Source organism: Haliotis asinina, chromosome 12 (assembly GCF_037392515.1).
Source record: "Haliotis asinina isolate JCU_RB_2024 chromosome 12, JCU_Hal_asi_v2, whole genome shotgun sequence".
Classification (NCBI taxonomy): domain Eukaryota; kingdom Metazoa; phylum Mollusca; class Gastropoda; order Lepetellida; family Haliotidae; genus Haliotis; species Haliotis asinina.
The window spans coordinates 5,810,286-5,930,000 of NC_090291.1; the positions used below are offsets into that span (position 1 = coordinate 5,810,286).

At 40.5% G+C, this 119,715-nt stretch overlaps 3 protein-coding genes across 4 annotated transcripts; 2 read left to right on the forward strand and 1 right to left on the reverse strand.

Annotated features, from left to right (window-relative positions):
* The first annotated feature begins 1,546 nt into the window (after window positions 1–1,546).
* Window positions 1,547–27,682, forward strand: LOC137258073 (calmodulin-like). The gene is made up of 6 exons (XM_067795624.1): window positions 1,547–1,718; window positions 15,951–16,017; window positions 21,824–21,967; window positions 22,511–22,686; window positions 24,170–24,233; window positions 25,672–27,682. The coding sequence occupies exons 1-6, from the start codon at window positions 1,656–1,658 to the stop codon at window positions 25,698–25,700; spliced, it is 543 nt and encodes a 180-aa protein (XP_067651725.1). The 5' UTR covers window positions 1,547–1,655; the 3' UTR covers window positions 25,701–27,682.
* A 4,197-nt stretch (window positions 27,683–31,879) lies between these two features.
* Window positions 31,880–40,236, forward strand: LOC137258825 (carbonic anhydrase 13-like). Of its 2 annotated transcripts, XM_067796520.1 has the most exons (8): window positions 31,880–31,966; window positions 32,509–32,662; window positions 35,769–35,963; window positions 37,059–37,180; window positions 37,721–37,816; window positions 38,073–38,187; window positions 38,444–38,553; window positions 39,227–40,236. In XM_067796520.1, exons 2-8 carry the CDS (start codon window positions 32,635–32,637, stop codon window positions 39,368–39,370), a joined length of 810 nt encoding a protein of 269 aa, XP_067652621.1. In that variant the 5' UTR covers window positions 31,880–31,966; window positions 32,509–32,634; the 3' UTR covers window positions 39,371–40,236. The 2 variants fall into 2 exon arrangements, with proteins under 2 accessions (XP_067652621.1, XP_067652620.1); XM_067796519.1 differs by lacking the exon at window positions 31,880–31,966 and having other exon boundaries at window positions 32,458–32,662.
* Window positions 40,237–48,697: 8,461 nt separating this feature from the next.
* LOC137258694 (uncharacterized) lies at window positions 48,698–87,682 on the reverse strand. Its single transcript, XM_067796387.1, has 16 exons — window positions 87,559–87,682; window positions 63,005–63,131; window positions 60,405–60,599; window positions 60,017–60,135; window positions 59,707–59,802; window positions 59,174–59,288; window positions 58,902–59,011; window positions 58,359–58,471; window positions 55,404–55,561; window positions 52,202–52,324; window positions 51,509–51,703; window positions 51,125–51,243; window positions 50,824–50,919; window positions 50,104–50,218; window positions 49,738–49,847; window positions 48,698–48,852 (listed from the first exon to the last, which is right to left on the reverse strand). The coding sequence occupies exons 2-16, from the start codon at window positions 63,030–63,032 to the stop codon at window positions 48,736–48,738; spliced, it is 1,809 nt and encodes a 602-aa protein (XP_067652488.1). The 5' UTR covers window positions 63,033–63,131; window positions 87,559–87,682; the 3' UTR covers window positions 48,698–48,735.
* Between the last annotated feature and the right edge of the window lie 32,033 nt (window positions 87,683–119,715).

The window sequence follows — 119,715 nt, forward strand, 5'->3', positions numbered from 1 at the left end:
TTTGTTAGACTCAGTGGTGTTGTGTAACGAGGTTTACTTAGACTGATAAAAGTTAAGAATTCTTAGGGCTACAAACGTTTCGAGAATAAGGGCTGAATACAGTGTCTACACACAGGCGCCCACCGCGGGTCCGAAAATCGAAAAACCAAGGGTGTTGGATAGTAAACAACCTTACTAGGTTATATAGTAAGGGTGTTCGACAGTTAACACCATATTTCTTCTGTTGTACCGAACATCCCATAACTCGAACTATTTACATAAGTAGGTCCCTGTAACTTCGACTCTTGAATTAGAGTTTCATTTTGGGGAAAGAAGTGTAGCCATGTCATCCAGATGTCTGAACAGGTGACACAGAATCGTGAAATGTGATATATTTACTCTTGGTATCAGGCGGTGCGGATGAAATATTCCCTCTAGTACACGTCGGTTACTAAATATATTGCATGCTTGGTAATACAGAGGAAGCCGTTGATCAAGTAACTATTTCCATGTTATCAGCGGCTTCTTCAAGACATTACTTCTGTTTCCATTATTTCTTTTCTACTGTTTCCATTATTTTTTTTTCCTTTCGTTTTATTTCTGGCGTTGGGTTAGCACAGTGGTTAAAGCGTTCGCTCGTCACGCCGGAGGCCCGGGTTCGATTCGCCACACGTGTATAATGTGCGAAGCCCATCTTGCTGGAATATTGCTAAACGGCGTAAAACTAAACTCACTCACTCACTCCATTCGTTTTCGGAACCCATAGACCATATTAGGAAGGTTAAAGCATCAACACGACCTGAACGAAGTTTATATCGAAAATTACATCGAATTTGAAATTTTCACTTTCTGGAATATGCATGCAAACCAAGATTTGATGAATGAATTAGGATTAAATAGTACGATGTTATAAAATACACAGGCGGATCCAAAGGGGGTGCAGGAGTGCAACCTTCAACTGACAAGCCATGGTATAACTTGAATTTTGTTGGAACAGGTAAGCCAATTCACGCACTTTGCAGATATTTCACTATTTGCTTTTCATGTTGTCTCTATTCCCAGCAGACAGAACATTCACTCTGTCTACCATTCTGTTCACCTTATAAATGACATTGCAATACTGCGAAGTGGAAACACTCAGTTCGAACAGATATAGCATTAACCTACTTTACTGTTATGTTATTTGATGTTATGCCTTGTACTGAACTCGAAGAACCCTTCATTGTAACAGAAACGTTATTTCGCTGTGCGATTTTAAAATTTCACCATACATTTGGTCTACAAACAGTGTTGAGGCAAAGAACACTCTCCATCCCGAACACCTAAAACATTCACTGCCGTTCCGATTTCGATAATTCACCTCACTGTAGGTCTTTTAATATTGCTAAGTAAAACATCACTCACAATTCCAACCCGTCTAAACACCATGCACCTGACACTACCGCGAGACTAGAGCTATGAGAACCGATATCGCTGAGATGGAACCGTTTATCACAAATTCAAAACCTGCAAGGGCGTCACCGCTCTGCGGCCATGGGTTTAGGCAGCAGCTCTCTGATTCCACCACAGTGCTCGTCCCTCACATCCACCGTCAGGAGAGTACCTGCTGTTGTAACAGTTGTCTTGGAGCCGTCAGGGGATAGCATGGTGCTCGCGAGGCCGGGGAAGCGTTGTTGATGGTGGCGGGAGCGGATATATGTCTGTTTGAGCAAAAGAGGACAACACACTTCGGAAAAATGGTAAGTGTTCCTTAAGAGATTGTTTGTCATATATCAGTGGTGTAATGCTTCAAGCGACTGCGTCTTGTAGCGTAGGGATTCATGGTTCAAGAACAAGTGTAAACACTGGCATGAAAACGCTATAGAGTTTCAGCGTTGAGGAAGGGGTCGTTTGGTGCTAGTTCCTTGGTTCCTGGTTTTCGACGCAGGGTCTGTTGTTTGCGTTTATGGAGAATATTTACATTAGACGCATGGTATTAATTATGAAAAAAAGAATAACCACTACATCAACTGAAAAGTATATATGACATTTTGATAGTAACAGACCCATTTTAAATTGAAAATGAGACCCATGCAGGGCAGAGATTCAGAACCTGCGGAAATCTATACCCTCTTCACTTAAGGCTTTAGCACTGCAGACAGGGCTTGACAGAACGGAAAATAATTTGGTTCAGGGACCGCGAGACAGACTAGTCTTTATCTGCCACAACAGGTTCGAGTTAAAGCTCAAATGGTTACATTTATGTAACATCAAACACGTGTAGTGTCAGTAGAGTGGATATGTTTTGTGAACTTCTCATTAACTCCCTTGTCTATTTATACGATGACAGTGAGATATAGGTCAGTAAACTGCCTACTACCATGGCGGTATCAGGGTTTTGTTTGAGCCCCAAACTTAAATTTATTCTGAATTAATTTTAAATTGAATTGTAAATTTATTCTGAAAACTTAAAACTTCTATAAAGGGACCATTTAGATTAACGCCCAATATACAATATGATTGTGACAGATAGTCCAATTTAAATTGAAAAGGGGCCCGTAGTGAATGGATTTAGGCTTGCACTGTTTAGGGCTTTAGCATTGCAGGGAAGGTATGGACTTAGTGGAAATAATGAATGTGGTTCAGGGACAGAGACAGATTAAGGAATCCTCAAATGAATTATATCGAAAATGAAAAGGTGTTGAGAATATGCTGATTGATTTGAAAATATAACGGGAGACCATTTCAACACTTATGAAGAAACTGAAACTATTTTCAGTTGTTTTAAAGATATCTTTAAATATGTTCAGATAACTTAAGTTGGTATTAGAGACATCGTGATTATGATGATATACACTTTGATGATAACTATTTTAACTTATAAAGATGTCCCGATGTGCTTTTTTGATAAAACTTTAACCTACTTAGATATGACTTATTTTGTTTGAATAGGATGCATGAGCTAAATGACGTCAAATATTTATGAATCTTACATGTAGCCGTATTAGCAATATCTTTAAAGCAATTGTAATGAACTGATAAAACGACATGACATAACGATAAAGGAATGGGATTAAGTGCCAAATAAGTTTATGTATATTCAAAACGATACTGTGTATGTATATAAGCAGCGGCAAAGTTTCTTGAAGATATGATATGAAGATTAGAAGCACGTGTATCTAACATGTGCGAGTACCCGAATGTTATTAAGATTGTCTGCATGTGTATCAACAGACGAAAACGGGAGAATGTTCAGCGAGATAACAAGTGATAATGGCAATGTCACGATGCAGGCTGTCGTATTAAACTGTATGTCGTACGATCTAAAATAAGACACAGCGGTAATCATCATTCTGTGTTGCAGTAGGCCATTCAACCTTTATTTGTGACAAGTCAGGCTGTTTGTACGTGTTCACTACACGTCAGTAGCCTTGTTTCCTTATTGTGTACGTGGACATGTGTGTCATGTGTGATCTGTGATGTGTGATGCCCAAACAACTGACCACAGCTGGACTTCCTCATCTAACGCTGTCCCACCACACAGCAACACAACACGTGCGTTCTCAAACTCAGGCGCGCCCAACTTACACCATATTTTCAAATATGACGAGGGTACCGGAAGTGTACATGTTATGATATGTCCAAAATCGTAGCTGCACTTAAGAGTGATTAGGTGAAATTGAAACCATCTGACCCAGCGTATAGTGATGCATAGAGAAACGATAGTGGCGGAAGTTAGTGGGTCTTCTAATTCGACCACATCATCTAATAACATATGCAAAACTGACTACAGGTTTATTTATTTGACGTAGTACCTATGAGTTTAATGGACGTGTTAACCTCTTTTGTGGGTCCTGTGGTCGCCCAAGGGCGGTGGGATGGCCTTGTGGTTAAAGCGTTCGTTCATCATTCCAAAGACCACGGGTCGAATTCCCCACTTGGGTACAATCTTCGAAGCCCATTTCTCTTGTCCTTCGCCCTGATAGTGCTGTTATAATGCTGAAATACTCACTCACTCACTCACTCACTCACTTGCAGAAACATGTCCTTTCCGGCCAGCCAGCCTCAGCAGCAACTAATTCTAGCCCTCTTTAAATGTGATTCTTTCAAGCAAATGTAGATGTAACGAACATAACATCCCTCAGTCTCCATCAGTTCATGCAGATTGTTGCTTAACTGACTCGAAGAATACTAAAATGACAAAAAATGTGTGTAATACTATACGTGTTACCATGATTGTGATTCCCACGGTCATTGAGGGAATAATTTCATTCAACGCCAACCAATCCACGGCACGAAATATCACCCTCCCCCCTTCCCAGCCGTCGCCACCATATGAATTATTTACGTGCCTGATTGCCTTTTTGTACAATGGAGGCCTAACATGATTTCGAATCATCCTCTATCGAGTAGAGTTTCCAACTTCACAACACACCTGTGAAAGCAATCATGTATTAAATTTGTTCAGCACCGCTTCTCGTTTCCTAATCACCGGACAGAAATAGCGTTAACGTGTAAAGCAGATACCGTACAGCGGATCTTAGGGGTGGGGGAGAAGTGATCAACGGGCATGTCACAGCCAGCCAATTACGGTCAAAATGTCAAGTGGGTATATAAGCTGGTTTACATACTTCACGTGTACGTAGACAGAAAGGCAGCCACAGGGACAGACAGATAGACAGACGGACAGAGTGAGAGTTCATTTATGATCCAAAACTGTGTTCCGCTGGAGATATCGCTTGTGTGAGATCAGGCGATATCTCCTTGGAGATATCGTTTTGACAGTAGATTTTGTACAATGTTCTGACAGTGCTATGACGCCATGAACTGTTCACGTCACAATGCTATGCCATCACTGTGCATCAAATATAATATCAGTACTGTGTTCAGAGTTGTACATTTCTCATTGAAAACTAACGAAGAATGGTTCTGGATGATAAACAGAATCTCACCCTCGTGTCTACTGATATCAATAATATCAGCACTCATTGATCAAATTAAAAAATGTTCTCAGAAAGCCTCGGATATTGGTTACTTATCAACTCGTGTTGATATATTTGATATCAGTAGACACTTGAGTGAGATTCTCTATATAAGTCCCACTTTATGTATTATAACAGCAATATTAGGGGAAAATGGATTTTAGTAAACCATGAATTGTGCACATAAACCATTCTTGTATAATTAGGAGACGAACAATACCTTCCTTCACTTTACAAAAAAACATATAATGAGAGAAATAAATAAAGGAACACATGAAAACTCAAGTATTCCTTGATACTTTCCAGTATTCATCACCAGCTTCGAATAACGCTGTATAAGGAAGTCTGAAAATACATAAAGGAACACCGTTATGGAATGGTGGTCCGTTAATTGTTTTCTTCAGTATATATAAAACACCAGCTACAAGGCACATGGTATATAAATTGTGTACGGCTCCATACGTCGATAACACGACTCGTACAGCCACAGGCCGGTCAATTGTGTCATACGTACGTATACGTGACATCATAGGCCTGTCAATACGTCTCGTGCGTACGTTTGTATGTTTGTATAATTCGGCCAACACGATTTTATTTTGATATGCCTTAAGTCGGTCATGTTAGTTGTGTCTTGACGTGTTGTCTCTTGCGAAACCGATCGGCTGCTCCAAACTGTCTCACATAACAATCAAACGACTTTGACATGTATGAAATGCAGCACAAGCAATAACGTCTTTGAAATGTGGTTGGAAATACTGAAACAGAAATGTGCGATATGCATTTAAACTGATATACCGTCGCCACAGATTTATGAAACCGATATTCCCAAGAATATGACTCGCGGCATCAACACGGCTGTCACCATTATACAAGATACTCAGGCCATCGTCAACAAGACAGAACAAAACACACTATATTAGATAGCCGTCTTGCGACAGCGATATCTCAATAAAGCGACTGAAAACCAGAATGTTTAGGATCACCCAGTGAAATACTGAGTTTGAAATGTGGAAATATATATAGTCACTATTCAACGACGTAGTTCGATAATTCTCTGTGTGAAATGTTTCCTGCTGTGCGCAAAAAACACGAATGTTTTTCACGCACTCACTCATGGCATCGGAAAGGAAAGGAATGGTGAAACGGTTCTTGACAGAAGCCCGGACTTATGGAATCGTCCCCCGTGGCATAACCTCATTATCATCCCAGGAACCCCGATTTTTCCTCTACATACAAAGAACATCAAAGGCCGCACTAAATGACTTACAAGCTACTGATTATGGGTCCACTGACGCCAGGACACGGAGATCCAAGGTATAGTTGCTGATATTAACGTCATACCCACCACGGGGTCAGTGTATTTGAAGCTGTATCCTACAGATCAGAAATAAACACTTCATCTACCAACTCTTCATATCAACCATCAAGTGTATATCATCTGCCCCACACATTTATACAGACTATACACGCCTCGAGTTTTGATAGTCTTATCAAGCAAATTTAAGCATGACTAGATTGCATTTTACATGTACGGTGTCTGTGATTGTCATCGATACATTGCCAATCGTATTAAGATACTTGTTCGTCTGTAGTTATACGTACAGCCAAACACTGCTGTGTCAAAGGTTGGTTTGTCAAGCAAGTTGGTTTGTCTTCTGGTGTCCCCCGCCGTGATGTTGCTGGAGTAACAGCGGCGTAAAACTAAACTCAATCACTCAGTCAGTGTTGTGTCGAAATTAAAGGGACCCGCGTAAATTATTGGAAGCATCCGGGGTTCGATACTATCAAAATGCGATGAGTACAGAATGCTATGGAAACAAGAGACAATCGTATTTTCGACGCATAGCATTTCGACTTAACGGTGTCTCACTATGAAGATCGTGATATATGTAATTTTGTGCCCTGGTTTCTGCACTTCTCCGAATAACGCATGTGTATATTGCATTGGGCTGCCGTTGGACCGATCTTTATTCTTTAGAAATCTTTAGTTTGATAGAAGCAAGCAATTTCATTTAACCTAAAAAAGAGCCGGAATGGGAGACGAAGCCACGCTAGAACCTGAAGAAGGCCCAGTACACTTGCACAAATTACAAAAATGAATAAGTTCCTGTTCTGATAATGTTGGACTATTGCTTGCAGCGACATCATAGTGCTCTTAACTGCCAGCTACCGGGCGTCATCATCTAGAATATTTATACTGCTCAAAAGAAATTAAAGGGTTCTGGAAGCTTTCATATCATGTCCTTAACTCGACCAAGTCACTTTAAATGAACCGTGCCTTCTTTAACTACTTTACGTGGTATATGTTCATCGTTCTATCAGGGCATCATTTTTAATACCTAGGGTTGAACATCAGCCCGATGTTGCTAGTGAATAAACAGGCTGAGATACGGCCCTACGCATTTCCAATTTGTCGTTGTCATTTGTTACAACATGTGTATTCGGACATTTTGTTCCCCCATTGTCATGGTATGGTCACCATTTATCCGTGGGGCAAAATTGACAGCGCACAAGATACAACATCGAAATTGATACAAATCTTTACGAGATCGACTCAGATAAATGATTCCTCCCTTAACATATCGCAATAGCTTAACACTTAATCGATAATCCACGAAACTGCATTCCGACACTGCCGTGACACAACATGTCGGGACATAAACCAGTGGATTATTTTCATACGCGCCATACAGCTGGAATATTGCCCATTGCGTCGATACGCAACCAACCTGATGTCGAACTATGTCACCATGACACTACCCCATGATGAGTGTGTTCTAAAATGAGATGTCATGTCACGTCCACCTCAAACTGATGCCGATGATCAAGCGTCACTAAAACGATGTCCAGGTAGCCGTTGTACAAAACGATCTTAGCCTTAAGGTGACTGTAGCTCCCATACCTTAACACAGACGTAAGGTAGTCTTAGGGCTAAGGTTGATCTGTACGTTTAACCTCGCACGACCATCAGAACTATCCAAATGCAATCTTGTGTCGGTCCCTTCAATAACTGTCTGTTCCAAATCCCAGTACCACCTCCTGTCGGGTTCCATCAACGCCATTGTGTTCCCAAATGGATTTGAGAACACGTTGCTGTCAAAACTTGTGACTCTCACTTATGTCGAATATCAAAGTAGAACCTGGGGATAGACAGGACGTCTTCAGTCATTTCCCCGGACGGACTCGTGGATTGATTCTCTGGACTGTACTCTTACGATGTCTCCGAGGATTGCACCTCTGCGCACCTCAGTGCTTTAAAACTTTGTACTGATTCCCAGGATCACAGAAACACGAAAACCTAACACCCATATACGTCTTGTCAAGCGGCAAGATAGCCAAGTGGTTCAGGTGTTGCCAACCCGAAGACCCAGGTTCAATGCCCATATGGGTCGATTGTTGCAATACAGGAAGCATACATTCAAATTAACTCATTAAACGGACTCTAGATAATCATAATGTCAGGTCTTAATACGAACCAGAGCAGGCGTATCGTGGTTAACTTTCTCAAAGGCTAGGACTGCATATTGTATATGTAATTGATGGATTAAGCTGAACATGGTCAAGCTTTTTTTATTATACATGTACAGTAGAGCATGAAACAGCCATGAACTTAATCTGTATACTGACATAACAAGAACACAGACCCGGACAAGGATCAAACAAACGAAAGGGCAGACCAATGTGTTACTTAAGTTTTCAACGCAGTTGAGTAGTCAAGGGGTAACATTTTCGCTCGTCACGCCGAAGACTCGGGTGCTATTCCCCATGAATGAAGTCTCAAACACGTCTGTCACTGTGATGTTACTGGAATATTGTTAAAGGAGGAATATATATTTACCCACTCACTCGAGTGGGGCTGCATCGGGAGATTGACTTGTCGCAAGCACAGTTTCAGTGACATTGCTCTATGTGTATTTCATATGACATTTGGTCAGTGAACAGTTCCGATCGTAAACTCAGCATCTCGTCTTGCCTGTTCTCGTCTTTCACAAGAATTCCATCAATTGTGTCCACCTACTCCAGTCACAACACTGGAGGGAGAGAATTGTGCAATAAGCTGATTGAGAGTTTTGACCGCCACTGCCTATTCTAGACCTGTGATAGTCTGGGGAACAGTTGGGCGACGGATCTGTGGAGGGCTCAGATCTCAGGCATGCCATCTTTATTACCTTCGTCAGTCAGGGATATATTCCGTGTTCCTGTGTCTCGACAAAGGTGATTAACGTCTTTGACTGCGGCTCTCGTTAAGCTGACACGCTACCTGAAATAGTGTCCATGCACGACAGTGTTAAGGATCATACAGGGCAAACTTGTGACACAGTACAAGACTTCCCCGGTGCCCACTCATCGGATTCTACCACGTAATAGCTCTGCTCATCTATCTCACAGTCCTTGGTCCTTGTTTGTTTCTATCAAGATTATATATAACATAGACTAAGGCTTAGTCTGCAGGTCTCCGGTAGGTACTAAAATATGGACTAAAGAGATCGATGCTCAGACCTTCCTTTGTGTTTATGTTGCCGGCACAAACAAGTAACACGGAGTTCAGACTATAACGTCAAGGCACTGCTACTCTGTTTTCAAGATGACAATATCTGTACCAGATACGGAAGATGGGAGTTTGTACAAGTTCTTCCAGCTAGGTTCAGGACATACTTATAGAACTTCCCCTGGGTCCCTACACCCACCTGAGCGTGGCTAGACGTCATGACAGTTTTACTTTTAAATTATATAAACCCATCCGCTGGCATCATAAATCACGTGCATATCTGACATGAAGCGTTACAGTTTATGACTTAGACTTCTGTCTTGTTCTGTGTATTTCATGGTGGTAAGAATTTATTATCCGGCCTAGCCCGTCAGCATTCGAAGGAAGGTCGAATCCTGACGTTTTTATGTCGTTTTTAGTGCAAGGGCACGTGTAGATGCGAGTCGGCTTCAGATCATGTTGAAGACATGGAGGGACGAGATACTAAACTGACCCCCATCAACTCCTCCCACATGCTCCAAGCTTGCTGTCAATACTGAGGGCCTGAAGCAGACCATGACTGCACCAGTAGCATCGGTTCACTGGCAGTGTGCTAAATAACCACCGGCCCGCTAGCCCATAGCTTGTAAAAATCATGTCGGGCCAGTAAATCTCCAGTCACTTGCCCGACTGACTAGTGAATTTTCATGGGGTCATTGTGTAAATACATATCAGTCTCTCCGACATATTACGTTATATAACACTTTAAAATCATGCAAGATTGTGGCCTGATGAACACGTTCATCATTCTGACTGGCTTCAAAATGAAACCCGTGTCATGGCTGCAATAGCTTGTTCTCATCTGTTTTTGTAATGATATGCTTAGTTTCTACATTCAGATTTCGGTCTAGCGGATTATCGTGCTGGCTAGTAACTTTCAGGCATAGCTAGCACAACTGGGAAGCAAAATGTGGAAACTATTTATCACACATCTTCCGTCCACATATGCACTAAATTCTATCCCCAAATTCTTGCTCCGACCATCTGTGGTGACTTCAGTAGCAGTCAGAGTATAAATCAGCTACCCCCAGTGTTGGTTTCATGTATGTCATGCTATAATATATGTTCATCCATTATTCATGTGCATATACAGTTATGTGTGCTTCTCTACATACATTTAGCACTGGACTGTATTTATGTCCGTATCGTGTTAGGATTGGAATTAAGTAAGCCTAAATTAAACAAGTGAAATGTGTATCGGGTATCGGCGCGTCACTTTTATTTGTGCTCGTGACAATATTTTATTGCCATTAAAAAAAAAAAATTTTGACTTGGCCGAGTCCCGACCATCCATTTGTCCACTACAAGAATGAGTATCTATAGGAACGAGTGTTACTGAATCTACAACTCATTAACACGTGCTAAACTTCCAATCTGTATTTCTGAGAGAAAAATATAAGAAATGAAAATGTGTTCCTCCCGCGTCACTTTTTTTCTATCAATTTTTTTAGAATTCCTACCGTCCTCGTCACTTTTGAAAAAAATGTGCCTGAGAAACATTTAATTATTCTTATGCAGCCTAACATGTTTTATTACAGATGTTTTACTTACTGTTTTATGTCTGGCCGTGGCTGAAGAATTTGGAGACCGCTTTGTGGAACATTGCTGAGTGCGGCGTCTGACACACAAATACACTGTATATAGTATAATGAATAAGACCATAGTGGCAAGTAAGAATTACTTAGGCAATAAACATTTATGTGTTGTAGTGTAGTTTATTGAAAATGAAAATACTAAAGTGAGCTAGTAACCACGCATGACCTTCACACTCATGCAGAATTGAACCCAGTCCTTCAGCGCTGGGAGCCGGCGCTTTAACCGCTAGGCTCCTAGACATCTCTATCTACTCGGTTGAATTAAACACACGTGTCATATAAAGATGACGGCTTTGAATAAATTGTATTTCCATTCATTTCCTTTGAACTAGATTCCTGTTGGCCACCTAGACTCCTTCCGGGTACCCATTTGCTGACGGATGAAGGGACGATTGGGTTCAAATAGGACAAATTGTTATGGATAACAACTTCCTTATTGCGTGATTGCGACGTTTCGATACAGATTCTTGTACCGTTGTCAGGCAGGACAGAAACATCTTGATGTATTCATTGTATATTCAAACAGAATATTTCAAAATAAGATTCATAAGTAATTTGAGATTAAATTTGCCTTCCCTGAGATAACTGAGAAAGTTTCCAACTCAGACATATTCGTACTATATTGACCCCATGACAGTATTATAAAAGCATGGGAACTGTGCTTTCAATGTACAATTGTCGAAAGTGGGAGATATATGGGATTGAATGAATTTGATTCAATAATAATGGATGTTTTGAGAATGCATCTCCACATTGATTTCATTCAAAGCAAAGCTGTTCGTTCAGTTTATCGCCTTGTTAGGTGACTGGAGTATGACATGACTTCAAAGTTCAGGTTGACCTACTTTTTTAAGAGTTTAATATTAGGATCTCCCCTGTTAACAAGCGCTTAAACCTTGGAACTTGTTATAAAGTATACCCAACTTTCATATCTGATCAGCCTTCCTATTTCCGGACATCGACTACACCAGGAAGTGGAAGGCGACTACACCAGGACGTGGAAGGCGCACATCTGTAGCGATCAGAACTGGGGTAACTACCATGGAAAATTAATAATACGTGTTGCTTTCGACTATACATATAATCGAAAGACAGTTATTAAGAGCAAAACCAGCTGCACAACTCTTGTCCTTTATTTACTACTGATTGCTGAAATACCAGTGACTGTTTATCCCAATTCTGGCCGTATCCCAGTTCTGATCTCTACATGGTCAATATTCAGTGGTGGTTATAAATAAAACACATACGAGATGGCTATTTATTTATATGTTAGATAAGGGTTATATTGGCGATACTGCATGTATTATTACAACGAGCGTCTGGCCGTCAGAAGGAACATTGGTTAGACGCCATAACTAACATTCATGTCATGAGTACACAGTCATAAGCAGAGTGAAGAGTGAATTTCAAAGTCTGTACTTTTCCTCTGCCAGTCATTTCACATTTCCATGCACGCACTTCCATGCTGAAGATACAAGATGATAAATTTGTAAAGCTGATGAAAAACACTGTGCTCAACAAACGCAGTTATAGCCTGGAACTCAGGGTGTCGCCGGAATTGATTTGCGCTTTTGTTTGTAAGATAAACTACGCATTATCAGCAGCAGGCATCGCGACACCGAAGCCTCCAACAGTTAACTAGTCACATATCCATCGACAGTCTCTAACAGAAAAATAGTTCTGAAATAGATCGGCGAGATCGGGTTCTGTCAGTATGGGGAAATGGCGAGCTGCTCGCGCCTCGCTTCTATGATATATCAGCATGTAATATGTTAGTTTAATTACGACTCCCAATTCCCCCTCAACGATATACTGTTTCTGTATGATACATGATATCAGTCTTATGAAGGTTCATAACAAGAACTTTCTCTACATCTGTCTATCTTCACACCTTTTAAGATACTTCCGATGACGTAACGAGATAACTAAGATTATCATCCTGGGAGCTTCGTTACATGAAGCTGTTTTTGCTGAACCGTTCTGTCATCCTTGAAATCTATTTACGGTAAGGCTTAAAATAACCTCCACCAGCTGGAGTCTTAGATAATCACCCTGTTTGACGTCCTGGCCCTCTGAGGAAACCATTCGGAAAATGCCGTTATCTCTGTGCTTGTACTAATGGCGCATTCCGTGATGTGTGTTGTTAGACCCGTCTGTTCTGTTCAGGTTTGACGGTTACGTGTGATCAGATGTACCATCTTGATTAAACCCGATGACTTGTCTTCCTGGAGTTTTACAACGTTAATATCCAGAAGAAAAACTAATTGCGTGGTATGTCTCGGTTGCTGAATCATTGATCATTCCACTCAGTCATCACGGTGATGCTATTGCCCAATATGAATCAAACCCTCACTTACCCACATGCCTGACATCGCCATCTGGTTGGAGTCCTTCTCAAGAAAATATTTATTGTTTCTATGATAATAATACATTTTCCTTTACTAGGCATTAGAATTTGGATGGGAAGGTGAAATCGTCCTCTCGTCACGTAACACGTGGGTACAATGAGTGTAGCCATAGCGTCCCCCGGTATTGCTGGAATATTTACTAAACTTGGCTTACAACCATATTCACTCACTCACTCTGAGTTGCGAGTTCCTTTCGTATGCGGGATTGCCTAACACGTCTGCACCAGGATCCCTTCAAACACAATCGATACACCTCCTTCAATAATCACAAGAAATACTGCTAATACGTCTGCATAAATCAGTGTAATCTTTGATTGTAGCAAACAGGCCAACGCATTTAGTCAAAGCTATACTAACGCCTAGTCCCTGAATAAATATAATTTTGAAAGAAACAAATACACCTCTTTAAATTGAAAAGGAACCCCGGTGACATGGGAACCGGATGAAATCTAGACTTGCTTCGTGTAAGGCTTTTGCTTTGCAGGAAGATCTACGCAGTAGGTAAAATAATGTAGTTCTGGGACTGTGAGACAGAGGTAAAAAAACGCTTCCGTCTAAATGAAATTATGTTTCAAGCTGCTATAGACTCACTCACTCAGTGACTCTGGCTCACTTCATGTAACTGACAATTAGAATTAATATGGTTGATATATTTAGTACTTCAATGAGAGTCTCAATGACAGACCAAACACAGATCAAGCACAGATCAAGCACAGATCGACCCATGATGATCCGGGCTAGAAATGATCTTCAGTAACCCTTCTCGTTAGAGGCGACAAACGGGATCGGGTGGTCAGACTCGCTGACTTGGCTGACACAAATCGATGCTCATGTTCTTGACCATATGATTGTCTGGTCCAGACTCGATTATTTACAGACCGCCACTAGCTGGAATATTGCTGAGTGTTACGCGTTACGCAAATAGCAGTCAATCCTGCGCAATCAGGAGACACGTTGATACAGTACTAGTGGGATAATCTCACACACACGCCATATTTTGTAGAACCAATCTATGTGGGTCATTCTGTGTATTTTTACCCCGCATCCACCCACTGAATCATTGATAACATTTAGGTATATCTCTGTTCAACTTCCTGTGTAATCATGTATCATTCTTGCCATGCCTGCATCATTATTTTGTTTCTTATGAACCAATGGTTTGTCTCCGTGCTGAAACATAAATACGAGTTCGAGGGACGTGATGTGTCAACCACACCCCCAATTTATCGGTATTCACAGCCATTAACCTGTTCGCCCACTAAGATACAGAGATGCGTACAGTGTGCTACACGCCAAAGTGGTCTATCAGAGCTGTGGCTTCCCTCAGGGCGTCAGGGGTGATAGGACCATGCTTATCGCCTCCACTGATTACTCCACTGTCATTTCACACTGTAAGGCAGATGCTGGTGAGGTCTTTCATCGTGGAACAGCCGTGCCAACACCACCCTGTTTGGTCTCACAGGTGCCACTGTGTTGGAGCATAGAGCACAGACAGAGTATATTTCAACGAAACATAGTGTGCACACAGAGTATATTTCAAGGATGCATTTAACTGATGTGAGAACACCAGCCCGCGTTCTTTATGCCGCTGGGTCCGGAGGGGTAGCCTAGTAGTTAAAGCGTTCGCTCGTCACGTCGAACACCCGGGTTAGATTCCCCATGGGTACAATATTTGAGGCCCAGTTCTTGTGTCCGCCGCCGTGATATTGCTTGAATGTTGCTCAAATCAGCGTAAAACTAAACTCTCTGACTTTTTGTGTCGTTGAATTCATCCAATGCGCCCATAAAGTCATCCTACCAGCCAGACACATCCAGTACATGTATACGAAACAATACTGTTCTATTATCCCATGTATAAAAGAACACGGTGAATGGTCGTAGGTGAATGTTTGAGGGTATGCGTATATCGGTGAGTGCGTTTGTATGTGTATGTATGGCGCTGAGTGTATATAGGAAGATGAATATATGCATGTGAATGAATAAACTGAATGTACATGAAGGTGACCATACGAACCTTTGTACACCAGTGCTTGAGCTTGATGGACGTGGACACCTAAATCTGGGCTGGTGTTTATGCTTACCCTGCTGGAAAAATGAAGAAATGGACTTGTAGTCTCATGGACACATGAGCTAATGGACTAATACGAACCGATATACTGTCAGATTTATTATCAACAAACTGAACACTGGACTAACGGACACTTGAGCTTATTGACTAATACGAACTGTTATACTGTCAGACCTATTAACAGCAAGCTGAACATTTATCTATTGAACGTGTGAACTAATGGACTATAACGGACCCATTAACCAGCAGACTTATTATCAATAAGCTGAACACTGGACTAATGGACAGGTGAACTAACTTGGAAATGGACACAGACGATCAATGGACAAATGAACAGCAGGACTTATGATCTGTTAGGTTAATGAACTGTAGGAATGGATGCATGGACTAATAGTTGTTTTATTTTCCCAGGCACAACGACAGATTCAGAGGAAGAAGTACACCAAGAAGCACATATTCTCCGACGAGAAGATCCAAGGTAGGGTGGTGACGTTGTTAGTGTGAGTTAAGTGACGTGTCGTACATGTATATGTGTTGTGACGGATGACTATGAAGCTTCCACCGTCCACTTCTTCAAGTAGTTCAGAGAACGATTTGCCATGAAGACATTTTGATGATGGTATTTTAGGAACATATTACGGCGGGAAACACAAGGGGATATGCAGGTGAATGCGTCCACTTGGACCGCTCACGGTGCTACGTCAAAGACATCATATATTTCAAATGCGTCCGTCGTGAGCGAGGTCTTTGCGGGACTAGTTCCGACTGTGTTATACAAAAACGCCTCAGAAGATAGTATTTGTTGTTATCTATCGTCAGGATAAAAACTCACTCACTCTCCAACGCCCAATAAGACACATCTTCCATATCACTACTGAGAGTATCAAGGACTTATTTCATGGTATATCATCTCTCTGCATGCGGTGCATATTTGTGTCATATTTTTGTACTGTCATTGTTCACTAATGGTGATATCATAGAGACTGAGTATTGTGCAGTTCATCCTCAGGGTAAGTCTATTCACGAAACAGAATATGATTAACAAATATCCTCACCACGTGCCATAAGTCATTTATTGTTTAATGTTTTCTTTATACGGTACGACTCACTGACCAATTGGTATAACATGCACGTTACTGGAACGCTACAGAACGCCTCTGACAGGACAGCATGCTTCCGAACTCTCTGTCACGTTAATCGTCCTACATATTTCATGGATGGTAACACATTCATGGCTCACACGCACACTCGCAAGCACGCACGAACGCACATCTCTACCTTCTCCATGTAGCACTAACGGGCAGTGTGTTGTCATTTGTTTAACGCTTGCTTTAGTCTGATTCCGGATATATCCACTGCATGAAGACTAGCATTCCACGTTCCTGCCTGGTTCATCGATGCAATGGAATGTTCTAGTCACTGAGATAATTACATTAGCGGTTATTAATACATGGTTCCCCTAACACGCTACATATAGGCAGGTCAGGCTTCTCCGCGGGTCACAGAGTTTACACTTTGCCTGGGGTCAGGGCATGTTAATACGTGAGGCGGGAGAGAATCGGTTTAACTTAAAAACCCGAGTTGTATTACATTGACGCTTTAATCTTCCTCTTCCTGGTTCCTACCTCGCCAGTTGCGTTTGACCCACATTTCAGCTTCTGTGGGGACTCTATCCATCGGTGCGTTGAAGGAGTTTACCGCCTCCTCTGCCGCCGTAGAATGCCGTTCATAGTGTATAGCTGCACTGATGGCAACAGTTTCAAAACATCATGCTATAGCTGCCCGACATCTGCCCACTGTCTATCTATTTCATATCCATCAGACCGTTTTAAGTTCCAAACAGGTAATAGAAAATACATATTGCAAGTAAGCCGTGAGTTATTCATAAACAACCATGTTCCCATTAACACATTACTTGGTTCTCAAGCCTACCTAGGTTTGACTATTATGTGGCTCCGGTTTGCCGAGTCTTTTGAAGATGCATACCAGCCTGTTACATCAGAGCGTCTACTGTACATGTTCAACTATCAGTGATCACTGCACCAAGGACAGTAGGAAAAGAAATATGCTTCCTGTGCATGCTCCCTTTCACACACTGGCAGTTTCAGTTGAACCCCCATAGAGAGTCTGCAATGACAATGCGTTAAAGAAAACAAACAACACAATGATATATGTATGTATATGCGTGAGGGGAAGGATAGTAATTACTGTATCTGTTGCGAGATAGAATACCTGAGCACTAAGTGGTTTTAATATGGAGACGAGCATAAGATATTTATCTATCGTGAAATTAGCATTCTCACATTGATATGATGTAGTGCCCTAGATATTTGAGCCAATGGCATTTTCCCCAGGTATTTTCCCAGGTTATTACATCACATCTATCAAATAATGATATTAATATATTTAATAATCAGTCGTTGATATTGTGAACAGGTGGTAGAAATCATTAAAGTAAGTAACAGCAGTATCCTGAACAACTGTCACACCGTCAGCTACGTGTCTCTAACGCTGCAGTTCTTTGCGAGCAGTTTCTCCCCTGGATTAGTCACATCGTATGTTGAAGTTCCCAGTCTTGTCTAGTGTGATCCTTAGTTAATCGCCGCCCCACAAATACTCCCGGGTTTGGTTGTTTTTATTAAAACTTTATGTTCATTTCAAGTGCACTTCCGGAGTCTGCGATTCGACACTTGTCTCGTGGCTTTCACTCGGTTGTCATTCAATGATGTAACAGAACCGCTGTTCGGCACTACACCCTACTCCCTTTTGTGTAGATACATGTCTCTGTGTACATCTTGTAAACACGCCAAACGAGCATCGGCGTCTGGAACCACTTCCTGCTGTCGGATATAGCGAGAAGCCTGGCAGAATTAAATTAACTTTAATCTAAACATATATCTATTTTCTATTCTCTGTTTGGTGAAGGGGAATAAACAAACCAAAATATCTCTAGGGCTGTGTATAGATGATTGCTGACATGGTTTTCGTAAAGTGCACATGCATAAAGTGCTAGTAGAGTTTTAGACTTCTCCAAGACCTGGACGGTCGGAGAGACTATGAAGGAGTATAACGTCTGGCACGCGTGACTATGTTTACTGATATTTACCTTACATTGAAGGAACGTGATTGATTGGTTAGACAATAGGTTACTGGTTTGGGGAAGGTAAATACGCACATTTACAAGTCACGGTACTCACGAGATTTCATTGGTACTGATCATGGCGCCTTTTTCTATACAAAGTTTCATGATCGTTTCAAAATATACTGTACAGGAGTTATGTGAATACGTCGCGTTCACGACTGCGTTAGTCTGTGTTAGTGTGTTAGTGTTAGTGTGTGTTAGTGTTAGTGTTAGTGTGTTAGTGTTAGTGTGTTAGTGTGTGTGTGTTAGTGTGTGTGTGTTAGTGTGTGTGTGTTAGTGTATGTGTGTATTAGTGTGTGTGTGTTAGTGTGTTGGTGTTAGTGTGTGTGTTAGTGTGTGCGTGTGTGTGTTAGTGTGTGTGTGTGTGTTAGTGTGTGCGTGTGTGTGTTAGTGTGTGTGTGCGTGTGTGTTAGTGTGTGTGTGCGTGTGTGTGAGAGAGAGAGAGAGCATATGTTTGTTAGAGTGAATATGCATGTGTGTGTATAGATCGGTGTGCGAAATACCCCTTGGCCCGCTAGCCAGTGGTTAGTAAAATTCCAGTAAGGTCATTAAATCTCCTCAGTCACTGGACCTAAAGACGTTTCATGGGGTCATTTTGTAAATATACTCTCCGACATTCCGACATCAGTCATAATGATGAAACACGTGTCATGCCGACAGTTTTGTACTTTCATCTATTTTTGTAATCGTTTTCTTAGTTTCCACTTTCAAATTTTGTCTTGAGAATTATCTTGTTGGCAAGTAACTTTTAGGCAAAGCTGGCAAAATTTGGAAACTATTTCTCAATCTGTTATGTATGTGTGTGTTAGTGTATGTATGTGTGCACATGTGTAACACACAATATTGTGGAGTCACTGTGAACCACTGACTGCCACGACTTCCATACGTATTAATGAATAAATCCAAGCGAGAACAACGTAGCAACAGAGCATTACATGAGACGTTATCGTCACGTAAACGTCATCTCATTTTATATGTGGTGCTTTGTCAGTCGACAGTCTCAGTATAAGTATACATCGGCCATGTCAACCATTAGCGACGCTGTAAGGTTGACAACGGTGCCACATGCCGAAACATGAGTCTCATTTCCCTGTTCAGACAATGACCTACTTTTCATCCAGTCTGAATTTTCTGGTGTGAAATTGACAATGGACACCACAAAAAACTCCGGAATTCCAGTTCCTTGTTTCATAAGAAAATGGTATTTACAAATGAATTTCGATTTTAAACTTTAATAACACCGCATTGGTTTTATGCAGCATAACGCCCCTGTTTGATGAGGTCGTAAAATGATTCACAATGCATCTGGCTCACTGGTTACACCCTGTGCTTCTTTTCTTTTTATGCGCTTGTTCAATGTAGTTCTGTAACGCACAATTAGATTGATACAATATCAGTTCCGTACCAGACCGCCATACGTTTCTAGCGGCAAAGACCCGTTTTGAGTTTTCAACGATTTACAAGTTTCGTTTGTCAGAGCTCGCGGTTCGACGTATTTTACAAGGGTTACATGGAACGTAGTGTTGCAATATACAAGTGCTTAGACGTAGCAAATCATACTGATGAATATTTATGCATCCAGTTAAAATAATTAGTCCAGAAATTCTGGGCTAGTTGTCGCACTACGTTGCGCAATAGGACGGAACCCAGAAAACAGGAAACGACTGTTCAGTAATCAATGTTTTGACTTGACTGACAGCACAAGATGCTTGAGGTCTGAAGCACGTCTAGCAGGATCTGGACCAAAACCTGTCGCCGCTGGACCATCGTCATAAGTTAGTTGCAAGTCTACTAATGTTTCCTTCATCTCAAACATTTTCCATGGGGAGAGGAGTGTGAGGAGGGTTTGGTTGTCACGTGAAACCTCTGACCACACGGGGAACGTGATGGCGTCACGGAGTGTCGTAACGTCCATTTGTCTGACGGAACGAGGATGACGTGATCAGGGAACTAGACCTCTGTGTCCTTGGACTGTAGGTCACCTCTTGGACAATGCCGTCATCTGCAGTGATGCCTCCCCAGGTCATTACGTCTCCTACACCGACAGCAGACGTTGAACCTCACACGTGTCGGCGTAACGTTCCTCTTGGCATACGTCCCCTAAAATACACGCCAGCAGCCATGACTACTGTGAGGACCAGAATATCAGACTTCCCTTGACCATGCATGGCGTGCAGTTCGATGACAAACTGGACGTACAGATGGATGTCACGGTAGGACGTAATACCCTCAAAACATTTTTCACGAAAGTGACATAAGATACAGATACCGAACCTGTAAAGGTAATGGCCGGAAACGGGTTTCCCATGTGAAGAGAGAGGTGACTCTCTTACTCGTGGACATCCACAACGTCATTGGTTGCCAGAGCTGCCATTCCAGACATAGTTACTGACCACCAAGTTCTTTCTGTCATTCCTGCTTGACAACAGTACAAGAATCTGTCTCGAAACCTCGCACTGTCGTAATAAAGAAGTTGTTATCCATTAAGTTTGTTAATTTTGTGTTTCCCAGCTTCTAAAATGTCAATCAAAAAGTGTAACTGAGTTTAATTATACGCCGCCTTTGGCAATATTCGAGCAATGTCACAGCGGGGCAAACTAGAAACGGGCTTCACACATTGTGTTCATGTGGGGAATCGAACCCGGGTCTTCAGCGTGACGAGCGAACACCGTAACCTCTTGGCTACCCTACCACCTCTGCTACTCAAAGAAGAAATTGCCATACTGTTTGCACCCACCTAAAGGAGACTGTATGCTGCCTGGCAACGTTCTGTGAAGATCCGGTTCCCAGTTACCACAAGTGCCCATTTTAAGACGTGTGACGTTAAGTGGGTGTAGCTGCCAGTAAGATTGCTTTATACAATTAGATCACTTCTCTAGGTTACTACTTTAAATGTCCCATCTGCACTATGAATGTGACACTAAACGACAGAATGTGTAATGTTACGGTCATTGTGGGGATAACTACAAAGCGATTGTAAATGCAGTTAGCACGGGTCGGTCTGAAAAAATCAAGGGCAGTTATATTTTAAAGAGTACTTAGACCGAAGAGTGGGAATTTTTGTGTGCAAAATGTCCGTGTGTGAGAGAATGTGTAAACCGATTTCTATACCTGATATAGATGTACGTGATTTTTGTTTCAGAGTTGAACGACACATTTAAGATGTTCGACAAAAATGGAGACGGTATGATCACGACAGACGAGCTCGGTAGTGTCATGATCTCCTTGGGCCAGAGACCCACAATACAGGAGATCCGGGGCTTCATCCGCACCGTGGACACAGACAGTGAGGACCCACATCATTCTTCCCTCTTTGTTTGTTTGTTGTTCAGCGTTATACTCCGGTACCCATCAAACAGCATCTCACGCGCGACCAGCTTTTCTGTCCTATAACTTGATTAATGGACCAGCTTGCTAGGAAAAGGGACCAGCTTGTAAGGAACGAGTGATGTGACTGAAGTGTGTGTTTAACGTGTAAAAATTAAAACGACAATCACTACTTGATAAATGATGACAAGTGCATATTCTTTGTTTGACCTACTTTGAAGGTTGCATTTTACCACTGAAATTAGCAATATTCGCCATGAAATTAAATCCAAGAATTTTTTTGATAGCGACTGATTGAGGTGTGTTAATCTGTTTTAAATATTTTTTTTATGAACATAAGATCAACTAGGTTTCAGTGTTAGATCATTAGTTAGACCTCTCCGACAGTTCTATCGATTCACTGTGTCCTCTTACATCAAGCCTGTCGTATTATACAGCTAATCAAATGATGACTGAATAGACCTCAGGAATATATTTTTGGCGATAACATTTCGTTTTCCAGGAAGCGGGTCTATAGATTTTGACGAGTTTCTGGACATCTTTGCCCGCAAGGTGACAATGGACCCCGAGAAAGAGCTCCGTGAAGTGTTCCGAGTGTTTGACAAGGATAAAGATGGATTTATCTCCCCTACCGACCTGTTCGAGATACTCTCTAAATTAGGAGAAAATATAAGTAGGGTAAGTGACTTCGACATTGTTATCCAACGAGATGGACACAGAGACAAATTGGGTTTATACCAGCCCAGTGTCTCAACTGGAATCGTCACGGCGGAAATATTGTAGGTTTAACAAACCATGGAGTGTTGGCCGTTTATATTGATTAACTCGGCGGCCATGACGTTTCAGCGCTGTATGAGATAATCATTCATGTTTACAACTTTACAAGGAAACATGCCCTTTCACTTACAACAGCTGGCACAAGCTTGCACTTTTTGGTATTCTCAAAATCGATGGAATATATAGCCAGTGACATTAGAATGGGAGAATAAAGTTAACAGTAGGTATTAACTGGGATACTCAAAACACGCAAAATTTGTCACCGCAGTAGTAAATAAAAAATGGTATTTCTTGATTTTATCAAAATTTGACATCGTTCTTTATCCCAAATCAAATCAAAGCTAAGGATTTACGTTCTGAAATATTATGTCTAAACTATATTTTCAATTACCATGTTATACACAATACAGACATTGTTTGAACCACTGACTTTATTTCTAGTTGAAACCTTCAAACCTGTGTCCTGGCAAGTTGAAATTGCTTAGGAAATTTTGTAATAAGCGCATATACTGGACAAAAATAGTTAGGGATATCTGTAAATTTTGAAATTATGAATACTGATCTATTTATTCATTGACACACTGATGAAATATCAATCATAAAATACCAACATCCCTAACTTGTGTCCAGTATATTTTTAAATGGTATGTCAAGGCGATGACAGGAGACTACCCTGTATTATAATACAAGGGAGATAATTCTGAGGGGCTTGCGTCTTTGTCCAGGGAGGTAAAGGTCTCATTGCTTTTATGGACGATTCAATGAATGTTGTCGTAATTTGACTTTTCCAGACAATCGTTGCCGTTCCGCCATAGACCGCGTAGTGACGTCGATTGTATTAACTGTAGTATTTCTAACCTACAAACAATCTATTATTAATCCATTTTTAACACAAAATTTCACTGTTAACAAAAGCTTTCCATGAGAAAGATACTGAGATGAACGAGCATTTAATTTCCTTTGTTTTCTTACTTTGGCCAAATGACTGATTGAGTGAGTGAGTGAGTGAGTGCAACGGCAAGATGGAGCGCTAGGGTATATGTAACAGCAATGGTATAAGCAATGATCATCATCTGTTGACGGCAAAACGTTCATGGATCGAAAGGCTAATGGAAGGGCGAGCGGAGACGCAGCAGGTGTTCTAAACATAGATCTGCAGTGAGAAACTGTTTAAGCTCATGTTGCTTTACAGCGAGAGAGGCAGGACGTATTTTTGAGGCGGGAGGGACACTGAACCGAGCGTCATTGAACTCGGCTCGTTGGATCAATATCAGTTGTTACGCATGAATGTAAATGCCAGCTCAAATGAATTTATTTCACATTGAAAGTGACTGATTCTCAGGATTTGGAGTAACAGGTCGATAAGCTATGCCTGTATTCACAGAGGGAAGCGGAGGAGATGGTGAGGGAGGCTGACCTGAACAAGGACGGAAAGGTAGACTACTCTGGTGAGTTAACCGTAGCAACGATATGTGAATGATTGACGTTATCGCCGCTTTGACCAATATATGTGACATTGCGGCATTACGATTTCATGGGGAAGGAAATCCAGATGCCCTGCACTTCTTAGATACTTACCTCTTTGCTAAAATCCCCAAACATTGTGCAAACCTGACAATGAAGGGTTAAAGGGTTAAATCTTGGATTTGAACACAGGATCATAGGATCCGGTACACCCCTGTCCAGTGACTTTGGGTGCTGCAGATTAATGGGCCATCTCACTCTGAGAATGTAGTTGATTGGATTGATGTATAGAGACAAATACTGGGTGATAAGTATTCTTCCACCCCCGGGAAGACCAAAAATCCAGTATCCTATTTCTGTCACACGGCTCCGCCTGCATATTTACTAGGGAGGGTTGTTCCTGCTATGGCCTTGAACTTGAATCACCCAATCGTGACAGCATAGATAGGTAAGACGTGGTGTCACGGCTCCGTCGATGTAAACCTGGTTTTACACGACCAATTTGTAGAGAGCATCCGCTATCATCATCTACTTGCATATATATTTGTTTACAGTCAGATTGTGAAATCAGTCACTTCGTGAAATGACTAAAATTTTAGTCATTTTGTGAATGACTGAGAGGGTCAACCATTTCTTGTCATTTTGTGTCACAACAATCAAGATACTTTAGTCATTTCATGAAATGTCACTTAAAAAGTTACAAAAGTGGATCGCAATTACAGCATCATTTATTGTGACTAACAGTTGTGTCAGCGGTCTTCAGCTTGGCTTTGAAGCATTTACACCAATTTGTTCGACATTTACTGTGTCTAGAGCAGTCACACCTCACAAACGCCTGTCCATCACATATGAAATGAAATTTCTTGAAATTACTTATGTAAGTATGTTGATTGTTGTTACACAAGATGTGACGCGAAATGTCTGACAATGTTTAGTCATTTCAACAAATGAGTGATTTCACAATCCGACTGTAACATATTGATACATTCCCAAACTGTCCCACACGTTAGGACAGCCTTGATATTCTTATCAAGATGGTGGACTTATGTATGCTTCATATTCTTCCACTGTGGTCTAGTGGGTGCAAACCAGCAGAAAGGTAGTTCGACCCCAGGCTTATCATACAAAGACGTTAAGAGATGGGTTCGTTGTTTCCTTGCCTGACATTAGGCACTAAGACTGATGAAAAAGGTCTGAATATTTGATGTGCTTCGGACTTTTGTGTGGCCAGGGAAACTGTTTCGGCACTACCATGAGAGGAATGTGTTTGTACCGTCGGAGTGGAGGACTTCATTGATCCTGACTTTCTCCGCTTCGCCGTCGTATGGAGACCTCAGCCACATGCTCTAATGGGCTGGACCATGAACTACAGTTCTCATCATTATAAGACATCATTCACGTATGATCGTTTCCTTTTTACAGAGTTCAAAGCTATACTAACGTCTCGATGAGCTGGACGTTGTGGGACACTTGCACCTCGCCGACACAGACGGTCCTTGTACAAATGACATGGCGAGGGTGAACGGCCCAGTTGATGAACCGACGGATATGTTGTCAACAGGGTGCGTTTAAAGAGGGACTACTTGTCAAAAATGTGCATTTACAGACGATCTGCTGGTCATGTGCATTTGCGGATGAGTTCCTCTCAACAATATGCACATGTAGACGGGTGGCTACAACAATGTGCGTGCATATACATACGGGCTTCTTGTCAACAATGTGCATCTACAGACGTGTTTACGTATGTTTTCAAACGGGGGTCTCGTTGTTACGAACCCTGATTCCTCTCTCGCACTGCTACACGACGGACGCCACTGCTACACGACGGACGCCACTGCTTCATCGACGATGGCAACACTTCTGCTGGGCCTGAAGACTTGCTAAGTATAAGGTAGCATGGGTGCAACCAAATAACACAAAACGTTCAGAATGTCTAAACGTGGGTTAAGGGAGAGAATGCCTGTGCTCATGTGCATTTTGTAGGACAGTATTATACTATAGTGCATAGGAATGTATATACTTGCATTTTTAAGCATCACAAGTGTTATGAAAACGTTACTAGTATAACACATGCCGAAACTCTGCAAATGTTAGGTCCAAAAGATACCCGAATCAAGAAGAGCAGTATCAGCAATATCAAGGGGTGTGGGGATGTTGAGAATGTTCACATGTTGGGAATCGAACCTGAGTCTTCGGCGTGATGAGCGAACGCTTTACCCACAAGGCCACCTCACTGCCCCCCATAATCGACAGTTGTGTACCGACGGTTTGTAATAATTTTCAAATGACATGGCACATGTTAGAAAGCCATTTAGGTGAACCTTTAGCCTAATGTATCTTTACACTGGGAGCGTAAGAATGAAGGTTTGTGTAATGGTGTCAGTCATGTAACATTATAGAAATGTGACAATGAGGCCCACAATAGATCTAGACGTATTCTGGCATACGCGTCTCTGGTGTTATTGTGTTGAAACACTTAATATGTATAATGAAACAAAAAGGTAGGTTGCCCATGTAAATTAAGCCAATCACGAGTTCTATAATTCGCCAAATTAAATGTTCCAAGTTCCAGTTTGGAACGAAAACGTTTTGCATGTGTCATTTACGGAGCATGCACGTCCCATGGTCCCAAGTAAGAGCTGTGTCATGCCGTCAGACCCTATCAGTGTTCCTCGTATTCGTAGTTCTCTGTTCAAAAGTGACCAAATATTCAATCATATCCGAGGTTTGTCTGATATAAATGTTATTGTGCAATGCTTATACGTGTGTATGTATAAACAATAAATAGACAGAAAGAATGTTAAATGATATTATTGCATCGTAAGGGCTCATAAAATGGTGAGATATTGGAAGGTTGGGTGTTTAAACGTTGTCGAGTGAGGATCATTGTACATGTAGTTGGTGAGTTTTACGTAAAAACATGGCACACACAGACACACACACACACGCGCGCACACACACACACACATATATTTGTTTCAGATGATAAGCTGAATGTGATGTACAAAATGTAAATAATGGAACTCTTCTCTCCAGTATATAATAAGTATAAACAATTATCTGTATCATGCCCCGTAATCGACTTCAAAGATCAGTTTTCGTGTTGGTGGGTACTTTAGTCCGATACATCCACACAGAAAGTCTATCACATGTTCACTGCTAAAATGTCAAGTAAATATTTCATTCAGTCGATGTTCAGTTCAAATGTTTTCTTCCCTAGGAAAGGGGAGTGTTTGTGAGATACATGAGAGAGTCTATTACATTGATGTCTTCACCGAAACATATACATACATAATGATCATAACTAATAACAATATTGATGACGTCATGTGGTGGTCGTATGCGTTGTCAGTCATGCCAGTCGTTGTATTCTGTACGTCATAAGATGTATGTTTGTATGTTTCATATTTCACAATAAATATTGCTTGTTGTTTGTGTTGTTAGAGATTGGTACTGAATCAGCATTTCTACAACTAAGAATGTATATATATTGAATATCAAGCAGGTAAAGTTGACATAAACTTCACCCACTGCACTCATTTTATGACTGAACCTGGTGTAAAGACACTGTATACCGAGAGAGTTACCATCTCAGAACAACAGTATCTATAGTTTGATTTTCTTGGGAGTGATATCACAGGAACATGGACTGACTTTAGTCAATAGTCAGTCACATCTCCCTTGGAAATACAGTATCCTTTCACTACCCAGACAATGTTGCTCAGGTCATGTATATGCCCACGGTGTTAAGTCTACAGGTGACACTATTTCAACTATATCAGTGAGTGAGTGGGTCTAGTGTTTTTTTATCGCTGTTATCAATATTCAAACAATATCATGGCGGGGACGCCAGAAGTGGGCTTCACAAGTCTACCCATGTGGGGAATCGAACCCGGGTCTTCGACGTGACGAGCGAACGCTTTAGCCACGAGTCTACCCAACCGCACCTTCAAGTATGTCAAGACTACCTGCAAATCGTTCAACCAAGCATCCATGCAGTCTGACACGCCGAAATGCATTATCTCCTATTACGGAAAGCAAATTGGCGGCCAATTACACTTGGAAACGCTACGTGTACGTTTATCGGGACTACTCACGAAATATTTATATCGAGATATGATGCTTTCAACAAAAGCAGTTTAATGCTGATATGTCGTGTTACAGAAATGTTAGAATATGCATCATCGTGCACGGCATGTCAGCTCTATTTGCTTTATAATTCAGTATTGTATGAGAATTTCCATCCTCTGTTTCAGAGACTGACATGCTTGCGCCATCATCTTAACACATGCAACATAATTGGTGAAAACACCTTCAAGAGAATGAGAGTATTTTGACAATACGCTATAGTTACATAACAGGTTTTGGGGAAGAGTTAATCTGCTAAGTGAATAGAGCATTCTTGATTCTGATTGGTATGATAAGTGGCTGATACTTCAGAATTCACAAGTGTCTTGCTTACACCCGTGAAGATCCGCAGTAAAATAACTGATCATCAGTAACCTATGAATGTCGTAAGAGGCATCTAACGCAATCGGGTGGTCCGGCTCCTTCACTTGCCACGTGATCGTGTACCGATTGTGTAGATAGATGTTCATGTTATTGGTCACTGGACTGTCTGGTCCAGACTCGAATATTTACATTCCGCCACCATAATGCTTGAATATTGTCAAATACAGCGTCAGACAACAAACAAACAACTACTGTTTGTTTGTTTACGCTACATTCAGCAATATTCCAGCTATATGCCGCAGAGTTTGGATCAGACTATCCAGTGATCAACCGCATGAACATCAATCTGCGCAACTGGGAACCGATGACACGTATCGGCCAAGTCAGCCAAGCTTAACCAGCCAGTCCTCTTAGTTGCCTCTGACGACAAGCATGGTTTACTGAACATCAATATTCTAAGCCGCACCATCAAGGGTTTGAACAAAAGAAGAATGAGGCCGTTGAAAATTTACTTAAGGCAATTAAACACACAGAAATACGATGCGGTGCACCTTGCGTGGTTTTAGGTAGAATAATGAGATAAGATGATGTGCGTGGTGAGATAAGATTTACGAATCATCACTGGTAAAACATACTATATCTGTTGCTACATTATCTGGAACATGTACATTATTCCCAGACACTGAAATGAAAGACTTGGAAATTGAGAAGAGTGCACTTAGAGATATGGTGAAAATGGAACCATGTTAGTTTTGACTTGCTGTATATGTGGAGGGAGGCGTCGTAATGCCACTCACCTGGAAGATTTGCTACTTCTTGCAATGACACTTACAGACATCACAAAGAGCAAACAATTGACCCCAGCAACTCTGGCTACGTCTCTACGCAGTAAGAAGCCTCGGTTTCACTAATGACTGCAGTTCAACACAACTTGGATGGTTTGACAAAACAAACCCCACACCACAATAACACCACATTTTCATGAAACTGAAATTTACAAATTAAGGTATGCTGATGATTCATGTTAAGGAATATTCGGTTTAAATATCCTATAATGTTTCATCCAGCAATACGTTCTGGAAGGTAGATTTGGTTGCTCATTTCGTAACTCCCGCACTGTTAAACCGTTTCCTACAGCCGCCGACGATACGGATATTGGCATCATAGTCGTAATAGAAAATCAAAATACATGCTGTCGAAGCATATTACCAGAATGGGAGCATGGGAGAGGAACCAACTGAATGTCTTTCGGGGTGAGTTTTTGCATTGCTAATTAGCCCGTTTCTGAACTTTCCTTCTGTGATGTTACTGGAACATTGCTAAAAAGCCGTGTGAAACTAAACTCCCTCCCTCAATGTAGACATTGCGAGAGAATGCACACACTAGGAAAGAATTATAGACAATAGACCATCCCGTCAGTCTCGTCCCGGTTCTCTTCTATTTTTCTTCTCGTCAATGAAAAGGCTAGGAGTCAGAACTACAATTATACTCATAATTTAGACAGCTGACAGTTGACAAAGCAAATATTTTCGGTTGGCTGGCAGGTTGCTCGTTGTTCAGCGCCAAACTAAGCAATATTGCGAACACTGATTCTAACCCGGCTCTCCACGGGTCAAATATTGTGCGGTTGTCAACTTAACAACGATACAAACTACTTCTGTAACGACAGGCAAATCAGGTTCTAATTACACAGTTTACACATTCTATTTTCTCTGTTGATGCTTAATATATGTCTGCCTGTTTCTGTTAACAGACGGTTGTAGATGAATGCTTCCTTATAAAGTGCACGCCCAATTGTACATATCACCAGGGCGACCTGGATGTGGAGCGACTTGTATTATGTCAGAAATTATCCATGTCTGTATATGACAGATTTGTAGCCATATAAGAACTGTATGTTATGCACAGGGAATGTTGGTCTGGCAGACTCATTTCGAACGAAATATTGTGACCTGAACGTATTCCAATAGAAGTGAATACGTGAGAGAGCGATTTAGTTTTGCGCCGCACTCAGCAATATTCCAGCTAAATGGCGGCGGTTTGTAAACAATCGAGTCTGGACCAGACAATCCAGTGATCAAAAGTGATCATCAACAGCGTACACATGTAATATAGGGATCAGTTGGTACATTAAAACATTACATCATTATGCTGAAAAAAATATACTATAATACGTGTCATGAATTTTGTTCGTTAGTTAGTCGCCTCTTACGACAAGCATAGTCACCTTTTATGCAAGCATGATTTGTTGAAGGCCTGTCCTACCCTGACCTTCACGGGTCTGCTACAAGCAAAGGTCACAGAGGGAACATATAATGAATCAGCTACATACCCAACAAAACCAGTAAGAGTAATACGGAAAACATCTCGTTCAAGTTCATGGAATCTAATCCGTTGTAAACTGAGGACACTTTGTAAACTTGAGACACGTACATCTACTGCTCCCTCCTGAGATAGTCATTGTGACGTCACAAAGTGACGGGTATTCTCCCAAACAACTACATATTTTGTAGCAAATGATAGATCTTGCTTCAGGACTCAATTAACACAACACACTGCTTTCCAACACCGTGACAAAATACTTTCAGGCGGACCCATCCTTCATCAGTTCTGAAAACTCGAAACCTAACAATCTGATGTAATACAAATCTCTCATTTCCGAAATTGAAACCCCTTAAATTTTCTGCGATGAAGTCTGTTACACTTTGCTGTAATTTGATTCACAGAAACATCATGAGATTCGGGGTTACGTAGTGTATACGCGCGATGTGAAGCCAATACGAGAAAGGAGTATACAGGTTCAATTACACACCTCCACCTCTCTATTAAAGAAGTCATGTTCACGTAGAAAGCCCACGAAGTGGGTTACAGAGGCAAGTCGGGTGTGACAGCAAGTCTGGAATCACTCACGTCACGTCGATGTAGTGACGTGGGCGTTCGAATTGCTTATATAAACCCAACAAAAGGCTATATGAGAATATACAATGTCTCTCAGCGAAACATTTCATATTTCACAACTATAGAATGATTGCTTACGACGGATATTTCAAACATTTATTAGGTTTTTGGAAAAACAACAACAAAAACATCTGTTTATGCATGTAGATACTTGGTGTTCACTCCTGCGTCAGTAGAGATTGTATCGGCATGTGTTTAAATGACCAGTCATTTAAAAGCTACCATTTCAACTTGTATAGATCGGACAGTCATAAGGATATTTGTGGCTCTAGAAATCTGCCTCTTGTTGATGAAACTGGCTGTATAGGTAAATACTCAGAAAGTGGGATAAGTTTTTTGCGTTTCTCACAGGCGAGGGTAGGTAATGTTCAATGGACCTTAACAGGTTGTCTTATATTTGTTGAATTTCTTGTCCAGTTTACAACATCGCGAGGGGTGGGTGTGTGAAGCCATCCTTTCTTGCATCGTTGTCGTGATACCTGATCCCCCATGTTTTCAGGCAATTATATATGATACAAGTTGTATAAGCTATCATCTGTGATGTTTTTGTCCCGCCTTACCTTTCACGGGTTAGTGGTATGAAAGCTAATCAATATGGTTCAAACTGCAGTTGTAAAAGGATTCAAATAAATTTGAACTGATAGAAAACAACAGATGTTCGATTGAACCGAGGTTGCCATGCGTTGTGTAGCGTGACTGCTACCAGCATGAAAACAACGCGCAGCTTTTAGTTTAGAGTAGAATGCACGTATTCTCCCGCTCAGAATTAAATGCACGCTTTTTTCGTTGTATCCGGGTACAAAGCCTTGGGATTCATTCCGTCGCTCAGAAAGTTATTTCATTCCCCAGCGGGAGATATATTGTTCATCAATATCACGTGAGCCAATCAGATCGCACCGTTCTGACAACAAGGGAAGATATAAGCCGTAGGTGGCGGACTTTCTGTCATCTTCTACGTCAGTGCAGAGACGGACCATGAGCTGGGGATACGGTGATACCAATGGTGAGAGCTTTTTAATTTAATATGTTATTAGTCGTTATCAATATCAATGTTTCTACCTTAGTTGGTGATTACGGGAAGTTCTCTATTCGCCTACATCCCAATTCGCCTACAGTCCTAAAACATGTCATGGTCTGTTGACTGTTGATTATGTAATGATTAACTTGTATCTCTTCAATGATCTGTCTGTGCTTCGGGAACACGCCATTCCATAGGGTTTATTTGTTTTGTTTTTTAAAAATGAGCTTATGTTTCCATTAGATTTTATTATAAACCAGTTGTAAACCTATTAGTGGAAGCATTAATCTCTTCTCCACTATATATCCTTTACAACAATAGTCGAACGAGATTAGCATGGCCTAACTAGTGAGTCAATTCAGCACAATTCATTTATTTCCTTCAAATGTGACCTGTTATAAACATTTGACGGGGTTGTATGCTGGGCATATGAGTAATGCAATCATCCTATCTACACACAACTAGTTTCCTTTTCTTCATATGAATTTCAACACAGCAACATTTAGAATATGAAAACAAAGAATCTGGGTAAACCTTCAACTGTCAACATAGTGAGTTAAAACTGAACAATCAGCGTTCACATCACCGAACGTTTCCTTTTGTTGTGCGACGTGCTCGTAACATATTTCATATTTGAAAATATCAGACATATTGTAGAGATGTATGTCAAGTTGGGTTATTTTCAAATCTACTCACGACGACAATGAGATATGTATTCTACAACGAACAGTTAAAGTGACCTAGTTTGTGAGCGAGTGTTGGTAAATTAATGTTTTATTGACGTGAAGTGAGGTGCAGTGAGGTAAGACGAGGTGACAAGGGTTTCAAAAGCGCTTTTACGATTATGACACATATAGACTTGCATATATGTCGTGAGTGACTTTGGTCTTGCGACGCTTTTAACAACATTCCAGCAATATCACAGTGAGGTACACCAAAAGTGGGCATCACAAATTGTACCCATGTGTTAAAGCGAACACGGTCTTCGGCGTGACGAGCGGACGCTTTAATCAACAGGCTACCCCACCGCCATGTCGACTTCACACACAGCTGTATTGTCACGAGAAATAGTCTTGGCAAATGTCTGTTTTATAAAGATCTCCGACAAAGTTACCAATGCACTGGAATCTGCCCTCGCACATTCACATCTGTCCTGACCATTATCAAATATTATGGTCACAATATTTTGGTCCATGATATACATATTAGGGCATATGCATTCCCTTTATCTTCCTAATGATACAATAAAAGACGTACCACCCCTTACGACTTGCCTGAAATCAGTAATTGAAAAACTTCGTGGCACTTGCCGTATACATGGAATGTAACCAAAGCCCCGTATATAGTGTTGCGCGTGGTGTTGTCGGTATTTGCCGAACTGGCCTCAATCATAAGCTTCTTGATAGGTGAAATTACACCGAATGTTTTCCCACACACTTCTATAATAACCATATATATGTTTATAAAATACCCAGGCTATCAACACTCATTCCATGTAAACGCAGGTATAGTCCGGCTTTAAAAACACAATTTATGGCCAACCAGTAAGGTTTCCAAGCACACAGGAACCGGAACACATAAAGCCCAGTTCCGCACAAAAAGTCACATGAAAATATCTGTAGACACATAAGTGTAAGTTATGGTGATAAAACCTACAGCACTGAATACTTAGAATTGTGGTCTGTTTACATTACTGGATGGATGCGGTTTTTTGGGGTTTTGTTTTTGGTTTTTTGGTTGTTTTTTTAAATAACATCTTACACTATTTCGTCCAGTAACAGCTGTCTGCGCGGTACTCGATCGGGGAGCATGTGATTCTGCTTTGGTGTAGTGAAACCTATAGTATATTCATAAAGAGGGCTCCAAGGAACATTAGGGGTTCATCAGAAATTATGTTCTTTCGGTAGAAGGCGCTAGAGTCGATTTAATGCAACGTTGCATTAATTCAAACTTTTTCATTTCATATTGTAATCTTCATGCCTACCTTTGTCCGAATAAATTATATGGTAGCTATGTTGGGGCCGATAATGCATATTAATGAGAGAAATGAAATATTGATTTTTAGGGAAGTGGTGCGCGACAGTGTGTCTTTAATGTGGAGTACCGGCGAATTCTAACAAAAACTCTTCTGTTTGCATCTTCCGCTCTGACCTCCCTTTAACGGAATAACCTCCATTCGCTTGGCCAGGGATGCGGTTTGTTTTCATTTCTTCGAGGTTGTTGAGTTGGTTATAATATGCTGCTGGTATATTACCATGAATGAATGAGCGGCTTTTTATATCAACCAGTAATGGTTGAGTTTAATCCATCAAGTGTCAGGAACCAATAACTGTGGGTACAATTCCCACACTTGGTCTGATAATGTTTCCACGGGACCATACCCGTTCTCGTGGGTATCCCGTGGTACACGCCTGCATCACTCCACTTGTTGCCTGAATCGCGTTGATCATCCGTCATTTCACTGAAATAATCGCAACTTTCCGAACCCAGTCTCGTACAGTGTGTGGAGGAATACCGTTGTTCGAATTGTAAACCATACATAGATACAAATACAAGGACTAAGTCGTGGGACAAATATGATATGATATAAAAAATATATATAACAATAAATACACACTTCGGAGCGATACTTGTCGGTGAAAGTTCGTTAAATATTGAGATTCTTTGCAAATATCAGCTAAAAAGATGTTTTTGACTTTCTGCACCCTGAAATACTATCGAGACATCAGTATTAGTTAAAAGAGTTTGAGTAATGATAAATTATGAATCTTTGCGTCGGGTGTACGTACGTGCGTTTCAGAACTTGACGGGTGGTGGTGGGTGAGAGTGTCAACCTATTTCGCAAGACATTTTTGTCGGTCAGGAATTTTGTAATTCTTTCCTCTTTTCAGGACATTCGACAGCTAGTGTGAATCAATTGTTTTCATTTTCAATCACCTCAGGAAACAACTCTTTTCATGTTTCCCACCTAGATAGCAAATAGCGGTCCCCCAAGTGGAAGACTGGTATTTATATGGCACCTGCACACTGGTGTTCCACTGCCGGCTCTCCACGGTATCGTTACTGCTCACTCATGTTCTACTACCCCCAGGGCCTTCACGCTGGGTCGAGCACTATGAAGCAGCGGCCGGGACACACCAGTCTCCCATAGACATCAGGACTGAAGAGGCTGAATTTGACCCCGAACTGTGGTACCATCCCTTGAGGATCCAGCACGCTCGACAACACAATCTGGAAGTCGAGAACAATGGCCACTCTTTTCAAGCTTATGTGGACGACAGCTCAAGTATGTACTTTCGTGTGCTTCAGCAGTATCAGGTTAAGTACAACCTGAAACATTAGACTTGGTTTGTGTAACCTCCATCAAATCATGATATACTCTTCCAACAAGTAGGTGAACCTGAACTTTAATCAGGATAGGAAGTATAAGCGATGGGAAACGGTTCAAGGACATATACCTTGTAAAGACAGCACCGTTCCTCTATCACCATTCCTGACAGCAACGCGTGGGATGCACATGCACAACTTAGTAGTTAGATACACGTGTATGGCGTGTCATTCTCGATTTTGAGGATATTCAAGGTCGATTAATCACTACACAATTAAGTTTGACAATCTTGCAACAGTTGTTCGAATTTGTTTCTAGTCGGGTTGTTTGTTTTTGTTTGAAAATGAAAATCGTGCACGTGTGAATTAGGAGACACGCTCATCATCTTTCAAGAGATTACTGAACAAACAGCTGTGGCAATAAGGAAGTGCAAGTGGTGATGCAGTCAACAGTCATTATTCTCATATAAACATTGATTCCAATGTATCTCCCAATGTTTTCAGTCGTAAACCAAATCTGTTCAACTTTCTTCTGAAGAGTATTTAACTGGGTGACCCAGTTGTCTCAGGAACAACAACTTGAAGTTATGTCCCTTGGCTGTGATTGTGATTTGGAACCTCTGACTTCCATGTTTGATTCGGCAGCACCTGATCATGGATTTTACATACAGGCCTTCGTGAACTTGCAAGGATTAAATTATCTTTTGGACTGACACCCCTATTCGAAATGCTACACAGTACAATACGTCTTCATGCATTGGACTGTGAGGCATTGCGGGCATTGCGAACATTTCTCAATCATTTCATTTTATCTTTAATCATCGCAAATACTTAAAGGGCCTTTGGTTTTCCCTGCTTCGTGTTGGACTCGTCGTACCCAGTAACCGAATCACTGTGCCGGTCAAAGTTAAATACAACCTAATCACGTTAGATTGGTGTATTTTGTTCAACACCAATTCAAATCATTCTGTCTTAGAACTTTCGTTTTGGGTCTTATATTCTTGAAGCTTCATTTGCTGTGTTTGTTCTAAAGAATACACACTGATTTAAACAGGTATAAGCGGTGGCCCGCTCGGTGATGCCACTCACTACCTGAAACAGTTCCATTTCCACTGGGGAAGCTCCGACCTGAAGGGTTCCGAACATAAGGTGGACGGTGAACAGTATTCCGCAGAGGTATGTCATTCAGCTGACAGCTTACTACTAAAGGGGATAAGTGTACATTGCGACTCATTTTGGACAACAGTTACAGAATTTATGCGTCTAATTGCCAATTTCAGTTGAATGAGTAAGGATTGTGCCAGTATAATTTTCACCAAAGAGTATTATCTAAATAAAAGCTGCCAAAGTCAGGGTTTATCTGATGTCCTTGGAGTAATGAAGGTAACACAATTGTGAAAGCTGTATGAAAGGATTTATATTTAGCGACATGCATTCAGGTTCTACTGAACCGATACCTGGCTCCATGAAATCAACCTGTCAAACGACGACTGAAATTGTAGAAAAAAAAAACACCAATAAGAGACACGTCGTATCAGTGACGGTAGATGTCATCTTTGGAATTGCCCCAGTCGTTCTTTGAGAACCCAGGAGGTCTACCTCTTACGGTCAGAACATGTTCCCAAGTCATCCGTTGCCATCACGGAACTGTTACTTAAAACTCAGTTTTTAAGAAATTGGAAATGTGTATACATGTACATAACTAAACTGTTTCAGCTGCATTTCGTTCATTGGAATGCCAACAAATACTCCACCTTTGAAGAAGCTGTAGACAAGGAGGATGGTCTAACAGTGCTGGGTGTCTTCATTAAGGTATGTGGCAGTATATATCGTTGTGCTTTAAGGAACATGCCCATGGCTTAATGGATGGAGTATGTGCCAAGAGTGGAAGGTCAGCGGTTCGAACCCCAGCCCCTCTCTTTAGTTCCCCCTACACACATTACACCATTTCACCTTTTCACCTTTTCACCTTTTATCTGGGGGATGTCTCGGAATTTTCAATCGTTTCTCGTTGAGGTAAGTGCACGTGCGATCTCGACATATATTTAGTATTGACATGCAATTTCAGGTGGGCCAAGAAAATAAAGAATTTAAGAAACTGACAGACGTGATGCAAGAAGTCCTGGACCCGTACACGACAACCAATGTCAGGACGATGTTCGATCCCCGCTCTCTACTACCACGTAAGCATGGCTGATATAAAAGTTTTCATAACATGGCCATGTGTTCAAGTTGGACTCTTCTAGATGAGAACATAACATTGCCTATTTCAGTTTTCGCGCAATCTTGATGTACATCTGGGGATATTTTGTCACATCTGATATGAAATATATTTTTCAAAATATAAGCAATAACAAAACTTTCCAAAAGGAAACTGCTTCTCCTTGCGACCATATAAAGTCACCAGGCAATGCATTCTTAATGCCTTCCTCGTTACAGGAAATGTCGACAAGTACTGGACATACCCTGGCTCTCTGACCACGCCTCCCTGCTATGAAAGCGTCACCTGGATACTCCTGGAAGAGGCCATCTCCTTGTCCCACAGCCAGGTACGTTTATTACTGTAATGACAAATGGCGACTATGCTTGTCGTAAGAGGCGACTAACAGGATCGGGTGGTCAGGCTCGCTAACTTGGTTGACACATGTCATCGGTTCCCAGTTGCGCAGATCGATGCTCATGTTGTTGGTCACTGGATTGTCTGGTCCAGAATCGATTATTCTCAGACCGCCGCCATATGGCTGGAATATTGCTGAGTGTGGCGTAAAACTAAACTCACTCACTACTGTAATGACATGAGATATGTGCAAGGGTCCATGTGGTCGGATATGAAGGCAGATCTTTGGTACCATTTCGCATCTTCGCTCGTTGGCGTTTCAGAAACGGGAAGTGGAAACAGACTTCACCTATTACCCTTGGTATTATACTCACCCAGCTGAGTCCTAGGGGTATAGTAGTATTGGAATTTGGACAACTCGGCAAAGGCGGTGGTGTTCGTGAAATAGAGCTCTATTCCTTGAGAATGTCAGATCTCGTTACCGGCTATGACGGCAATATGCTTTTCAACCGACACGTAAGCGTCTCTTTCTCTCACATTAACCACACACGCCGAGACATGCCTGGAACAATGTTCAAAGCCATATAATTACTGTGGTAGACGCCAGTTATTTCTCCTAAATAAGACAGCAGTGAGTAAAATTAATCCAAAATTAATATTTTCAGTTGTTGCATCTGAGGAGCCTGACTGGTGGTTGCCACAGCGACGGCCAAGGAGGATGCTTTGAAGATAATATTGTCGACAACTTCCGGACCATCAACCCTCTTGGAGACAGGGTTGTCAGGGCGTCTTTCTATACCAGGGCCTGAAAGACAATATGCAAGGGGATACGCGTTCATTCTTCGTCAGAATTCGGGGAAAAAATCTAATATTGTAAATATATCTGGCAGATGTCTGAACGCTACTACCTTGTGGACGACACGCCTCTTTTCTTCTTCTTACTGTGATATGTATACGCGCGCCTTGTCAGCAAATTTTGCGGATGTGAGATGGTGGACGTCACGAACGTCATACAATCAAAAACAAAATGATAAAACGTTAATATATAAATTATATTCCTACGAATGCATTTAATCTGTCATGGCCCTGAGTTGAATCGGGTGCTCTCTAACTTCTGTCAAGTGCTATAATTTATTACGTTAATGTGATGCCCGGTGAGTTATCATTCTAAAAATCATAATCAGACATACATTTTACAGATCATGTAGACATATACGACAATTATACGTGGATGTATGTTCACAATGTATAACGTTAGGCACACAGAAAGTTCAATCTAAGTGATTGCTCGGCGCACTTAGATTTATGGAGAAACATTTGAAAGATCAAAGTTGTTCCTTAACAGAATTTCAGACCATTATTTTGATAGAATGGAAAACAGTAAGTCGTTAACGTGGTGATCATTTCGTCATACACCTCCAACCAGCTGGCATTGCAGCTTTAACAAGCACAAAACTGTCAAAACAGAGGATGCAGCTGGTAAATGTCTTTTTAGAGTGGTTCATGATTTTATTGGCTGGATGCGAACTATTAGATCGGTCCAGGCTAGGCTTCAGGGAGTACGATTTTAATGATTATAGTGACACATCACCACATTCACCGTACGATCGAAGAACTTCGTGCCATTCACATGTCAACTTATGTATCAGTATTTTAATAAATTTTATTTTTATAATACTTTTGCTTATTGTATTTGTGTGAGCTGTCTTGCTCCGTAAGTAACTCTTTATACGGCGATTGAGGAAGGTACGTGTTTTCACCCTCGGTGTATTAACGTATGGCCGAAGGTGGTAGTTGATGCCTGGCGGTTGCATGCACTTCACCCAATCGTAAACCCGACATCACACATTTCACCAAATCATCTTAATAAGTATGTCACCTCATAGATATCACAGAAACAAATTTCGTTTCGAACCCGGCAATAAAGGTTTAACACTTAGAAGTTAGGTAACACTTTCTTGTGAAGAATGTAAATAGCAAAATGGTATCTAGGTATAAGCTAACCAAACACGACTTCGATATGGATCGAATCTCTTGTAAAATGTCTTCGCACAAATATATTCTTTTTTTCTGTTACTTGAAAGCGTAGCAAACTATCCGTGGTGTTCTGTGAGTGAATTCAAACAACGCCGTTCAGTTTTGTGAAAGCATGTTGTGTTGTAATTTTGTACTTCAATCATACATTAAAGTCCATCCTGGCGTATATTACAATGCGTGGCCACTGTACAGTCAGTTGTACAAAAAACGGAAAGCCATTCCACTTTAAGAGAAAAGCTGATCTATGGGTAGGTTTGAGTTGTATAAAGCTATACTAACAAAATGAATTATAACAAACCTTGATGAAAATACTTGTTTCATGTATTTTCTCCAACAAATTTAACCATACTATCGTTAAAATATACTTCTAAAGTAGGACACGTGTCGCCATGTGCGCAGCAAGACTTCATCTTCAACTAGTAATGTTTCACACAACTTTCACATATTATACTAAAGAATCCGATTCCTTGTACACCATGTCTCATGCACACCGACGATGTATATTGCAACTGCCAGGTTCTTCCTGATGCTGGGTACAATGTTTGAAGCCCCTTTCTTATTGTCCTCCGCCGTGCTGGAGTATTGATAAAAGCGGCGCAAAATTACACCCACTCACTTCCCCTGAAACATACACTACTAAACGTTCTGTGTTCTAACCATTATCAATAAACTACGCCAGGAACTACCAGCATTGGAGAGTGTTTGATGCACAGGTAAAATATACCACGGTTCACCATGTCTGACTCAAGGTCATGTCCGGTTAATGTCAAATGAACAGCATACAATATAATCCAAATGTACAAGAAAAGTGAGCTTGGCAAAAAGACTTTATTGAAATGTTTTGAATGTACATGTGGTGATAAGAAAAAGAACGGAAGGATTTTTTTCTCAGTGAAATATATTCGATTCAATTCTGTATGGCCATACAGCCGCGTAAAGAGGTATTTAAAAACACGCTCAGTAAACGCTGAAAAAACATCAGGTTCTGATTACTGAGCAAAAGTTGTATTTGTGAAAAGCATTTCTATATGGTTTCTACACATTTATGGAAGTATTGGAGAATGACGTTTACTTTAGTAAGTGCGAGACTGATTGAATGTTTTAGAACGCCGGTCCGCAGTCAACAATATTCCAGCTATATGGTGGCGGTCTGAAAATACTCCAGTCTGGACCAGTCAACCCAGTGATCAACAGCATGAACATTGTCCTACACAATTAGATACGATGACAATCAGTGGGGTCTCCGCTCATCTATCACTGATGCAAATGCAGTTTGTGCTATTCTTTACATCCGTGACAGAGGACAGATAGTCGCAGAAGTAATTTATTTAGAAGCATGTGTATGGTTTCAACAAAATTATTGTAGTCTGGAAGAATGGCGTTTATCTTGAGTCCATGCCACACAAACAACTGGGTCTATGTTCCTCTCTCAGTGATACAAGTGCTTATGGTTTCCGTTATTCAATCTAGCCGTAGTAGTTAGTGAGTGTGGCTTTACGCCGCTTTTAACAATATCCCAGCAATATAACGCCATGAGACACTATAAATGGGTTTCACTGTTTATACCCAAGTGGGGAATTGAACTCAAGTCCTCGACGCCCGGACGCTTTAACCACTAAACCACCCCACCGCTTCAGCTAGAGTTGAGGGCTGGCAATATTCTATTGTTACATTTAAGTGAACAGAGTGGACGAGTGTCCATGTAGATCAGTCACATATCTTTATGTGTCACCTCATCACTTGAATGACGCTTTGACAACCCTGTCTCCAAGAGGCATGGTGTGTCGGACATTGTCTTCAATACAGTACAAATTTTATGGATAGCAACTTCTTGGGTTTATTTTCACCCATATAAATATTTCCAGAGAAAATAAACCCAAGAAGTTTCTATCCATAGAATTTGTACTGTATTACTATGCCCTTGAAGAATCACATTGTCTTCAATGTTTCTTCCATGTGTATCTTTCAAGTGTCTTAGACATTCCAGCTGATAACCAAAGTAATGTTTGTAAACAAGATAAACAGTTTGTAACATGTCATGTTCAAATCAACAGCACTTCCATATGAATGAGTGAGTGAGTGAGTTTAGTTTTACGTCACACTCAGCAATATTACAGCCATATGGCGACGGTCTGTAAATAATCGAGTCTGGACCAGACAATCCAGTGATCAACAACATGAGCATCGATCTGCGCAATTGGGAACCGATGACATGTGTCAACCAAGTCAGCCAGTCTGACCACCCGATCCCGTTAGTCGCCTCTTACGACAAGCATAGTCGCCTTTTATGGCAAGCATGGGTTGCTGAAGGCCTATTCTACCCCGGGACCTTCACGGGTTCCATATGAATGAAGTACAATGATACTGGTAACATGTTTTGACAAAAACAAAATACCACCGGCAACGTACTTTTAACAAAACGACCGGAGCGACACAAACGACATAAGTCCATGTTAAACAGCAGAATTTACAACAGTCGTAATGTTACGGTCGTTGTTAAAAACACATCGTTATTGTGGAAGATAATATGCCGAAGTGTTTTTATCTGGTTATTTAGTCTAATAATGAAGTAACGTATTTACTGCAGACACGGAACATGTTACAAACCAGGTGTTCAGACACATGGATGCGTTCTGCCATTATTATCCACGTGACACATTCCGAAAAAGGGGGCGTGGTCAGAGATCCAGGATAGGTTTAATACTTTGTTGCATCGGCTGCAATACAGTAACCACCACATGTACCATTTCATATCATTTTCTCTAATGTCACAATCACCCTCGTCTACATCTTACCCGTGAAGGTCCCGGGGTAAAATAGGCCTTCAGCAACCCATGCTTGCCATAAAAGGCGACTATGCTTGTCGAAAGAGGCGACTAACAGGATCGGGTGGTCAAGCTTGCTGACCTGGTTGGCATATGTCATCGGTTCCCAATTGCGCACATCGATGCTCATGTTGTTGATCACTGGATTGTCTGGTCCAAACTCGATTATTTACAGACCGACGCCATATGGCTGTAATATTGCTGAGTGCAGCGTAAAACTAAACTCACTCACTCACGTCGACATCTTACACACAGCTACTTTCAGGAACCGTCTGGTCGACCAGCACCTTGTTAATGGCTTTCTGATACCGTCTACCTCTTTACTCACTTCATTATCATTCCTCATTCTTTCAATGAACCTACATGGCAGCACTTTAGAGGGATGACAAACACCGTTCATGTGACAGCTGGTGTGGGTTTTATGGATATATGAGATCGTTTTGTGAAAAGGTTGTTTGTCTTTCAGCTCAAGTGTTCATCTTTGCTTGAAACAAGTTTGTTTGTTTGGGTTTTTTTTTTAAACAAAAAGTCAACCGCAACAACTCTTTTTGCATACGTTTTTCTCGTAGGTGAAATTTAATCCTAACGAAATGAAGAAATAGTGTACAACCATGATGAAATAAATGAATAAAATACATGGTAGCTTCGCTGGGGGCTGATAGTTAGTATTAATGACAGAAAAGCAATATTGATTTTTAGAGTAGTGTGGCGCGACAGTGTGCCTTTAATGTCGAGCATCAGGTGAATGTAACAAAAATCTACTGTTTGCATCTTCCGCGGTGACCTCCCGTTAATAATGGAATAGGAGCCTGGCCAGAGATGCGGTTTGTTTTCATTTCTTCGAGGTTATGTTTAGTTAGCTATAGCACATTGGTGGTACGTTACCATGAGTGAATGGGCGGCTTTCTGTGACACCACTAATGGCTGGGTTTAATTCATCAAGTGTCACAACCCCATAATTGTGGGTAAAATTCCAAGACTTGGTCTGATAATGTTTCCACGGGACCGCACCCGTTCTCGTGGGTATCCCGTGGTACACGCCTGCATCACTCCGACTTGTCTCCTGAATCGCGTTGATCATCCGTGATGTCACTGAAATACTCGCAACTTTCCGAACATACTCTCGTACACTGTGTGGAGGAATACTCTTTTCATTCTCAGCTAAGGTAGAGTGGTCAAATATTGGTATACATTACTAAAGATGGAACGACATCGATATCCATATCATTGTTATGATTTATTAAAAACTCTTCATGAAAATGGTAAGACCAGTTGTAACTGGGTTTCAAATGTTAGAACTTTACTGTTTACTTGTTGGTATTCTTTTGTCTGGATTGAGCAAGACTTTGGTGATGAAGAGCTATTCTATCCTCATTAACACAAAGATTACAAGATATATATTATCAAAACTGGCACAATAGTGTTTCATCTTCATCCTTTTAACGTCATTATAATTCAATAAAATCAGTTATAGAGCAAGAAAAATATTTAACATTATTAGAAAACAAGGATTTGATAAGAGCCATATGTAAATTTAGATTTTCCCTACACAATTTCAATGTCATTTTTTCCAGGAGGTATAAACAAGAAGATATTGATCTAATTAAATGTGCAAACTGTAAATTGGGTTTTATTGAAGATGAATTTCATGTATTGGTAGTTTGGGATAAATATAAAGATCTGAGAGAGGGATGATTACACGATGCCATTTAGAAAGTGGTCAAATGCAACATATGTCATATTTGGGATTTCACCTTCTTAGTAAAGTGCAAATTCTAGTACTTTTTTCGGTTGAGTCCCATCCGGGATTTGACCACTTTCTAAATGGCATCGTGTAATCATAGCTTTCGGCCGTGGGAGCCGTGCCAATTTACACTCATCAGAGGGGTACACAAAGTACGCAGTCCAGACTACCAGTTGTCCGACTTTCATTTTTGTGGAAGTCGCGGTGGCTGAGCGGGCTAGGCGGCTGACTTTGTGTGCTGGCGATTAGGTGCCTGACTCTGAGGGTGCGGGTTCGAATCCCGGATGGGACTCAACCGAATATAATCACATTATATATCAACTGTAAATTGGGCCATAAGCCCGTATATTACCGAATAAAGTGTCTGTAAATTTTGTAGGCATTAACGAACCTGAAGTCATTACCAACTTCAAGTCCACTGCCATGCTCCATGACGCTGTTCCCGACACGTATCTGTCATTGAATACAACACGGCATTTGTGGCTCCTGTTTAGGGTACATGGAGGCCACGCCCAATACCCTGTGCTGGTATATCCGTCAGTATTCAGCAAAGGTAGGTTGCATGGCTGCAGAACAACAGTGTCAATCTGTGTAAACTGGAATCATGTGTTGGTATCTTTACCATAACTGTCACGATATCATGTGTGCCTCTGTTCAAGAACTGTCCATGATGATCTTAGACTTCGTGATACAGTTTTCGTCTACACATCTACAATGCCACTCACTTGTCACCTCATGTCAGGGCATGTCTTCGATTCACGGAAGAAGAGAGGAAGAAGAAAGAGCCAAATTCAGTACGTGTCTGTATCCTACATTTTACCCTTGTTATATGAACGTTCCATTATCACCATGCTGACCCCAGATGTCTGCAATAAACAACTTTCATTTTGAAACAAATTTACTGGCCACATTTCGGAAACAAAAGACCATACAAATGAACCACTTGCAAAGGACCTGGAATAATGCTGGTCACGACCAGAAGCAGGACACAGTCCAAAGAGCAGGTGTATTTATCTATTTCTAAATTTTAGATTGGATATTTCGTCAAAGCTCGAATATTGATTCTGTGACGTCAGTATGCATATTCGTGACATGAAACTAACTTTTTCACATACGTGGATTGAAATGTTTAATATTTTTATATCGGGATTAAGAAAGTGTATGGACAGCATCACAATGTGCATCCATCGTGGACACACGATTGCATAGAGTATTTTAAGTGTTACGTCAGTGAGCATAGGGAAAACCAAACATAGAAAGCTAGATTAACGTTTTGTCTCTGAATACATAATTTTGATCGCATCAAATAAACCTAGTTCAATTGAAATGGACCCTAAGGGAGTGAATCAGAACCTGAGCAAATATCAAGACTTACTTCATTTATGACTCCAGCATTGCATAGAGGGTTAGGCAGTTGGGAAAATTAGGTGGTTCAGAGACAGACTAACGGAAAGCCTCAAGCATGATTTTATGTTCGGCTCACAACCCGTCCTGGTGAGGAGAGTTGGTGTTACTGAACTTTCTTCTTTGTGTGTGTCTGTGATGGTATCAAAGACGGAATCCTTGATGTGTGCATATCGCTCATCGAAACACCTGAACATGAGAAGTGAAGTTCTTTGACGGTCTCCAATCAGGTCCTCTCAATCGTAGTTCACATTTCATGAATCATGTGCGATTCCTTGTTGCGCCGACACATGCTTAAAACTTAACAAGCATCTTACACATACACAGCGTAGAAAATGTGCATTACCTTTCTTGGTTCGAATCTTGGCAGTGCTTACAAATAACTACTATCATTCATCATATTATCAAGCATGATGAAAAATCTATTTTAGTGAATCATTCTCACAGTGACATGGTCATACGTTTAAACATGTCTCATCTAGATGTGTCATAGTATCACAATTATGTCTCATCTAGATGTGTCATAGTATCACAATTATGTCTCATCTAGATGTGTCATAGTATCACAATTATGTCTCATCTAGATGTGTCATAGTATCACAATTATGTCTCATCTAGATGTGTCATAGTATCACAATTATGTCTCATGTCGTACAATATCGCAGTAACACGTGCAGAGTAATTATTTAACGTCATCTTCTAGAGTTCAAGGACATAACTGACTTCAAAAGATTTTTTCCATCCTTGACAAACCATCAGATAAATATATTTATCGCAATAAAGAAAGCATCTTCCTTGCACAGTATATCATACATTAGAAAGTCTAACCAAGAAACGAGGTAAAATATAAAGACTTTACTCAAGCTGGACACACTAATCCCGGAAAAATACAGTTTTCGTTTACCAAGAATCTTTAGTACATGTACATGGTGTCTTCTATGATATGGTGGTCAGTGTGTAATATACAAGATAAAATATGGGCTGTGTGTGAGTGCTTCATGGGTTTGTGAGGGATGTGATCGTGGTTTTGTTAGTGGTGTGATTGTGGTTTTGCAAGTGATGTTTTCGTGGTTTTGTAAGTAATGTGATCGTGGGGTTGTAAGTGGTGTGATCATGGGTTTGTAAGTGATGTGAACGTGGGTTTGTAAGTGATGTGATGGTGGGTTTGTAAGTGATGTTTTCGTGATTTTGTAAGTGGGTGGTGTGATCGTGGGTTTGTAAGTGGTGTGATCGTGGGTTTGTAAGTGACGTGATCATGGGTTTGTAAGTAAAATTATGATGGCTTTTTAAGTGATGTGATGATGGGTTTTGTGATCTTGGGTTTATCAGTACAGTGGTCATGGATTTCGGTAACTTAGTATAATTGTGAAACACGTTGAACCATTTCTTGGTTCACAATGACATGGTGAACTGGACGCTCTAATCAGAATCTGATTATTACTACCCCGCATAACCCAAGCTGCCTCTTAGGCGCTAGAAGGTTATAGTCACATGACTTTATCCCACTGGGTACCCATTTGCTGCTAGGTGAACGTTGAACCATTTCTTTATTTTTCATTTTGATATCAGCCCAGCTGATGTCAGAACATTGACTAATGAGCAAAGACGAAGAACGCTTCATTTTCTATATTCAACAAGTACATACAATGCACTGATCACGGCCACTACGGACTACAATGACATGGTGAACTATATTGCTCTGGTGTTCAAATACCACGATCCAAGCAACTAAGAACCTCTCCTGCACACAGGCGACGGGAGCCTGCGTTCAGCAACCAGTGTGATGCTGTTCACAGAGTTGGCAGTTAGCGACTCACAGACTGTCAATCAAACAGCGCAACCGAGGTGCAAGATCATAGATAATGGAACTTTCATTGTGATATGCATTGTGCAAAGACGATTTCACGCTCTGATATCTGCTACCAATGATTCAAATAAGTGAAGCAGCATTTGTTCAAGTACACATGGCCTAATCAGATCACCCTCTTCAACTGTAAGATGGTCCAGATCCAGTGCCCTGCGACAGTTCTCATGTATCCTGGAACAAAGTCACTCTAGTCACAAATGTTTCCGGCAGTTTTCTACAATTCTTCCACCACACGAGGACAGCCAATGTGATCTCCGGTTGTCAGTCAAATTTGGTTAAAGCCACAGTGTATCACAATCACTGCTTGAATGCTGCTCGGATCTTCCTGCAACCTAGCTCACATGGTGGTCTGTAGTTGTCAACGATGCAGTCGCCCTCGCTGTCTCCACAACACATACTTCGAAGGGCCTTCAGCTGAAAGGAAATGCAATCTTATTTAGACATGATATGATAGGTGACAAGGGATTGGGTTTAAATATTATAGATTTTTTATATTTTATTTCGAGGCTGTTTGTTCTCTACTGTTTACGTGTTATATGTCTAACGCCTTTTCCGCTACCAAATATTTTTGTCTTATAGTTGGATTTATAGATATAGGGCAGAATAATAGATACTGCTGAAATCACTATAGACATTTGGCAATTTGGCCACTTAGCACACATGGGGCCCTTAAACTGAGAATTTAAGTCTAAGTGATATTCCTATATAATAATAATTTAATAAGAATAATTCACTTATATAGCGCCTAGTATCCATCCGACTAGTTGCTCACTGGACGCTGTTATCAGAATCTGATTATTATTACCCCGCATAACCCAAGCTGCCTCTTAGGCGCTAGAAGGTTATAGTCACATGACTTTATCCCACCGGGTACCCATTTGCTGCTAGGTGAACATAGGCAAATTTGAACAAGCTCACTTGCCTAAGGTGAGACCACCTGTGTTGTGTGCTTCCTTGTGGGGCAGGACTGACGTCCTAGAAACTCTCAGGAGTCAAGCTGACAAACACGGTCACCCATCCAATGACTGCCCGAGCTCGCCAGTGGTTAGCTTCAACCAATCTGTGACCTGAGGCACTCTACGCACAGGGCCACTCGCCACCAGTTTTCATATCACCTCAATGGTTGTTAATGACAGGAAGGTTTATTATTAGATGATACGTAAGTTCAAGATAAACCATTCATCAGTTCATCGCATTGTCAGATCTTCAGTACATCGTCTTCAGTACTTTTCGAGGCAATCAGATGGGAAACAATTTTTCAGGCAATATACCCTGTATATGTTGGGTATCCGTGCTTACCTGACTCTCAGATACTACCATGCGTTGTTTAAATACAATCCACGTGACACTCTCGTAACATGGGGGCGTGGTCAAAGACCCAGGATAAGTCCAGTACTCGGACAGGGATTCTGAGGAGAGGAAATATTGTACAGGCGAATCTCTAGTTATGACATACGCACACGTACACACCCACAGACTGCATACAGACAGATTATACGTACATTTGACAGAGATTACCTTTCGTAACGTTTTGGTCATAAGTAAATGTTTGGGAATCAACACAGCCCTACGCTTCTGGAAGAAGGTATAGTTGAACTGTCGGACCACAAGAAGGGCACAGACGGATGCACGGATGGAAACTGATGATATTATGATTATACTCACTTGGAATGAAACATTTGGGGTTGAACTGTCCTTTAACCTGCTCGTGTTTGGAACGGAACTTGACACCTTCAATACCGTCTGTTAAGGGTTTGAAACCCGCATGTTCAGCACCAGCCTGGGGTCAAATAAATGCACATGTGCATTAACTTCACTTACCATCACTGAAGGCCTGATTAATACAGGAATGGATTGTGCAGGTCTTGTCGTAATAGTTTACCCTAGGTTATGCAAATCAGTAGAGAGGAATATATCTATATAGGAATATGGAAATTGCCATACAATGCACAATTCACTTGTTGTTTTGATGGGTTCTATCTCAGTGTGTTTACTGTTGGTTTGGATAGCATAGTTTTGCAACGAAACAACAGAATCGGTTCATGGAACCTTCCAAACGTCTCCTAGTTTATGTACAGGGAGAGGCTTTCATAAAATATGCTATTCAGATGTTGCGTGTTTGAATCATATCGTTCTATATAAATGATTTCAATTAAATTATTTTCATTAAGAAGGCCTTATAAACTACGGGACACATTTGACTAAACATGGATTTAAATTTTGATATTTATTTTGCATGTCTCCAATTGTTTACACACAACATCGTCAGCTGTTAACCTTCTGAAACAGATACATACTCATGATAGTGCCACAATTGTACAATCGACTCTGCTTATAGCAGTGATTTCTGATGGATGTGGAAATGGTTTTGTCGCTTCTAATTACCTCCAAAAAGATGCCAAACACTGCCAAACCATCAGGCTTGTCTGCTGCCTCTCCAAAGCTGGAATAGTTGTCACGATTCCAATGGACTAGATGAAGCTGAAAAGGTGACACCAATCATGACATCGAATAAAGAAAAATACGGATAACTGCTTACTAAAACTGTAGGTTAGACTTACCTAGCGAGTTGTTTCTGTTGACCACTACTTCAGGACACATTTCAAAGTATTCATATACATACGACGACTGCACATTGCTTTTGGTCACGCTGAAATAGACGGATATAATTTGACAATTGGCGTACCTCGGCTGGGAACATCTTGCCCTCGACAGTATGCTCCGACCCCCTCTCGTCACATGCCCCCCAGTGAAGATGAAACTGTTCAAGTTGGTATGTGTTATCCAATGGACCCCCAGATATAGCTGCAACACAGGCACACAATGGCTGAACATGAAGATGCCGTACGTGGGTAGAACTGTGGCAGATTCTACAGAGATAGGTGTAACACAGGTACACAGTGGTAAACCATTGGATGACATGCATGTGCAGAGCTGTTCTTCAGAACAGGTAACCATTTACACGCTTCTGTGATTCAGTATCATATGACGAACTGTCTCGTAAAACAACATTCACTCTCATGTTAACTAAGCAAGGTGTTTTTGTTTATTGCTTTGCAGTGAGACTCACTGGACGGTTCACGCATGTTGGCCTTGACGGAGAACCCAGTGTTCTCGAAGTCCATGTTCTGTTCTACGTAATACTTGACACGAAGCGGGTTGGCCGCCAGTTTCTCGTCAAACTGGACATTGGCGGAGGTGATGTCCACCGGAGACTGCTGCTGACCAGCGGCGATGGGGAAGTTGTTGACCCATGTCTTTGGTCCTGAAACACGGGGGGATATCACATGATATCCGAGGGTAAACGGATATCAAACCACGTGACAAGATACCAAACAACGAAACAAACGCGTATCAAAGAACCCGATAAAATTATATGAGCTTTGCTTACCAGGACGAGCTTCTGAGATTCTGAATGTGTCAAGAATGTATTTCCTGTCCTATTGTTGATATAACGTTGATATCTTCCTAACCCGTACACATAATGGTCAGGAAGACTTAAACTATTTCTAAGTCAGTTGTTAGGCCTTTGTGCTTTTATTATCCTGTACAGAGCAGTACAGTACTTGAGGTCGAAATCCACAAATCCATACGTTACAAAGATTTTTAACTTCATGTTCATAGAAGGATTATTGTTACATGTGTTATTTATTTATCCGGATACATGTCTAACTGCAGTCGCACCTGGTCATAGTCAGTGGCCTACTACTTCAACTATATCTGTTTCTCGTGTCTGTATATTCATGACTCCTCAGCATCTTACCGTTCTTTTCGGTGTATCCCCAACTCATGATGACTCGTGTGTATCGGTGTCTGATCTGACGCACTGCCTGCTTGAGATTGTTGTACTCGTCAACCAGGACGGAGCAATATATAGCCAACCGGCCTGCAACAGCTCAACGAAAACCACAAGGCAGGTGATTGGTCATGTCGTCTTCAACACAGCTGACTGATACATAACATTTATAAACTGCAACGTTATAATCCGACCCCCGGTGAAAGCTATACACAGGGTCAGTTAGGTTAAACAGAGGATTTCATCCATAGATGATTTATCACATTTAAGTGTTGGCTCCGGATCGAGAATATGACTACTATTTCACCTTGTGATGGGGCATAACTGCATAACGGACACGATTCGTATGTTGATATTTATATATTCATTAAGCAGTAGTTATACCTCTCATGGGTTAGAGTAGTCAGTGTGGTGAGTTAGGTTTACCCTATAATGCCAATATAAAAGTAAAAGATTCCTGAATTGCGATTTATTGGGTGATTTATATACCTATGTCCGACGAAAGCATGTCAGTGTGTCAGATTGAACAGTTGTCATATCTTTCAGTTGCAAAAGAAGTCATTTTATCATATAAATTTACATGGCTAATATAGCAGTTGTTTGATATGCATCAACCCTACTTTTTTCTTTCATTTTCATAATCAATCAGTTGTACACCAGTTCAGTTTACAATAACATATCATCACCCGACAGCGATATGAGTTAATTATATTCCGCCTGCCTCTGTGATATGGTCATCTGTCAGAGTGGACAACGCATGGACTCACTGAAGTCTCGGTCAGTCTGACAGTCAACGCGTGGATTGTTGGAGAGACATTTCTTACAGATTGACGGATGACACAAGTTACGGATGACAATACCTATGTCGAACACAACCAACACATGAGCAGAAGAGTTGCGATCTTATAAATTAATGAAGCTTACAGTTACAGATTCTAACGCAGTATCTTTCAAGGTGGTATCTAAGACATAACAGGAGGCACGTATAATATCCGTCGTTTAGTTGATTCTTCTGTCGATACACAGTGGGTAATACTGACCTTTGTCCAATCCGGTCTGTGTCACGTCGTGGCAATAGGTCAATGGGATCAGAGAGGATTCATTTTATCGTGTAAACATGACGAGTGCCTATCTCCCCTTAGTGTAGCACAGTGATAATTGCGTTACACACCCTAGTCCAGTACGTGTAGGGTAATTTGGTTTGTATCTTCCCGATGGTCAGAATTCTACACGAGCAAATCAAACAATATGTTTTACATAATGGTTTGAATATTTATGAATATTTGTTCCTGCCACTGCCACTCACAAAGGTATCAGTAATATCAGGTATCAGTATTCAACAAGACTGTGCAAGTACAGTGGACGAGGACATTAGCAGTCTTCACAGAAACACCAGTTGAAACAGTGGTCATTTGCATAGTTATACACTAAACAGTGGTCATTTGAATAGTTCTACACTAAACAGTGGCCATTTGCATAGTTCTACACTAAACAGAGGTCATTTGCATAGTTATACACTAAACAGTGGTCGTTTGCATAGTAATACACTAAACAGAGGTCATTTGCATAGTTATACACTAAACAGTGGTCATTTGCATAGTTATACACTAAACAGTGGTCATTTGCATAGTTATACACTAAACAGTGATCATTTGCATAGTTCTACACTAAACAGAGGTCATTTGCATAGTTCTACACTAAACAGAGGTCATTTGCATAGTTCTACACTAAACAGAGGTCATTTGCATAGTTCTACACTAAACAGTGATCATTTGCATAGTTCTACACTAAACAGAGGTCATTTGCATAGTTCTACACTAAACAGAGGTCATTTGCATAGTTCTACACTAAACAGTGGTCGTTTGCATAGTTATACACTAAACAGTGATCATTTGCATAGTTATACACTAAACAGTGGTCATTTGCACAGTAATACACTAAACAGAGGTCATTTGCATAGTTCTACACTAAACAGAGGTCATTTGCATAGTTCTACACTAAACAGAGGTCATCTGATCTGTTTGATTGACATTTTAGACGTTCATGGATAATAGAAAAGTATAATAATTTATGGGTGACAACTTCTGTACTTCTCTGATGCGACGTTTCGGTGTAGCTGTTTATACCGTTGTTTTCCTTGAAATCCCAAGTGTTGGCTACAGATGGTGTGGCTTCCTATTAATAACGTCATTAAATCCCATCTTACATAACATCTTACACATGCATCTGACCAGCCTGGTGCCGTTTGATGTCAGAAGCCATGCAAGAGTTCCCACCCACTGACATGTCTGACACAAGACAAATGACACAAGAGATATATCTGGTGCCAAGCCACTAGACGATGGAACTAGGTGGTCCTGATGAGAATTTTAAACCTGGTTTAAATGGTCGCGGTGTTAGATGGACTGTGACGGACACCTGTTTTATCCAGAACAGCTTTGGAGATTCCGATGCAGGTAATGGGCGTTCACTTGATTTCCGCATATCAAAAATATTACTTGACTTATTTTCTGCGATGTTCTGTGTTAAATCCGAACAAACACACCTTGAGACTATCATGTGTGAAGGACTGAGATGGGAGCACAAACACGTTGTATTCCTTTGATAAAGTAATTGTCTGCTTAAATTAAAAGACTTGGCGTCTAATCGACTGTGACAGACACTAGTTGTAAATGAGTTTAATTCAGTAAAGCTGTGGAAACACTGATACATGTTCACATGTTCACAACATAACCAATACGTATCAGCATAGTAGTAAAGTACGTTTGTTGGGTTGCGTCCCATGCGTATTCTGATGGTGAAAGAGTCATCGCTTAGATGGCGCCGGATGAAAAGGGACAGTTAACATGACATAGGGGATACAGCCTGTGTGGCTCTGTAGCAGTACGGTGACATTTGTGAGTGAAAAGAAAGGGTGTATCAGTGATCTGTCCCTTGTGCATCCGATATAATTATTTCATTTATGACAAAGTCGATGCAGGGAAAACAGATATATATGACATTCCCACTGATTTTTTACACTGTTTAATTTCGTTGATTTAAACAATTTTGGTGATATTTGTAATAATGTGAAAAACCATTAACTTCATTTAGTCTTCAAATTTTACTGGCAGATATGAAATATATGTGACAAGTGGTGAATAAACCCGCCAAAAGATTAGCGGGCTACGGTACACTTCAACATCAACTGTGGCGAGGATATTCAGAGAATTAATGATGATGATTATGATGATGATTATGATGATGATGCCGACGACGACGACGACGACGACGATGATGATGATGATGATGATGATGATGAAAGAAAGTAAAAGAAAGAAAACACTTCTGTGTATAGTGTCGATCTACCAAAGCCATTACATCTCGACCATGGTATTTTATTTATATTTTAAAATTATTTATTTATGTTTTACTGACTAGAGCAATCAATAATCCAGTGTCGTCGAATGCCGGTGATGAATGGTCAGGTCTTCGGCGATCGGGGTGAAACAGGTGAAACAGTTAAATATGTCCGCGGGTTACCCTTGTAATAGAGTGCACCCTGAGCTCCGTCACGTAGTAACTAAGTATATAAGCACAAGGAAAATGTGTTCAGAACGTACACACATAGACGGCAGAACTGGCTTAAATCCTAAATACATGTGGAAAGTTCAGCTTATCTGTTGAAACACATAAAATCAACCTACAACCTCTGAACCTTTCCAAGTTTAAGTTTCATACATAAATATTTATGCAAGCCTAACGCTTCCTACAGCTTGCCCTATCATTTGCTAATAATATTTTGTCTCTCGATCAAACACTAAATGGCCTGCCGGGCTGTGTTCGAAATACTCGTCATGGAGGAAAACCCTCATGCAATCTCCAAATCATCATTATCTAGCAACATACCAACCAGAGAAACAAACATATAAACAGGTAAGTCAATCTATCAATCAACAGGGTAATTATTCTCACAGAATATACGCATGACATACCCAAGGTAGTATATTTATACGCATTCATTCACATTCTGATTGTTTAAGAACAAGAACAGGTATCATTCTTTGGTGCTTGGATGTGTGCGGGCAATATTGAGAAACCACATAGCCATGATCAGTGGTGGTATACACTCTAGTCAGTTGATATGGTTTCTTTCGTCACTTTAATCACAGGGGTAATATGAAGAATATTGACAGACACTGCAAGCATCCCAGTAGGCTCAGGCTATATGAACATGAAGACTTTCAAGTTGAGTCAGGTTGGCTTTACGCCGCTTTGGGCAATATTCTAGCACAATCACGGCAGAGGGACACCAGAAGTGTGCTTCACACAGTGTACCTATGTGGTCAATTGAACCCGGATCTTCAGAGTGATGTGCCGACGCTTTAACCACTAAGCTACCCGGTGGTCCTTGAATTAAGCAAGCACAGATCGTAACATTCCCCATAGCTCGAACACTGACATTGATCGCACGAACTTAGTAGTGGAGGCCTCCCATGGCCCATGCATGCGGTCTGTCACGAAGGCATAAAGTGGTGCTTTACATAAAATCTGGTGTCCGAATCTGCACATTGCAGCAGCCCTTGATTGCAGTCCGAAGATATATTCTGTTTTAATCATTTCCCTATCAATTTTATGAATATTGATAATCTGCAACGGGAGATTATATTTCAAAGACACGCTGCTGCATGTTCGCACAACAGGCCTGTATCCGACTACATCCATCCATTTATGATCTACATGTCGAGTACACTGGATCTGAGCACCATCAAAATGTGTTTGTCAGGTCTTAAGACCATTGTTTTGTCAGTATTGTGATCGTGTGTACCAGCATCTAGTCGTGAACATATTTTACAGACAAAAAATGTTCACATAAATAATAATGAAATATAACAAAAAGGAGTCCAGAGACTTGTGTTTCTGATACTGTGGAAATCTAGACTTGCCACATATTCTAGACTTGCATGGGCTTTCTTGGCTATATTAATGTCAGGGTCTGTATGACAGGCTAGTCAGAAATGTGATCATGTGTTATCAGTACTGTGATCATGTGTTTGTCAGTACTGTGATCACTGGTTTCCCCGTACTGGGATCATATATTTGCCAATATTGTAACCATTCTCGGTACTGAGATCATATGTTTGCAATACTGGCACCACTGGTTTCTCAGTGATGCTTTCATATGTTTACCAATACTGTGATCATGGATTTGTCAGTACTGTGGTGTGTGAGTACCATGGACATTGGCATCACTCTGTTGTTACTCTGGGTTTGTATTGTGTAACTGACTGGTTTGTGTTTCACCAACGCGGCATACCTTATCCATACTCTGGATTACCCAGCCCTAATGAAGTTCACACGGCGTGTGACAAGATTAAGGACAGTTCAATTCAGTTGTATTCAATTACTCATCGTGTCACACACATTTAAGATAGCAGTGAAACAATGAACAAGCAAAAAGAACATTTCAAATATTTTAATCAACAACTACTTACTAGGCACTGATTTATTGCAAATAGTAAAAGTAAAATTCTTGTGACATCCGTCGCTAACGACATCCGTACAATGATATGATGAAAGACATTGCATTAATGTTGATATACTATGATCCACTCACTCCAGAAACACTCATACTCAGTGATGGTGGGACCCCCAGTGTTGTAATATTATAGCGGTTTTGTTGACCACTATTGGTACCATTATGAAACCGTGAATTAATTACTTGCTTGAAGAACGAGGACTGTGATTTATGGATATACAACTTCATTTATTCAGTGTATATCCATAAATCATAGTCCCCCTTTTCTTCCTTCACTCAACGTCTAGAATGCCTATCAAAGATTAATTACTTGCTTGTTTCCCATTCAGTGCTACTAATGACTTAAGCATAGTGAAGAACATTCGTTCAACTCCGCTCAAAGATTTGCTGAACAGACATATGTCTGCTCTTTAATTCTTTGACGATCCAGATCCTGTAAGCTCCTGTAATTCTGTGAATCTGGTCCAGTGGCACTCTATTCCTATAGTTTGATATTCACAAATATTTCCGGCAGTGTTCTGCAATTCCGTCCACCACACGGGGACAGTCAATGTAATGTCAAGTTGTCAGTCAGATTTGGTTAAAGCCACAGTGTATCACAGTCACTGTTTGAATGCTGCTCGGATCTTCCTGCAACCTAGTTCACATGGTGGTCTGTAGTTGTCAACGATGCACTCTCCCTCGATCTCCCCACAACACATACTTCGGAGGGCCTTCAACTGCAACCGAATAAAAAGTGTCATTTGGCTTGAGTTCAGTCTAAACTTGTTTGATACATGTCATCGGTTCCCAATCGCGCAGATCGATGTTCATGCTGTTGATCACTGGATTGTCTGGTCCATTATTTACAGATCGCCGCTATATAGCTGGAATATTGCTGAGTGCAGCGAAAACCTAAACTCACAGACGTGTATAAAATTTAGAAATGAAATGGAATGTCTATTTGGTCAGGGTTCCAAACGGGGGACATCTGGAATGCTTCAATGTCCTTCTAAACAAGGTTTTTGATGATGACGGACAATTTGTTCTAATGAGAGAGTTACATTTAGGACATTGTTATTTGGGTGTAAATAATTTTACCAATCGTATACACAAACCAAGGGACAAACGAAACTTTAAAAATTGATATTTCATGGAAATGTTGCTTACCTGGCTCTCAGATACAAACATATGTTCTTTAAAAACAATCCACGTGACACTCTCGTAACATGGGGGCGTGGTCAAAGACCCAGGGTAAGTCCAGTACTCGGACATGGATTCTGAGGAGAAGAAATATACATAAAAATCAGACGTATCAGGAGAGTAAGGGATCTTAAGTTAATTTAGACTATTTACATTTGTATGAATCATATGTGTCTTTTTGTTGACAGTTGGTCATATGTAACTACACAGACAAAGAAAAGAATGACTTGACAACTCACCTGGAAGGAAACTTTTGGGGCTGAACTGGCCTTTGACCTGCTCGTGTTTGGACCGGAATTTGACACCTTCTAACCGGTCGGTTAAGGGTTTGAAACCAGCATGTTCAGCACCAACCTGGGGTCAAATAAATATACATAAGCGTCCATGTCACATTGGCGTCTCTCAAGGTCTCGGAAACGTTCTATAACAAAAGCATGTTAGAACACTAGAATAATGACATTGTACTTTTTAAATGATAACACGTCATTGTAGGTGTTGCAGTAGATGATTGTAGAAAGAGATAACAACAATCCGTGGCATCATGTGGCACCAAGCACGACCGACGACTGCGATAAGCATTCATAAAAGGTACAATTGACTTGCTGCGTTTCCACCAGTTAATTCCTCATTTGTTATGTTTTACAGGTGCTTCTTTCCCTGGGTAGTCCGGAGAGAAGGTACACGTGTCATTAACGCGAGACATGGGAGATATTTGCTGCTTATAAGGCCTTAATGTAATGGGGAAGGTAAACTAAGGATTAAACCACATTACCTCCAGGAAGATGCCAAACACTGCCAAACCATCAGACTTGTCTGCTGCCTCTCCGAAGCTGGAATATTTGTCACGGTTCCAGTGGACTAGATGAAGCTGAAAACGTGAATCCATATAGAACATTGCTACTGTTTCTTGATATCTTATCTATGTGAGACAAATCTGAATATCCCAAAAATAAGGATGATTGAACACTAAAACTGTATAGTTAGCCATGGTATAAACGCTCAAAATGGCAGTTTTCGTTTGAATAATGAAATTTCAAAGTGCTTGAAATTTATGGTACAGGTATGTCTTACAACTGGATTACCTCGGCTGGGAACATCTTGCCCTCGACGGTGTGCTCCGACCCCCTCTCGTCACACGCCCCCCAGTGAAGATGGAACTGTTCGAGTTGATATGTGTTATCAAGGGGACCCCCGGAGATGGCTGCAACACACGTACACAGTGGTAAACATGGGGGTGTCATGTATGTGGAGATCTGTAAGAGTTTCTACAGACAAAAAAATAAATGTCGTTGTGTCCAGACATCTGGGTGGAAACTGGCCATTGTGCTTAGGATCGGTGAGTAATTCATCCGGTTGTGTTAATCGTTCATCTGTCCAACAAGCTTCTGTGATTCACTAGGATATGACGAACTGTCTCGTAAAACGCTCACGTTAATTAAGCAAAATGTTCCTTTTTGCAATGAGACTCACTGGACGGTTCACGCATGTTGGCCTTGACGGAGAACCCAGTGTTCTCGAAGTCCATGTTCTGTTCTACGTAATACTTGACACAAAGCGGGTTGGCCGCCAGTTTCTCGTCAAACTGGACATTGGCGGAGGTGATGTCCACCGGAGACTGCCGCTGACCAGCGGCGATGGGGAAGTTGTTGACCCATGTCTTTGGTCCTGAAACACGGGGGGATATCATATGATATCAGACGTTGGTCCGAGGCAGGCGTTGTGTCAAGATAAAAAGTGGTTCCTTAAATAGGTTTCATTAAATGCATATATACTTTCATGAAGATATCTTCCCCTTACCTATCTAAACTGTTCATATTTCTGGAATTGGTGATTGTTTACCAGCAAATCAATGTTCCTCGTGAACTAGTTTTCAAAAGAACAACTCTTGCTGAATATATTCACTTCATGTCACTATATAGACAATGTGGCAATGTAATTTGATATTCAGGAAGGGGGCTCTGCGCCATGAAGTCAAAAGGTTAGGCGGAAATGCTGCTCAGAGAGAAAGGGGATGCGCCCACACAGTGGATGGACATGTTGCCAGTTCAATTTCCATCGTTATCCTATATAACAAGGTGCGTTTGGGCCAGATCCAACCTCGGGCATCTCTCTAACATGTAACATGTCCTTCAACACCATTCCATATCAATAGATCAATATAAACAAAAACACAAATAGTATACACATTCTGCTGGTCTTTCCTGGAAAACGACTTTGTTAAGTATAAACCGAAGCATTATGTCGTCATTATTATCCGCTTTTGAAACTCAGGGAAAGAGAGGGGGTGCACACTTTTGAGATAGAGGGTGGCGCACAGTTCATTTACACGAGAGTTTCAATGGACATCTAATAATCTTTCATGACAAATGGGTGGTTGGGGAACACACACACACTGGGTCCGCATATGAAGCTTAATGTCTTTATGTCACTTTATGTCACTTTATGAGGTACTTCCATAAGGATTAACGTCGTTCGCTGTTAACTGCGTACGTCATATGCAGAGTTCGCGTGCGCCACTGTCATGGCACTGAAGGTACCAAGAGTTTAATGGTGTACCTACTCCCAGACAAAAAACATAAATAAAACAACTACACAGACTAAGCCCTACTTGCACTGGTTTACTTATATCACTGTGCCCTTCATATCCGACCTACGTAAGGACTTGTCACGTGTGATACATTCCTCTAACGAGGGGTGGAGGTGGCATTAAGACAGTCGCCCGTACTGTAACATGTCGTTTCGATGACATTTACGTCCCAGAGCGTCTCGTTTTGACCCAAGTCGGCTATACTCTGGTGTTTTACTGTTCTTTGCAGTACATTTATTTAGGTTTAATGTATGAATTGTTCTCGTCACACACATCGATTGAAGTGTGTATTTGCTCACTCACTCACTCGATGGAATTCACAAACGCATGCATTTGGCAATGCAATAGGGATTTACAACAGATTTGCAAAATATAATTAGAAATACGTTTTGAACAATGTCTATTAAGAACCAAAATCTCATTTGTGAAATTTGCAAAAAATATTATGAAGTCACTATGCTTCTTTGCACTGATAATTAAACCTAAAAAGAGAACCAAATTGTATAGCATACAAGAACAAAACCATCCCCTCCTGCAGTCAGTCGTTCCTGGAATCTGGTACGTACGTACGTGTATGTATGTATGTACCTACCTACCTACCTACCTATCTACCCACCACACACACACACACACACACACACACACACACACACACACACACACACACACACACACACACACACACACACACACACACACACACATACATACATACATACATACATACATACGCGAACATGTGTTGCCCGAGACAGAACCCAGTGTGTATTTCAAGTAACAAACGACCCCAATATTGGGATCACTTAGTTCAAGGGCAAACCTCGACCAAATACGTTTAACCTTCACTGCGAATATGGTGGGGACTCCCCTGTTCCGCAGAAGAGCTTGCCAAAAGATAGATATAGATTGTGAACGATTTTCGGTACGTGATCTCCAGTCACAATTGCCCAAAGAAACATGTATAGATTCCAGCAAACGAACATTAATTGTTTTCTCATTTAGGACCAGACGTTGCTTAGTAACTGCACAGCGTGCCTGTTTATCGCGCTGTGAAAATATATGCATCTCGCGTAACTCGAGTTAAAAACTGTGTATGACAATGTACAATGACAATGTCATATAATACCTAAGTGCATATGTACGAATAGAAGAATAAAACGAGTATTTTTTTTCATTTATTTGTAAAACATATGTCATATAAATTATATAAACCATTTGAATAATCCATAAGCATTAAGAGCTCAAAATGGAGAATATACTATTAATACACAGACTCTGTATTTAAACTTATTCACTATGTATGCACTTTAATTGCAATATTATTTTAAAATGTTTTAAAAGAAAGTTAGAAAGCGCACAACGAACAAAATCCTTGCCTAGAAAAAGAAATAAAACATACTACCATAAATAGACCAGACTTGAAGAGCAAAGCGTGGGAAAGAATATTAAAGATTAATAAGAACTGTTATCCTCCGCAACTTACCGTTCTCTTTGGTGTATCCCCAACTCATGATGACTGGTGTACGTGTATCGGTGTCTGATCTGACGGACTGCCTGCTTGAGATTGTTGTACTCGACAGCCAGGGCGGAGCAATATATAGCCAACCGGCCTGCAACAGCACAACGAACATCACAAGGCAGGTGATTGGCCATGTCGTCTTCAACACAGTTGATTGATACATAATATCTATAAACTGCAACGCTATCAACTCATCCGATGGGGTTACATGGGGAGGGTGTTGTGTTGATCAAATCAACGGATTAGTGATTTAGATTATCATATGTTGATTGGTGTAATATCCCCTTCGGTTATAGGTTGGTATCGGATAATGCGTATGAAAAGCTGTACTTTACTTAACCTTTCGGTACTTTACTTAACCTGTGTGCACACAGGCGATTTATGATATTTGTGAATGCATTTTAATATGTATATGCATCATAACTATGACTGAACTACTTACTGTGTGCAGTGGATTGGATTAAATATATGCTTATATCCAGTGTCGTATAATTTCCTAGCGTCATTATGTTCATGAACATGTATAGTCGTTTTCTTCTTGTTTGTTCAGATCTGTTGATAAATCAAGTTCTATGCTTCTGTTTGTACTTAGTCTTCATTTGAAATATCACATTACGCCTTGTTATTATATTTTGCAGAAGAGATTGTTTTTTTCCCTTACTAAGTAATGTGTTTGTATGAGCATCGATATCACTGGGTACATTGAAGTCTAGAGTCTACTAACATGCACGATCTGTCAACAGAGGAAGGACGCCGGCATGCAGTGCATGTCATCGACGGAGAATGACAAGGCATATTTAATTGACCGACCTGTTGTACACCCATCCAACTTTCAATAACACATTACCACGCGACAACTATGTGAGTTAATTATGTCCAGTCTGTCTCTGTGATATGGTTATTTGTCAGAGGGGACAACGCACGGACACACTTAAGACTCGGTCAGCCTGACAGCCAGACTGAAGTCTCTGCCAGTCTGACAGTCAACGCGTGGATTGGTGGAGAGACATTTCTTACAATTTACTGATCACAACGTATATTACACAGAACCACTACATGAGCAGAACCGACAGGAGTTGCAGGTTTAAACCTTGATGACTCACATAGTGACAGGGTGAAGGATCGACGCACGCTCCTCGCAATGGCATAATTAACACATAGCATGGGATACAGTATAAGTTATTTAATTGTGCCGATTTAAAGGGGATAGCGCTGGCCGCTGTCCAATATGTCTGCGACACCTGAGGGCCAGAAGTCACTGGGGTCTGAGCGGCGTGACCATGCCGTCACCTATTAAATGTGTATTAGTCCGTTATTGTTCGACACAAGTCGTCTCACAAGACATTTTGTGCAATTATTGCTTTGTGTGCTGAAGGTATAGAGATACCTAATCAGGTCACATACACCTCTCGGAGCACCTGCTTTACAATGCAATAAAGACAGGAGCTTCATAAACCAATAAACATTTGACAGACTCTGATAAGAAACTCCGGATTCCCAACATGGCTACTCCTAGAATATCCCATATCCCATGGGCAAAACAGTCATGCAGTTCTTCCATTCGCAAAGGTGTTTGAAAGTAGGTGATCCTCTAGTCCAAAGTTTATATTTAATTTGTGCTTTGTATAGGTTAGGAATGTTTCAAAGTTCAACGGTGACGCCATGTTCATGCTTCGAAGTGTGTTTTACTACGCGTCTTTGGATTGGCCTGCAACGATTCCTGGCAATAGTGGCTTACGGATCTTCTTGTGGCTCACGAAAGAGGCGAGTAGTTACGAATGAGTTGAGCAGAGTCGGTGCTTTGGATTTAATTAAAATGGTTTTCAGTCCTTTCTTTCGCTGAGAGTAGATTTTCGCAGAGAGTGAAATGAAATGACTCAAACTAGGCATGAATGTAACAAAATGACACTTGCTAAGCTCCGTGATATTTTAAACAAAACTTGATAAGTGATGACGAATTATAACAGTCGTACAATTATAATTTGTCAAATTGTAGGGAAATATAATATACTTGATTAAAATATATTGTCGATCTCGGGAAAGGCCAGATTTTTAGGATATTGTCGGGTTGAGGTAATTGTTCTCTGAGTGTTGGGTCCCACAATGCCCCCCCCCCCCCCCCCCCCCAACCCCAACCCCACACCCCTAAAATTACTACTAAGATTATTAACTGCAACATCAAACGAACCTGACATGGAACAAGGAGTAGGTTATTCCAACTACGATAATTTGACACTTCATTCGTCCTTAGTAACATATGATATTCAAACGGGGCGTCACAAGATTTATGAAAACTCTTACTGAAGTTGGATATTCCTGTATATCGCACTCGTTTATTGACGTATTGGCAAATACAGATATGGGTACATATGAATATATACCTTACTCATCGCAGTTATGCACCACTCTATGAAGTGATAATAGTCTCCAAGATTGCGTGTGCATACAGGAAGTGACGTAGGCAGTGATTAAACACGGTGACATAACCCCACCACGCAACACGTGTATGTTTGCAGAGCACTACAGTGAGTGAAAGACCTTATCATTGTTGATAAGCATTTCAAATGCCTTTCAAAATTTCACCTGCGACTGAGAACTGTCCTCCTGAAATTACTATCTGACATCACTGGCAGACAATAAACACGAGTGGTTAGTTTTAGGTAACATGGTGCGCGTCGGCAGTGTAACAAGTCATGTCGTCACGTGACCTTCCTGAGCTTAAGGAATCTCTAGTGCATTTCGATGTCATCAGATGATAGTGGTCAGAACATAACGTGGAGTTCTCTCCCACCGCCCAGCGGGACACAAGAGAGCATTATCTAAAGACGTAGGCTGTCTGTTAGTACAGGAGGAACTAAGTCTGCATGGGAAGCATATCATATTCCTTTCTTGAAATCTTCAATCTGGTCAAAATCGTTCTCGTGTTAAATAGACCGTGACGGCACCTGTTGTAGACTGTTCAAAATCCAAGAATGAAGAACCCGAGGCACTAGGGCGACAGCTCCTGAATTCCCACATACTTTGAGCCAAACTCTGAATTCTACAAACACACGTCGTGCCTGACAGTATAGGAGTATTTCTTTGGTGTCACAAGCAGGTTATATTCCTGGGACCGGTACCATCTGTGAACGGTACCGACATGTGCATTTATGGGTCTCTACCGGGGTTGTTGATGTCAGCGTTCTATGTGCGATGGTCATGGGAGTATATAGAACGTCATACAAGTGCATTGGATGTTTTGTTTTGAACTCACAGAGAAACGGTTCTTCCAACTCCGCGTTGTTTGTACTGCTCCCGTATGGCAAGCCGTTTTCACTTTTATTAAGGTATTAAAGATATCTTGAATTGTTTTAAAGATATCTTAAACTGAATTGAAGATATCTTGAATTGAATTGAAGATATCTTGAATTGAATTGAAGATATCTCGAATTGAGATAATTATTGATATCTCCAATAAAATTAAAGATTGAATTGAATTAAGGATATGTTGAATCATATTAATGATATCTTAAAAAGAATTAATGATATCTTGCATTGAATTAGAGATATCTTGAAATTAATTAAAGATATCTCAAATAGAGAAAATATATTAAGGGATTACTGATATCTGAAATTGTTTTAAAGATATCTCGAATCGAATTGAAGATATCTTAAACTGCATTAGAGATATCTTGAAATAATTTAAAGATATCTTGAATAGATTCAATTTCAAGATATCTTCAAATACTTCCGGCTGCATATCCTTAAATACTTCCGGTTCGGAAAATGGCTGGTGACCATGCATGTACACCTCGCGCATGCCGAGAGCCGAGAAGCGGACCTGTACTGTCAAGACATGATCCTGCATCGCGGCCGGGAACACCACTTTTGTACATCCTACCCAGATTCGTCGCTATATGGCCGAAATAATGCCAATGCGACGTAAAAAGTCACCACAACCCTCTTCAGATTCTCGTGGCCGACTACCCCTCGTATTTTCTCCTGACGTTCTAGAAATATTTCACGTGGGGTTTTGACTAAAACGTTGATATTGATGTACTCCCAGATATAATATTTTATGACCATGAATTTAGATAATAATAGGCCGGTAAACCGTTCAATTCTTGTATCAACGGTAGCGAGGTGGCTTGCTGACATGTTGTGCGCATGCGCCAAGTTTCTATAGTCCGTTTCTGTATGTGTTCAGCATTGGCGGCACGCAATGCTAGCAAATATTCCCCAAAGTTAGATTTCAAAATCCAAGCAAACTTAAATTCACGATAAGCAAGTGTTACAATTGTATAAATCATTTATTGGCATCGTTACAAATGAAACCCGTCATTAAAACTACTCATTTCGACATTTAAATGCCTTAAATCGACCTTTTTGACAAATTTTAACTCGCGATTCAACCAATCGGAGGGGTGGCCTCCGTGAATTAATGTGATTTATGCCTATGTGAGGCACTGTAGAATTCATGTACATTTCCGACGATAATTTGTCTTGTTTACTGGTTTGTCTAAACACAATTTCTCAAATTGAATTTAACCCGTAACGCCACGATTTTTGAAAAAAAATGCAGCAGCGCCCAGTGGCTAACATCCGCCACTCTGAGAATGAATGCCATTAAGGTGTATTTCCACCGAGTAACAAAATCTAAAGTACTTTCTACTGGTAGTAAAATACGTATTTAAGTGGTGTCCTATAGGATTTTGCAGGACTTTGATTAAAATATAACAATTTCACTCTTGAAAGCGAGGTGAGTGTCAAACTCCCTTTGGTCATTAAGCATTTATTACAACTAGTTGGTACTTTTGTGTTCTTGTTGTTTTGTTTTTTTGTCGTGATCAAAACAAATCTTGAACAGCATTTTCTATCTTTAAGCAAGGGAGGGTCCAGCCATCGGCTTTAAAATATACCACGGGCTTCTTCAACGCTCGCTTCACAAACAACCAATTAAGCGGGTCCGACGGATGTTTGTGCATGGTGACACCGTCACCCGACCCCTGGCTTGAGGGCAAAGCAATGATTGCATGTTTTTGTTGACGTCGAGAAATCAGCAAAATAAACGGACTTGTAACACATTTTATATACACGTGTAAAGCTAACCGAAAACCCTTCCTTACATGACGTCACAGCAGTTCGCTGCAGTGTTCTGGCGACAGATGTACGTAACCTGTTTCTGGTTTCGTCATAACGAGCAAGAGGGAAGCAGACGACTTTTTGGCTACTTTTAATCACTCGGTATTAATTAACCACAAGCTTTTCAAAAAATGAATTTGGTGTTCCGCACAAAACTAACCAGAGGTCATTTATATGTTAATGGTTAAAAGTGTATGAAAACCCCAGAAGTTTATTCGTTCTTTAAAAGTGAAAAACGGCGAAAATGAAGTCTTTGAATGTCTTTGAAAATGAAAGCTGTAGAACACTATCAGAAACAGACTATAAAAATGTGGCGCATTGCCACATGTGTTTGCTCGCTATCGATGATACAGGAACTGACTCAAAAAATTACAAGGGGTAATAGACCACGAGAATGTGGGTAGAATTCATACAGGCGGTGTTTTCGGCCGCGATACAGGATCATGTCTTGACCGCATCTCGGCTCTCGGCATGTAAGAGCTGTACATGCATGGTCACCAACCATTTCCAACCGGAAGTATTTACGGATATGTAGCCGGAAGTATTTGAAGATATCTTGAAACCGTTACAATTCAAGATATCTTTAATTCATTTCAAGATATCTCTAATTCAATTCAAGATATCTTCAGATCAATTCAATTCAAGATATCTGTAACACAATTTTAGATATCAGTGATAGCAAGAATTGAAGATATCAATAATTGAATTAGAGATATCTCTAATTGAATTGAAGATATCTGTAATACATTTGTGGATACGTACCGATCATTTCAAGATATCTAGAATTGAATTCAAGATATCTTGAATTAATTTCTAATATAATTATGTACATTATGATCGTAATTGTTTTGCAGATATCTTTAAAACATTTAGAGATATCACGAAATATTATCTTGATATCTCTATAACATTTTGAGACATCAGTAATTCTATTTTGGATATGTGAAATTAATTAGAGATATCTTCAATTATTTACAGATATCTTTAAATCATTATTGATATCTTTAAATATAATACAGATATCTTTAAAACAGTTGAAGATATCTGTAATTCCTGAATAAACGTGAAAACGGCTTGCCATACTCCCGTGACATCTTTGAGTTCAATACAAAACATCCACATTCGCCAGTATGACATTCTATATTCATTATATACCCTCTTATCTTGCATTAATGGATGAATGAATGAATGAATTAATTAATTAATCGACAGGATTCAATACGGAATCTGGGGTGTAAAGAGGTAATAGACTGTGTCATCCGTATTGCACCCCTGTATTACCACCCTAACTTTACATGGGTCTGTGATAACAAGACACAACAAAAGGTGTGACACTAACAACAAGACCACGAAACTGTGCTCTGCAATAAACTACAGGAAGTCGTGTTCAGTGCATAGCGGGTGCGCAAGTTCCACACTAAGCTTGATCATGCAAGGAACAAAAACTTTGACATCTCATTTTGTGTGGGACCAACATTTGTAAATCTCTTATGAATTCAACAGTCCCGCCGAACAAGTCCATAATAGGAAAAAGAAATATCTATATCATATAGAAATACATGAAAAATGCAGTTTTTCGGTAGGGGGTAACGCTTGCAATGTCTGAAACAAATTTGTTAACTGTGTAATTTTTTGTGCAAAAGTTCAGATCGTGTGGGAATAATTCCTGAAATGTTTCTTCAGCTCGCCCAGTGTGCATTTAGTGAACTAAATGATATTGTGTCCTACATAAGACGATGACGTAAAGTTTGATAAAGTGGTCAAAGCATAATGCCCATCTTAACTCCGTGTACAACTGGCTTCTGTGTTGATCGTACTATCTAACAGGTTTTCCCAACCCCTGGTCTTGCATGGTCACTCCGTGGGATGGGAGATAACACACCAGTTTACTATATTATGTACAGCGTTATCTCTCCTCGGAGGTTTAAAGTGAGTTAATAAATATCTGCCATTTACTTGCGATGTCTTCACTATTGCATCACTACGTGCTGGGTGTAAACAGTGTCCAAGATGCGATAAAGTGATCGCGAAGGAATTGCCAGTAAACAATTTAAGGTTGAGTCAAAGCATTGCAAGTCAGCTTCTCCGGACAAAGAGATTAGAGCACAGGAAGATACAAGTGAGGTGAAATGGAGTTCAACGTCGTACTTAAGATTATTTCGCTCATATGACGACGTGCATGCGTATGTGTGTGGCTGCTCGTACTAACCCAGACATAAGCTGGATTTATGGTCCCAGCTCAATAAAATGCCATACTGCAGTTATGCACGAATACTCCAGATACATAATACTGACTCTGGCCGGACCCGAATTGTTGTACTTTTTGATGTCGAGCCAATTATCACCAACTGCCATTTTTTAACGTCTTAATTCTCTGATGTGTGTGCTCAGGTCTCTGTTGTCGTTTGTGTAATTATTTCACTGTCTGCAACCTGACAGTCATATATGTCACAACAACGTCACAAAGTTAAATTATGATGATGATGATGATGATGATTCGTCCTAGCATATTTCTTGTTCATCCTGTAAAGTAAAACTACTTTGTCATTGCACATCTCTCCCGTGCCGAACTCGTTTTCGTTTTCCTAACTGGAAAATATTACAGAAAAAATACATTATTATTTTATTCATTAACAATGAATGTTACAGTGAAACAATGAATGTGTACAGTGTGTCTATGTCCTTTCTAAACGCAAGTCACAAGAATTTTGCAACCCAGTGATTCTTGCTAACAAACGCAGGTTACAAAGACTTTACAACCCTGTGATCATTGTTAACAAACGCAGGTTACAAGAACTTTACAACCCTGTGATCATTGTTAACAAACACAGGTTGCAAGGGCCTTACAAGGACCCTGTGATCGTAAGTAGCAACATGGTTAAGGGGCTGAATAACCCTTTCAAGCCAAAATACTGTGGTTCCAAGCTCACACCCAAACTCTGAGTTAGAGATGACACAATGACATCTCTAATATCCTAAACAATCACATGAACTTTTACTGTATATTATATTATAGACACTGATTAATCGTATGTCTTAACATGCACTAACACGTACGTTAAAGTCCCGGGATGTAGGACGCCACATGAACTCAACACCCAGTCCTACACTTCTGTTGCTCTCGAATGCTGTTTATGATTAATGATCTAGTGTAATGCACATGTCACCCCACAAAACGTAGACAAATCTAAATAAGTGTCTCCTTCGGTTCTCTTTTGACGTATAGGGATTCCGAGAGACATGATTAAGAGGGCCAAAGGTCAATGGGTATCGCTGTGTGGCCGTTATTTCCAAACAGTGCTTCAGTTATTCGACGGTGTGCCCGCTTCAGGACGTGGAAAGCCATCTCTGGTGTAGGTCTGGGTATAGACTAACGCTTAATCTCTGAATAAATATAATTTTGATTGAAAAAATAAACCCGTTTAAACTGAAATGGAGTTCTAGGAACACCAGAGATTCAAAACCTGAGGAAATCTAGACTTGCTTCATTTAACGCTTTAGCATTGCAGATAGGGCTGGGCAATAGCATAGGGAATTAAAATAATGCGATTCCGGGACTGTGAGAAAGACTAGTCAAGGGCGTTTACTACTGTGGCTGGTCCCGCCAGTATGCTCGTTACAAACCTAAAGATATAATCAGGGTGGATGATTCATTTGCATCTGCCATCTTGGGTTTGCGACGCAAGGAGAGCAACTTGGTCCACCCTTGTCTATGCATTTCCCTAACTTATCTTTCTGGATACAACTGCGAATGTTTACTAAGCTCACGTATTTCAAGCTCACTTGTCAGAGATACATGTAGTCTGCCATACGAGCGCTGGAGCAAACATATCCAAGAAAGCCCAAGAAAGTGTAGAATATATGGCACGTCTAGATTTCCCAGGGATATCCATTTCCTTATATATAAATATTGTTTTTTACTATGGACTTTTTTCCTGTATAATATGTTCATTTCAGAGACTACTTCTCAGTCTAGGATATATAATTTTGCCTGCATTCGATACTGAGCGGTAGGAGCAAGAACTAATGTCATTCAGTAATATGTTTGCTTGTTTAAGCGAAAACAGGACTCCCTGGTGTCCACGTGCTTTGCTACTTCTCAAAACGGGGAATACTCACACTTTCAGTATGTATAATATATAATATATATGATATTCCACGTTGTCCATTTCAAACTATTGACTTATATTTTGATTGCTTGAGTTATTGATTCTTAAGTTGCTTATTTCTCGTTTGTATAATCGATCCAAGACAGCTTGAAATGTCAGTATGTTTGTGTTGCAAAACGGCTGATAGCATGCAATGTTTATAGAAATATCTATATCCTATTAGACCGATGTTTTATGTGAACTGCAATTCAAGCAACATGTTTCACATTCACGGAGCTCAGGGTGCTCAGATAATTGCATTTTCTGCATCTTGCTTTGCTCACAAATAAACAAAAATCTCGACTCTGCAATCAGTGCCTGGCATTTATAGCATGTCTTGTGTCAGGGGCAACCATGATCGTCGCATGTATATGGCCATCCATGAATGCATATAACACCCGGTGTCAGATTCCTGCCCACTGCAGCAGCTTGCAATATTTGAATGTTGGTAGCAGCATGCCCACTGTCTTAATCCTTCTGTGATCTGCGCGAAAGCTTATATAATTACTGATTATGTCATATAACAGATTATATCTTATACACCAGTCTGTCTCACAGTCCCTGAACCGTTTCCCCTACTGCCTAGCCCTCTCTTCGATGCTAAAGCTCTGAATGAAGTAAGTCTAGATTTTCAGGATCTCTCCCTGGGGCTCCTTTTCAATTTATATTGGTTTGTTTGTTACCATCAAAAATATATATATTCAGGGACTACGCATTATTCTACTAAGACACCAAAATGCATGTATTTTTAGAATACACATGCACATAGATTTATCATTTGATACGTTAATCTTGACTCGCTACCGGACACGTCTTGACACTTCAGGATCACCAGTCGCTTGATATCATCAGTGCCATGCAAAGAAGAAAAACAATGCTGTATCCATTTTCATGTAGCTCTCCTCCACATACTTCTCGGGTGTATTACAGCATTTCAAGTATCTATCCACACGTCAAACTCGTTCCCATCACGCGAGCTTCACCCTGAGCATACGTATGGCAAAACGTTACTCATAGGAATATGAACGATTAGGCTTCTCGAGTCGAAATTCGACAGTTTTTCCTGTTATACTGGAACAATTGCTTATCCTTAAAATATGTAACTGATCTGGTTTTCAAAAGTTTTATGTCAGCCCTCACGGGCGATTCATGTCATGTATTGGCAATTGTCGGGTAAATAGATTTTGAAAGCTATCTCTTTCCGATAGCGTTGCAATCGTTCGCCCGCTCATTATATATTGATTATTCGTGATACTATGAACACGAATCGCGCCTACATGTTTCAGAGTAAACTACGTCTGAAGTGATCGAAGGTGTTCCTTCCAATACTGCACCACTGAAAACAGGGAGAGGTGAGTTTTCTGAATATCCACACATTGTGAACACAACATGCTAGTTCTGTCTAGAACATGCTGACTACACTACACATACAGCGTGTGATGGACAGAACTGTATTAACGGGATTCCAGAATGGTGGCTACAGCAACATTGTCTGATCTATCATCTGGATGAAAGGCTCTACGACAACAGCGTCACGGTGATAATAAATTGAGACATAAAATTCTGTCACAAAACTGTCTAAACAAGCTATATAATATGATAAACCTTACAATAGCGGCACCAATGTCGTTCAAGGTCGATTTACACAATCTCCAGAAGAGTCGTCTGCCAGTTCCGGGGCATGCGAGGGCTGGCAGACGATCGATGAAGGAGTACGAAATTATGTCAGAATAATTGAGGGCAGATATTGGATTTAAAGGCTACTGAAGGTTGGTGCTGATTGACATCCAGCGGGACGAGTCTCTGGGTTCCTGTGTGTTGTTGGTCCCACGTTCTGTGTCTGACAGATCGAGGAACAGACAATGGCCTCGTTTAGATTCCCGATTCGAGCATATCAGTTCTAGACTCAACAATTCTCTCAAGTGTTCAGTCGTCACAGCATTCAGAACAAAATAACAGCTTCATGACCATGGCATCATCTAAGTGCCAGTCGTGATATTTGACGCTGTACATGTTGATATTTTACATTTCAGATTCGAAATTGTTAGCAAAATAACCTAGATTCGAGGCGGTTGCAAATAAGTTTAAGTTCGATTACATCAACGTTATAATGAAACGTGCACCATGTCCTCCATATGTGCAAGTAGCTTGATTTGTCGGTCACTTTAACATTTCAGAAAATTTGAGTCATATTTTAACACAGATATTCAGATTCGTGGATTTTGTTCTTTTTATAGGTTTTGTGGTGACAGGGAGACGGATGTGGATACCCCAAGGCGTTGACAACGTTTCTTGCTCAGAATACTAATGTCAGTTATGCAGTAGAGAACAATGGAGTGTTGTGACAGCAATCACATTTGTCTAAGCACTGAGTCATCAAATGAATACAAGAAATACTATGGCTGCTATATAAATCCTTGTATATCACAAGGATTTGAGAGTTCATTTGAGTGTGAGGGTGGGGTTATAAATCATGGTTTCCGTACAACACACTATATTGATAATATACTCATGGAAACAAATAAGTGAACACAGGTACAAGTGTTCCTTTACTGGTTTCTAAAGTTTCACCTACACTGCAATACATACATTGTGGCGAAACCTAGAAAAGAATAAAGGAACACTGGTACTTTCATGTGTTCACTTATTTGTTTCCATGAGTTTATTTTACATTTTATGTGAAAACAGTTTAAGATGACTTCATGCAAACTCATAACAAGACTCTTTAAATACTCTTAATAAATCTACGTCCGAAGTCAACCGTAGCGTGTGATTATACGAACTATTTTCAAAGGGCGAATACGTGTTCGCGGAAAGATTAGCGTACTATCCTTCACACCAAGCACATGTCATCCATAAATGCAAAGGCTTGTTAATTGGTCGGATGACAAAGAAAGCCAAAACAAACTCATGGGAACGTATAGAACAGAAGTCAAAACTAGGAAGGCAAAGTTTGAAAATGATACACTTTCTCAAACTACATTCTGTTAACCTTCAATGTGGAGTGTCGGAAACTTACGCTGATCGTACGAGACACTTTAGTAGGGTTGAGTGCTCGATACTTAAGATGAAGACGTGTCACCTGTTATGTGTTGCTCACAAATCAATCACGTGATTGTCGGCAGTCGGTTATTTATAGGTCGCAGTCCTATAACTTATATCTGTTGGTGTTGGTTCGAATCCCGGATAGGACTCAACCCAACAAAATTACTAAATTTGTACTTTACTGAGAAAGTGTAAGCCAAAATATCACATGTTAAATTAATCACTTCCTAAATAGGCATTATGCATTAATATATTTTTTTAGTTCGAGGTTAAACCACACATAAAAGCGCATGTACCATTAACCGTGTAACTCATGGAGTAACAATCGACCTTCTGTACAACCAGGAATATGATCGTTATACATGACACGCAACCACAGCTAGAACGCTATGATCACACCATTCCCTATTGATATCACAATAATCCATACCTCGATTACAACAAAAGGTCATATGGTGTGCTCCACGGTGCGAGGATCTTAGCCTGTGTAATCTATATACTCAAGGACGTGATCAGCAGTTACGGATATTGGAGTGCTGTGGGCAGGGCAGGTCGCCCAGTTCCAGCTCGGCTGAAACAATGTAAACGTCCTTGACGTAGGGCTTCTGGATATCCTTTTAGCCCCAAGTGGAGAGAACAACAGGCGATCTGTAGGCTCTGCGCCAGTGTAATTTAAATGTCAACTACATACCAGAACATGCCAAACGGCAGATTTGTTAATGCATGCTTGTTGAAATGGCTATAAAACCATTTTTGGATCCCAGTTGAAAACAAAACACTTGGGAGGATTTCACTGCGCAAATGTAATTCGATTCTGAGAGTGGGGACAGAAGAAAATCTTTGATTCCGCCCACGCAGCGATCAAGTTACTATGTAGATATCATACTCAACTTAAACCAATTGGTATATCCACTGAGAACATACTTCCTTTCCATATACTGCCACGCCAACTGACGTGAGCATTATCTGTTTTCTTTCATTAATTTACCTAAAAAAATGGCAATTACAGAATATTACCCAGATAAGTAATGAATTGATTCTACATATGAACAAAACAGTGAAACTCCTCTTTTAAATAGCTTAAAAATTAATGCATATGTCTACAACAAGTATGCATTACTGTCCATTTCTGTCTTGGTAGACAGTTACAACGGCAATGTCTCATGCAATGCCTTAATTTGACCTGTACCATAAATTTTGTTCACGCGCTTTTTCAGCGGATCAGTTGTCTAGCCTTTGCTTGTGTTTGTGACACAGAATACATCTTCCTTTCGCCACGGTATCATCACGCTTTGATATTGATTCACAGAACATATATTCGTGAAGTAGTGAGAATCGTACAACTCACATGCTTTTCGTAGAGATAAGGAATTAGTATAATTGCTTGTAGTGTATCATCTAGGGTTGGATACACGTGGGAGTGCGTTCACTGGCTCTAACTTTGCCTTGACCAGTATTCGAGCCATATCATGGCCTGTCAGTTTATCTAAAATAAAGCCTAAGCCACACATAGGTGTTACGCGGTGAAGCTAGGTAACAGGTAGATGACCCACGTGTACACCTTCACCTTCACGGCTACCCCACGCCCTCTTGGTAGTACAAGGGCGACCTCCGTGCCTTATTTATGGCCACTTAAACGATATTACATAGCGACATAGGCTATTACTGTAAGGGGATCGTGTAAAAACACAAATCTCTTTAGTTTTCCTCATCTCCATGAATGCGGAAACTACGAATTAAGTCTTAGGTAACATTAACGTGTAACCTTTCCCCCGTAAAACATGATAACCGATTGTTTTGAAATGATTATTGGTTTGGTGATGTTAAGGATACTGTTGATTGTGCCCTTAAACTGACCGCAGCGCAAGGACAGGTCTATATTAAACTATAGGAGTTGCAGCCGACAGAGAACTAAGAATGCATGATGGCAAGATCGGAGATATCTACCACTGCCTTGAAATTAATGACTATGGTTATGTTTTTGACACAACTAGAAACATACTCATGGCGAACTTGGATTCGAACCTTACTTTCTGATGGATGCAACTCTGTGCAGTAAATGATGGCGCCTCACACTACCGAGCTCCCGTGCTAGATCTCTCAGTTTGAACATAGCTCTGTTGGGCAAAGGCATAAATATCGGGGAAACAAATAGAACAGTTTACAAATAACGCCAAAACATTGTTGACAATATTTTTCTGTTCTCCCCAAAAGATATTTCATATTAAACATGAAAAGGTAATAATCTCACGACAAACAGGTACAGAAAATGTTCAGCAGGAACCTTATTATTAGCGAAAATGCACCTTAGACAGAGCCTGATGTTTTGTCATCAAACCATCATTGCACACGTGACGGTGTGAACAATGAGTGCATTTGATCCATGAAGACGTCTCCTCTTTTCTGAGTACACAATAATCTACAGAAGAAGTAGCAGATTAGCCTGTCTCACATTCCTGAATCACATTATTTTCCATACTTCCAAGCCCTCTGTGCAATGCTAAAGGATTACATGAAGCAAGTGTGGACTTCCTCACGTCTGAACCTCTGGTCTCCCTTGGGCTCCTTTTCAATGTATATAGGTTAGTTTGTTATTATCAAAATTATATATATTCAGATACTAAGCATTAGTCTATGGCCCAAGTATATTTGAAGGCCGGTTGCTATTACATCATAATGGTTGTTGTGAACGCGTGGACACCTGACAGCTGTGGGTATACTTTGGGTTCAAGGTAAGGGTTTTGCTAGTCGCCTGTAATTACTGTCAGAATGTACGAAATGGCACGGGTGAAAATGCGAATTATACGACTGACCATAACAACCCCAACCCCTATTCAATCTCAACAAATGAGGTCAAGTGTTTTGTGAACATAGTACAGATTCACTGTAGATATTGTCGATACTGTTTTCACGCCTGGTCGTGTTCACGGTGTCGACGTAGACAACGTCTATGTGTGTCAGTCCAGGCTACTGTCATTAACTAAACCCTTTCTAGACTTCTAAGAGAAAATATATGTTAATATCATCGCAACTTTATATTCCAATTCATCAAGAGCTATTCATACCTTTATTCTTTTACCCCCCGTGGAGGTTCCTGTTCGAATTTTAGAGTTCTTTACAGCTTATGGTTGTCGGGGGAGGCGATTTACATGGATCAGGAGATCAAATGCTTGATTGCGCTCCCTGAAGGTCAAGGTCGTGGTTCACAATTAGTGGTTTGTCCTTGGGGTGGTTTGTTTCTTTACGATCTGCAATTATGTGACATTTTCTGCAACATATATGAGGATTTAGTACATGTGAACCCAATATTCATCGATGTTGTATGTATTTGTATATGGGCTTTAAGAGTCACAAAAAGCCATTTTGTTAAAACAATGTCCACGAATAATGAGTTGTGGTATTTCAACAAATAATATGTTTGTAAACAAGATTCATATATGTATTCCGACATACGACCACAGTGTCACTGCGTACATCGTATGTATTCTAGTCCGTGTCCTTATAGAGGGCTGCATCTGTAGTAGAATGGTCTTTATTAGTGGTTTATTTGTACTCACAGAGAAAGAACGTTTGTCTCACAAATGTGAATTTTGTACAAAGCGTGCTGAATCCTGATAAATCTGGAACACGCCAACCCATGTTTGAAACAAATACGTTCATTATTCAGCAAAACAACCAAATCTTCCACGATTACAACGTTCTAACAAATTTATCATGTCAGCTGAAAGACTGCTTGGCTTCATGTGTGAACATCGAAGTGCTTCTGCACTAAATGCTAAGACAGTGTAAGCAGCGCCTGTAGCTATAGAGACCCACAGTTGTTTGTAATTATAGATCAATAACGTGGAAATTGCCAGACAGTTGATGCTCATTGATGATGGCAGTTGGACCTAACGCGGAACCTCAGATCACTACACAGCAATCGTATTCCCACATGAAGAACACTCAGCTACATTGATTCTGTATTCCCACATGAAGAACACTCAGCTACATTGATTCTGTATTCCCACATGAAGAACACTCAGCTACATTGAGTCTGTATTCCCACATGAATAACACTCAGCTACATTGAGTCTGTATTCCTACATGAAGAACACTCAGCTACATTGAGTCTGTATTCCTACATGAAGAACACTCAGCTACATTGAGTCTGTATTCCTACATGAAGAACACTCAGCTACATTGAGTCTGTATTCCTACATGAAGAACACTCAGCTACATTGAGTCTGTATTCCCTCATTAAGAACACTCAGCTACATTGAGTCTGTATTCCTACATGAAGAACACTCAGCTACACTGAGTCTGTATTCCTACATGAAGAACACTCAGCTACATTGAGTCTGTATTCCCACATGAAGAACACTCAGCTACATTGAGTCTGTATTCCTACATGAAGAACACTCAGCTACATTGAGTCTGTATTCCTACATGAAGAACATTCAGCTACATTGAGTTATACATACACTTTATTCCCTTATTTTGCACACTTTTCAGATTGCCATAAGTCAGATGCCTTCGCTACACCCCGTCTGTAGACACACATGCCTTCATCTACACCTTAACTCACATTTCAAACTAATATCAGCTATCCATAGCATGGAGAATATTCCACCCCCTGAGCGCACACAACGTGTTACGTCACTGTACAGGTGGTTTCCTGTCGTGCGTGGTAGAGCACGTGTGTTTCCTATAGACGTTCTCTTCCTTGATTCTATGTCAGTAGGCGAGGGTAGATCTGAACGTGACAAATCATTTACAAAAGACGTTCGCAGCACTTGGCAATTTTATAACACTCAGCGAAACAGGGAGTAAAGCAAACATATAAATTACTGTTTATTCTAAAATAGACGTACTTCAGTATCGTAAAAGTGTGTGAACAGTACTTGAAGCTGACGAGGTTGTCTCAAAGTCTCTGACATCAGACAGGAAATGATTGGTTTAAACACACAATATTTATAAATGTAGCTTGCGCAAAAGGTAAAATTTGTCGAAGAGCATTTAAATATTGATAAATGCTATCAATCAGTTTATAACACTGCTGCAGATATCCACGTTATATTTGTATTTTCCACGTTCAGATTAGATTCATATCAGATCTATTTGAAACATAATTTTTCGAAAGGCCAAACATTGATTTGTTGTGTAAATAAACGGCTCTAAGTGCACTATTGAATTGAAATGTGGGACAAGCAGATGTTACCAAGCATGTTTGATATGACGGAATGTGTGTCTTGCAGAATAAAGTTGACCTCATTAACAGCTGGCGACCTGGATGGAAATAACAGAGCATCTGACCTTCATTAATGCAGGGTCACAGAGAGGTCTATGGTGTGTTCTGAGTTGGAGATACGCTATCATGAACAAACAATGAGTCTACAAAACACAACGTCCCACATGATTCTGTCCCGCGTTAGATACGAGAAAGGCAGCAACCCTCTGTATGTTCTAACTGAAGCGGACACGAAAGTGAATCTCATTTCGCGCTGGCATTCATGACTAAATCGAGGTTTAGGTTTACGATCGCGTTTAATAGAACGGCCATTATATGCCATTGTGTGACGAGGGACGTCCGAGTCGATGACAGTTACTGGCAAATACACAAGGTACAATTTACACATGTTACAGGCTACAGCACAGGCTACATGTTACTGCTCAGATGAAAGTGAGGGGGACGAATCAAAGGTTTACCAGATCTTGACAGAAGGGGACGAATCTAGGGTTCACCAGTTCGTGACAGAAGGGGACGAATCTAGGGTTCACTTGATCTTGACAGAAGGGGACGAATCTAGGGTTCACCAGATCTTAACAGAATGGGGCAAATGAAGACTTCATCATACCCTGGCAGAATGGGATGTATCTAGGGGTCACCAGATCTTGATAGATTCAGACGAATCTAGGGCTTACCAGACACACACAGAGGGGACATTTTGTACAGATCGGACGAACACAACACTTTAAAACCATTATGCCGTCCGCTGCATGATCACGTGCAATAATTTTCCGTTTCCATGGAAACACAAAGAATGATCATATGGGCTAAGCATTGAGTTTTTCTGATGCGTTGATTGGCCCCAACACATTTCCTCCTTGATCTAATTACCGAATAGTAGAAAGGGTAGATATGAATAATTTTGCTATTTTTATCAAATAATGAGCTAATGTCAAGACGGGCGCCATCCAGAGAGTAGTTCACTATGTATCACACAGAGAAACCCGAACCAAAGGTCTTTACTTGACCTAACCTACAAATCCAAAATTCAAAATACAAATCCAAAGCCGAAGCTAAAAGGAAGGTCTGTAGGATTGGGAAGTTTTCAGTATAATCATAACGAACCAACACCTCAAGGAGTTTGAAATTAAAATGAGTACATCGATCATGCTACTGATTGCATATTTGTGTATTACTGGTTTCAACATTAATTTCATAAAATTATCTCCACTATTTCGCATTTTACGGGTATTGAGGTACTACTATGATACTATTATAATTCAATCACTTAAAAAATTTGAAAGTTAAAACCTTAAACAATCATATATTGACATATATTGATTTGTGGGTGGAACAGGAGCTACGGTTGAGGTTTCAGAACAGCATGGGCGACACATAGAACAGTGAGTGATTGAAGTTGCTTTCGAATATTCCAGGAATATCACCGCGGGGGGTACCAGAAATGGACTTCACACATTTTGCCTATGTAAGGAATTGAACCCGGTTTTCGTCGTGACGAGCAAATGCTTTAACCACCAGGCTACCCCATATAGAATAGTCTTTGAAAACACTTGGACAATGTCCTTACAAAAAGTCTGGCAAAGTAAAAACAACTTATAGCTTAACTTTCTTTGATGCTAACTTCAGTAGGCGGGTTACAGTGACAGTGGGGTTTACAGGTGCCTGTTTATGCTATGGTGGTGTTTGTCCACTCACTCGTGTTCTGAGTAATGTCACAAAACGATATCTCAAATAGAGCAAGATGCACTCAATGGGAACCCTGATAACGGTGTACAGCAACAAACTAGTACGAGCGTTACTACTCTCCACTATACCCCAACAACATAGTACAGTGTATGGAGATCGACGCGTTGTTATAAGTACTTTTCCCCACCAGGTCACCTAGTACTCAACAACTTCTCAATGGTGTCAATCAAACAGTTCGTTAACGTTTTGTCATCACAATATGTATTGATATATACTAGCAATTTAAAGTAATGTATTGAACGGACTTTGTTTACACACTGCAGTAATTGCTCTGGCATCTGTGCTCACTCAGTGAGAACTGTTGTGAAAAATGCAATCATGTTGGTCAGTTACAACAATGAATGAGTCAGTGAGTGTAAATTTTGTTAAACTGTAACAAATGACAGAGACGACACAAATAGACAGAAAATGAAAAATTAAATGCAACATAAATATGGCAAAGACGATTCACTAAGTATCATAATTAAACGAAAAAGGAAGACGATCAAAAGAAATAATCAAGAAAACAATAATAAAAAGAGATGATAAAAATGAATTATATATACGTAGATGAAATCAAAAATGGAAATAACATTATCTATGCAATTTAATGGTATATGATCCAACAGCTAGCACCCAGTCCTAACGCCTTCATGCTATCAGTCTTTATGTTGTTGGTCTGGGATGTGTCATTGGGGTTTTTTTCATATAAGATATGACAAGGAGGTGATGCGATATCAACCGTACATCACAGTGACCGATGTGGTGAACTGGTGTGCACAATTAGCGGTATAAGATACCTTGACATGTTCTGGGCGAGAATGTTTCGGACCCTACCAAGTTTCCTCCACATTACATCCACGTAACATGTCTCTCGTCAACGCTTCACCCATAAAGCTATATTGATGTCAACTGAAGTATGGCTGCGTATGTGTAATGAGTTACTATCAATATTCACCTCATTTTAGCACTCTATATATTAAAAAAACACTTTCACCTTTGACACTTTCACCTTTGACACGCTTACCACCTGTTGTCATCACTATCTGCTTGAATGTCATTCATAAGCACATGTGCATAATATGGTCGGAATCATACGATCGAACCTGCATATAGCAGAATTGTTTATGACTATGAGAAAGGTTTCGCAATTTTTATAAATATCTAGTATGAAGAAGAAATTACCGATATTGGGTTTCCATTCTACGCTCCAAGTCTGTTGACTTTACTGAGAAATGTTTGGTTTGAGTAATTTCAACGAATCCATATTATTGCGAATGCCTTGAGGCTTTGAGAATCTGTTTGCGAAAAGAATATTTCATTAACAGAAATAATATGTTACCACAGACCACTCCTGTAGAACACAAACTAGTCACAAACATTAATTGCCAATTACAAACACCCTAGCACTCTACTAATAGATAACAGGACCAGATACATCGGAATGTTCAAACAGACACAGACAAACAAAGAGGATGTACATGCACTGACACACCTTAAACACTACATTATTAACACATATGGTGACCTGACATGTATTCAAAATGTCCTTCTTACCAGAGCAATATGACAGCTAAGCAGACAGTGTAAGCGCGTTGGTGTCCGCTCAAACGTCCTGTCGGTAATGAAACGATGAGCTCTTGGGAAATCAGCTTCGTGTTCCGCCTGCTGATCAGTGCATACAGGATCGATACTTTTCAGTGACCATACACATGCTTCCGTCCAGTCTATGTACTATCGACTATCAACTGGAGATAGTGGAGTCCTTCGATAGCATTAAAGGCAACCATCAGAAACTTTTCAAACCTGTCAAGTTCACATGCTTTAAGACGTGAGGTCATATTCATCACATAGTTTGATGATGACAAAATATAGGCTTCACTATGTTGGCAATATTCACAGAATATCAACATTTATTGATTTGTTATTGGCAATGTCTTTCTCAATAGCCAGTTTTTCTTCTTTGTCGAGCAATATTCGAAATGTTCCAGTCTTTTGTGTAGACAGTTTCCAACTTGTAAGATGCAATAGATCGAGCTTTGTTTCAAAGATTTCATATTACGTGATATGTTTCAAAAGTTGTTTGTTAGGGGTTATTAAAACATCACTACTTATTTCAAGTGATCCGTGAAGCCATGTTCACTATATTGTCAATGACCTCAGCAGTAGTCACTAGAGTACGTTCTTTTACTAGTATGGAAACTTAGTGATCTGGATCAATCGTCAATCTGTAGAACCATAAAATCCCATTATCTGGAACCGTGAGTGAGTGGCGACCTTATGCGAAGTGTTCTGGACGAAATCACAATGTTTTGACGAATAATTTGACCATGGTCATCAAACGTCCATGCTACTGAGCACTGAACACAAGACATGAAGCAGAGGTGCAACTACAGGACGGATAAAATGTTGTGTCAAAGAAGAGTTCTCTGCCCGCACTAAAATCGCTGAAAGACCTAGCGCACAGTTTTCTAAATCTCTAGGTGGATTTGAACGATCACTGGCCTAACACCAGTTCTGTCTTCCGTGGAAGCGGCCGGTATTGGCATTGAACACTGCACCGAGGACGACTCACCGAATTTACCTTATACATATCAGGTTTCATGCTTGAGAAAATGAATTAAGTCTGACTATTAATAATCACAATGTCGTACCTGTGTATCGCGAAATGTCAATGGTAAGGGAGTTTAGTTTTACGCCGCACCCAACAATATTCAAGCGTTATGGCGGCGGTCTGTAAATATCGAGTCTATAACAATCACCAGGCACTCCAGAGATCCGCAGCATGAACGGACCTTGGAATATGTCAGTAAAATACGTAGGATTGGATTTGCTTGAATGGGGTGCGGCTGGTAGATGGTGACCTGTCCATGGTAGAATGGACCTCTCTTAACGAGTTACTGTAGAATAAAAATTATTTGGGCACAGGTGGACCATGCGCTGAGGTGATCGTAACTTCCACATCCGTGGTGTCTACTGGCTTACGATAGTCGAAGCGCTAATCTGACTTTCTGAAGTATTAGCACATTCTCCACCGATTTTCGACTAGAAAGGAAACTTAAGGTAAAACCCAAGCACTCATTTGCTGTGTTAATTTACGTTCCATTTTCACTACCAGGAACACCGGAAATGGACACACATTCTCATGAGGAGAATAAAACCCAGACCTTAATCGTGACAGGCAAACACTTTCACCACTTACTCACCCTACCTTACTCTTGTTTACTGGGTATGACCAAACTGAAAGCTGATCTTCACGTCCAAAGATACGTAAGATGTTTAATAACGCGTTGGGACAAATAATATGTTTCGTTAAGAAAAAAAGATATGTGCCTTTAACAAATCGCGAGAGATAAATGGAAAGGCTAGTTCATACTCGGCCACCTGTTGGCCTCACATTGACGACCGTAACATTTACACTATGTAATCTGTGGCAAGTTCGGCAGTATATCACGGTATGTCGGTCATCGTCGATGTAGGGCAAGGGCCGGGGTTCGCCTAGGTCTGACTGACAGAATATAACACTAATTAGTATGTTTAGCATCAGGTCAAGAATACCTTTACGTTCAGGAGAAAGGATGCCAGTGGTTCAAGGATGGCCGTAACCTCTAGTTTCCGATATGGCTTTCACTTCGTTGAAACTGTTCTTCATTAAAGGTAACCGAATACGGGCACACATTCGTGGTGATGTCTCACCATGTATGTTGGGACCTTGACTAACGCCTTGTCCCCGAGAGGAATTTATAGCAAAAGGAGTCCAAGTACACTCGACGATTCAGAACCTCTTGCGGTCCTGGTATGGCGATCTACTTTTAGTTGCTGGCGATCAGTGGTCTGTTCTGCAATAACAGATTTTATTTACCGTCATACAAGTTATAAACCTAATCTGTGATTTTGTTGTCTTTCTACTGTCCTTCGACGACAAGTGTCTATGGTATATATTTGTAGTGGTTTAATTGATGTCATCGAATGGCGTCAAATGTTTCTATGAGTATAGAATCTCATTCATCTGGCTATTCATTTCTGAAAGACACTTTCAGGCAACTGATATTACAATACAGTCGCAATATAACAGATGCACGGGATAAAAGAAAAATGTTCTCCAATTGTAATATCTATGGCGATCAAATTATGAACAAACAGTTCAACAGAACATTAAAAACACTCATCTTGGGGGATGGAGTATTTTTCTGGTAGATGACTTGTTGAATTGAAAAGTAATTGTGTGATGTTATGTTAAATACATCCCCGTGAAGGTCAAATTCAGCCTGCTTATGGAACTAATAAGTGTGGCTATGTCGTATAATTAACTTGGTTTTTATGTTGAGAGAGTGAGTCAACGGGTTGAGTTGTATTGACGTCTCTAGCAATAATAATGATAATAAGGGCTTTTGTAACACGCTGAATTCCACATCTTTGACGGTCATGCTCCAGGCACTACAATCTGATTATGATTTCTCCGTCCTGTATGTCATATTTACGTCATGTTAGATTACTATAGGTTGGAAGCCAATATGATTAAGTGGTCAGACATTTTCCAGCTCCGTGGGGTTAGAATCCAAAGTAATAGTTTCCTGACACACAGAAGGGAGGTAACTGTGTAAACAAATTCCGCCGCATAAACTGAGTGTGGATAAGTGAGGGAATGAGAAGACCGCTGAATCGGACGGGTGAGTAAATACCTGACTTAGTCAGCGTATCGGGCAGCTTTAATTGGTAAGTCTTTAAACGAATGATGCGCAATATGACCACAGGTGTATTATCAACATCATACGCGTCAAATTATGGTCCACGTATCAGTCCACAACTGGACAGAGATATAGGAACACGTACCACATGAGACCATAAGCCGACTCGGAAAGTGATATTGAATTGAATACAGGTCAACTCATTACCCCAGTTCAGTACAGGGACAACCAATCTGTCGGAAACCACCAACAGATGTTGTTTCACAGCGACAGTATACATTTCAAAATCCATAAGTGGCGAGAAAACGTGTAGAAATAAGATCAGTGCATATCAGAGGCGCGGGGTAACCCAGTGGGTAAATTATTTCTCATCGGGCCGCTAGGTCCGAGTTCGAATTTCCTACATGGATACCATGTGTGAAGACTATTTACAGTTCTGGTAATTCCCTCACGTTAAATACGATATTATTAGCAGAGTTATTTCTGGCGGGAAATACCAAACAGAGGTCAGCAGACGATTTCCGGGAGTGGGGTGACGTAGAGAGAGCAGACGATACTCACGTTCTACACTATAGTAGATGAAAGTGGCGAGTGTTCCGTAGATCAATAGCTGCGGTAGCTCCACCATTGACGGCTTGTTGATGAACACAACATCAGTCCTGGCTAACAACCTCGTACTTTTCCCACACTGATCGACATTTTCCTGACCACAGAGAAAGCAAGGGTACGTTAGCCTCTGTCATTGAGGCGGTGCTTCGCAGCATTTCATAACGCTCCTGGCCATCGTATAGATATATCCATGCTCTGAGACCCGTTCCCGACTTATCCCGTGGGTTATGAATCGGACCAATGTTGATCAATACAAAGGTTGAGATTTTCACAAATGCGGCCTTTTCTACCAGCGTTCCACATTCACACGCGTATACCCTTGGCCCGCATTGAATTCGTAGGGTTGTGAGACTAACGCCAGGTCCAACAGACTATCCTCAGTCTAAAAATATCTCTGTGCCGTTCAATGTACATCGATGTAAGGCGCTTTGACGTCAGAATGAATGTCCTTCATTCCTTTTACATTGGCAGTCCCGTGATGATTTGGATCGACGTTTTTTCAGGTTTATCATCCCCTTCATCTCTAGTTCTTAACTATATGTTTCAGATGTAGTGATTATGCTAAAGTAAAATATATCCGCTTTCAAAAACCTAAAAGTATTGTACACAAAATGTAATTGGGTTTCATCGATTTCTATATAATGGCTTCAATTATGGCCTTCCACAACAGCGTGTCAAGTTCCATGACAGCAGAAGACTCTGGTAGGCAAGTCGTAACTGGATCCACTCATAGCGGAGACGAGGTGAATTTCATCTCAACTCTTGCGTGAAAACGATAGATATTTGATGTAAGAATGCTCAATCACATCAATATCCTCACTCACTCACTCACTCACTCACTCACTCACTCACTCACTAGTCCTGGTCTTCGGCAACCCACGCATGTCGACCACACAGGATTGCTGATTTGGTTGACACATTTCTACTGCATAGATAGAGGAGTGCGGCGTGCAACAAGAAGACAACAAACACTCACTCATTCACTGAAGTGATGTTGATGTCATACCTATGCAATCGCTATAACTCATTCAAATAGTAACTCGAAGCGAAGTTCATCCACTCACGCACCCCGTTACAAAGTCACTAGCTCACACAGCTACTCCAACCCATTCTCACTGTCACTCACACGACACAGGTTGACCAGTTGTCGTTCACCCCGAAACATAATCAACACATAACACCGATGTGAGTTGGAGAAGAACACAGCCAAGAGACGAAATGAATGTGCGAACGTCGTTTGTAAAGCGTAGGTATCTCACAAGAGCACGCGGATAAACAAGCTGTAGCTTCCCCAAGATCAGCAGATACTACCCTGCCGGTACCCACTTCGTGGTGAAGTACGATAAATCCGTCTCAAAGAACCCAATTACAGTGGAACAAGAAACGTAATGTGTATAAATGTTTCAGGAACTGCTAGTGCCGCCAGCCTGTCGGCTTAATGTACCCTCTGATATTTACACTGGCAGTCAGTAATTAGAGGCAGGTGTGTGACAAGGTGTAGATAACTCGGTCGCTACAACTGATTACTTTACGACATTATACCGTATTGGGTGGTTGTTTATACATTCATTCATCACAATGGTAGTAATGTTCATAATAATTATGTACGTATTATATGTCGGAACAACCGCATTATTTACAGTCGAGGGTAATCAATAAGTGTGCATTTGGTATTTCCTTTGGGGTATCTACAAACCATGCAGTCTTCTTTGTATATTTAAAACATGCTTACGTCATGCTCTTCACCATCATCATCATCATCATCATCGTCGTCGTCGTCGTCGTCGTCGCCAGTTGCTTCTTGTCGTAACTCGTCCATCTCGAATGGCACGAATGGAAAAATGTGATCATTTTAACATGCAGCCGGTGCATCTCTGACCATTTCAGCACAAAACCACCCTGCTTTAAGTCGAACTAACCACAGCTAACGTACTCCATTCCACGCAGTATAGTGTTTCCACCTTGCTGAAGAGCGGATAGCACTGACCGAGAACTGACCAATGGTCAAGAGAAGTAGTTCCTGAGCCACCAAGCCTCCATCTGGTCCTTACTGCACACATAGTAGCAGTGGTTCGGCAAGTACACCAGTATTTATGGTTCCTGTCAATGTACCAAAATAGCTCACAGGGAAATATGTATAGTCAAAGACAAAATAGTGAAACTGCCGTGCTATGCAGTAACACACACAAGATACCGTTGCCAATCTGGACTTGCTATTTTGGAAACAATCCCTATGTATCCTTGTACTATAATGCATTACAGCCTTGTAGCAGGATTAGAGTTTTGAGAATGAATGTGTGGAAGCAGGCGCTTAATAAATGGCCTTTGATATTGTCTTTCAATAGCTGCCACAAACGGAACCTTTTAGCCAGCACGCTAGTATTTGCTTCCTTGTCTCTGTACGACTCTGAGCAAAGGTCGAAAAAACACCTTGTGAAGGGACGAGGTGGGCCGATCAGGCGTGTTATGTTGTCATACTGAATGTCAAATAAGATATTGATCTTTAAGAAGTTAATCATTTGATCAAGTTACTTCTGAATAGGAGACGAAAACATTACGCGCTGTGATTAAGCAAACATGGATCTGTTCAGCCATACAACCATAGCCTTTGGTCTACCTGAGTCTAAACGTCACCTATGATCGCTGAAATACTAAATGAATTTGATTACTTCTGATCTTCATCCTACATAAGAATCAGAGGATACCGTTTGTTTGTTTTTGTCGTCTTGTTTTACACTGGTTTTTGTTTTTGTTTTGTTTTTGCATTTCTTTGTTCTTTGTTTTTCTGTTTGTTTGTTGTTGCTTTTTGTTTGTTTGTTTTTTTGTTTGTTTTTGTTTTGTGTTGCTGTTGTTTTTGTTTTGTGTTGTTGTTGTTGGTTTTGTTTTTTGTTGTTGTTGGGTTTTTTATTTTTTTTGGAGGGGGGGTTCGGGGGGGGTCTTTACATTTACATACTGAACTGATTATCGTTGTAATCATATCACTTATATATAAGTGTACATTTTGTTAATAATCATTGTTATTGTCACCGATCGTACCCTAAGAACATTATACACGTGCAACTATGTAGCTTTGTGTACTGTAATATTACCTCTGCATATACAGACTTCTAGTACGACTCTGCATTACTTCGATAAGTAAACAACGTTTTCTTTTCTTTTTATCATATTATCGTTAACACAAAACATATTCAGTACTATCATCATCATCACCATTAGCACCAAATATAAACCAGAGGATTTCCATGAACCATGATCCTAAGGCCACATTGTGGCCGTCGTGTGAACACAGTTTTCCAGCCATTTAAGGAATTTTTTAAATTATTGAAATCGACAGACGCTCCTATCCTTCAACAACTGTGTGGAAACTGAAAGCGTTCCTGGAATGAAAGATTGGCTGGTCTATAATTATATTTGTCCCTCATAAATTAAAGAACTAACGGCCCTGTGTGTTTCAAATGCGTAGTGAAAAAGGTTGACTGGTCGATGTATTGTCGATGTATTGTCAATGTTTCGTGGATTGAAAGACTGATGAGCGTCTGTATTGTCAATGTCCCGGGATGAAAGGATTAAACAGTCCATCTAGTTGAGCTGTTCCGTGGATTTCGAGCGAAACAGCAAAACGACCGACCGTTGTTCCACCTTCTGTGCGACTAGCTGTGTTGTGCCCTTTGTCGTATGTCCTGAATAGACCGGAAGTTGCTATAAAAGGATCACATCATAATGAGTCTCGCATGTCCCACTTTTTGATGAAGCTCGCAAACTTTCGGGGGAAGGGTACGTGGGATATTATGAATTCCTTTCCCTCCCGGGCCACGAAACATTTCAAGTGCTATACAATGACGAGATATTGTTAGGATATATTTCACGGAGTTTGGTCAGACTTGCAGTAAAGCGTGGACGTTCTTAAGTCGCGCCTAAATAATATCGAATGACGATATTGTAAGCAATAATTGCCTCTTACAGAAAAAGCTGGGTTGAACAATAAGAGGTGTGGGACAGACTTCGCGTGACCTAGAACACCCAGTGGTGTTTTGTAGTCTGCTGTGACAGCCCTTATTGAGGTCATACTCATAATTCCGAGTCTCGCGAGTCAGTGATTGAATGTTGTTTGTTACCGTGGCATTTAATTAATATGACTTTTGGAAGATATGGTTCAATATATAATTATTTTGTGCTATGGAATGGAAGGTTCAAACTTTACATATCAGTAACATATTTCCCGTAAGTGTCTTAATATTGAGCACATCTGATAATTTGACTTAGTATTTACTTACGTTTTCTTTATCGGTATGTTTGTTACATTCCAGTTAGCCAGATATGGCCTTATCCTACATTCAGTGGGTAAGTTTAGTTTTACGCGCGCTCAACAATATTCCAATTATATGGCGGCGGTCTGTAAATAATCGAGTCTGGGCCAGACAACCCAGTGATCAACAGCATGAGCATCGATCTGCGCATTTGGTATCCTACATTGTATACTGACTGATCAAACATGGCATTACCTCCTGGTTCTGTCTTGGAGTAAGCCTCTACATCACTACGATAAGCACTTTCGACTTATGCGCAAATAACGAGGTACTGTTCCCTTGTAAACAATAATGTCATTTCATTCTGTGTTCAGTAGTTCAGCAAAGACTCAGTTTTGAAATGAAAAATCTTCTCCATTTAATATTATCTTTTTCCCGAATCATTCGATAAATACCATTGTGAGTTTGCGAAATTAATGATTGACTTTCCTATCTAGCCTTGGATCTTGCCAGTTAACACAGCTGGTAGCTACGTGAATCGTGGGAAACGAGTTCCGTAATGGAATATCGGGGTACCGTTAAAACTTCAAATCATTCAGAAAACGGCTGGTTCGTTCAATACTAGTGCCGTGACCTGTAGCCCACTTAAACCCGTACGAAATAAACGGACAGGAAAAAACTCAGTTATATTTCCCTGATCTCTGAGTTGTTCGGTAATTACAGGAACCTTAAGATGTGGAAGAATGAGGTCGTTGTGGTTGAAGGTGACGTACTCACCACGTTCCTGGGTCGCACACCAGCACTCTATGATCAGCTGTGCGTTCTAGGGCTGCGTTTATCCCGCTGACGGCAACATAGATTATGTTATGTTAGATTGTGAGTACAGTTATTCATATACTGATATTGTCATAACAGTATAACGCTTGGTGTTGCAATAGCGGAGACAGCTCTGTTGCAGCAGCTGTCTGAATGCATATCTAGTGAAGGGTGCAGATCCGTATTTAGATGCAGGAAGACGGAGATTTAGAAACTCTGCATCAGACACTTCTATTTTCAACTACTAATCCATTTTGGAATACTAAGCTCTTTTCCAGCACAGTTGATGCATAATCCATTCAAAGAAGACTTTTAGTTACTGTTGCGAGATGCAAAACCTAACAATGTGATTAGAATTAATACACTGCTTCACGGTGTATTGATTGATGTTCACTTACAGAAATAAAGCAATACATCATACTATATCTGAAAATCTCCCTCTTGTCAAAGAAACTGAAGTGATATCGCTTTCATGTCTTGTGTTTAAACTACGCTAATTAACTCTTGTGTTAATGCATTAGGAACAAACACCTGTGTAAATCTGAGATAATGAGATAGTGACTAAGAATTTGTAATTTCAAGAATTGTGTCATTACATCACGTTCGGTCCACTGTTTAGACACGTGTACTGACAGAAATTTATGGATGTATAAGAAGAGGATTTATGAAAGCACGTGAAGTAACGGAGTAGTGTTCACCACTGATACAGTCTTTTTATGCATTAGCGCATTCATTAAAACTGGAGTTTAGAGGGCCGAGATCTTTCAGCACGTCGCAGGCTGGTTTAGATTCCAAACACGTGCACATGGCACTACACATCCAAGACTCCGCAAACATACATTGTTTACAATGTACGCTTAACGCTATCTGCAGCTGAACAGCTCTCAAAGTTGAAAGGAGTCATTGATCTATGTTTTCAAAAACAGGCATAAATCATTGTATCGCCGAATAAACATTCTTGACGGCAGCTGGACGCAAAATAGTTAATGCTGGAAATATTTTGGGGTGGTTATGTGGAAACATTTGACCTGCAAGAACGCCCTAGCTAGCTGTCATGCTGGTGGGTTAATATATGCTTCTGTGTTTGGTATCCTTCGATCCTGTCTACTGCTTATCGTAATTCTCCATATATTGGCTATCGTAATTTCTTTGTTAAACTTAACGACCCAAGTTGGTATTATCAAAGGGGGTAGGGTAGCCACTTTTGTAAAGTTTCGAGATTGTTTTATGGGTCAAGTGTGGCTTGGTTTGAAGATCAAAAGATTATGAGGATTGTGACCTCCCGGGAAAGCAGACATTTAACCGTGATGGGGACAAGTGGAAAACAAATCACTGAATTTATACCTTGGTGTGGGACGAGAGTAGTGCGGGCCTTTCCGCACCTACATAACACATGATGGTACTGACACATCATGATACAAAATCGAAGCCCCGATCATCGGTTCCTGATGCGCCTAAGGGATGCAACTCTGCAAAATAATCTTAGGCTCTAACACGAATGTCATAGTATAGCTTAGTATCGTCAACCTGCGATATACAACAATGATCACGTGATCATAGCTTCACGACATTTTTAAACCCCATTTTCGAGACTGATTTGCTTTAACGTGTTTGAAGGGCACGTGCCCCGGTAAAAAATTTGGTTTATATGGTACGGATTTCTGAGTACGCTAAATCTTGATTTTTCGATACGAGGAGCACCTGGATAGCCCTGTGGACATAGCTGTGTTAATAAACGTATGAACCAGGACTATCACTGTTAGCTTCATACGGCAGATTCTCATTGTTCAGATGACAAGTTAATGACCGTTCAGATAACGTTGATACTATACTGTACTGTACTGCACTGCACTCTGCTATGCTATACTATGCTACGCTATGCTGTGCTATGCTATTAGATATTTGTATAGCGCCGAAATCCAGTTGGTTGAACCGCTCAAGGGCGCTTTGTTTTTCCCTTGATCATTGGATGTCCATCACAGTGGCACATAGCATTTTCAGTCTCAACTTCCTGGGGCTCATGCAACTCTTGCAGCCTACCAGGCGCACCGAGTTAAAGTGACCATCTACCAACAGATTCGTGGGTTCTTTTAAATGCACAAGGTTGCGTACTGCACACTAGGGGGTTTGACAACACTGAAAGAGTCTGCACACAAAGTTGACTCCAAGGCTTTTTACACCCAGTCACAGGTGGGCTCGACCCCGGCACCTCCAAGCTCTCTGCATTAGTAGCCTGGCGCCTTGATCGGAACTGGTGAAGCACTACGGGTGTTACTAAGCAGCCGCGGAGTGTATTGTTTTTCAATCAAGATCACACAAAGGTGATCTTTGTCAGGCACGCTGAGGTTGCGGGTTCGAATCCCGGATGAGGCTCAACCCCAAAATGTACCGAAATCTGTATTTTAATAAGGAAGTGTAATCCAAAATATAATACATGTAACACTGCACAAATAAATCAGTTCTTTTTAAAACACAGTGAAACTCACAAGACAATGAATCCCCCGCGAGTATTTAAAGACTGTTATCACCACCAACAGTAATCATATTTCAAGGGAAAATAACCTACAGCAAAATACAAACATGTCGGGTATGCAATACTCGTCATTTTTTATTAGAATATATAAACAATCTTGCTGGGTTTTTCTCATCTTTTTGTACATCAGTTTGACCCTGGGGCTTAATTTTAAGCACGTGGATACAAAGTCTATTTAAAGAAGATCTGATTCGGAAAGAATAAAATACTTTTCAAATGTACCTCGTTGTCTACAACTGGGGATTATCACAATTGTGTTGTCTGGGCGTGCACTGTGGTTACCATCCGCTGTAAATACACTTCCTCTAGCCGCCTTAAGACAGACCTGTATACAGTTCGATATCACCATACTTACTCAAAAAGCTGGTTTCTACTTTCGTTTTGCATATAAATCGTGACTTTCAGATCGATTTCAAAATTTCTTCTCAGTACAAGAAATAAGAATCAATGTAATCCCCAAAACATTTCACTACAGGATCTCGTTATGACTACAGTGAAACATAAAGCGTCACATACAGTAACACTACGGAATGTGCTCTTTTCTACATAGTCACTTGATTCCTGCTGATTCCTCGTCATCGGAGATGTTTAGTACGTGACACTGCAGCAGTAAGTGTATATTGTCGAGAGTAGCGTGACTGGTCATCCCTGGCACATCACAGACCATTCCCTCCTACATTCCGCGGCAAATTTTTAAGAATTCCGCGGCAAAATTAAGCAAATTCTGCACCACATTTTTCAATATTCTGCAAAAAATTCTGCGGTTAAAACATTTAGAAAAAAAAACAAAACAAAAACATTATACAGACCTTCATAGTTTAATTCTCAAACACAGATATAAAGATAAGTCGACAGTACACATCCCATCTTGAGTAAGTTTGATGACAAAGCACCGACACCTTTTTCTGCATTTGAGAATTAAACACTCGCTGAAAGCTATTTCTCTCCATTCATTCGTAACTTTGATGCAGACGAACAAGTACCGGTTACATGCAAATAACAATTTTATATTTAAAAGAAATCTGAAATAATTTCTATTTTCAAAATGATCGATTTTGAGAACGTAATTGCAGTGTCAAATCTAATTTTATTTGAAAGGTGCCTAAAACTTACTTTGTTAATAAAGTACCTTTAATCGTAATTATTAAACGTTGTCACAGTAAATATGTCAGTTCGTTTTATGTGTAATCGATCTTACTTCTAACATTAACTTTAACTTAACTTTTCTTTTCGGCTGTCAGTCAGTTTTCTCTCAATTTTTAAAAATAAGCAAATTCCGCGGCAGAAAAGTGGCAAATTCTGCACGGATTCTGCACGAAAATGCGTTTTGTGCGTTTTCTGCATGGAAAGCTAAATTCCGCGATGTTTTCTGCATCCGCGGAATCGCGGAATCCAGGAGGGACTGATAGACGGATGTTTAACATTACGCTACACTATTCCATATTTAAACGCCGTGAGCACATCTGAACGTCGCTGTTTTCAAAAAAGTTCTAAACTTTGTGCAGAGACGACCTAATGAACGTCCTATAAATCTCCCTCCTCAAAGAGCCTACTTTGGTCCCTAATAAACGGAAACAGTTTCACGACTGACAAGGTGACACCTCTCTCAGGTGAGCTATTTTTACTTGAAGTGTCGTTTTTATTCTCCTGTTATAAATCAGCTGTGAGTTACGCTGAAGAACTCTGCAAATTACGGAAAGTGTTATTAGCTGAGAGGCATCTGGATGGGTGTTCATAGACTCTGCCGTATGCGGTGTCGCTTTACGGTCAGGTCAGAGACGCCATTGTCACAGCGACAATTGGACTTTGTCTAAGACGTGACCGACACGTGGTTGCTTCGGTCGATACGGTCACGAGATATTCCTGCCCCGACTCTCCCCTAAGACGTATCTCTTGGAAACTGGGCGAGATGAGCTTGGTAATCCAAATGACATGCCCCATGATGAAGATGGACAGTTATCCTCCGACTGACGACAGCGCCTCCATGTGGACTCCCAGTGACGGAGGTTACGTAACGCATTGTTGTAATCCCCGGAATGGGGAAAATGTTAATAACGTCCCCCTGTGACAAGTTCAAGGAAAGGTTACCCGGGTTACCAGAAGGCTATATTTAGGTGAACAGACCATTAGTTAACACAGCGGTATCTACAAATTCTGCTTCGTAAGCTTAATGTCTTTTACCCTGATAACAATTAAAATATAAGTGAAGATAAAACTTAAGGTGTTACATTTGTCAAATCCATCAATGTTAATTCTAAACCGTCATGGATTATCAAGAGCAGATGCAACACGGACGGCGTGCGATATTTGAGAAGAGAGAGAACAGCGGCATATAGACTGTGTCAAACAAATTACGTTCACTATAATTTAGTTTATAAGCTTATTTCTTGGTGTTTTGTGAATCATGTCCCAGAGAATGTAAAGTACCCAAAGTATGCAGACATTTGTGTGGATCCATGTTTCAAACCGCTAAGATAAATTCAGGAGGTTTATTGCTTTGGAGATGAACGACGGGATATACCGGAGGTGAACGACGGGATATACCGGAGATGAACGACGGGATATACCGGAGATGAACGACAGGATCCAACCATGCATTTCATTTATTGAAATTACATACGACTAAAAATATCCTAGGTGTGATCTTTTATTTACATTTAGTAGTTTACATCTTGTTTTAAGCATATAATATCGGAAATGAAAACTGGAGATATACTTTCTGATGCTGTCGGTATTTCATACGAACCCTACCCAGGTGCGTGTTTTTCTTTTTCTTTTTTTTCTTTTTTTTTGTTGTTTGTTGTTGTGGGGGTTTTTTTTGGTTTTGGTTTTTATTTTATTTTGTTTTGTTTATTTTTTTCTTTGTTCTATTATTTATTTTTATTTTTAAAAGGAATCCAGGCACCTCTCTCATTTTTTAACTCGATATGGACCGGGGAAAAATTGGGATGAAGTGACTGCAATTAATGTACTGTGTTCCAAAAATCGGTCATTATCGATTCCTTATCTATTGGTCATTTTTTCATGCAAATTTATATCTGAGGTGTAACACTTGTATACGATATGACAAAACAACTTAAAACCAAAATAATCCTCTTCACAACTAATCCTTTGTCACTTTTACTTTTTTTCCCCTATTTTTGTGTTTCTTGATTTTGTCACTGCGTTGATTTTTTTTTAAAAAGAAGATAGAATGTAACTGCATGGTAAATATTAGTAAACTCACCACTGTTCAAATTCTTAAAACGAAGAAACCCACATACCTGCCTGGTTACGTATAATGGTAAATTAATACAAGTTTGTTGTGCCTTTCACCTGACTCCTGCTCGTGGGCTGTCAGTGTGTGGAAGGTTTGAAAAACAACCTTACTTGACTTATATACATATACATATATACATTTCCACGTACCATTAAGGATAAACTCTACTGTCATGCGACTGATTGACCAAGTATTGTTGTCTTATTGTTCTTTTAGCAATTTTCACTGAAGGAATTAATGAACTGACAGTGACATTGAATTAATCACGTGGTTCAATGTTCACGTTCAGCGATCTCTCATGGAAACATGATTGCGAATAAACAAATTTTACATTACCATGGTAACTAGTTAACTGCGTCTTAATTACCCAGTTTTAAACAATCTCCAATCACAGAGTGGTACTGGGCGAATAATGGATTAATTCATAGTAACCAGGTATTCAATTAATAAGGCTGTTTAGTGTTCAGTTAGCATTCAGTCAGATATCATCATTATGTGATACTAAATGGCTAGTGTATAGAGACAAAGCATTCATGCGATCATTTGTGCAGTGTTCATGATCCTCTCATCTCAAAGAAAAACAAACTTGTTTATTACGAAATCAACTTCTCAGTAAGTGCAAAGAGTTACATTCACGAATCTTTAGTGAGTGCGATCACAAGTGAGCGTAAACTACCCCGATGGCATTTTATATGGTTTTGATCACCATTTTGATGTGAAAACTTCATGCGTTCATCTCACGTCACAGTTGTTGACATTTGTATTTAATGTATTGTATATAAACAGAACATATTAACATTGTTTTATCACCTAGATCAGATTACACCTCGCACCATTTCAACAGTAGACATAACATTGTGCAATTTAACTACAACAGTACATAGAGACGGATCCGGGGTGGGTGGGACTGGGGAACGCACACACACACCATCTCCTCCGATCAGTTTTCCCCCCTAACCTTTGGTCTTCATGTGAACAATTCCCTCGCTAAAACGCTAGTTCCCCCCTTAAATACATTGCCACAAGTATCGTCAGTGAATGAATATCCTTATCAACGACAGATTATTCGTCGTACATGTTGTTTTCAAACATTTTTTTAAAACAAAAATGTATTATATATTTTCCGAAATATCCCCATTTTCGCCACCCATTTGACCACGGACAAGCATGTGTTCTGGAATTATTTGTTTATCAACTTTACGACAGTTAGTTATTGATCTTCATATGATGTCACACATGTTTATTACCGTAGCCTTAGTGTGTAGCCTAACACAACCATGGACATTTCTACCACAGTATTTGTAACAGACCTGGCCGTGTAAACTTGGAAACATGCAATGCGTTTTTAACAATGCAAGACTGTGCCATAAATTTCAGTCCTTTATGCTCATGCGTCTCTCATAAACATGGCATTAAAGATGATTTAGTAACATCATAAGTGAATATTAAAACTGACGCAACATAAAAACTCAATTTTTATCAATTATCAATTTATATGTATAGATAACTATGATAATAGATTAATCTTGAATATACCTATAACTGAATAGCGCCACTTAAACCGTGACCATGACGACCATGGGCCAGATCAACACAGCCTCTTCTTGCTCAACAACGCCATGTAACGCCGCTTTGACCAACAGGACCTATTCCACAGCGTCTGCTTCGTGTTGGAGGAAAGCCCGGAGTCTTTACAATCATACGTTTCGGGCATTCACGAGAGACGGAACCCTACCCCAACTCTACGAAAGCGCACCACTATGAATAATTTCCAGATTGAAGATTAGGACATTCACAAATTACACACGTTTACCTCAACTATACGAACGGGGATGGATAATTTCTAGGCATTTAGACTGCAAGTAGTCAGAATTCTAGGGATCATGTTATCCGAGATTCAAACCCATTAAGAGTGCAGGAGCGGTGGGTTTAATTAGTGAATAAGACGTTAACTCGTCACGCTAAAGACCCGGGTTCGATTCTCCACATGGGCACAGTGTGTAAAGGTATATTTCTGGTGTCCTCCGCCGTGATGTTTCTGGAATATTGCTAAAAGCGGCGTATAACGCAAAAAAATCACTCACTCACTCACTCACTCACTCACTCACACTAGAGTGCGGAGCTAAACTCTAACTACCAGGGCTCACTTCAACATAGGCCTAAGATAGTCAAAGCGCTAAGATTGTTTTGTACAAGTGGGCCCGGATAAAGTGAAGTTATCACTGTCTGCGAGCCTGCAATTCTTTGTTTGTTGTTTAACGTGTACCATGTAATATTCATCAATATGACGAGCGAAACTAAAGTATAATTTGGGATGGGGTGGGGTGCGGGGTGGGGGTCACGACTTCCTTCTTTCTGTACTACGCATTTATTCCAGTTTCCATTCCTTATATACACCACATAGATGAGATCCCTGAAGATCCGAATTTATCCTCTAAAATGAATGTTTGTGAAAAGCGACCAAGCGGATCGGGTGGTCAGGATCTTGACTCAGTGACACATGTCGTCGTACACCTGTTGTATAGATCGAACTATTGATTCCAATCACTTGCAATTGATTGTTTGGTCCAGATTGTTTACAGACTTCCACGTTATGGTTGGAGAATAACAAAATAAGGAAACAAATAAGGAACTGTTTTAATGACATCAGTGTTTCTTACTGTCGACGTAGCTACATCATTCAGTTTTCTGATGTTCCCCTCCGTGATATTACTGGAATATTTGAAAGCGGCTTAAAACTAAATTCGCTTACTCTCTCACATAACTTAGTCCAGGATGTTATGTCTGATCATTTTAGCTCTACCGTGACCCTGGACATAACCGATTAAATCGCTAGACAACTAGAGATGGGATTTTTTGTTGTTGTTGTTGTTTGTTTCCTTGCCTGGTGCTCTTCGCTGAAACAACTCGTTGATAGGTATAATGTTTCTGAATAATTATTGTGTATCTCTGTTAAACTGAAGCTAGGCAGCTCAGTGAGCTAGCAGAAGGAAACTAGTACAGCTTAGTGCAAGCAGCAACACAAACACACGCATACACGCAGGCACGCGCACACACATACACACATACGTGAATACACGTCGCTTAACAAGTACACTAGCCCTTAACGCATTGTTGAAGGGTATGTAAACTCGGCAATACAAACATTGCTGTGCTTAATACCTATAACGGTATACTCAATCACAAGTGTATGAGCTAAATTAAGTTTCAAACAGGGAGTAACGCTTAAAACAGTCGACATCGCCCCACTAACGAAAACAATTGCCTTTGAGGGAATTCCCATTACCGACGCTAAAACGGGTTCTGGCTGTTCCAGGCGCTGCGCTTGCTAAGACATGAGATCAGTCTGCTTGCATTTTGGACGTATTCTCTATTATGTTAATTTTGATTGCCACCTGCGATAGGTGGCTACACGAAGCCAGAATTAATCTGTGACAGCCATTCGTGTGTGGAGGAGGACATAGAGCAGCAGGTGGTTTATCTGGGTCATGTCTGACAGACAAGTGTCTTTCGGCTGTGCACCACCAACTTAAAATGCAGAGCATCAGTATCAATCACTATACATTCGTACATGACGGGGTAACGGCCATGGTGGCATTTCAGTGCGGTTGTCATGTTAATAATGGATGGATGTAGATTAAGCAGTTATTACAGGCAATATGGCTGAGTCGACAGATTAATGTCTACATTCATCGTCAAAGTTCAAATGTCAATTTTGTTGAGGAACCAGCAAAAGTTCAGGCAAGGTTAGCCTGTTGAAATTGAATAATGATTGAATAACACCCTTTAGAAAGTGGCATAATGTGGCCCAGATTGTACATAGATTTTAATTTGGGTGTTTGCCGCAGCGAGAATTTTTGCCCACACTTTCAAAACGAGGCAGCAAAACAACGTCATTAGCTGACCCACTCCGTCACCATTCACAGGGGAGGCAACCCCGGTCTGACCACCATCTGCTCGGGATTTCTGGACGTACTAGATGCTGTTATATGTTAAGCTACAGCTGTTGGTGGTTGTTCCTGTAACGTCTTCAACACAAATAACAATAACCGCGAAGCAATGTCATACTACGGGTCCATTCAGTTGTGTGAATGCCGTTACAGAAGAGGTATTGACGCTGTTCGCAGCAAGACTCTTCATCAAAGCCACGCATAAACTGTTTAATACTGAACGCTCAGTTACGGAGTGTTATTTGTAGATGGCCTTACAGAATTTCCAAAGTTTGGAAAATAATTATTTAAGTATATTTAGCACCTTGAACCTACCAGTGTTAGATATGTACTGGGATAATGTACTTTTGAATAACGAAGCGTGTCTTGGTTGGAATAAGTTTCGTACCCATAAACAACTTAACGATAGCTCAATCTTATGTTACTGAAATTGTAACAATATCTGTCTGAACACTTGGTAAATCAAGATGTGTCCTTGGAAATAGAAAATGGCAGATTTTCACACCATAAAACTACTATGGCATATAGAGTATGAAAGCTCTGTGATGGTGACTCCATTGGTATGGACTAAAACATTACTTATGGAAAGATGCATTGCCGTGAACCTATTATACTTTTCCTGCTCCCATTAACAAGCCACACTTTAAATTAGCATTTATGTAAAGCCGCTCTATCGTGTTTTTGTATGGCATGTTTTTGTGTGATACCAGTGTCTACTAAATATAACTAGTAAGGCCATACTTGAGTCTCCTCGCCTGTTTGGGCGGATGTTATTTTTACTCAAGTGTTTTATTGTGCTAGTTTGCTGCAAGTGACACATACGTAAAATAGCTTGTTTTGTGTTTTTCTGTAACACAGGCGCCGGTTGTATTAGAATTAGAGGGGGTTTTTTTTCATTATTTTTTCTTTTTTGCCAGATCGCCGAGCGATGCCAACAAACCATGTCAGGTGCCGGTGTAGGAGTCTGTACAAATTATTGGAGATACTGCAGGTTGAAGACAACAACACTGTGATCACTACCCATGTAGTTTGTACCACCCACGGAGATGTAGCTGTATGGAAATGTATACTATGTCTTTGACGGGGACAAGATACAGCTTCTACACCAACTTGCCAACCCGACTTGAGCGTCTAATTGTCACATTGCTCTTCCAGTTTTAGTTTGGCTGTAAATTACGCAAGTCTGAGATAGGAAAGGAAAACGTGTCTTATGTGTACTTAAAAGTGTGACGCAACTCGTTTAGTACGTGTTACATGCGCCCCCGGTCCTTAACACACATGCACGCGTGCGGAATAGGGACTAGTCCCCGGTCAGCTGATGGACATGTAAGAACTAACCGTTTGTTTCACCCAAATAGTCAGTCGACGTAAACTTTGTCTCAGTATTATTCGTTACACTCCTACACGAGGGAACTAACGAATAATACTGAGACGAGGTTTACTTAGACTGCCTAAATAGATTGTATTTAATGCCAAGTCCATAATTCCAGCCTTCGAGTGAGTGAGTTTAGTTTTACGCCGCATTCAGCAATATTCTAGCTATATGGTGGCTGTGGTCCATAAATAATCGAGTCTGGCCCAGACAATCCAGTGATCAACAACATGAGCGTCGATCTGCGCAAATGGAAACCGATGACATGTGTCAACCAAGTCAGCGAGCCTGACCACCCGATCCCGTTAGTCGCCTCTTACGACAAGCATAGTCGCCTTTTATGGCAACCATGGGTTGCTGAAGGCCTATTCTACCCCGGGACCTTCACGGGTTCCAGCCTTCGAAGTGGCAAGTCTAAAAGTGGACAGTATGTGTACACCACTCTGTTATTTATTAATGGTTTAGAAATTATCGTTTGAACTATTAATATTTACCTTAAAGACTTGTACAAATCTGCCAAACAGGCTGTATGTGATACTTTCAAAATTTATATTTTAGTTATTCAAATTCCAAAGACCAATGGTGACATTTCAAAAACTGAGCAACAATTTCATTTTTTCATTTTCGTAGAATTAACAGAAATAGCAGAAGCTGTGTGCTGAAGCCATGTGCACGTATAAACGAATGGCAAACTTTGTCCTGCATCGCTACTAGACTTGATCCCACGCCCCAAAACCAATCTCTTCTCACAGAGGTTACTTATCATATCTTTCGTAGGGACATTCTCTTCTTTCTATATGGAAAGAGAATGTCCCTAAACATGTTTGTTTGGAAACCAATTATAGAGCGTGTCCTTTCTGCACCTTACGAACATTTCACCTTTTTAGAATATTTTGAATGTATCTCTCTCAGATAATAACTAAATATGTATTGCATATAGAGAATCTTACCTAAGTGTCTACTGATATCAAGTATATCAAAACAAGTTGATGAAGTAGCACATATCCTTTATCAACGAGTGTTGATATAATTGATATCAGAAGAAACGCGCACAGGTGAGATTTTGTTTATCATCCAAAATCATTCTTCATTAGTTTTCAATGAAAAATGTACATCTCTGAACACGGCACTGGCATTAGATTTGCAGTGCAGCGATGTCATGGCATTGTGACGTCATCAATTTCATGACGCCATAGCATTGTCAGGGCATTGTGCAAATTCTACTGTCAAAACGATATATCCTAGGAGATATCGCCTGATCTCACACACGCGATATCCCCAGTAGTACACAGTTTTTGGATGATAAATAAGAATACTGGAACTCGGGACAAATTCGCAGTAATTGTTTCCGGTTTACTTTCCAGTTAAACTCAGTCGTATAAGTTATAACGGCAAAGAGGGTTCAATACAAAATCGCTTGCCATAGTCTGGTATAAGTTCGTAGCAGTCATGTGCTAGTCTACTTCACAGTCCTTGAACCACATTATTTTCCCTCCTACCAAGCCCTTTTTGCAATGCTCAAGCCCTAAATGAATCAAGTCTTTTTGCTCAGTTTGACCTCACTGGGGCTCCTTTTCAGTTTAAAGTGGATCTATTTGTTACTATCAAAATTTTATATATTCAGAGACAAGGCGTTAGTCTAGTCATGTGCATACACCGTGGAGCATATTGCGGCAACATTTCAGACACTGTAGAAAGCACATATTACCACGGATTTTGCTTAGTTACCTCATACAATTATCGAAATAATCACAGCATGACATTATGCATATCTTGGTGAGACTAAGTTTCAACTTCCAGCTGAGTATATGCTGAATCATCATGACACCTGACGTTACTGGTTTCTCTGTGAAACACTATATCTTGAATTATTATGACAGCGTTGCATCAGTCGGACCACGTGACCTGCATCAAGCGACCGATCAGCTATGTTAACATCTGTGTGTTTGCTTATGCGCATTGTGTTGTTTGAGCAAATGATAATGAACCCTCCGCGTCGTGCCAACAGCAAACCACGGAGACGGGTCAAGGTCATAGCCTCGACATGGGACTCGGTGGGGAGGGGGCGGGTACCGGATCATCATCTGGAGATGGCGCGGCGATGTATATATCTCCCGTAAGACATGACTTTGTCTGTGAGAAATATGGAAAAGAGTTTTCTCCTAAATAATTGTCTGCTTTCGTTAAATTTAAACCCGTCAAGGTAAAATCAGACGACGTGGAATGAGGACCCGTGATCACTACCGACAATGGCGTGAAAAACTATGTAAATATTCACAACGGCTTAAACCACGCATATGTGCTATTCCGAAATTCAACATTTGGGAAATTAAAAGGATTACGACTAAGGTGAAGAGTGTTTGTGTGTGTCGTGTGCGTCTTCTGCCAGATCTCTTGGTGGTCCGTCTGTCGTTCTGACGTGGCTACATAGACGCTTTTGTGATAACGCCGAGCCTATAGCGCATGCTCAGTATTCCCCACACTTAAACCATGAAATTAGAAGATGGAACATACTGACAGTCTGTAGTACGATTTATCGGTGTTGGCATCATTCTCTTGTCTGAGAGATGATAGAGTGCGTGTGCGCGTGTGTGCGAGAGAGTTAATTAGACAGTTAGTATGTATTAAATTGTATAACCTGTGTATTATAGGTTGTTCACTGGTTACGACTGGGGTGGGTCGGGGGTGGGGCATGGGCTGACGTAAACAAGCGTCAAGAGTACAACAGCCCTCCAACGTCGTATCTATCATACCGAACACCTCAGTATTAATTTTGAACGGGTTGGAAGAACGGGTATTGCATCATATAGGGTGTGCCTGAGTTCAGCAACAGCCCTAACACTACCAACACGATCGACGTACCAAACGTTTTCTTACAGTTCGGCATGTCGAGCTCATAGAAAATGTAAGCGGGATGCGCCAGCTAACAAAAGTACGTTTTGAGGACGTTGTCTCAACGTTACGTTTACGCCCCCAGAACGTTAGCATATAACGTCCCCATTACGTCTTTTCTGTGGAGTCGAAAACACGTCCTCACAACGCTATTTTCTACGTTCATGCGACCCAAAAATAACGTCCCCGCGACGTCATAAACATAACGTTCTTATAACGTCCTAGTTACGCCATTTCCGGACGTAACCAAACACTGACGTAAACATAACGTTGTGGGAACGTCACGTGTTAGTTGCTGCATTGGCTAGCTCAGCCAGTCAGAAAAAATACCATTTATGTGTGAGGTAAAATAATCTACAGCTATATATACACCATTGTTCATTTGTGTGATAGAGAAGCAAGCTGCTGAAACTCCGAAATTGACTTAAAGTACATGCGGTATAGTCTAAACGTCGCCATACTTACATAAATCAAGACGACTGACAGCACCCGGAATTACGACACAACAAAATAAAGCTGGCATGGAAATATGTAATCAATCACATCCAGAAATGTCCTTAATTCTCGCCTCAGCAATCAATAATGCATCGCTGTAAACGACAAACATATTCGTGACGTGGTGCCGTTTCGTGTACTGTTACAGCTGATGTCAGAAAAACGCATATGGCGCACAATACAGTCATATGTCAGTCTGGTTTACGGTTAAAAGGGAAGTCTGCCAGCCATGCATCTGCTTGATTAATGTGTTGACAAGTCTGTTTATGCCGTGTTTATAACACCTTGGCCTTTACCTGAGCGAGTCAGTGGTTCTCACCTGTCTGCTTCTACAGCATTACAGGTATATTGTCTGTAGTCGCGGCTATGACAGCGACGGTGGCTGTAGGGAACAACGTTAAGTCATCCTACACTGACGCATATATATGACAGATATATACAAGCTATGGGCGTTCTGGTATCGACGATTAGCTGTACAGATTACAGACGTGAGTGTGAATGAACTGCGTTTGGATTCGCTTCCAGGAATATTGCAGGAAGTATTGCAAAAATGGAATCGTTCACCGAAACAATGTTAGGAATCAAACCCAGCACTTTGGGACGCTTTAACCACTGGGTCACCACTAGTTTGACATAAAGGTTATGATATGAGCCTCAATAACATTGCAGGAGACAACAGAAATTGGCTTCAGTCACTGGAACTATTCCGACAAGAAATGGAAACCCAGGACTTCTACGTGGCGAGAGAATGCTTTCACCACAAGGCCACCCAGTCTTTATAGTATAAGGATGATGAAACGCGCCCTAATCGAAATCTGGGATATATAATCTCATCAGACATCTACACGTTATTACTAGTATGTAAAAGTGATAACATGCAAACACTACGGTTCAAAAGTAATATTCCACCAATCTCGATACAGTCAAGAACATAATTCAACTGACGGAAACCGCTCTAAATTACCGCAGTTAATTGAATTGTTTTCCAGTTCGAATTCAATTATTTAAAGCTCCCTCGTGATTATCAACACAATACACAACCGAAGATAAACATATCAGGAATTGCGGTTTTTACTATTTGTCCATTACAGACGTCAGACTTACACCAAACCTCTTTACTACAATTAAATGTGTTATAACGGTTATATACAGTTATAACATTGACTCATTTATACCGGTGATGAAAGTCATAAAATACTTTGTTGGAACCTGACTGTGACGTACATAACGCAACACGGCGTGCTTACTTTATCAACAACCTCCATCTGCAACAAGAGGTCGCCACTAAAGACTTGTAATCCAGGACTTCCTTGAACCTACAATCTCTGGAATGTCATCTAAAGGTATTGTTTTCGGTCTTAAGTTCTGCTATTGTCGCATATCGTTATGTGAGTATTGTAAATAATCAAGGACCGATCGAAACACACGTACACGGTGAGTATCGAATGGCGACTATTTACAATATCACCATGGAGGACATTACCACCCAAGGTTAAATCGACATCTGACGTTGAACACTATAGCCGCGTTGTTTTCAATATACAGACTGCAAAGTTGAAGTTGAAATATATACCATATAGTTTAAATTTCAGAATTCAAATGTTGCTATGGTTACAGAATTTGTGCACAGATGGGTCGTGTTGTTAACCACGGCGTTGAAATCAAAACGCAACCTTCGACCGTGAAGACAATAAAACACGACACAACAATGAATGGCAGCCTTGGTTCATGCACTGAACACATGTTAGCGTGTTGTCAATAACATACAATTACCGCTTACTCTTTAATATTCGACCTTCGCACTGTGTTTAGCCTCTACTGTAAGGCATGGCCTTGATCTAGCGTGATTATGGCCATGCAGCATGTGTACAGACGGGAGCTTATAAAGGAGTTATAAAGGGGCGTCATATGTGTTATAAAGGGGAGTCATATGTGTTGTAAAGGGGCATCCACAGTCATTGTCAGCGGATACAAAGATATGATTTGTGGTTGATATAATTGAAGTCCTTGTCATCTATTACCTAGTTCTTTGGCATGATATATATCGTAATTTGTCCAGGAAATGTTCGATACTGACTGGTACACCAGGGGGATTTCATAACAATAACCATTTCTGATTGATCACTTTGATCACTGCAGCGTCGTGGAAGATCCTACAGACGGACAAGTAGTCTTCTTTAGTCATTGTAGGTGGGTATTTTAAAATAATTATTATTTTGACGCCGTACTCAACATTATTCCAGGTATGCCATGTCCGGTCTGCTTAATGTGGGAGGAATGCTTGAAGTGACGCAGATCTCTGATGAATAATACACTGGAAACGGGGACGGCGATGATGATGATGATGATAATGATGATGATGATCAAAGTAACGGTTTCGTGATGTGATTTCCGTCAGCCATTTCTACACCCCACACCCTCATCACTGATGCCACATGACCAGATAGGCATTACAAGATTACATTCCGTCTGAAGCACCAAAACATCTGGGTATCAATCTGTACTGGTCATCTGGAGGCCTCACAGATGGAACTGGCTTGCTGCTCATCAGGAACTGCTGGTTAATTACATAATGGTCAGTGTTATCTTCCTGGCAGAGGTCATGACACTGTACAAATGGAATAGCATAAACAAAGGTCTATGCTGATTTAGCGAATATTCTCCTGAAAATTTACAGGTACTTGTCTCTTGCATATCCAAGGTTGACCCAGGCACCAAAACAACGAATGAGAACAGTCAATCAACTAATTGACCCAAATCTTCGCCTCCTAAATGCCCGTTCCTTCTGTTGATTGAAGCCTGGGTTTGTTTTACATGTCTGTTTTATATCGAACCAAAATATGCTTGAAACCTGATGGAACCTTTGTAGTCTGGCATAGTGGATATTATTTGTTATTACAGAGGCTGATGCAGAAAGTGCACTGAGTGCTCTGGAACTCGGGGATAAGTGGATGGATTGAACCAAGGCTAAGTCACTTCTTGTAGACATATAGCTAAAATGTCATTAGTTGTTCTCCGAGGACAATTCGACCTGATGAGCACATTCGATGAATTCAAAATGAAACGCCTATATTATGAGTGCAATTTCCTGAACATTTTTTAAGCTTTGTAAAGTTTGAATATATAGCATTTGTTCTGCACGAATACAACTGAGGCATTTAGCATGGATGTAAGATGAGCTGTATTCATGTGAATAGACAGCAGCAGTCCAATATGTTTCTCAGTAGCCTGTTTCACAGCTCATGAACCATAATATATTCGTCTCTACAAGGACCACCAAGTCTACATTCGCATTATCTTGCTGGCTCCTTGTCTGTTAGAAAGCACTTAGTCTTTTCTGTAAAAGAAACTAGTATGATTGGTTTTACTCAGGTTACAATAAACATCATACGCATAGAGTCATATCTGTATTGTCAACTGCTAAAATGTGTACCTGAAATGGAAGTCACATACGTTTAAGGAGGCCTTGTGATGTGTTTACATAAGATAAACTAGATCATCCACCACAACAGCAAAAAGAGGTCACAAATATGTCAGCTTGAATCTATGCTTCCAGATCACTGGTTAAGTGGCGTAAGATATTTCTTGTCAACACAGAAGCACAAGGGGGGCAGAGAATGACCTTGTTTGAGACAATCTTTCAGTGTGTAAAGGCATAAGTCTCCCCGTGTTATAAGACATACATTCTTTCTCTCCTTGTTTTAGGACACAAGTCTCTGTGCGTATTAGGACATAAAGTCTGTCTCTTAGTGTTTTAAGACAAACAATTTGTCAGTCTCTGTTTTAGGACATACAGTTTGCCCATCATTGTTTCGGACAAACAGCCTGTCCCTCTCTCTGTTTTGGGACAGACTGGCTGTCTCTCTGTGTTCCTGGACATGCTGCCTGTCTCCCCGTGTTTTAGGACATGCAGTCTTTCCCTCAGTGTTTTAGGACACAAGTCTCTGTGAGTATTAGGACATACTGTCTGTCTGTTAGTTTTCAAGGACAAACAGTTCGCCAGTCTCTTTTTTAGGACATACAGTCTGTCTCCCATTGTTTCGGGACAAACATGCGGTCCCTTTTTTGTTTTAGGACAGACTGACTGCCTCTCGGTGTTTTAGGACATTCAATCTATTTCTCAGTGTTTTAGGACATACGGGTTGTCTCTCTGTGAGTATCAGGACATACAGTCTGCCTCTTAGTGTTCTAGGACAAACAATTCGCCAGTCTCTGTTTCAGAGTCTGTTTTAGGACATACTGTCTCAGTCGGCCTCTTTGTGTTTCAGAACATACAGTCTGTCTCTCTGTGTCTCGGGACATAGCCTGTCTCTCTCTGTGTAAGATATAAATTCTATCTCTCCGTACTTTAGGACTTACAGTCTAAGTCTGTCTCACCGTGTTTAGGACATACCGTCTTCCTCTCAATGTTTTTGGACATACAGTCTAAGTCTGCCTCTCAGTGGTTTAGGACATATTTCTAAAAATAAATACTAGTACATTAAAACCGGTATGACGTGTGCCCCGCGTTAGCTGTGAGACTATTCCTGTCAACTCCTGGAGCTGTTAGCAATACAAGTAGCCAAGGATGGTAGTTTATGCAAATGCCTGTCCAACTGCCATTAGGGAAAAATTGTGTTCATAAGCAGGTGCTTGTGTTCATGAACAGTGTAGTTACACATTGAATGCCATCCCCACAATGTGTCAACATGCTCAGAAGGAAGATCACATAAGGATGACCGACATTATAAGAGAACGATGAACTTGCGACAGTAAATCTTCGCACATGAGAGGTTGACGGAAAATGTCCAACTGCCTGGGTAAGGACGTCTGTCATCCCAGGAAGACAAGACGTAAATGTGTCACACTAGACCTTACTCTTCCCTTAAAGTGTGGTCTGCCGACACTCTAGGTCGACCTAGCCGGAATGTTAGTCTGTCTGACACTCCCTGAGTCACATTGTGTTTTCTCCGCCCTATCCCTCCTCCAGTTCTATAGCTCCGGATGCAGCATGAGTAGATTACCCAAGATTCCATCTCCCACCTCATTGGTGCTCCTTTTCAGTTTAAATCGAGTTTTTGTTTGCATCAGAATTCTGTTGATACTAAGGGTTGGTCTAGCAAAATATGTAAACGAAAATGCTGAATCATGCTCTGCTTTGGAATTATATCAATGTTCCCTAAGTCGCCTTTGTGCATTTACGTATGAGGATGATATTGAATGTGGAACCGTGAGAAGCGTTTTGCACGAAGTGTTGTGAAGTGTCTACATGATTGGGATGATGATGTAGTAATGATCATGATGGTGAGTGTAGTAGTCATGGCAACAGCAGCAGTGTACAGTGATTGATATCAAGAGCACGACGTTGAGATATGATCCATTGGATCGGCTCCAGAATAGACTGTAATCCCAAGGGATGAAGCGTTATTGCTGCTGTCCAAAAGGGAATACCGCGCTGCATCTACATGTTAGTGGCTAAAGAAGAAGACAGACATGTCTGTAACTGCCTGTAACTGAACCATTTCAGTACATGACAAGGTGCACCTTCTTGAATCGCCTGCGCCCCACTGCCACTGTACCTGTATGCCTCACCGTACTCCGCAACCGGGACATATAATGAATGTATCTATAAACCACTTACCTCAGCAATGCAGTGCGTGATTTACGAGTCACCGTGTTGACATCTCTGTGTTTTCGCACTCCACAGTTTTGCAATTATGAAAGGATTGTGTCATGGGAGTGAGATCCGGCCCTGTGCGCACAGTTTACTTTCAAAGGTCATGACAATTACACCGGGTCATCTGTGAGACTGTGAATACGGGCAAAAGGCATGTATCAAGCACAACAAGAACTAGAGAACTGTAAGTTCATTCATCACGCACAGTACTACGTGATAGTATGTAAATATAGAAATTGATGCATGTTCATTATTAAACATAAGGTGTGTCTAAATGGTACTGTGTCATCATTAGGCGTGTCTGTGTGACAGGACGCGAGACACTGAAATCTTAAAATATTTTGCGGTGGCTGATTTGTAAATGCAGCAATGACCATAAGAAGTGAACTGGATGTTGTACAGCCCTTTGAAATATGGAGATAACCCGGACATGATCTGAAAGCTTGTGCAAATGTCATGGTGTGATAGCGTAACGGCACAACGGCGACCAGGAAACAGAGATATAAGGGAACAACGTTGACTAACGCCTTATATGTGCACGTGTTACCGTAGATCTTGAAGACTAATGACGTATAGATAGTCATACCGAGACACGATGTTATTCACGTAGTATCACTTCCACTACATACACATGCAGTGTTCAGTAGCAGGACATTTCTATGTCATGTATTATGCATCGATGCATGCATTACCGTAATGCGTCCACACTAAGGACATTGATTATTATTTTTGTGTGGTAGTGCCGTAAATACTCCAATCCGACCAATAATGTCATTACACGGTACCTAATGTATTATACGTCGGTGGGTTCGATTTTGGTAAATGTTGTACAACATTTTCTTATAGGAAAGGGATAAATCGGGTTCACGCTACCTACGTTCTTACCATGGGTGACATCACATGAACTTCAAGAGTTTGTACAAATCATGGTGGGATATAGTTTTCACTGGGTGACAGGGACATTATCTATCAATATGTAGGTGTGTTTACATGGACCACAGAATCCAGGCACGGCAAAAAAGACGCTAATTCAAATAATTCATAAGTATTATTCATGTTTAATACAATTAATATACGCTGGAACATAAACACCGCAAGTATTTCGTATCTCACATTAGGATCCCTGAAGCAATGTTGTTGGGGAAATCTGGCGCCTCATGTTGACCAGAGAGTGACCTTGTGTCACTGATCATCACATCTGTTTGATTACACTGTCTCTGCTGATGAAAGAGACGCGAGTAGACGAGTGTCAGGGAAACCAAGGTCGATAAGGATCTATGAATGCGAGGGCTGGAACAGGGAGACCTGGTTTCAACTAACTGAAGCGCGAAAGACAGGAACACAGAGACAGGCTGCCATGCAGACCCTGAAGCAAATACATCCAAGAAGGTATACTCAAGTCTAAAAAATGTAGCAAGTCTAGTGTTACGAGAGTGTATTTTCTGTAAATTGTATTATTAATTAAGTAATAATTATTATTGGGTCACAGCGTTTATTGTTTTGAATAATAATTATTATTGGTCACATTTTGTATCATAAATTCCATTACTTTATCGGCAGGCCTTGAAGGTAGTTCTCTAGAGTTATCTCCCTTTGAAAAAAGCTGAACACGAGACTACTACTGTTCTAGAGCATTCCACGTTAGTGGTCGTATGTGCTCGAACTTTCAGGAAATGACTGAATGTATATATAAAGTCCAGTTGCCGTGTTGTCGGACACGGAAATACTCACAGACAACTGGAGTATATATCTTCCTGCCTCCGTCAACGCTGGATCTCCATAATCGCTGCCTGGCCGCTTGGTGTGTTACATTCTGCATAAATGTTTCTCACTCTCCCAACAACACTTCTGTGAGTTGTCATATTTTGTGGTCCATTAGCATTGTATATGAAACCTATCTTGTGAATCTGTATATTTTGCCTTTGTTTGCTGAAAGAATGCTGAATTTGCTGGTTCTGCGGGGAAAATTGGTAAATTCTCGGTTCTTTCTTGTACAGTGTGATAAATTACTCGCCCGTGGAAGATACTGCAGTGTAATATTTGTAATGCAGTATTACGCTAGTGTAATATCGCTTGACATATGACGTAAAAATGGTTCAGAGTTGTGCCGTCACAATGCTAATGTCGCTGTCGCAATTTTACTAGACCTTGCTTGACTCGCGGAGTCCTCACACTGTGGGCAATTTCGCCGCTGTTTCTTTCAATTTAAGTTGGCGAGTAACGAACAGAATATTTAACTCGCTTCCGTGAAATACCATTATTATAAAACCATTATTATAAAAATCGTTAAAGATTTACTGTCAAACTCGCTTTTGCTCGTTTGAGAGCAAAACATTAACTCGTTTAATAAAAATTGTATTACACGGAAGGTCGTTTAGTATCGTCTATTTCTTTTAGGTGGAACGAACTGACATTAGTGACATTATTAATGTCACTAAATTGTGACGTCATGAAAACGTAATTCCACAATGGTCCAAAGCCTTTCAATGCAACTTCTTGTAAATGCCAGTTTCGATTAATGAATACAATGTACTTCTGACATGCGAATGTATTACATATTTCTCCATTTGGGAATATATCTCGTGATTAGTGATGAGAGAAACAGCAGGTGCAGCTTTCAATAACAATTTCATAAATGTTTATTGGAAAATATACGGTATCCTCGTCAGAGATTACATGCACACTTCTCGTATGGGAGCCTATCACGCCAGTTTCTTAAAAACAGCATGAGGGAAATATAATATTATATATAAAAGTACTTTCTTCAAAGAGAATATTACATGCTTGCCCACTGGTATGAACATTACATACACGTCTGCCTGGGAATATAGTATACTAGTATATGTATCAAAAGCTGTGGTGTTGCTCAAAATCACTGCGTCTCCATGGAAACAAGACTTATGTTCTAGTGATATGGTAAAGTTGTTATCTGAGCAACCTCCTCGGCAAGGTGTGACAGTAACCATGACAATGGCCCCTGCTTATATGAAGGGATGAGGATGGGAAGATGGGAAAGCCAACTAGTCATCATCATCACACCTGTCGCTAGGCTGTGGCAACGTCATTGTTACCAAGGTCACAACATGCAATGGCGATCGAACCCACATGGATATTGATCTACACAGATGTATTGAACGTATCCCGACACAACTGAGTCAGACATTTTCACCGATGTTCCTGTTGGATATCTAAAACATAAGTATCAATAATATCAACTGGGGATGGATTAGTGTGTGTGCGTCACCTTGTGGATCTGTTTATTCTCGCCCCACATCTCTCAGCAGAGTTGTGCCCCTTAGTATAAATACGCCACGGATGTCAGTCGTTGGTTAGAAAACCTCGCGGTGTACATCATTGGCCTGGTTTGTAGACACTGTGCTAAAAGTCACCTGGATCACTTAGCCTCATGCTAATCATGCTATATAAATGATATGCAAAGTCACTCGCCTAATGAAAATAACAGCACTACCAATCGGTTTTCAGCGATATTCAAGTAGAAGTCGGATTCAGTTGTCTTGCGTCAAGCATCTCTCCTGACATATAACATTACAAGAAGACCTCGTGACAATATCATGGTTTTATAACAACGTCATACTTCGTGACAAACGTCGTGGCTCGTGATAACGTAACGTCATAGTTCGTGGAACGTCTTAACCCGTGACGCTTTGGCTCGTGACAACGTCAAGGCTTTTGACAACGTCACATTTCGTAACAACGTCATGGCTCGTGACGACGTTATATCTCGTGATCATTAGGTAGCCAGTGACGTCATGGCTCATACAACGTCACACAACGTCATACAGATCAGCAATGGATGGAGACGAAGACAGACGAGGCGCACAGCGACACAAACACTCCTACGAATGCCAAGAAGTCTGCATGAAAGAAATGAAAGTTTTACAGTTTCGTGTAACATTTCAAAGTCAGAAGAATTCCACCGCGTGGTGTGATACGCTGCAATACAGGTCTGGGCCAGACCGAGGAATGTTTCGCTGTTTGATTCTCGCCACTCCAAATCACATTTAACTACCTAACTCACATGGAAATGACTGTGTCGAATTTTTAAGCTTTGCTTTAGTGAAGTAGCCAATACAATAACAATAATTCACAAATAATCATCTCTCAGCGTCAGTAACAATTTTGTAGAGCATAACAATCCAAATGCCAGGGACCAACTACTAGGATTTATAGAATGTAATCTCTTTGATATATGGCTGGACCACAACCCACAATTAAGACAATATACCTGGCGACGGACAAAACAGGCAACACTCTATTTTTCTCTGATGTCAAGAAAATGTAGACATATATCTGAAGTGAGGATATACCCAGTTACAACTTGGTGGAGTAATATCCCAGACACACGTACCGTGCCATATTATTGGATTATTAAAGAAATGATTCCGTATTTACATACAGATAGGTGTTCTTGTGTGTCAACTACATGCAAGTGAACAGTCTTATACTTATCGATGAATATTACACAGCCGAAGTGACAAAAGCATATATTTGAAATAATTGGTAAAAACTAGGGTAATGTAAGTAATATTCTTTTAGTCGCATATTATTGTTGTGAAACAAATGTGAATCCGAACACTGGACCACAAAACTTTAAATGTTCATTCAATCATTTCATGGCCTGGAAAATAACACGTACATCGTCAAGGGATATGATCACATAAGTAGCATTTGGAATTTTGGACGGGTTTCGAGTACATGTATATCAGCCTCCAACTGATCAACTGTTTAACATCCTATATTAACCAAACTTTGTGGGGGTTTTTTTATTCGCAATGGCGGTGAGCCCTTCAAACCACATCTGCCACTTCCTTGATTCATTCGATTGTTTCTCTTCATCCATTGTATATCTTCATCCTGTTCAGATAGTTTACTGGATACTGGAGGGCGGGGTTTTAATTTCAGTTCAACGTTCTGTCACCCACTTTTTGTGTGTGTGTTGCACTATCGTATTTCACGCACTGATGTAATACAGCAATTTTGTCAAGCTGTAATTGTAGTATGTGACAAACATGCAGGCTCTAATACAAGGGGTGGAGGGGTAGTCTAGTGGTTAAAGCCAAAGACCAAGGTTTGATTCCCCCACATGTGTTCAATGTGTGAAGTCCATTTCTGATGTAATCGCTCTGATATTATGGGAATACTAAATTCTTTCGCTCACCCTAATACAAAACAACTGGCCACAACGATACAAAATGTGCGCACACTAACCAAAATTCAGTAAAAAGCCTTGCTGAGGAAGATGCAGTATTTTGACCCTTTGAGTGTTAAGAGTTATAGAAAATATCTGTCATATAGTGTGTCATACAGAACCTGAAGCAAATATATCCAGGAAAGCCTACGCAAGTCTAGAAAATGTGGCAAGTCTGTGAAGCTGGGCTCCTTTTCACTCTATAATTCCAAACATTGCTTGCCCAGCAGTCTCGTTTCCTGTGACTGAGTTCTGTCCTGCTGCGCAGCTTAGTGCAATAACTAGTCCCGAATTTTAAGACGAATTCATTTAACTGGATACAAAATATTCATCAGTATGATTTGATACATCTAAGTACTTGTATATTCCAAGACTATGCTCCTTCTAATCCTAGCAAACACGTCGTACAGCGAGCTCTGACAAACGGAAACCTGAAAATCGTAGAAATCTCAAAAAGAGGTTCTGCCGCTAGAAATGTTTGGCTGTCTGGTACGGAACTGACATTACATCAATCCCCTTGTACGTTACATAGATGCACTAAATAAGCTCAAAAAACACATGACGGATGTAACCAATGAGCCAGATGCATTGTCAGTCATTTTACGACCACATCAAACAGGGACAGTCTATGACGTCTTAGTTAAGGTATGCTGCCTACACCTCGCCATAAAATACAGATATACGATGAATAAAATTCATGTGGTTTGCGATGTGCATTTTAACTTTCGCAAGAGAAATTTCGGATCGGCTGAAAAGTAGGTCATTGTCTATACAGGTTCATGAGACTAACGTTTCGGTATGTCATAATTTCAACTAAAAAGATTTTATTTTCTGTAAAATATGTTCATTTCAGAGGCTAATAAGTATAGTCAGTACTATAGTCAGTATGTATATATATGTGTGTGTGTGTGTGTGTGTGTGTGTGTGTGTGTGTATACCGATATATGGTCTCTGATATACACCGATGTATGGTGTCTGATATATACCGAAATATGGTCTCTGATATATACCGACATATGGTCTTTGATATATATCGATATATGGTCTCTGATATATACCGATATATGGTCTCTGATATATACCGATGCATGGTGTCTGATATATACCGATATACGGCCTCTGATATACACCGATGCATGGTGTCTGATATATACCGACATATGGTCTTTGATATATATCGATATGTTGTCTCTGATATATACCGATATATGGTTTCTGATATACACCGATGCATGGTGTCTGATATATACCGATATATGGTCTTTCATAAATTCCGATACATGGTGTCTGATATATACCGATATATGGCGTCTGATACATACCGATATATGGTCTCTGATATATACCGATGCATGGTGACTGAGACAGGGCCAGGAAGTAAGGCTGGGGGAAGACATTGTTATGCTTTATCGTATCGTTAGCCTATGGGGACCATTTCACAAAGCAACAGTTTCTAAGATTAAACTTAACTCAGAAGCATGCTGCAGAATGGCGTACATGGCAACGATATATAGCTGACTATATATATTAAGCTCAACAAATTCAGATCCCTTTGGCATGCCAATTAAGTAATGTGACAATGCCCTTTTCATCGTCGATGGAAATCAATACCCCGTATGTTCTTATTAGCAGATTGTTTGTCCTTTAAAAAACACAAGCTACAGTAACTAGTTTCATGTT

Coding starts and splice junctions, on each gene's coding strand:
- LOC137258694 (XM_067796387.1), bottom strand. CDS start 63,032: ATGAGTTGGGGATACACCAAAGAGAACG. Junction 51,244..51,508: donor CAACATGCGTGAACCGTCCA/GTGAGTCTCACT, acceptor CCTGTGTTGCAG/CTATATCTGGGGGTCCATTG. Junction 49,848..50,103: donor CCCCAAATGTTTCATTCCAA/GTGAGTATAATC, acceptor TCCTCTCCTCAG/AATCCCTGTCCGAGTACTGG.
- LOC137258825 (XM_067796520.1), top strand. CDS start 32,635: ATGAGCTGGGGATACGGTGATACCAATG. Junction 37,181..37,720: donor GTGAACAGTATTCCGCAGAG/GTATGTCATTCA, acceptor AAACTGTTTCAG/CTGCATTTCGTTCATTGGAA. Junction 38,188..38,443: donor TCCCCGCTCTCTACTACCAC/GTAAGCATGGCT, acceptor TCCTCGTTACAG/GAAATGTCGACAAGTACTGG.
- LOC137258073 (XM_067795624.1), top strand. CDS start 1,656: ATGGTGGCGGGAGCGGATATATGTCTGTTTGAGCAAAAGAGGACAACA. Junction 1,719..15,950: donor CAACACACTTCGGAAAAATG/GTAAGTGTTCCT, acceptor TTATTTTCCCAG/GCACAACGACAGATTCAGAG. Junction 21,968..22,510: donor CCGCACCGTGGACACAGACA/GTGAGGACCCAC, acceptor TTCGTTTTCCAG/GAAGCGGGTCTATAGATTTT.